The 129,662-nt window shown below is 42.3% G+C and overlaps 6 protein-coding genes across 11 annotated transcripts; 3 read left to right on the top strand and 3 right to left on the bottom strand.

Moving 5' to 3' along the window:
* Window positions 1-6,105: 6,105 nt before the first annotated feature.
* Window positions 6,106-17,636, bottom strand: paip2b (poly(A) binding protein interacting protein 2B). 2 transcript variants are annotated; one of them, XM_070854736.1, is made up of 4 exons: window positions 17,526-17,636; window positions 9,979-10,145; window positions 7,807-7,989; window positions 6,106-7,708 (listed from the first exon to the last, which is right to left on the bottom strand). In XM_070854736.1, exons 2-4 carry the CDS (start codon window positions 10,132-10,134, stop codon window positions 7,652-7,654), a joined length of 396 nt encoding a protein of 131 aa, XP_070710837.1. In that variant the 5' UTR covers window positions 10,135-10,145; window positions 17,526-17,636; the 3' UTR covers window positions 6,106-7,651. The 2 variants fall into 2 exon arrangements, with proteins under 2 accessions (XP_070710837.1, XP_070710836.1); XM_070854735.1 differs by lacking the exon at window positions 17,526-17,636 and adding an exon at window positions 14,617-14,757.
* A 6,156-nt stretch (window positions 17,637-23,792) lies between these two features.
* On the top strand, window positions 23,793-40,081 carry hspa12b (heat shock protein 12B). Its single transcript, XM_070854555.1, has 15 exons — window positions 23,793-23,931; window positions 24,050-24,186; window positions 26,188-26,251; window positions 26,712-26,794; window positions 27,123-27,247; window positions 27,342-27,528; window positions 27,951-28,055; window positions 28,305-28,421; window positions 29,816-29,993; window positions 34,619-34,705; window positions 36,443-36,547; window positions 36,627-36,885; window positions 36,968-37,071; window positions 38,630-38,820; window positions 38,898-40,081. Exons 3-15 carry the CDS (start codon window positions 26,206-26,208, stop codon window positions 39,366-39,368), a joined length of 2,058 nt encoding a protein of 685 aa, XP_070710656.1. The 5' UTR covers window positions 23,793-23,931; window positions 24,050-24,186; window positions 26,188-26,205; the 3' UTR covers window positions 39,369-40,081.
* A 903-nt stretch (window positions 40,082-40,984) lies between these two features.
* On the bottom strand, window positions 40,985-46,045 carry cct7 (chaperonin containing TCP1, subunit 7 (eta)). Its single transcript, XM_070854627.1, has 12 exons — window positions 46,009-46,045; window positions 44,721-44,804; window positions 44,562-44,631; window positions 44,361-44,467; window positions 44,042-44,220; window positions 43,692-43,863; window positions 43,290-43,454; window positions 42,988-43,176; window positions 42,695-42,792; window positions 42,457-42,589; window positions 42,024-42,230; window positions 40,985-41,894 (listed from the first exon to the last, which is right to left on the bottom strand). The coding sequence occupies exons 1-12, from the start codon at window positions 46,012-46,014 to the stop codon at window positions 41,664-41,666; spliced, it is 1,641 nt and encodes a 546-aa protein (XP_070710728.1). The 5' UTR covers window positions 46,015-46,045; the 3' UTR covers window positions 40,985-41,663.
* Window positions 46,046-50,303: 4,258 nt separating this feature from the next.
* Window positions 50,304-55,019, top strand: krcp (kelch repeat-containing protein). The gene is made up of 13 exons (XM_070855231.1): window positions 50,304-50,472; window positions 50,820-50,981; window positions 51,111-51,192; window positions 51,408-51,467; window positions 51,786-52,017; window positions 52,167-52,265; window positions 52,513-52,644; window positions 52,745-52,932; window positions 53,021-53,217; window positions 53,302-53,396; window positions 53,552-53,606; window positions 53,993-54,090; window positions 54,229-55,019. Exons 1-13 carry the CDS (start codon window positions 50,411-50,413, stop codon window positions 54,459-54,461), a joined length of 1,695 nt encoding a protein of 564 aa, XP_070711332.1. The 5' UTR covers window positions 50,304-50,410; the 3' UTR covers window positions 54,462-55,019.
* Window positions 55,020-59,664: 4,645 nt separating this feature from the next.
* Window positions 59,665-109,935, top strand: mark2b (MAP/microtubule affinity-regulating kinase 2b). 5 transcript variants are annotated; one of them, XM_070854776.1, is made up of 21 exons: window positions 59,665-60,862; window positions 79,467-79,631; window positions 81,261-81,314; window positions 82,701-82,749; window positions 83,008-83,073; window positions 83,450-83,520; window positions 83,946-84,002; window positions 85,708-85,944; window positions 87,641-87,760; window positions 88,690-88,792; window positions 88,967-89,079; window positions 89,358-89,432; window positions 89,773-89,830; window positions 90,229-90,380; window positions 91,100-91,194; window positions 94,307-94,447; window positions 99,120-99,389; window positions 101,455-101,481; window positions 105,225-105,260; window positions 105,997-106,106; window positions 106,943-109,935. In XM_070854776.1, the coding sequence occupies exons 1-21, from the start codon at window positions 60,812-60,814 to the stop codon at window positions 107,290-107,292; spliced, it is 2,400 nt and encodes a 799-aa protein (XP_070710877.1). In that variant the 5' UTR covers window positions 59,665-60,811; the 3' UTR covers window positions 107,293-109,935. The 5 variants fall into 5 exon arrangements, with proteins under 5 accessions (XP_070710877.1, XP_070710879.1, XP_070710878.1 ...); XM_070854778.1 differs by lacking the exon at window positions 101,455-101,481; XM_070854777.1 differs by lacking the exon at window positions 101,455-101,481 and having other exon boundaries at window positions 105,222-105,260.
* Window positions 109,936-113,492: 3,557 nt separating this feature from the next.
* On the bottom strand, window positions 113,493-126,245 carry rcor2 (REST corepressor 2). The gene is made up of 14 exons (XM_070854822.1): window positions 126,098-126,245; window positions 122,552-122,677; window positions 119,748-119,804; window positions 118,599-118,679; window positions 118,372-118,424; window positions 118,095-118,256; window positions 117,884-118,008; window positions 117,469-117,535; window positions 116,998-117,237; window positions 116,807-116,884; window positions 116,418-116,475; window positions 115,180-115,247; window positions 114,723-114,884; window positions 113,493-113,840 (listed from the first exon to the last, which is right to left on the bottom strand). Exons 2-14 carry the CDS (start codon window positions 122,673-122,675, stop codon window positions 113,493-113,495), a joined length of 1,623 nt encoding a protein of 540 aa, XP_070710923.1. The 5' UTR covers window positions 122,676-122,677; window positions 126,098-126,245.
* Window positions 126,246-129,662: the final 3,417 nt, after the last annotated feature.

Genomic DNA, 129,662 nt, shown 5'->3' with positions numbered 1-129,662 from the left:
TGAGTAGCATTCATGTTTTGGACAGGTGGAAGGTACAATGATGGATGGATGGATGGATGGTCAACTGTTTCTGCGAAGATCACCATAAATTTCCACCCAGATGATCCTCATCATATCATAGCCATACATCTACCTGTGTTGTAATTAACGATGTGGAGCTCCAGGCGGCTCATCACAAAGGAGATGAAGGGTGCAGCTGTTGCCCTGGTTACCCAGTGTTTGGATGGTAATGGACAGTGGGCTCCAGTCAGCAGACATGCCCCATGAAAATAGGCCTTGATACTACTTTGCTAGCAGTAGCAGGAGTAGTGGGACCGGCATGCAGTCGCTGTGTGTGCAGCAGCCTCAGTCCATAGAAGAAATATCAACAGGATAAACAGAGTTTAATTAAAAACAGCAGCAGGAACATTCCACTGAGAGACAGTTCAGCCCAGCTTCACTGCTGTGATGGTGCACTGATGTTACTCTGCCAGAGGAATCAAACAAACCATCAGATGATTCCCTCCAAACACCTCAGGGTAAAACACTCCTCTGTTCATAAGTTGAATTATGTAACAATGCGACTTGTTTTTTTCTTTTTCCTTGCATGTTTAGAATTGAAAATGAGGAGGTTAAATAATTTCACTGTACTACTACTCTACAGCGCCTATTATCTCTGCTCACAGTTCCTGACCTTTTTATCTCTCCTGTGCGTGGAGTCTGCGGCCTCCTGGCAAACGTGTCAGCCTCCACAAACTGCAGCATCGCTGTTAACTGAGGCTCTTTACAAGTCAAACTCTCAGCTCATGCATAGAGACTGTTCTCTCATGAATTACTTTTGTTTTAGAATAAAACTTATGGGGATCTAAATTCAGATTTTATCACTCTGGTGATTATCTTGCAATCTTATCACTGCAATTCTGTTATTTCAATAAAAGTAATACCTATTAACTAGAGAAATATCACTAAATGTTTTGGTTATAATGGTGCAATGTCCTGCAGTGATTCACTTGTACAGTAATTTGCAAAACAAAATGTTTCCTAACATAAAAATGGAAGCAAGACAGCAAGATTTTAGATTTCCACTGTGATAAAGCGCCGGGCATCATGTTTAAACCTGCAGTAGCTGCTGTTTGGCCACTTGGGTGCAGCAGAAACAAGCTAGTGCTTCACTGTGCTCACACATGCTAGCTCTGTTGCTAACGCTTGGAGCTAAAGTGAAGCGCACATTAAGCTAACACGCTAACTGCTAAATGCTACTAGCTAGCGACCCATTAGCCGCTGTGCCGTCCTGTAGTGTTAAAGTTGTCGCATTTTGCTGCCAAAAGTGGACTTTAACTAACTTTGAGTGAGTTTACGCAAGATATGTTCTCAGATTTAAAGTATCCGACAGCTGCAGCTACTGTACGAGTGCACAGTATCACAGTTAGACGTTAACACAAGGTCAACCTTTATTAATCTGCAGAGGTGCACAAGGACAGAGATAAATACAGATAGATGGAGAAGGCAGATAATAAATACCAAGTGTATAAAAACAGACATGAGAACGTATGAAAAACAGTCATACAGGGACGATTAAAAGGCAAAGGAGACCGCGGTGAAATGTGATTAGTAGCAGCAAAGTCAGACAGTTCTGCATGTGAACACAGCAGGCTGATGTTTGCCTGTATTAATATAGAATATTATGTAAATATGATACAGAGTATAATGTAAAACAGTGTAGCATATTTGCATAATATAGGTTGTAGTACAGTGTAGTATATAAGATACTGTAAAAGGTGAACTGTACTAATAAAGTACAGCTTAATATATAATAGCCTATAGCACAGCAATTAAATATAGTATGAGTCTAGTACAAGATAGAATAAATGTAGTACAATGTGTAATAAAATATATGAATCAGTCCAACAGAGAGACAGTTGGGGAGATTATTATCAGTGTCCCACACTAGAAATTGAGTGTGTGCCGTAGTAATAATAATTATCAGTAAAAGATTTTTGCTTTTAGCCGTAATGGATCATTTTTACATTGTTGTAAAAGCTCTTTAAAGTGAAGTGAAGGATCTGAATACTTCCTCCAGTCACTGTTTGCCAAAAAGCTGTGCGGTGTTAAACCACTGTTGCTGACACTGTGGGGTGAGACTTCTGTCTTTGGGCTAACCTACAGTAGGCCGTATGACCATCCACACACACACTGTGAACCCCTGTGACACTGTCACACTGCATGTTTCTCATTTCAGACTGTGGGGCTCATGCCTCAGGGGAGATTTGTCACCACTTACAGTAGTGACTATCAGCCCCTTAGTGAGCACCACGCACTGGTCAACCAGAGGAAGCCCAGAAGTGAAGCTAAAGCTGCTCCTGCATTCATCAACCCTCTGACTGATCGTGAAACCTGGCCTATATTCCTCCAGTACTTTTACAAGACGACTAACAGCATCTATGGCTCAAGTAGCTGTTCCCAGGTGAACCACAACAACACACACACAAGTCACAGCGATGTCCTTTATTTTCTAACTTTCTGTCTCCAGTACCACCACCATTGTCGCTCTTCCTGTGCTCTGTCTCTCAGCCTCCCTCTTCCTCCCTCTCCCCTGCGTCCTCGCCTCCATTTGGCGTCCTCACTCCTTCCGTGTCCACGGCGTCCGGGGGTGCTGGCTCCTCCCTGACAGAGAGCTGGACACAGGAAGAGGGTGTCGCTAGGGAGACTGGGCCTTTACTTGATGAGGAGGAGAAAGGTCAGCTGCACTACGCTTTCAGTGGAAAGGGTAAGGAGATTTCTCTGAAACACACTCTCTCATCTAAGCTAAGGCAGCTGCATTAATACTAAGTCCATTTTCTTCTTTTGACAGATAATGTGTTGGAGCAGCAGGAGGCTAAAGATGAGCCGCAGCAGAAGATTGATGTTCTGTATGAGGAAGGTTAGGCGGCCTCAGGATACTTGATTTGATTCATTTAGTCACTTTACACTTAGGCTCTCTGAAATTCATCAGGTGTTCACCAATCTGCGATTGTTTTCAGTGGCCTTCAAACTGTAGTTTACTTTCCAAAGTGGCCCTCGGAGCAGAGAACCACACATAATTTTAACAAGCCCATTCTGTATTTGTGCACTTTTAGGTGTGATTGTCTTGTCATCCCATGTCGGTCCGTCCTGCTGCGAAGATTTCCTCAGATCTGTCTGCAGAGAAGCCGGGCTGCAACACCTGCTCCACCCCCCACTGGCCTCCAGTCCAGTCGTCACGATCAGAGGTAGAACGACTCTCTCTGTTACACACACATCCACAGAAACACACACTGATGCATGTCTTTTAACTGAAAATGGTCCTTTTGGTGTAACAACAAAGAAATTGCCACTTTTCTGGGGTTATATAGAGTCCAGAACATTTTACATTAAGACCAAATACAAACGAGCATAAATGTGTACAAAATACAAGTTTTCTCCTGCATTCATTTCAAAGCCTGTGTCAGTACTGCGAGGGCTCTACAGACATGATAGCAGCTTTCAAAAATTAGCACTCAAACGTACAGCTGACGAATCTCATTTATTTTACAGGTATTTGGTCATAAACCAAATTATTGGAAAATGTAAAGTTATTATTAATTATTGTTATAGTTCATGCTGGACATGAAGATCACCAAAGTGAGTAGGGTTAATCCTCTGGGGACCATGAATCTCTGTACAAAATTTCATGACTGTTGAGTTTTCAAACAGTTGTAAACCTGTAAAAACATGGAGTTAACATGTTTAGTGAGCTTTAGAGCTCTGGTTGGTAGATTGTGTTAGCTTTGGACTGAGCCAGGCTAACTGTTTCCAGTCTTTATGCCAAGCTAACAGCTGCTGACTGTAGCTTCTGATTTACCTGAATGACACAAGAATTATGTTGATCTTCTCATCTGACTCTCAGCAATAGTAACCCTTTTAATCTCCACTGTTGATTAGATGCTGAAAATTGGGATAACAGCAGCTACTTGAGGGGCTTGAGACCTATTGGCCTGAAAAACACCAGCTTCCCTCAGCCTACTTCCAGGCAGTGCAGTTGGTAAGCCACAGACAAAGGCCTCGGCCTTTTACCACGGGGTCCTTTAAGGCTCTTCTCACATATCCCCCTTGCACCCTATGTGTTGTTTTCTGACACTCTCACCTTTGCCTTTGCTCTCAGCTGTGCATGGGACACTGAGTGCCCCAGCAGCTGTTGCTTTAAGATGCAAACCCTCTCTCCCGGCATCCCTCGTGGCAGCACACTACCTCTGGCCCACGTACAGCCGACTGTGTACCGCACAGAGTACCAAGCCAGATACACTGCTGAGGTGAGGTGAGGAGGAGAGGTGGACTGAGCATCTGTGTTATAATTACTAAGCTCTAGCCCTGGCTTCTTAATGTTTCTATATATTTGTTCATTATTACTCTGCATGTGTCCTCCTAGTGGGTTCAGCCTAAGATCCAGCAGAGTGACTTTCACCGTCATCTTCCTGCTCATCAACAAATACTTTATCCTTCAGTCTGAGTCTCCACATTTGTCTCAATACACAGCAGATTAAAGTAAATCATTGTGCTGCTTCTGCATCCAATCACTCAAGTGTTTCAGACTGAAAGGGTTGTTCCTAGCTGAGGTAGTGGCCAAGGCTTGTCTGTGATTCTCAGTTGTCTTGCCTCAGGATACAGAAGCTGAGGATGAGTCATAACACAGCAGTACACCATCTGCTGGCCAGCACCCAAAGGAGACAAGTGTGCTTTTTGTCACCCTCCTGTTGGGAGGAAGTTTAAAGGGAAACTGTGGTGTTTTTAATCATGGCCTCTAATTGTACATATTTCAATGTCTAAAGGATTAAAAGGCAAGAGAAAAGCTTTTAAATTGGTCCAGTAGATCACCTCAGTCAGCAGCCAAGAAACGGGCTGCTACAGCTGCAGTGTAATCCTTTGGGGCAACTGCGCCCGATCAAAGCACGTCCACTTTAAGTGCTTGTTTTTGCCACTGACAGGCTCAGATTGTTGTTAGAAGGGTCTGTCAACATTGACAGGATCCCTGCAGAGATATACCTGTAAGATCCTTCATGTTTAACCACAAACAGCCGTTGAATCGCTCTCTTCAAAGCCACCAGACTTCATTGACAAAAACAGTCATTTTACCTCGCAGAACACAGGAGCTGTTGGACTACAGCAATCAGTTTGTTTGCAATTTTGTGCAAATTTGGCGTTTCAAAACGTTACTCACACAAAGTCCTGGTTTTGCAGATAAGGCCTGTAAGTTATTTTGGTACATGACAATATAACAACTGTCTATCTACTCATTTACATACTCAAATCTTAAGAACCTTAATTATGTCCATCAGTCTACACTTGGAACATTTTGGTGCTGAATCCTGCTTAACAATTTAAATTCCAGCATTCCCACAATACATTTACACTGTATGACAGTGTTAGAAATCAGTGGTCATTTTATGAAGGTTGTGTGTAAATGACAGAACACTGTTTTCATTCAGAATGAATTTACAAATGCAAGCAAACTGTATGAGTTCAACCAGGATTGGTTTGTCCAGTACGTATTGAAAATGACAAGACTGACAAGAGGGCATTTGTCTTTAAGATCTTTATTCATCTTTTTTCATTATTTTTATTTGTATTGAAATTCATACTCTGTGTCTTCTGGACCTCTTTTTTTTTCTTTTTTTTTTTTAAACGGCTTCTGTCATCTAACTCATCTAAACAAAATCACCAAAAATGATTTCATGTTGTACAATCCACCTGGCGGACATTCCTATTGGCTTCACCAGGGTGCCATTCGACAGCTGTGGTCCAACACTGTGTGAGGAAGTTCCATTTTTAACCAACATTTCATCGTCTCTGCTGCACGCTTTAAGGACTTGAGTACTTGATAGGCTGAAGATCAGAAAAGCTACGTGGATGTAAGTGCTTTCACCTGTCAGATACTTCTGAACTCAATGACCTACTAGCGCACAAGTGTCTACTCAACACTTATACAGTGAAATACACAAGACATTATTGTCACGGCTTATACCACAAATGAACAGTGGTATAGAGACTAATGTACAGGTCGCAAGATTTTCCCTTATGACAATACTGCCTCTGCATTTTCAAGCCAAGAACTAGAAAAAAGGGGCTCCATAATTCATGATTACCGTTTATTAGAATCTGGGTTTCCTAAAAAGCATCTTCACATATACAACTTTACCCTATTGGCTCACTATCCAACAGAGATTATACTTGCACTAAGGAGCGATGCTTTAGGGAAAGCCAGACCACCACAAAAGATTTACAGTTAAAAACAAGAACTTCCTCAAAAAAGTCAATCTACAAAAGAGAAGAACAGCAAGGAGGCCTTACAGTCAGCCATGTTGCTTTTTTTTCCTGACCAGCCACGACAATACTGTCCCCTCACGCATTTCCTCCTGCAAACAGGACTGAATGGACACCACAGGTTACTGTACCCAGTAGAGACACAAAAGGCCTCATCCTCAAAACATGAAGGAAAAAAAAACAAAGAGGAGGAGAGGCTATTTGAAAACCTGATTTGGATATGGACACTTGATCTGTTGCTGGATAAACCAAGTTATTCCAGCAGAAAGACGCAGTGGCATTGTTCCAGACCAAATACTCCCCTGTAACAAAGTTGTTCACTTCAAATGGAACCAAAATTGAAAAGCCGTGAACAAAATATAACGATAACGGAGTTTAAAGGTTCAAAAAGCTCTGACCTTCCCTCTATAATGTTTTTCTTGCTAAACTTGACTTGATGTGTGAAACTCACACCCCTCATTCTAATAAAGTTGGACAAAAGATAAGCATGGACTTCCACATAAATTGGGAAAATAATTTCTGATCCATGATTACACCTGTCCATGTCTGTTAGGATCACTTCAGAAACAAGCATGCTGGGGGGGGGGGGGGGGGGGGGGGGGGGGGGGTCTGTATTTGGTTTGGAACGGAGCCGCTGCAGATACAAATAAGAACCTGCACTTCTAGATACACAAGAGCTGTGACGTCACAGGGAGCTTATGACATCATAGGAGCAAACGTTAACGGGTTTGACTGACCGGGATGACTCTACAGAGCAGCGACAGGAGCCCATCTAGTCCCCTGAAACGTTAGTAGTTCTCCAGCCTCACCATCATGGAAACCCTCAACCTTACTAGCAGTGTTTTTCAAATTTGACAGCAAACAAATTAACAAGTACATGAAGTATTTTTTTCAAGTTTATTTGATGTTTTGGATTTTTTTTTTTTTTGAAGTTTTGTCCTGGCATCACTCCTTGGTAGCTGCCACAGTTCCAAGGGGACATCAATGAGATCTGCATACTCTGTAAACATCAGCCGTGTCATCTGAAATGCAATGATGAGCTAGCGCCCGCAGTAGGGCGGTGCTGGTATTACACCCATCCCCCACCCCTGTTCCCAATGTCCCTCAGTTTACAAGAAACAAACAGGAAATAAAAAGATTAAAGAAATGAAAAGAAAGAGAAAAAGAAATCCCCCCACCCCCCAACTGGGCCTGCCAGCGTGCCATTGACTTTAAGTGTGTGGGTGTGTGCATGAGTATGTGTGTGAGAATCAGTGTGTGTGCGGTCATGGCCGCCAGAGTCTCTGAGAACATGTGAGGACTGGTGTTTGTGTGTGTGTGTGTGCACGTTGAGGCTCCATGGGGGTGAGGGGGACTCCTAGTATTTCTTCCCCGGGACAAACTCCTTCGCTTCGGGATTCAAGATGCTCTTCCTCTGCAGAAGAAGACATGAGAAAAAACAGTGTAAGAACATCTTACTTCGAACTTAAACATCCGTTTCAAAGTGTGAAATTAGACGCGTCTCTGACTCACCGCCACTTCCTCCAGGTTGCTGTGGTGATCGCTGACGGACAGGCCGTTGAGCTGCTGCTGCAGCTGCCCCACTCCCTGGTTGTTGAGGTCACGTGAAGGGATGAACCAATCCTGGTCCTCCTCCTCCAGCATTTCCTGGAAGCAACGCTCCAAGAATTCCTGCTCCAACAGCTCCTCTTCCACCTGGGTGAGGACGAGGTAGAGGATAAAGAGAGAGAGATGAGTGATATGAGAGCAAGGGCAGAGAAATTGGGGGCAAAAAGATCAATAGATGGGCAAGAGGAGGAATAAGTGAGAGATTATTTGCATGAGAAGTGGGTGGAGGGTTCCCAAAGAGAAATCTTCTCAGTAATGCGGTGCCATTAAAGCACATGACTCATGCAGCTAAGCAAGAGAGAAAGACTTCAGGGGTCAAGATACAAATAGCTGTAAAAGGGTCCTAAAGATTAAGGAAAAATGCTAGTCAGAGGCACATTTCTACATACTCATGTAGCTGAGGTGGATAGGACTGAATCCAAACAACCTCAGATCCACAAGGAAGGAAAACATTCTCATTACAGAAGAGAAGAGAGGGCAGGAGGGGTGAGGAATGAAGGACGAAACAGGGAGGGTGTGTATGTGGGGAGCGGGAGGTAAGGTAACTGTGTCTGTTAACTGTGGGTGGTTATCAGTCATCAGCTGCCCGGAGGACCTCCGTCACGATGGTGAGGAAAAGATGAAAGAGGTTAGGGGACAGCTGAGAGCTCAATAAATGGGCAGAGCTGAATGTATGAGAGTAGACAGACAGGAGGAAGGAAGGGGGGCTATGTTTGGAGCCCAGCACCAGGACAGATATAATTATGGGGAAATTTAATAAAAATTATGATTTATCCAAACAACCTCGCAAAGAGCAAAGTCTGATCTACGAGCACAATCTAGGGAAGTAGAAGCAGGAGGGAGAGGGGTTGACATTTACAGCCTCAGCATTATCAAAAACACAAGACGGTGTGCTGGTGTGGCAATGCTGCTGCCGGTGCTGGTGAGAAAACTAAATACAGTTAAGTTCAACTCTTGCCAGGGATGTTTGTTGAATGTCGTTCCCCATCTTTCCCTCACCTTATTTTCGTGTCATCTCTCTATTGTCCACTCTCCAGTAAAAAAAAGGTATAAAGTTCCCAAAAAGCCCTTTAACATAATTTTACCAATAATCCAATGGACATTTCAGATATCAGCAGCTATAATTTTGCCATGAGATTTTACAGTGTAAAAATAAACCCAAATACTTTCTGGTGGACAAACCAGGTAATGGCGATTCTGTTTCTAAGTGACCTCAAACATATCCTTGGCATTTCAACATTGGCCATCAGTCTGTGGGAAGCAGACGACTGGGGCCTGATAGAAGGCATGTGTGTGGGGCACAGACTGTATATAAAGATGGACGACATGTCTCAACTTCTTCCCAATGTACAAGTCAAAATATGGCAGATATTGGCGCTGCCATTTGTAGCCATGATCTGTGCAGTAGTGATCGGGGCTGGAGCCGCGTTATCACGGTGCCCCCCTTACACCCACGAACCCGTTAGGGTTAGCTGTCAATCATGACGCCACACTGCCTTTTTTATAGACTCTATAACCAATAATTAGTTAGAACCAAACTGATCAGAAAAACGAACACTCAACATGATAAGAGCAACCTAAAAAGACAGAAACCATCTTTGGGGTAGTTTGGCCCATGTTCCCTTCCACCAACATGGTGGAGGCGGGGTTTATGACCTATACTGCATCAGGCCACCAGGGGGTGGTCGAGATGCCTCTAGCCTCCCATGTCATCTATATTCATGTACAGTCTGTGGTGTGGGGCAGTGTTTCCCAGTACTGCTCCTGGGACCCACTGCTCTGCATGTTTTGGCCCAACACACCTGATTCCAATGATCAGCTCATCTTCAAGCTCTGCAGAAGCCTGTTAACAAGCCAGTTATTTGAATCAGGTGTGTTAGAGCAGGAAAACTAAGACGGGCACTGGTGTGAGGGGGTGTATGGAAAGACAAGATGGGACTGAGATCAAATTGTAAAAGGGGATGAGAAAAAGAGACTAAGGGCTGAACTCCTCCTGTCTCAAGTTCTCTTAAATCAGGTGAACCATGAGAATCAAGTGTCCATGTTGTGCTTTATTTCTCTAAAACACACACACACCTGTCTGTTATACTCCTCTTCATTCTCCATCCACATGTATTCAGCGAATGGGTTGGCGTCATTGCCTTCTCCTGCGTGCCCATTGGCCACTGGCTCCTTTCCCTCCTTGCCTGGAGCTCCACCTCCCGGTGTCTTGGCCACCTCTGGACCGCTCATCTCAGCTGGTTCTGCTCAAGGAGACAGTTGCATAAGAATGACACAATTGGTCGAGGAACTAAAATCACAAAAACTCTTCAGTTCAAAACTTCACTTTTTTGTAAAATCACACACGACTGGCTCTGAAAGAGAAATGAAACACCATGCATACTTCATTCTCTTCCAATCTTGAAGCCACATAACTTTGCTCTCTTGCTCATTAGCCCACAGCTGGGTCTCATTGGCTGATTATTTGATTTGAATCTAGGCTCCAACATTTCAGTCCTAAATGCAAACTAAATGAATTAGCAGCATCTCAATTAAATTTTAAGTATAGCTGAAAAACTGCTGCCACAGGTAGAGAAGTCTTTGAGTCTCAGCGCTCATAAACAATAAAACCACCCAAAAACTATTTTCCAAATCTCATGATGGAAACAAGAAACAGACCAAAAACAGCACCTCCAGTTGGGACTGGCCTCCAAAACTACTTGTGATAACTAAAAATGTGCCCACTGCAAACACCGAAATGAGTCTGAAGGCTTAATAGAGTCATTGACATTTTATGACCACAATCAGGAGGCTTTCAGGTTGGTGGATTGCAGCGCTGCAGCAAAAGGCCACAGTGTGTTATAATGAACCGGGAAAACGCGCATACACACACACAAAGACATACATCAACACTCACAGGCACAGGCAACATGCGCCCAGGGTGTTAAATTAGTTGGCTTATGCTAATAAAAAGGATAAAATAAGCACAATGTCAACTTCCTCATTTCCATAAATAAAGTTTAGCTTCAGTGTGGAGCAAACAATCATATCAAGTAAGATTTTAAACTAAAATCAAAGACATAAAACTAAGAAACGTAACAGAACAGTAAATAAAAGAAGCATTTGTAGAAAAAAAAAGTTTGGTGAATTATCTGGCTTCCAAGTCTGAGGACCAAGCTTCACCTTCATGTGAGGAATTTCCCTCTTTTAGCGCTTCTTCTCCCACCTTTACACCGGACATGTTGGACTGATTGTTAAAATATCTTTTACTCTCTGCCACACATAAAAATCCTGTATATACAGTACTTATACTTTATATTTTTGGAAGCATTCTTACTTTACAGCATTTCTTCACACCTGCCAAAAACTTTTGCACAGTACTGCATCTCTTGTACATATTCTAAACATTCCAACAGGAATTAATAATGTCAAAAATCAGGATCAAACATGATTATTAGTGCATCCCCACTTCTGCGACACAGATACAGAACTCCAGCTCCGGTGTTAAATGCCCACTATAATGACATAATCCTCAGACTGCCAGCCAGCTCCAACAGACTTGTCATGACTCAACTGTGGCCTCACAGTGGGGAGAGAGGGGGAGGAAAAAAAAGAAAAGAAAAAAGAAAAAAACCTGATGATCTCAACCGAGCCATGCACACAGCCCCAGGGTCAGCCTGATGCAGACACACCATTGCAATGTTTGACTTATGAGGGCTCATTTCCCTAAACTCCTGGCAGCTTCACCTATAAAATAACCAGATTTTCACAGTAAGGACATGTTTCATTAACAGCTATTCCTGCCGTTTCTGTCTCGTTCAGTCTGACAAAAATCAACACTGGAGCCGACTGCGATCCGGAGCAGATAGCTGTTCAGTGTACAAAATGACAGTAGGAACATGATGTCCTTCAGAGGAGTTCAAATAAACATGTATAATCTAAGTAGGTTAGTAGACTGAAAAGAGGTGTGTCTGCCTGCCCCAAAGCTGTCCGTGTTTCTGTCCGTCTGTGGGCAGTGATAAATGTTCAGCTTTGAAGGCAAACAATAATCAGGGCAGGAGAGAGTGAGAGGGGAAGAAATACCGTTTTGCAAGCAAATACAAGCCTAAATCTAATTCTGCACTTGTCGAACAAGGTGCCAGAGTGTTTGAAGCATGCGGGTGTGTGCATGCCAGTGTTTCAAATTCATTTTACTCAAGCCCATAAAAACAACAGCCCTGTAGCATCAATCACCAGTTTTACCGGTTGCCTTTAAACAAATGCACAACACTTGAGGTGCATTTATGAGGCATAGGAGGGGGGAGGGGGGCACACACAAAACGGACAACAATGCTTACCCAAGATGTCTATCAGCTACATGTTGATTAGAAATGCATGGAGGTTTGAACTAAAATTATTGGCTTTGCTTCATATTTGACCTCAACACATTTCTGGTTCCAGCCTCTCACATGTGAGGGTTTGCTGCCTCTCTGTTTTATACCATTTAGAATTGACTATCCTTGGGCTTTGGAGTGACGGTGAACTAAACAAGCAACTTGAAGAAATCACCTTGGCCTTGTGACAGACAGTTATCACTATCTTCTGACACTGACAGAATTAAACCATATCATGTGATTGAAAAATTAATCCTTTAAGCTAAAAATTATCAAGTGAATCCCAACCCTAACAACTCCAACAGTTGCTGAGAGTCACTGTTCCTCTGCTCAGACGGGTCCAACCAGCATGAATAAGGAAAAGTAGAGGCAGCGAGCACTGTGGCAATGTGTCCTGCATGTGGCACTTAACATGTTCATGTTGCATAACCATGTGCTGGTCACCATGTAATATTTAGTTAGTGGAGTCTAGCATCCTGTGTGCCTGGGAGTGGTGTGAATTCATCCCATTGGATGAGGCTGGATTAGCAGCGGGAAGGTAAAATGCAGTTCTCCTGGAGGACTACAAAGATAATAAGAAGAAAATTAACAAGAATAGCAACATGAATGTGCTCAAGTCAAATTACTTTCTGTTGTGATAAACATTTTCTGACTGGATGTTCCTGATGATCAATCACCTCGCTGTATGGAGGATTTCTGCACTCCCCTTTAAAAAGCTGATAATGATTGTTAATTTTGCTGCTTGATTATGTATTTCTTCATTGCAATTCCTTCAAATTGATTGTATATTTTCTGATTTTTGCTTTGCATTCACATCTCTCATCAAGTTTTACATGTTTCTTGTACATGAGTAGAATATATTTTACATGATACGTTAAGATGAACAATGCACAGAAATTAGATCAAGCAGTGATGAAAATGGGACTTTCTATTTGAAAATAAATTCGGGTCTGTGCTTCTGTTAAAAATCACAACTTTCATTATTATAACCAGTTACTTGGCAACAATTTTGATAGTCAGGCAATCCTTAGTCATTAACAAGTAAAAATAAATAATTGTGGACTGGTTGCAGGAACTTTAATGTAATTGGGGGGATTTTTGGCTGCTGGTTGAACAATAACATTTGAAGTAACACCTTTGGGCTCTGGGAAAACTATGATGGACATTTATTTAACGATTTTCTGCCACTTCACAGACTAGATTCTCAAATCATCTACAATTATTTCAATATTTGATGTAAAAGGAAGTATTTACCATTTGTCTCTTTCAACTCATTTTAAATTGAATATTTTAAGATTTTAGACTGTTGGACGAGGAAAACAAATAAAGTGACAATGTCTCTGCGGGTAACTAATTTTTACAAAGTTGGACGCTTTTCAAACTCAACAAAAGAAATTACTCAACAAATTGACCGTTACATTAAGTAATTGATTAAATTACTTCTGAGTCGCTGCCTTAGGCACAGAAAAATTAGAAATTATAACTGACATTCCTCCAACTTGTGAACACATTTGTAACCTGCTGAAATTAACGGGACAACTACGGAATAATCTTAGGTAGAAATATCATAAAATAGTTTGATGTGAAAATATCAAACTCAACACGTGAATGTCCGGTCAGCCTGCCGAGGAGCCAATTGTTTTAATCAATTGTTAATTTATTAAAGAAAAAAGCGAGAATACAAGATATATTTGTGCAACTCCATCAATTGTGAATGATATGCGCTTTGAAAAACAGAGAATAAACCGCTACATAACAGATTATGTAATGTAGGAGTCAGTGTGCGGTCTGTGTGTAACAGGAGCTGTGTCGTAGGGGCTTACAGCCTGCTAACGTGTCCACAGAGCTAACCTGCTAACCAGGTGTCCGGGCCTACCTGGAAAGTTGGTCAAAGGATTGGACGGTTTTAGCCGAGGCAATGCTAAGCGGCTAGTTAACGGTGCTAGCTAGACACACACACTCACATAACTGTGCTGTCAATGAACGGGCCTAAGGTGAAAGCTATCCCAGCAACAACAAAAGGGTAGCGGGCTAGGTGGCTGAAAAGCACTTATCTTCATCAAAGCCGTAAAGTGCGTTTGCGTGAAAACGGCTAAAACGCACGCAACGCATCAACTGAAAAACAAACCGTGCGCTATTGTCACCCGTAAACCACGAGTGGAGGTCAAACTCCTCTCCCGTTTGGATGCTGGAGGCCAAACAAAGTCGAGGCTGCTCCGCTATCAGCTAGCACGCTGCTAAAGCATGGCAGCATCAGTGAAGCAGGTCAACAAAACAAGCCTCCGCTCCGGGGATTACAGCAGCTCCACACACAGAGAGAGGACGGGCCGTCTGAATTCTCGGTTTTAAAAGTTAAACTTACCTGGCATGGTGATCTCGGTGTTCGCTTTAAAGTGGAACGTTACACAAAGTTATTGCAACTACACGGCCAAGACTGCGCGCTCGTCGTTTCTCCAGTGGGGATTACTCTGTGCTGCGATGCAACGTAGCTCAAGTTTGCTAAATCCTGTTAGCCACCTTGCTAACGTTAGAAAGCTGGGTCGGTCACGTGGTCTGGGGCTGCATTCACATGATCCGAGGAATGTGGGAATTGCAAATTTTACATGAACTTATGCGATAAAATGTGAAAAACCCCAAGGTAACATGTTCAAATGTCTTGTTTTATCAGACCAACCCTTAGGATATTAAGATTACACTGATACAAAACAGACAAAAAGCTGGCTGGAACAACAGATTGTTGCTTTTTTTTTGCTTGATAGATTACTCAAAGTCATTTCATTGATTAATTGTTTCAGCTCTCACTTTGAGCAAACAGTCAATGAATACCAACAAAATTTGTTACTGGGGCTTTTTTTTTTCTCAGATACAATGTAAAGAGTGGAACAGCCATGGTTTTCAACAATTGTATTGAAAACATTAGCCATATCATCATTTCTGATGATATTGGCAAAAGTGAGGCTGATATTGTGTTAATGATTTCAGCCACATTGACCAGCTCTCCAGAAGTCTGAAGCTGGCAAGTAAAGGGCAATGTTCACAACATGTTGATTTCCATTTGAAGGATAAGCAGCATTAAACTCTGACAAATATTAGTACGTAGGTGTGCAGGTAGGCAGTGCATGTGGAGAGCAAATGAAAAACAAAGCAACCAAAGTGCTGTCAGAAAGAAGTAACGTGGCATGGATATGTGAGCAGCTACACCGAAACATCTGGTTATATCCCACCACACGATTTCAATTCCTACTCCCCCCAGAGGGTAATACTGTGTGATTAGATGATGGATCCCAACATTGAACAAGATCCAGCCCTGAGCAGAGAACTTTAAATCATTCACCCTCCTTCCTCTGCTGTCTATTCTGATGAAAAAGAGCCAAGGGTTTTTTTGTCTGTTGAGAAAAATGGTTCAAATGTGGATGGCATTTGTTTTTTTTTCTCTCCCTGTCCTGTCAACAATAAACATCACAGCACAGATTAACACCATCAGACCTCTGTGTCACTGTCACAAATAGACATTATGCTTCATTCTTCTGTGGTCAAAGGTTACAGTTGTTAATGCCATTAGTCACTAACTGAGTGTCAGACAGCAGCTGACATTCTGGTTTCTCAGCAACAAATGTGGAGTGATCCTCGTGTTTCGGCCTGTAACAGCAACTTACAATCAGCTAAGCCAACAAGGCGCAGATTGCAACCCTCACACTCAATTTTACATTGAAGAAATAACTTCTGTGACCACCATAAAGCCATGAGCTCACTACCAGCTGTGACAGTGAGACTGGTATTGTTTTCACCTTGTGAGTTTGTGTGTGTGTTTTATATGTCATGCAAGATGCTGTCATGAAACTTTACAGGTGTGTAGTAGATGTGTGCTGGGAAGTAGGGAACTCTACTCTCATGATGGTTGTAATGTTCTGTTTTAAAGAAGCTTTGATTAAACTTTACAATCATTTAGGAGGCTATAGTTTATGATTGAGTTGAATTGTGTTGCTATTTTCAATATCAATCAGACAGTTGTTTTTAACTTAACTGATTCATCACATTTAATCTATACAATATCAGAAAGTAGGAAGAAAAAAAAAGCCAGACAATTTCCTGAAGCCGAAGGTAATGTCTTCAAGTTGCTTGTTTTGTCCAACCAACATCCCAAAAACATAAAATATCACATTTTGATTGATACATAAGAGAGAAAGGCAGTAAATCATCACATTCCACAGATTCAGACAGTTATCGTTTGACATTTTTGGTTGAAAAATGACCTAAACAAGAAATCAACTATAAATATTATTGTCAATTAACTGAACTCTATTAACTGCTCCAGTGGTTCCCAACTATGCCACAGTATAAATGTGAAGTGAGTAATACCTCTGATTTAAGTTATCACAAGTTATGCTTTAATTTAACACACTTTTCACTCATCTTCCCTTCTTCATTACAAATAAGTGGTTACCTTTACGCCTCTAAATACTACCAAGTGCAACAATCTCGAACAGGAACATCACTTTTAGGTTGAGCTATTTGCAACTCATAAACACCCCCGAGAGGTGGCAAGTGGTCAGGTTCACAATCGGGGGTCTCAAGTCAAAAAAGTTGGGAACTGATAAACTACCCGATTCACTGAACTGTTCCAGGACAACACGTTGTAGTACCGCTGAGGAACGAAACTCACAATGGGTCCTTGAATGCAGCATGTGAACAAACATCCCACCACAACTCTCTCTACTCTCCTCCAAAAACACCAATGCCTGCGTGGCTTCGGAGAAAAAAACATTTCTCACGATTTATAACAAATAATCCAACAAGTCACACTTCTAATGACTTTTAAAAGGAGGATTAAATGATTGTAATGATGAACAACGACTGGCTATTATACCATAACGTCTGTAGCAGTTATACTAACCTACACGTTACTGATAAGAACATATTTTCATCAACTTGACAGTGCTCCAGTATTATAGTTTATCACTATAATACTATTTCTGATGTAGGAGGAGACTCTTAAGTTGTTTTCAGCATTTTCTTAATAGTTTTTTGTCACATTTTCAGACTGACATTTGAGGGCTTGAGTGGCGAAGCAAAGCGAGTAATGCTAACTGTTAAACTGATGCAAGTTATCAACAAACAGGCTTTTCAACAGAAAATGACACGTTAATTACTTTTTACTTGACAATGCTGACCGTTAGCCTTTCTGACACCTTTCTTTCTTTCTTTCTTTCTTAGTTTTCCACAGCAAACAGCTAGCTTCCCTCTGTACTCCGCCAATAACAACACACTCACCACACAACTTCAAATGCAGATAGGGGGAATCCGCAAACCAGCTGTCGAGGGGGGAAAACGACTCTTTTCCGGTCCGGGGCGCCTCTGGAAAAGCACACAATAAAGAAATTCTGATAACAATCTCCAACACGCAACACAAACTCGCGTCTCCTTTGACAGTTTGTTCGCGTTGTTGCCTAAAATGCGGATAAATCCACTGTTTCTCTGTCCAAACGTCGAGGGGGGAAAATGTTGTGTCGTGGTCGCGTTCGTCCAGCTGCACATAGCGGTCATTGGTTGGAATCTACGTCAGTCAATGATTCCTAGCGATGCTATTGGTTCAGACGACAGCACGCCCCGCCCCGCCTCTCCATTCACGTAAGTAAACAAAATATAACCCATTTTTCTCGTTGTCCTTTTTTGTAATCAATATGACCAGTTAATATTTGACAACGTGGCTGCGTTAACTGGGTTTGACCTGTCTTCAACAGACGAGGCTCTAGTTTTCTGATTGTTCAGGCTTTTATGGAGGAGAAAGAGGAGAAGAAAAGTGCAGCAGATAAAAGAATTTGATAGGTGAGCGTGATAAGTGGCGTGCACATGCTTTTCAGGGGCGAGGAAATCCCCAGTTTGTGCCTCATCTTTAACCATTACACCCCAATCACATCTGTTTTTCAGAAAGATGAATATTTATTAGTTTTTACATATTCTTTAAACACACTGCACAGCTATGAAATAAACGAGAGCAGTAAGTCATTTGACACTGTCTATGTGGAAGCCAAGTATGCTATTGTCTTCTTAAAATCCAAACCTAAGGAAGCTACGATGCAAAATACACATATAATTAATTAAGTGTGGCTGAACTGATGAATTAAGAATATCTAGACATTCCTGGTGGGTGCTGGAATGTCTGCTTCTTACATTCCTCTATGAATGATGGAAAGAGGCATCAGTATAGACAATTAAAAACCTTTCATACAAACTGGGCCATACATGTCAATTTGTGGGACCATCTTTGGATTAAACAACAGGAGTGCTATTGGTGCAGCGGACAGAATACTTTTTATCCAGATGTTTAGAAGAGCCTTTGAGGAAAACCTTGGAAAGTATTGTTAAACAGCCCGTTGGTCAACAGGTATTTATGTTTCACAAAAGCAGAAGTTTAATTTTGTGATGTCAGTGTATTTGTAATATATGAGAAGCACAAAGTTTGCTTTAGGCAAGGCTAAAAGACTATATTATTGTTTTTTTTATTCAGAAAACAAAATGAAAGTCCAAATTAATTAAATCAAATTAGATTAAATTGAATTAAATTTCAATATTTGAAAGGTTAAATGTCCCTTATGTTGTATCATCACAGCCAAGTGTCTTGTGGAATAATATTATGTACTATATGTTTGCTCTGTGTGCTCACAGTCTAATTGAGATATAGAGAATGACGGCATAGCCAACATAAAAGGGTAAACGTTTTCTCCATTCTGTCCATTCAGAGACGCCACTTCGCTTGCATCAGAGCCTTTTAATAGCTTCTGTGACTGTTTTGTCTATTTTTGGTCAAAGCCAAAAACTCAGCATCACCTGTTTCCATCCTGCACATTTAGAGAGCTGAGAAAGTTTTCAGCAATGACGGCTGTTCTGAATCAGAAACACTGTTTTGGTATAAATGACAGATGATTCTATTTAACAAAACCTTGGTAGTAAAGTGCCATTTTAAAACCTGCGCTGGAAAATGTTGTCCAGTGAAAACAGTAGTAAATCATGTTACATTTTCAAAATCCTCATTCAGCCACAGTTCTGTGCACCTCATGGCAACTGAGGTGAAATTAAGAATACATGATTACAGCTTTGGCTTGGATCAAAAAGCTGTCTTCCTGACCGGTCCACATGCTCAGGTTGAAATAAGCTGTAAGACAGGAGACACCCTGGGTCAGCAGCACATAACAGGGTGCATTACCCTAAAATCACAGCGGAGGGCGACTGTAACACACAGTGTGGCTGTTGGGCAGTACAGCCTGTCCACTGGCAGAAACATTGCCATTGTTGTAAATTTTGATCAAGGTTGTGTAACTGGAACTAAGAACATGAATACTGCATCCTGATCCCTCTCCCACCTCCAGAACTACGACTAATGTCTGTTGAAGTCCAGACCAGTTAAAATACAGAAAGTTTTTTTTTTACTGTATTTCATACACAATTTCTTAATGCAGAGGCCTGTAAATACCACATCTTGAGAGTGACTATACTGCGTATTTGTCCATTTACCTGGCACTGCCACCACTGCACAACCACCACTGTTTGATCTTTATGCAGTCAGAGAAGCTCCAGGCCACCGTAAATCGTCACTGTAACAGATTTCCAGCTTGCTACATTATTTCTGCATTGTCTCAGCTGGATGCAAGATGCATGGTCGTGCATATGTGCTCAGAAGGAGATGGGGACATTAAATCAGTGCTCAAGAACACCAGATGTTCTTTAGAGTGTCAGCTCAAATCTGTGTGTGTGTGAGCAGTTGATTTATCCACGCTGACCCGATATACCTCTCCTTGGGAAGCTCATAAAGGGCTGTCAGGCTTCTTTCCTTATGATTGCATGCACGAGCAAGCTGCAGGCAAGCGGAGACCAAAACTAGCTGAGTGTATCTTGGCTTTAACTGTGTGTTCTGTTCTGTTAGCACGTTACTAAATAGTTTGATCTGTGGGGCCTCATACTGCAGATTTGATACCCAGATCACACCTAGCTATGGACAAAAGGAACTACTCCACTTTAACTGTTTCCCCCCCTTTCCTTCTCCTCACTCTTATTACATGACCCCCCCCCCCCCCCCCCCCCCCCCCCCCCGCCCCTCTTGTCAGTCCCTTTCTGCTATAAATTTCCCCCTCTGTCTTTGCTATTGAATCATAAATCATAAATTCCCTTCCTGTACCTCTCTCCAGCCCTCACCCTCCCTCTCTTTTTTATTACACAATAGCCCAGACAGGGCAGCCATGTTTAACATGTGTGTGTGTGTGTGTGTGTGTGTGAGAGAGAGAGAGAGAGAGAGAGAGAGAGAGAGAGAGTGTGTATCTTCTACCCCAGCCTTTCCTGTGGCCCTGGGTCCCCACCCCAGGCTTCACTGATGCATTTATCCAATGCCACTTACACAGATGCACGCACACACACACACACACACACACACACACACTGGAACATATGACACACCCTCACATGCACATGAGCAGGAAGTGGCATGTTAGCACACACTCAATGGTACAATATTGCCTTTATTATTTTCTGTCCAAACTCAATATTCCAGCAAGCACCAGTGCTTATAGTCCGAGGCCGTGTTAACACTCACCACTGAGGTGCTGTTAACGCTCCAGTAAGCTGGCTGCCGGCCTACACTGTGTTCGATTTTAAAAGGGCTTCGGTGAACATTAAAATTAGTCCTGTAAGACATTTGTTCCAGAAACTTTAAAGAAAACAAGGGGTCACCCAGTACATGCAGACATTTCTACTCCACTCCTGCTCGAATGGTTCCCCTGTGTGTTTTACATGTCCAGACTCCAGGCCCCTCGTGTGTTTAACGTGTTTGCTTGAAAAATGGTGCATAAAGTCATGCAGCATTTGTACAAGAAGATTCAGGGTTGAGAGGTTGAGTAAGTACTCCTACTTTATAACCTGCAAAACCAATGCAGGGTAAGTGGATCCGCATATTATTCTGCTTGATGAAAGAAAATGGAAGGAAACATTTTTCCAAATAGCACGTGGTTGTGCAGGACGTCTATCACTACTTTTTGAAACTCAAACCTGACAGTTAATTTTTGACAAAGTCAGCTCAACATTCAATTACTTGTTTGCTCTGGAGCTTTTAACCATTTCTCTTCTTTATCAGCAAACTAATTGTAATACAATTATAGATGTTCAAATGATCCATTATTCCATGCACCTTTACGACTTCTAATCTATCAATTTATACTGGACTTATACTTCCATGTGTTAACAAAAACCCTGTCATATGGGCAAAAGCTTCAAAGATAAAATAATGAAATAAAATGAAATATTTATTTATTTTAAGGAGCGCTTGGACATTTTGGGAAATATGCTTATTCGCTTTTTTGTCAAAAGTTAGATGACCCCTCTTTCATGTCATGAGACTAAACCTGAAGCTTCCATCACCAGCTGGTTAGCTTAGCACAAACATTTGCTGTGTAAGTAGGTGAGCTTTAAAGGTGCTGGTGGGTGGATTTTTCCCTCCACGTTTCCACTGTTTGTGCTAAGTTAAGTTAGCTGGCTGCTGACTGTAGCTTCATATTTACTGTACAGAGATAAGAGTGGTATCTATGTTAGCGAACTATTGCTTTAGCAGACACTACCATGAATGTGTGTTATAGCTGACACTATTTAGAGTGATCAACAAGAAATAATAAACTAAACCACCTTTACAAAAAAGAATTCCTCAAATGTGACACTTTAGGACCAACTGTGCCATTTGATGCTATTTGGATGGGAAGTAACAGGTTCTCACTGAGATTGTGCTCTATTTAGATGAGCTGGAGGAAGAATATTGTCTCAGATAGTGTCTAGGGTGTGTGTGTGTGTGTGTGTTTGCATGTACACTTGCATGTGTATGTTATGGGCGTGTTTCCGTCACTCGAGGACTTCCAGGGTCCCAGAGATAATGTGGAATTCATGAGAGGAATGCCGCACAGGGGTTCCTTCCTGTCACCTGACTCCATCACTTCCTGTATTGGGCTTCCTGCGTCTCGCCCTCCAAGGAGAAGGATGAGGCTGTACCTAAAGACTAAGGACCTGTTTCACAGCTTTGTGTCTCCAAGGTGATGGAGGAGCTCGACCAAGGCCCCCCTGGTGGGTCTGAGCAGGTCTAATGTAGATTGGGATGAAGATGATTTCCAAAAAGAGGTGCCAGGCAGATGCCCAACATTATGAAAAACCCAGCAAAGCTGTTGAAATGCCACCACCTCATGTTAGTCATTAGAAAATAAACTGAAGCAAATGAATGTGGGCAAGGGATCAAACAAAGGCCATTAAACAAAGAAAGATGCAAGAGAACAGAAAGAAGAATGGCCCATAAAGCAGAGAAGGGACAGATGTCAAATAACAATAATGTGAGGCAATAAAGTGAAAGAAAGAAAGAGAGAAAGAAAGAAAGAAAAAGGTGATGGCAGGATCCGTATGGGGCCTCTTGGTTTTTGGGCAGCAAGGGGAGACATGCCAGGTAATGGCTTCCAGACACACACACACACACACACACACACAACCTAATTCGATTTGGAAATCTGACAAGGAGACTGAGTGTATGTGGATGTGTGTGTGTATATACCAGAGGCCTTTTCTTTCACGTACTCAAGAGGTTTGACTTCCTCTGCCCATTGGGACCGGGGCCGGCTAGTCTCACTCTGTATGTGTGTGTGTGTGTGCGTGTGTGTGCAAGCACTGGGGGTTAATGTATGCTTTCAATCACAGCTCCAGTGGGGTGAAATCAAATCCCTGCAGCATTGATGTGGACCTCAAGATCCACACACACAGATCTACACACAGCATAAGGAAAACACAGATATTGGGTAAGAGTGCAGCTGAAGCGTATAGCTACAGTTTAACTATCAAACTTAAAGAAATAGTTTAACATTTTGGGAGCTTATTTTCTCTCTTGACAAGATTTAGATGAGAGGACTGATTACACTCTCATGTCTGAAACATTTGGTGTGAGTCACCAGTTTTCCTCCCCTCTGTGTATCATATCAAAGAAAACACTTAACAGGGCAAAACGCCAAAGTGGGATGAAGTTTATCATTGGCGTTAAGTTGACCGAACACACCTGGCTGCTTCCTGCTTTTGTCTGCAAAGTTAGAAAGTTGGACATAAAGGTTACAAAAAGGTTAAGGGGGCAGCCACAGTACAATCAACGCAAAGGAGTAGAGACAAAGAAGTGGAGATAGACGAAGAAAGAAAAGAGAATTAAAAGAAAACAACAGCATTTGAAGAGAGATGAAGAGGGGACAAGATGAAAAGAGGAAGACAGGAAGAGATAATTAAACAGAGGAAGGATACATATGGAGGAGTAGGAGGGGAGGGAGAGGGCAAGATGACTTAACTGGGATACACAGCTCAGGAATACTCCACCCTCACTCTCCAACACACACACACACACTGCAATTTCCCAGTGAGGTAGATCCCCCAGCATTCCCCCCCTATGCGCTGTCACAGCCCTCCCACTATTGCAACTCATGTGTGTGTGTGTGTGTGTCACGACTTTTCTCTGACATTCCTGTGCCGAGCGGAGAGGCGGTGAGCTCGGCTGCAGAGAGGCAGAACTAAAAATCCAGCTCAGAGCTTCATTAGGAAAAGCTGGAACTTTCTCAGAAGAAGAAGAGAAAAATAGTCCTTTCCTTCAGGCTGCAGAACATTTCTCCATCCATCACATCTTATTGTGAGCTTTTCTCATTTGGGAATTCCAATTTTGGGAAATCCGTCTGCAGGTCAGCTGGGAAGTCCCACATTTTTAACAAGGGATTTCTAGAAAAGCATCCTCTTGTATCTCCTCACAGTTTCCTCCTGCTCTCCTCTCCATCTCCCTCCCTGGAGGCGGATTCCAAACTTCGGACTGCAGAAATCCAGAGTTTGGGAATACTTTTGGAGAGGCAAAAAAGGACAAGGGTATAGTGTTGCAACAGCATAGAAAGAGGTGAGTTAACATTCAGAGAAAGAACTTACGCTCTGTTTAGACAAAAGCATTTGTCAAATGTAATCTAAAACTTGCATTGTCAACAGTCTTCTGACTTCAACTAAATCCTGTTTTCCCAGTAAATCTACCCTTAATGTTTACAAAATATTTCCACATACTCCAGAGATAGAGCTTGATTGTTAATGGTGCATAAAAGTGGAGTGTGTTGCACAATCTGCCCCTAATGTAACGTCTCAGGGGAGTTAGAGTTGCTTGTTCTGCTGATTCTCCTGCTAGATCTCAGTTGTTCGTCTAAGAAAGAGAGAAGGAGAAAAAAAAGATTGGAGGGGTGTAATTCTCCCACAGCACACTGAGTTTAAAGAGATGACGAGATGCGAGCAGAGAGAAGGGAAGAAAAAAGCGCTTGCAAGAGAATTGAAGCAGGGGAGAGATGAGGAGTTTCATCCTCTGGTTTTATCATCAAATAGCGGGGACAGACGCTGGGAACGAACCCCAATGATGCACACGCACGCACACAATGTGCTCAGATGTTTCAGGCGCATGCTTGGATAAATGCATACAGATGTTGCATGCATGTACACATAGAAAGGGATGTCAAACTAACTTATAGTCGCTTTATCTCTATATATAACTTTCTCAATGTCACACAGTCACTAGCACTCACAGAAAGACATTTAAACAAACACGTCTTTGTTTCACTGCACTCATCTGTTTAGTTTGCTCTTGGCCCACATCACACACTCATCCAATGAGTCCCAGTGCTGCAATACAATACACTCACACTCACACACTCACACTCACACTCACACACACACACACACACACACACAGAGTATGCAGTAGGACATACAGTCAACATACAGACAACTTTAATTAGGACTGTTTGAATAAAACAAATTAAATACACTCAGGCACTCTTGTATTGAAGCAGTAGATTTCTTTCTCTCACGTTTCATGCATGCACATCTTCCCATTCTTTTGTCTTCTATAATTCACTTTCCTGTCACACCCGTGCTTGTGATGATAGAATTAGATGTTAATGAGCCTTTGCACAATAGTCGTCATGTTATTTTTAACAGTTTCTCTCACTTGCCCACGTGTTTTCTTGCTTTTTTAACAGAGACAGAGATCGAAAGCTGGCTCACATTGTAGTTGTGCAGCATTCACGTATAAGGTGTTTGGCAGATGTTCTGATCCATAAACTTAGACGCGAAGGCTTCCCCATGCAACCAGACCAATGCAACCAGACCAATGCAACCACTCGCTGACCTGCAAGCCGTTACAGCAGCTGGGAGCTAAAAGTTCAAGTGCACTGTGACAGACTGTGAAAGATGGCTGGGGTGTGTCTTCATCACTTCCCCTATTTGGCTGATGAATATCTGAATATCTGAAGTGTGTCCAAAATTACTCCCTATTCACTACCCAGTGTACTGGATTTATCTTATGCCATTTCAACAGTTTAAAATATGTATAACACCCGTTAATGATGAAACAAAATGACAATGATTAATTAGGGTCTTATTTTTCATTAGGGTAGTATTTTTGTATTTACTTTTTTAGTACCTCTTTGTCTTCATATTAATTTGAAAAGTCCACCCATTAGAATAAATTATTTAAAGCTACGCTAAATCACATTTTTATGAACAGAAAACTATAACCATCAAGACGAAGCATTTTATTGTCTTTTAATTTAGCGGTTTAAGAGCCAGATATTTCCCTCAGGAGTTGGCGGAGACTAAAACAGAGCTAAAAGAGAGTGAATATGTACAGTGAATAATACAGCTGCTGCACCAGCCAAAAATGAATCAGTGCAGGTTTAAGTTCATTTATTTAGTTTATTTTATTTACCACTATAATTTTACACATTTCACAATTGTGTATTTTTTCATCTGAATTACGTCTCAGGAACATCACACTGATGAGCAAGTCAAAGCCAAAGCAGTGTTTTCCTTACTAATCATTCTTTATGCATCATGTTGGTGTTGGTGTGTTGCTCCGCAGACCCTGGCTCCTGTGAAGATGGCTGACGTGATGCAGCCAGACCCCAACAGCCTGCAGCTACCCGGTGAGACACACATACAGCTTCTGCACACACTTCATTACTATGGCAACCTGGTGAAAATGACTCACCTCTCTCTGGTTATCTTTTGGAGCGTGAACACGCTGACCTTTCCATGTCCCTCTCCCACTTGGAAATATTACTTAAATCAGATTCCAGTGGCATTCCAGTCATTCCTGCACATTACAAATGTGCAACCTCACATCCAGAGAGCTTCAGGTCAACTGTGATTACACCCCAACTCGCTGCGTATATGGATGTTAGTATCAGCAGTGGATGACAGTCCAATGACATCTTTTTCCTATCGATAAGACAGTATTCCCAAGGCTGCATATCACTTGAAACACACAGATTTTTCCAGTGGAGTACGTGTGGCCCTTTTCCAATGCTGAAACATGGTAATAATGGGATTTTATCCACCCCTGCATATCGTTAAATTTCTCCTCTTTTATCCATTAATTCCCAGGTGATAATTTATCAGCGCCTGCTTCGCCTGCCACAGCTAGAAATGACTGCAGCATCACACCTCTCACACCCACACCCTCACCGGTAACTATGCACACAAACACCACTCACCACCATTCACCACAGACACTCGTACACACCCTTTTCACTTACTACTTAGTTTCTTTATATAGAGCTCTTGAACACAACCTGTAAACCCACATCCACTTCTCACTATCATTAGTGGTTTATAATAACACTTATACTCACAGTTTAAAGTGGAGTGGAGACTAAGAACAAGTACCCAACAAAGACTCCAATCTGCGGTGGAGAAATATACACACCCTGGCACTGCTACTAAAACAGGAAGGTGATGAAAAGGAGATTAATGAGCACATGTCCTTCTCCATCGGGCCTTCTTTCTCTCTCTCAGAGGGTGGAGGTCAGACCCAGGATGTCCTGTCCGTTCTCTGTTGTGGTGGCGATAGACTTTGGAACGACCTCCAGCGGCTACGCGTTCAGCTTCACACAGGACTCAGAAGCCATACACATGATGAAGTAAGAGCCTGTGTTTGTCGTTTTCAATTCTATTCTATTCTATTCTATTCTATTATTTTCTACCCTTGACATCACTTTCGTCCAATCTATGCAGGCGCTGGGAGGGCGGCGACCCCGGGGTGGCCAATCAGAAGAGCCCGACATGTCTGCTGCTGACTCCCGAATTGCGATTCCACAGTTTTGGGTTTGCGGCCCGAGACTTCTACCACGACCTGGACCCAGAGGAGGCCCGGCACTGGCTCTACTTTGATAAGTTCAAAATGAAGATCCACAGCACAAGTGTAAGAGAGATCAGAGAAATCAGATGAGAGAAGCAGAATAGTGAGAGACAGCCAACTTTATTTAAGACATTCAGACCAAAAGGGCCAATTTTACATCTATTTACATCAATGAATTAACCATGAGATGTATAACTCAGCCAGTAAAATGGTTGTATAACATAATTTGTGAGCCTGGAGGATTTTTGTCGAGTATAATTACCCTAACAAGGTCATAGTGATGTCATCAGGGTTGCACTTGAGACTTGAGATTCATAACAGAAAACCTGCTTGACAAATGGGTGATGTTGAAATTGAGAGACATGGTTGATTCCAGGTTGCACTGTGGGAAGTGTAGGCTCCAGTGTCCCTTAAAGCTTTAAACATCAGAAAGATGGCTTGCTCTTGCCGCAGAGTTTCTGCAGTGTAGGCTGTGTTTGCTGCAGGACCTCACCATGGAGACAGAGCTGGAGGCGGTCAACGGTCGGAGGGTGAGGGCCATCGAGGTGTTTGCTCACGCCCTGCGCTTCTTCAGGGAGCATGCTCTAAAGGTACGCTTTAAAGCCCCAGTTTATGATTGCTGTACGGTGCCCCATAGTGGACAAGTTTATACACTGATTATACGTGTGTGATTTCTTAAGATATGGCTTATGTATTCCTCTTTCTTTGCAATCCAAGGTGTAAAGATGACTTCAAATGATTTGCTGCAGCTCATAGTCCTGTGCTTTGATGGAAGCTCATATCTTTAGCTTGACTTTGAGTGTTTTAGCAAAGAAAGTGTTTCCCTTATTCTGTTTTAGGAGGTGAAGGACCAGTCATCATCTGTGCTGGAGGGGGAGGAGATCAGATGGGTAATCACCGTCCCAGCCGTGTGGAGGCAACCCGCCAAACAGTTCATGAGAGAGGCTGCATACCTGGTAGGAACACACTCTCACACACACACACACACAAATTCGAATACGCATAAATCCATGCACAAAACAATAGGTATGACTGGCTTGAAGAGGCTTCAAACTTGCTCTGATTAGAAAATAAAACATTTGACATATTGTATTAAATACAGAGCATAAGCTTTTAAAGCAGCCAAAACTATTGTGTGATTAAAAAGACGTTTACCTCCCCTTTAAAAACCCTCCAAATGACCAACAACACATTTTCATTAAGCTTAAAACAAGGTTGTTTTTTCTTGTTGTATGAGATTAAAGCTTGAGCTTGAGTGGATGACGACGATTGTCCAGAGTGTGGTCATCTTTGGCTGTGAGTATCTTGCTGTAACGCATACAACAGTTCCATGCTGTGTTATTACAACACACACATGCGACACACTGGGTGAGTGTGTGATGGAGAGAGGAAGAACAACAAGGAGATGGAAAGAAAGGCAGCATTTAAAGCAAGAGATAAAGGCTGTCTGATTAATGTTCCCATGGAAGATCACTTACTACACACACACGCACACAGACACACATACACACACACACTGTTAGAGATCATAACCCTGCACTTTTGCCTCTATCCTCCGTGCATATATTCCCACCATCACACTCTCCTCCTCAGTGTACTGTATGTGTTACAATGAGTTTTAGGAAGTGTGCGTACACGGACAGGAATCCAGGGGGTCCTATCACAATACACATCAATGAGAATGGACCGACCTGTGTGTGTGTGTGTGTGTGTGTGTGTGTGTTCGTGTGTGTATATAGCTCATGGGAAAGACCGTACAACCTTTTACTTCCAAAGCCACACACGCAGATCAATTTGTTAACCATTATCGCTCATCTGCCCTTCACTCATTCGGGTACAAACATAAATAGTCTAATGTGCACACACTTTCACATGCACACTGACATATATGCATACACACACACACACACACACACACACACACTCACACCCACACACCATGTGCTGGCTCCCAGTTTGAGGCCGTCGGGGTGTGTGTGCTTCCTGCTGGTGATGATGTCATCACAAGTGAACAATGAGGGAGACCGGCATACAAACACAGGAAGTGGTGTCCAGACCCCCGCCCTACACACACACACATACACACACACACACACCATACCAGCCATTCAACTTTACTCCTAATCAGTAGAGTACTAGTAAAGACTAATGCATACAACCAACTCTCCAACAGCACTTAGTACAGGCTTATATGAGCAGTATTTACATGTTTGTCTTAAAGCATGATGGATACTAGTTTGTCTAACTTTCTGTCTCTTTGCGTTTTCCTATATGATTAAGAGCTTTTCAGGATAATAAAACTCTGCTCATACATTATTCTCTCCCTCTCTGTCTCTCTTTCCTCCTCCAGGCTGGTCTGGTGGCTCCTGACTGTCCCGAGCAGCTCCTTATCGCTCTGGAACCTGAAGCTGCATCCATTTACTGTCGTAAGCTCCGCCTCCACCAGGTGATTGACCTGAGCTTACAGCCAATCACAAACGGCCTCGATCTGGAAGCCTCCCGGCCTTTCGACTCCAGCTTCAGACAAGGTAGTGAAGGAGGAGTATGTGAGTGTGTCTGTGTGTGTATGTACTCTTTTCTCTGTGTGTCTTCTTGTGGGTTTTGTCATTAGCATAAGCATGAAACCACACTGTTCCTGGAAATGTTGTTGTTTGATTTCACTTGGGGATTTGGGTTTTTGCAAAGGATGAACTGCGTTTGCGTGTGTGTGTGTGTGTGTGTGTGTGAGAGAGAGAGAGAGAGAGAGTGCATAAAAGAAGGGGAAAGCACTGAGGGTAAAGATTTGACTTCAGATACTGCTTGTGGTTTTGCCTCAGATTACTTTGCAATTATGTATGTGTGTGTGAGGTTGTATGACTTTGCAGTTGTGTATGTCCGGGAGGGGGATTGTATGTATACACAGGCTATATGTGTCATGTAGAGCAGGCAAACTACTTTTTGTATGAAAACACTATTCTACATTCTCTAGATAAGTATTCTGTGTCTCATATGGATATTGTGGCAATATGGCTACGCTTTTTAATTCATTACTGCAAAGTGGGAGCATCTAGGGTTTATTTTCTGCATAGACAATACAGGGAGAAAGTTGAATCTTTCATTAAAATGTAAAGGGAGAAGGTAACTAAGACCCCAACTGTGTAGTGGGCTTAATATTTTGTAAGGTAAGGTGAAACCAAAGTTTACATAGTTTAAATATTGCATAGTGCCGCTTTAAACAAAAACTTTAACATGGGAATTCACTTCTTGCTACTCCCTTCACTTTATTCTATTGTACAGTATGTGGATCATAAAGCTCATATGGGTGTATAGACTTTCAAAATAAAAGTACAAAAAAAGTTCTAACTAATCTGCATTAAAGTTGCATTGCAATCATTTCATATCAAGTAAATGCTACCAAAATGCTGTAAAGGAACAAAGAGGGATTTCAGTCTGGGAAAAGTAAGACTGTTGCATAATTCAGCGAACGAACGAATGCCCACTTATACATATGCAGCTAGTCACACACACACACACACACTAAACACAGGATATTGTAATTGGAACAAGGTGCAGTGAGACTATGATCTCACCCCCTCCTGGCCTGTCATTCTCCTTCACGCATATTCATTTTTCTTTCTTTTCCCTCTGTTTTTCTAGCATTTGCTCCCTCTCTAACTTTGTTGTGCCAGGTTGTACACACAAACAGAGACACACACACACTTGGGTCACAGTCATGGTTTTTACTATCTTTAGCTTTTCTTCCACCTCATTTCGTCTCCAAAGATAGCACTGGGGAGTCATTAACACACACACACACACACACACACTCACACGCACACTCACACATACATAAACACACACATACATTTCTTTTCTGCTTCAAATAGTTGCAAATGATTTCCAGACTTGCACTGCATTCATCACCCCCATACAAAGGCGCACACTCACACATACACATGCACAGACATACATTACCTCCTGCGTCATCCAGAGCCTTGAAACAACTGTACTTGCTTTCAAGACAATGCAGTCGTTGTTGCTCAATGAATCTATAATCTTTCTTGTCAATCTTTGTTTTTCTTTACTTTTTCTCCTTTCTTATCCTGACACTCATCTCCTCTACCCTTCTCTTATTGTAAGTTGTGTGGTGTGCAATACTTGTGGGGTTTGAAGTAACCTAACAAAGAACACTTTTACCTAAATTATACAAACACTTCACTTCAGGCTGTCAAACCTATAACTAGCACACGCACACACACACACATACATACTCTTGCAACAGGACCACAGCTTCGGCACAAACCTGCCAAAGAGGCTGTATTATTAAAAGCAACAGACAAAAATATTAAAAAAATTTTAACATCCTGCTTTTGCTTCTTTGATCTGCACTTTTCTCTCATCTTAAAGCCATTATGTCTCATTTCGTGGGTTCGCTTGCACGTATGAAGCCATATAAGTGTATCAGCTCTGTCAAACAGGCTGTCAGGTATTTTGTATTTCTGTCAGCTCTGTTTGAGTGTGTTCTGTTTTTGCTGGCCTCCATTCATACTCTTAACCTGCCAGTCACGCGTTTTACATTTCGAGGATGAAGTTTCGAGAGAAAGTGGAAATGTGAGCGCGCTCTTCATTTCCAACAAATTGTTCCTGTCATGCAAAAACATTATTATTCTGGTTTTGTTATGTTTTTCTTGTGTGATTTAGATTGAAAGACTTTATACTATTCATTGGGTAAATGCCATGACCTTGTGGGTTACATGGAAAACTTGTTTGAATCATACTATACGTAGTATAAATTAAAAGCATTCCTCTACATTAGGTTGAAAGTGAGGATAGCTGTCTTTTTGCATTAAGCTTTAGTAAAACACAAGCTAAAGGGTCAGTTTGTTTATAAAAAATCTTTCAATGCAGGCAAACCAGTGCAAGGTGGTGAAAGGTGGTCATGACTCTTGAGTCCCACAGCCGCAGAGCTGATAAATAAAAAAGAAAAATTATTTAGAAAAGAGGGGCCCAGAGCAATATTTCAAGGACAAGAACTCCTACTTTTGCCCCTGGGACTCAGACATACAGTTTGGGTAGAACTTATCGTAGTTTAGAATTAATAGTTCAACATTTTTTCAAAGAGATGTAAATCTCATGTGTTTCTAACCTGTAATGATATGTGTACAGAATTAAGGCCTGTAATGGTCAGCACTTCAACCTGCATTCATCGATATCTGTGGCCACGTGGGGGCAGCAGGAAACAAGTTTTAAACACATCATTAAGACATTAAAACTACTTCTTAGGTTGATATGGCTCTTCTTCCAGTCTTTATGCCAGGCTAAGCTAACTGACTAGTATTCTAAACAGGCCTCTGGAGCTTCAGCATCTTCTCATCACACTCTCAGAAAGACGGCGAATAAGCGAATCTCCTAATGTTGCACTTTACGCTAAGGTAAAAATGTTTGAGCAAATATGACATTCAACTAACTATGACTTTCAAAAAAATATTCGAACACTGCAAGTTAGCGTGCAGATGCACTCAAAATGATTCAACCCCCACTGCAAATTAGGTGTATTGGCAAAATGTACAACCTGTGTTCAGCTGTGTTCAATGAACAACTCAAGCAAGAACATAATAATAGATGGGTTCTTCAAATTCAACACTGAATGTCACTTTCAATGAATACTGCAGTCTCAAAATTATTCAACCCCCTGAATGGAATCCCTCATGAAAGCACTCATTTGCCAATCAGGTGTTGTGTCAAGCACACCTGACACACAACTAATTGAGGGCTTCATTAGTTGAATTGGGCGTGCTTGAGATAGAACTCATCAAATACCCGGACTGACGAGAGGTGTGTTCACTGTGACGTTTGATTGCATGTTATGAGAGAGGAGATCATTGTTTAACACAAACAAGGAAAATGATACAAAAAGACAGCAAAGGCACTGAATGCTCTTGGAGATACTGCTGGAAGCATAGTTCACAAGTTCAAAGCTAAAGGAACACTGGCTACAGAGGAAGAGGAAGCTATCAACGGCTGCCACCAGATTTCTGAGGAGGCAGGTGGCCAAAAGCCCTCAAGTGTCTGCAAAAGACATGCAGCAAGACTTGGTGGCAGCAGGCAGGTTTCAGTTTCTACAGTAAGACACATACTAAACGCTGAAGGCCTCCAAGACATACACAACTACTGACCCAAGAGCACAAGACAAGTCTGCTCCAATATGCCCAAAACCACATAAATAAGCCACAGAAGTTTTGGGATTCTGTTCTGTGGAGCGATGAGACAAAAATACAACTTTTCAGGTCTATGGATCAGTGGTGTGGTGGTGGCTCGGTGATGCTCTGGGGCTGCTCTGCTTCTTCTAGCACTGGGAAGGGCAAGATGGATTCAATCAAATATCAGGAAATCCTGGGAGAACACGTCATGGCATCTGTGAGGAAGCTGAGGCTTGGGCATCGTTGCAACTTCCAACAGGACAATGATCTCAAGCATACTTCAAAGTCCACCAAGGCTTGGCTTCAGAAAACGTCTTCAAAGATACTAGAGTGGCCGTCACAGTTGCCTGACTTGAATCCCATTGAAAATCTCTGGTGGGATTTGAAGAAGGCATTTGCAGCACAAAAACCCAACAATATTAGAGAGCTAGAGGCTGTTGTTCATGAGGAATGGGCTAAGATTCCTCAGGAACGCTGTCAGAACCTGATGTCTGGCTATGGCTCACGTTTCCAGCAGGTTATCACAGCAAAAGGGTGCTCTACTGAGTACTAAAAATGCTTGTTAAGAAGGGAATGACTAATTTTGAGACTGCAGTAGTCATTAAAAGTGGCATATTATGTTGAATTTTGAGAAACTGCCTGTAGCATTAGTTGTGTTGAGCTATTCCAATTGTTCTAGTTTGAATTCTTTGAGCTGAAAGTTTGTAAATTTTGCCAGTACACCTAATTTTCAGTGGAGGTTGACTTATTTTGAGTGCAAATGTACATGAATGAAGCAAGTCTGAACGCAGTGAGAGGATGTGCAGAATACAGCCTTTATCTTTAACCTTGCTGTGACTTTTTGAACTGATTTAATGATGCGTGTGTGCATCAGAGATCAAATCCACATATCAAAGGTATAAAAACTGAAGCATGTTGTGTACCGGTGTGTAGTTAGCTTTGTGTGTGTGTGTGTGTGTGTGTGTTGGTTGCAGCGAGGGAGCAGTTGAGGCGATCCAGACACAGCAGGACCTTCCTGGTGGAGAGTGGAACTGGAGAGCTGTGGTCAGAGCTACAGACTGGTAAGAGTGTGTGTGTGTGTGTGTGTGTGTGTGTGTGTGTGTGTGTGTGTGTGTGTGTGTGTGTGTGTGTGTGCGTGTGTGTGCGTGTGTGTGCGTGTGTGTGCGTGTGTGTGCGTGTGTGTGCGTGTGTGTGCGTGTGTGTGTGTGTTTGAGAGCGATAGACAGACCTCACAGGGAGGGGATATTGATGATTTTGACTTTTAACCCCTGCAGGCCAAATGAGAAGCAGACATATCTACTTTCTACTTTTTTCCACTGTGTTCTTTTTCTGTACATTCATTGTCACTATCAGAAGCTAAAATACCAAAAATACATATTTTAATATATCTAAAATATTAAAGGTCTGTGATTAGGTTAGCAGCATGACACCTGCCACACTTCTTAATGATGATACTGGGTAACATCAACATATTAATATGGAGCCTAGAGTATGACACTAAATTAAAACCCACTGATAAATTGGTACATTTTAAGAAAAAAGTTATTGTAAATTATTAGAAATGAAGTACATTTGCAATTACACTTTAAATTATTGATCAATAACTTAAAATTCATTTTTAAAAGATATTTCAAACTGCCATTTATGAATATGTCACCTTTATTTGCTTCCTATTGTAACATATACAGTTTCTATTTTATAATAACTATTCTATGAACTCAGAGCTCAGAGCTCCAGAGCTTTCAATCTCATTTAATGGTCTTTTGCAGTAGATGTTTTCTCCGTCGCCATGGACATTGAAAGTTCCAGAAAAAGTGGAGCTGGATTGAAGATTTGTTTGTTGAACTACTGATTCTGAGGTTAAGGTTGAACTTTCACAGGTGACTGAAATTTTGAGAAGAAAAGTCCAAATGTTACAAGAATAATTAATGTCAATTTCAAGAAAGTTATGATTTAACAAGAGCAGAATTGTAATACTAAAAGAATGAAGTTATAATATTTTTTCAAAGGATCAACTAGTTTGTACAAAATGCCCATGGAGTCAAGATGATAAAATCCAACCCTGGGACAATCAAACTCACCCCGTTCTTTGGTTTTAGACACAGTCTTTTCTTTCTGTTGAGCCATGACAACAATCTGAGGAGCCACACACCCCTGCTGACCCTCTCTGCTCCCTTTCCTGTCCACACACAGGAAGGACCCAGCCCATGGGACTCCCTGCCCCGGCACTGTAAATAAACCAAAGGAGTAGAAACCCTGCTTCATCCTCCTCCTCTTGCATTTTCTTCTCTCATCCCTCCTTCCATTTTTTCATTTTTGTTAAACTTTGAAGCTCACTTTTTTTTTTTATTACCTTTCTCACTCACTCATCCTACATCACTTGTATTAAGGGTGTGGTCAGCTCAATCAGAGTGGCTGAGCCAAATCTGGCTCTTATCGGCGGACGTATCATAAACACACATGCATACACACACTTGCAGAGGCAGCGCAGCAATCACAGATGCCAGGAGGTTGTTTATGTTTGAGGGTCTGCTGTTCGAAGCGCCCCCGGGGAAACAGACACACACACACACACACACACACTGAAGACGTTTAGACATTCCACTAAAATGAAGACGCATCCACAATTTCCTCCTAGAAATGTAGGAGAATCATCATGTCCTTCCGGAACTACATAAAATATTTCCTGGCCCTAAAATCAAACTGATAAGCAGGTTTTTTTCTGGTTCACAGTTCTCGGATTTTCAGAAAAGCCAAACTGCCTCCAGTCATTACAACTGTGTGTGCTCTCTGTGTAGGTGACAGGTATATTGTAGCAGACTGCGGAGGGGGAACAGTTGACCTGACAGTCCATCAGATCGAGCAGCCACAGGGAACACTCAAAGAGCTCTACAAGGCTTCAGGTACAGACTTTCACAGTCTGCTGAAACACAAACATGAGCTCATTTGCTCCAGTTGCCAAAGCAGTCGTTTGTCTTCCAGGCGGACCGTACGGTGCTGTCGGAGTAGACCTGGCCTTCGAAGCCATGCTGTGCCAGATCTTCGGTGAGGATTTCATCCAGAGCTTCAAAGCCAAGCGGCCGGCAGCCTGGGTGGACCTCACCATCGCATTCGAGGCGAGGAAACGTACAGCAACGCCAGGCAGGGCCAACGCCCTTAACATCTCCCTGCCCTTCTCTTTCATCGATTACTACAAGAGGCACAGGGGCCAGAGTGTGGAGGCCGCCCTGAGGAGGAGCAAGTCAGTGTGGATTGATTGGATTGAAACATTGAATTGATTAAGTAATAGTTAAGGTGCAAACTCTCTCATTTGTGTGTATTAGTATGAACATAGTGAAGTGGTCGTCCCAGGGGATGCTGCGGCTCACACAGGAAGCCATGAACGAGCTTTTCCAGCCAACCATCACCAACATTGTCAAGCACATTGGTGAGAAACACACACTAACATGTATAGACTGCAGGGCTGCCCACATAATGAAATGGATTTTAAAATTAAATACAGATGGATGCATAGTAGCAATTATTAAAATATGTGTATGGTAGTGTATGGGTATAAGGATGCCTGTTACATCAAGCCCTCATTAAACGAGTTCACACTGTGCTGATTAATTCGACCACCAGCTGCTGTGGCCTAGTGATGGACTAGGTTACAGTAATTACGAGCATGCCGGCAAAAACCAAGGGTGTACAAATGTTCAAGAAAAGTTTCTGATGCTCCAGATAAAAAAAGAAACTCATAATAGATAAATAAAACTCATGAAATTGGCATACGTCATGAGCATGTGTCAACAGTTTTTGTCTAATTACTTCCCCACCGCCAGAATGGGGAGGCAAAAGTTGTGCACCTCAGGTTTAAAGCGCAACTTCGCTACAAGCTCATCATGAATTTGGGCATATTATCACCTTTTAAGATTTGCTAACTTGTTAGCCAACAGTTTCTGTAAACTGATCCAGCAGACACAGAGCAACATTAGCTTCCATTTGGAGTTGTGTTTCTGACAAAATCTGAAAAAATGTAAGTATTCTCTTCTTTTAGCTCTAATCTGGTCTCCACCAACTCAATTCTAGATAATATCTGACTCTTTAGCTGCAAAACGCTCCACTGTGGTCACCAGCTGGTCGCTAACTTTGTCTGACAGCTATTTGGTGTCTTTGCAGCTGCCTGCTGCCGGACACAAGGGTGATATGAGTAGTGAGACTGAACCAAAACAGTAAAGTCATCGGCCCTGAAACCAAAACAATGAGCTAAACTAATCTAAAAAGCTTGGAACAGCTGAAAGGAACTGCAGAGTTGGATGGTGATTGTCTATAGATTCATAACTACAAGGGATTTCATGTTACACAGTCATCTGACCCATTGTTAATGTACCAGTTTTGATTAGTGCAGCTCACTGAGATGGAAACTGGGTTTGTTTTGACTCTTCCTCACTGCAACAAACATCTGACCTCAATGGATGAGAAGTTGCCAAAAGTGCTACACTTCTGTCATCTTCAGTCTTAGTCACTTAGATTACACATCCTTGTTTGCGTGTAAAAGGGAAGTGTGAATCTAAATGGTACAAAAGGACAAAAAAAAACCCAATGTGCATTTTTCTACTACAGCTCCGACCAAACAAAACAGGCTTTAGGCATAGCGGCTTCGTTAGTGTCCTCATTCTAGATGATGGTGATCTCATTGTTTTCTCAGCCTTGACAGGACAGAACTGAGGCAGAAACATGCAGAGTTTGTTTTAAATCAGTCACATTCCAGTGCAACAAAACCAGGGAGTTGGTCTTGTTGCATATATTAGCTCTGCTGCTGGCCTCTGTTGGATCACCATAAGACAAAGAGTGGGAGTCATGTGTTTTACATGTTTCAAAATGAAGAACTACTAAGTAGGGATGATGGAAAGGCAGTGACTTCACTTTTCACATGAACACAAAAACTCATACTCCAAAGAAGTGAAATTATTTTACAGATCTTCCCTCTTTTCCTCCCCTGGCAGAGGAGCTGATGGCAAAGCCGGAGGTGCGAGGTGTGCGTTTCCTCTTCCTGGTTGGTGGTTTTGCAGAGTCTCCCATGCTGCAGAGAGCAGTCCAGAAAGCACTGGGGAGAACGTGTCGCATCATCATCCCCCATGATGTGGGACTGACCATACTGAAGGGTGCCGTGCTCTTCGGGCTGGATCCCACTGTGGTGAGTTGTCGGGAGGACATCTTAGTCCTCGAGTCACTCTTTGACTCATGTTCTAACGAGCTCTCTCTCCCTCACAGGTCAGAGTGCGTCGATGTCCCCTGACCTACGGCGTTGGCGTCTTGAACCGCTTTGTGGAGGGACGCCACCCTCGAGACAAACTACTCATCAAAGATGGTCGCGAGTGGTGCACCGACATCCTGGACCGCTTCGTCTCTGTCGACCAGTCGGTGGCTCTGGGCGAGGTCGTGAGGCGGAGCTACACGCCTGCTCGTCTGGGCCAGAGAAAGATCATCATCAACATCTACTGCAGCGCCACAGATGACATCACATACATCTCCGACCCTGGAGTCAGGAAGTGCGGGACTATAACTTTAGACCTACCGGAGCCGTTACCGCTGCCGGGAGCAGTGGGAGGAGCGGGAGGAGGCCCAGAGAGGAGAGAGATCAGAGCGACCATGCAGTTTGGAGACACGGAGATCAAAGTCACAGCCGTTGACGTCATGTCTAACCGCTCCGTCCGGGCTTCCATAGACTTCCTGTCTAACTAAGGAGGAGCAGGAAGTGGAAACGAGGACTGGAAAACATAGAAATACCTGATTCTAGGGATGATAATTCTAGAAAAAGCGGTACTTTGGGAGTGGGCAACTTGTTTTTTTTTAAATAAGAAACTCTCACATCACATTCAGGCTTAACATTTACTCTTTAGAGTAAAACACACCTAAAAACAAAGTGTCAGTATCACCTCTACTCCTCCAGGGTGCCCTCTGTGTACAGGAGAGGAGACTTTAATTTGTCTGCCTCAGGGCTTCAGTGGACAGATTGTCATTTCATGCCATATATCGCTGTCACAGGTCCAGAAAATGTTCAAAGGAACACGTGTGAACCATTTTATGCACGATGGAGGCTGACTGCTGCAACGAACACATACCTTCTAATAATCTAACCTGTCCAAGGAATATTTCACCTTTTACCTATGAAGACGCTACATAATGCATTTTACTACCTAGAGTAAAACTCACTCATTCAAAATTCCTCATAATGAATTACAGGGATATCTCACGTTCTGATCTGATACCTCATTTAAATCCTTTTCCACTGTCCATATACAAGATATTGATGTAACCACCTGGACTAATGTGACTCTTTGTAATGAAAAGCTAAAAATCATCTTGGAAGATGAAAGTTCTCGGGATGCATCAAAACAAATCCAAGAGTCCTTCACAATGACAAACTGTGGCAATATTGCATAATTTGCTTGTGTCTTATAAAGTACGTTACCATTCACATTCAGGTGTAGTCTACTTATCGGTAGTTTTTAACATTTCAGGATTGTTTTTTCTTTGCAAAATCAGGATAAGAGCTTTATCTGCACAAGTTATTTCTACCAGATTTTTCTTCCGGCACTTAAAAAAATGGGAAAAATCAAACCAACCTGTTGATTTGGGCTGAAACTAAGCTTTCATGTTAACTCAAGGTCCACTTACTAGCCTTTCAACCGGTATTCTCAGTCGCTCTTCTCAGTAGATGGAGCTTGTGGCGTCGTTACCATCTTACGTTGTCATGTTAAAACGTGACTACGCTCCGTATAACCGAGCTATCACCATGGCAACTGAGTTAACTCCATCAAACGAGGAAGACCTGCAAACTGCAGCCGAGAGCCACGGAAAAAGCTGCCTAGTGTACCTTGAGTTAGGATTTTTTTTCAGTCTACTGTCTTTTTCTACTTTCACTCTAAAGCTTCAATGCGTCAAGCTGTAGTAACTGCACTAATTTATATAAGTGAGCTGTGTTACATCAAAGCCAGCCTTCTGTAAGTTGTGTATGCTGTAATTAACTGTATTCATGTTTATGTTCACGTAAAGATTAAGAATTACTGTACCATGTTCATGTTGACCCAAACTGGTTACTCCTGTTATCTTTTCCCTTCCATTTCATCCTAATTTTAGGATCCTTGGCCATATTGTGTTTTACAATAAAAAATAAAGACACCTTACTTGAACTCTCATTTCCATAATAGTTTATCCTTCAACTCTGTAAATTTTTCTCTTAAACATGATAGAGCACTTCAACAGTCTGCCTGCTGATATATTGATTCACTATTAGGACACTATTTCATCTGCACTCGTGACCAGATGTTTAAAATAAACATGAGCAGTCAACAGTATGATTTCAGCTGTGAATTTATTGAGAAGAATGGTCCAATAAATAGTTTCACACAGCGTAACCAGTGAACGCTTCAGAACTGCTCGACATCCTATCAGTGCTTTACTTTCCATGTTACACTCAGCTTGTCACGTAACAAAACCAGATTAGAAATAATGGAGCAGCTCCTTCAGGGTTTGAGGGAGAACTGAGGGGGAGTGTCTGATGTTTCAAATCAAGGGATAACTGCTTTCATTCTGCTTGTAATTCAACATCTTTTCTCAGTAAAATGGCTGTACGTGGAAAGGATGCAGTGCTACAAATATTTAAGAAACAGACGTTAACAATTGAAAGCTTCAGTAAGAAAAAAACTACAGGTGAAAAAGGAAACATGAGACATGTCAGCCATTTTTGACAAAGTCTAAAGAATTTGTCCTGAAATTGGAAGTTGAATTTCTCCATTTCCCCCTTTTGTTTGTTTCACTGCATCTGCCATTCACAATGTGTCTGTGACTGGTTACAACTCCTCATTTTATCTAGAATTCAAATCCAAATGCAGGTCAAACATGTTGAGCTACATTCAACACAAATGTTTTGCAGCATCTGTGCTTTAAATGCAACCTGAGCAGTACCGAAGACTCTAATCTTCTACCTGCATTTGGATTTTAATGCCAGTTTAAAATGGGGTTTTGTTCTTCCTCTTAGTGAGCATGTGGTCTCCCGCGGCCCCTGCCCCTGCCGGCGCCACCTGGAGGTCCATCCATAGAGCTGCGTGGGTTCTTTATCGTCTCATCGACTGACAAGATGAGACAGGCTGCCTCTGACGCCGCCGTCAGAGCGTTGATCCGCACGATGGATGGCTCCCAGACGCAGTTGGCGAAGTTGTCGGCAATGTCCTCGTTGTTGATGTCCACGCCGTACCACATACCGCCCTGCAGCGAGAGGAACAGTCATTTCCTGTTTTACTTCTAAAACTACAGGCCATCAAAGAGCCCTTATGCCAAGTGCTATATTCAGTCTGTTGTGTTGGATTAGGTGCGCATGTGTATTTAATTTCCTACCTGGGCGTGTTTGGCACGAAGTTTGTTCAAGATGTTGGTGGCATCAAAGCCGGCGTTGTCACACAACTGTCTGGGGATGATCTCCAGGGCCTTGGCGTACGCTCCGATGAGCAGCTGCTGTTTTCCGGGGATGGTCCTGGAATAATCCCGCAGGTATTTTGACAGCTCCATCTCTATGGCTCCTCCTCCTGCTACAATGGAGTCGTTCTGGGAAAGGGTTCAGTACAGTCAATTTATTGTCAGTGTGCTGACCTGATCAAAATAGAAAAGAAAAAAAACATTTCTGTGTTTACAGGCTAGTCTTGCCGGGTCCAATATGGTGGCAAGCGGCCTCTATCTGTATGTGTGTCTAATACTCCTGATATTTCCATGCATTGGGCCGTCTTGTATTCACTGGAGAACATCCACACATGTGCTCCCTGTGCCGACTGACCTTGATGGCTCTGCGCACGATCATGATGGCGTCATGCAGCGATCGCTCCGTCTCCTCTGTGAACTGTTCTGCTCCGCCCCTCAGGATGATGGTGCAAGTCTTGGCCTTGGGACAGCCCTTAAAGAAGTTATACCTACAGACACAGAGGTGGCAGGTGGTGTGAGCAGTTGCAGGCAGACACAGTTCCCACTCACTCTAAAAGGGACAGATCAAAGAATTGAAATCAGCCCTTCTTTACCTCTCTCCCCCAACCTGGACCTCTTCGAAGAGTTCACACTGTCCCAGGATGTCGTCTGTCAGGGCACCTACAGAGGTCTGGATGGAGCCACCGCAGGCCTGGAGGTCACATGACACAATTAGTCTTGTATGCTCATTCTGACAACACTGCGGACTCATTTCTGAGTGCACAGTTTTAGTACACCATTGAAATGAGATAGTAATGTGACTATGACAACTGCATATCTTAAAAATATTTGTCTGCCAGAATATTTAAATATGTTGCATGTGTTAGGTATTCAGCATCTGTCCTACCATCATGGTCCTCTTCAGATCCTCCTCCTGCACCCTGCCGGCGCAGAACAGGTCTCGGTCAGCAAAGTACTGGGTGGCCACATCACCGATGGGCAGCTTGGACAAGACCACCTTGGCTCCTGACTGATAAATCTTCTCCAGTTTGTCGTACAGGATGTTCCACTCTGCATCCACAATGGCCTGATAGTCCTATAGGAAAAGCAACAGAGAGTTAACACTGGAGCGGGGAGGAGAGGCCAATTTCAGGACAACGCCTCGAGGCACTCGTTTCACATCGTGATGCCATGCTGGTGTCTTCATACCTCCACAGACTTCACGCGGACCTCAGCGTTGTCCTTCTCAGCCTTCAGCTCCAACTCCACATTGAGCAAAGCAATCTTTGGATTATCGTAGCGTTTGGGCTGCATCTCAAAGCCGGCGTAGGAGAAGGTCTTCTTGAACGCAACCCCGGAGATCAACTGGGAATCCTGCAAAATTGAAATGTAGAAAGTATGATACACATGGATTTAATTTCTTCACCTTTTTCTGTGGCTGTAACCAACATATCGATTTAAAAGTCCCATATTATGCACTGCCATAAATCCACTGAAAACCTCCTGAATCCATCTCGCTATCCGCTATAGTTTTATCCTCCACGACACGACCTTTAAGCAATTTCAGAGGCAGGTTTTGTTGAAGTGGGAGCAGAAGAAAAAGATACAAACCTCAAGGGCTCCTCCTTGGACCTTTTTGATGCCAATCATCTTCAGAGACAGCAGCTCGTCCAGAGACATGACGGCATCCACCACCATTTTGGAGAAGAATTCCTTCTGACCAGCAATTAGCTTGGAGTTGAGGGCTGTGGCTGCACACTTCTCCAAGAGCTGCCTCTGTTCTCTGAGAGGATAAAGAGAGGGTACATTTCAGAATGTACAGCTAGACCACTTTTCAAAAGCACAATTTAACTAAAACCCAAGGATAAAATATTAACTTACTGTTCACAGGACAAATCAAACCTTAAGTGCTAAACAGCTGCCATGTAAATCTAATTGTTGTGGTGAAAGTGAGCACTTACTGCTGGTCGTCTTTCTTCACAGAGACGGCGATCTCCTTGATCTTGCTGACAGCGAGGTTGGTGGCGCAGCGGAACGCTCTGATGATGGTCTGAGGGTGGAGACCCTCCTCCACATACGACTTCAGCTGCTTCAGGAACTCAGCAGCCAGGAGAGTGACGGAGGTGGTGCCATCGCCGACCTGAGGATGGTATGAAGGAAAGAGAGTATGGAAACCTATCAAGATGCTCTGGTTTATGTTGGTGTGTGTTTAAAATCCAAATTTAGTGACAGATTTCAAACAGAAAGGGCCTCCAACCATAAAACACTCATGCTTCTCACCTCAGCATCCTGGGAGCGAGCGATGTCCACCAGGGTCTTGGCTGCGGGGTGGACCACATCAAGCAGTTTCAGGATGGTGGCTCCATCATTGGAGATTGTGGCCTTGCCTGGAAAACACAACATCAATCACAAAATCTTTGGTGAGGATGAATTCATCCTGTAATCTATTCTTTTGATCCTTGTCCACCCATTTCTCCTCACCTCTGCCATCCACCATGAGTTTGTCCATCCCTCTGGGCCCCAGGGTGGTCCTGACAGCCTCAGCAATCACCTGGAAAAAGAAACACCACCTTATTTAATTAGACATATAATACGTACAAAAAAACACTCAAACACGGAGAGAGAGGCTGTTTTTCTAACCTGGCAGGCATTGATGTTGCTGATGAGCTGGGGAATGCCCTGAGACGTGTCTGTCCCCTCCTTCAGCAGGATAACCGGTGTGGGCTGGAGGGAGGAAGGGATAAAGGAAGTGAGTGGAGGGTAAGGAAACAGTCCAAAATCAGTCAGGTATTCTTAAGTAATGTATCCTTTGCTTCTGTTCTGCTATGATCAAGTTCAGGTGTAGCACAAGTAGAAAAAAATATTACTGTGTGAACAGTGGGTAATGTAGTTTTCTGTTAGAAACTCTGGGATTATCATGCATCATATTATAATGATAATCTCTTATAATCAAGATGTATTTTATACAAACTGTGGCACCTACTTCACTGTGTAGAGCATATTGTAATAAAACAATCAGAAATATATTCTCATATTATTGTGATGCTGATTTCAGCCATATCACTCAGCTTAGGTACAAACTGAGTGCTGTAGTTATATTACTTTGGCATTTCAGGTCATGAGCTAAAATGGAGATGAGAGACATCCCGGCATGACCGGTAGTAGCTGTGCGATGTGATGCTTTTGTTCCACATGAGACATGCTGTCAAAATGTCTGGATGTCTGTTTACAGTCTGCTAATACAATGACACTGCTCACTGTGGCAGGCTGTATGCCCTAAGACCTCATCATAGCCTTACAACAACACATCTGATCATTAGCTGACAGCTTTTCAGAAAACGACTCTATAACTTTGTCTGGTCTTTGTTAACTTGGTCTGCAACACTCTGCTTCAGTCAAACATGACTATCCCACCTATGGACAAATACAAATGCTGAGTCACAAATTAACAGAGGAGTTAATTGGTGTTAATAGGCAGGGTCTCTTTAATGATACAGAAATGTCTCCTTAGCATCCACTGTCACAAAGAGGCTAAACCTACAGCAGCTAACTTGCTAATAGCCGCCCTCGCAAAGCTGCAATAACGCACGCTAACAAAGTTAATGCTACACAATCGGTTTAGACTCCAAATAAGAAATTCAGACTGCAACCGGCTCCATGTAGTTTTTCCATCTATTGACAATGACAATGTTGCTAGCATCACCGTTAGCATCGTATACGCCCATTGATGCTGGGTAATCCAGCGAAGCTAACACGCTAACAATAAAAACCTTTTAAAAATCATTTTCACAAAACGATCGCTTCCCAACATCGCCGAAAGGGAACCTTATAAACTGAGAGCTGTCCGGGTGTAAAAGCTCGCAAACAAAGTGAAGGATGGACGCGGATTCAACCTTTAAGTTTAGGACATGGATGCTAACTCACTCACCATCATCTTTGCGGTTCCTTCGAGAAGCTTTCCACCGGCATCCAATCCCACAATGCCTTTCGAGAACAGGACGCGTTCAAGAACACACGTTTTTTCAACGACTCAGACTTTTTTTAGACAGAAATACAAAATACAAACCTGCAGCTAATGACCAATACATTTCGAATGTATAGAAAAAAGTAATATAGTAATGTGAACTGAAATACAACAATGAAAGTAAATTAAGCAAAATATAAAAATGTAGGAATCTAATATGAATAACAAACAAAATAATGACACCAGTAAAGTTAACACATCTTAGAAAGGGGCTACATTTGACAGATCCTCACAACATAAATTTTAATTCATAAAGCTTTACTTCTACGAATCTGTAAAAGGTAGAAATGACCAATGGTAATAACATTTTACTGTATGTAAATATCTTTTGAATAAAGTGTTGCCACAGTAATAACTTTGAGGTATTTTGTTTGTTTTTGCTGAGCAGATTCGTGATCTTAATGTATTATCTCATAGTAGGTTATGTCATATTATGCAAAGCGCTGCTCTATGGAAAGTCACGGGGTTCACAAAGTTTGTGTGATATCATTTTCAAGTCACGGTCCTTCTGTGACTTTGCATCCAGTGACGGAAACAAAACAGAGCATGCAGCAGTACGTGCAGACATTTTAATTTTTTAAGTCAATAGACCAGCTGTAACTGTGTATTTGTAGAAGATGAGATAGTAGGTTTCATTCAGCCATATAATTGTTTTGATTTGGTGGTTTTACTTCCAAATGAATAATGAACACTTACTTTCCCTGCATCAAGAGCAGGAGAAAGCTTTCAGGTATGTTTTTCCCTCTCAACACTGCTTATACCTTATAAATGACTCTCAATTGAGTTTAAAAGGACTATTGAAATGTTATAGAATACAAGCAGGGCAAGCCAGGCCAGTTTTTACTTTTTTATTTGTATTTGAAACTCCGATTTATACCACAATAAAAACATCCTTAGTTTATAAGTTCATAATTTGTGTCCATTTATACAGCAGAGATTGCAATTAAATGGCTAAAACACGATAAGTAACCCCATAATGAAAGAACATATCTTATATAAACCATCATACCTAAACAGATGGGTGACAAATTAAAGCAAAAACCAAAAAAGAAGTGCTTTAGTGTGGAGTCACACGTCCTCGAGGTGCGCTCCTTACCAAGTCTGTGGAGCTCTATCAGAGGGGTGAACACCTCTCCTCATTTATATCTACATACCCTTCATTTAATCAAGTAATGTCATTGAGATCAAGCTTTCTTTTCCAAGACAGACCTACAGCAGATAGACAGGGTATTTAGGTTTTAACTGGGTCTGGATCTAGTGACTGTGAAAGGTATTTTATTCATGACATTTTGAATTCTACTGAAGTAGATTTGTACATATATATTACATATACTGTGTATATTGTTACATTCCTTTTTATCTTATTTATTTTATTCTTATTCTACTCTATTTATTCCTTGGCACTATTTTGCAGCAATTGGAGTAGCGCTCCTAATTTCATTGTACACACACAATGACAATAAAGGCTATTCTATTCTATTCTATACCATCAAGTGAGCCTTGGTGCTCAGAAGCATTTGCATTTGACATTCAGAATTTTCCTCTAATTTGTATATATATATATATATATATATATACACATATATATGTGTGTGTGTGTGTGTGTGTCATGAATCAGTCCAGCGCTCATCCTACTTATCTGGTCTCACTAATAGTCACTAAACCTTACACGCCACTCTCTGACCGAACAATGCATCCCTTAAATCACAATGGGTTTTCTAAGTTTCGGTATGTGCATGCCAAAATATGCAAAGACGGGAAAATGTGAGCGTAAACACTTCAGGAAACATGTGACACTGCATGCTGGGATGCACTCATCTCTTTAAAATGTCTCAGATGATGGGGTATCTGCGGCAGCCTGCCCAGTCTGTGCAGGTAGAGCAGAGGCTGCAGGTAGCTGCAGCAGGCTGCAGCCGCTAAGGACATGGCTAAAAACTGGCACTTCAGAGTTCGAGCTGGAACCCATCCTTCTATGGACCAGGTGATGATGAAGGGGAGGTAGTTTAGTGTGAGGACAGCCTGGATGATGCTGATGGTGATGAAGGCTTTCTTCTTCATGGAATTCATCTCGCTTCTCCTACCTTTCCTCGCCTTTTCCTCCTTCCCTCCTCCTTTCCCTCCACCCTGATCTTGGCTCCCCTCCTCTACACTCAAGGCTTGAATTGTCCTTTGCTTCTCCTGCCCTTTCTCCTCCTTCTTCTCCATCATCTTTCTGTCCCCCGGTGGAGGCCTCTGTAGTGTCTTGAGAACAGACAGGCTGCAGATGGTGTCTATGGCCAGGACAGGGAGGAACAATATGGACACAGTGGCACAAGAGCGCCTGACAAGAGTAGCTGAGACTATGAGGATGCAAATGCACCATGAGACACCCAAACATCCCCATCTGTAGTGCTGCGTCCTGATCCTGGAGGAAAAGGAAGAAGAGCAGAGGCTATTGTACCACATACTAAACCACGTGAACCGCCTCAACTCTTTAATCATGTCTGTTTTCACAAGTCAGAAGCTGTCAGTCATCGTGAATGTGGTCCCATGAGGTTGTGGCTGTTACATGAAGGTGTAATAAAAGTCCTCTACGTGTCTGAGCACATCAGCCTTGTGAGTGGTTTTACCGTAGATAGTCGTGGGGCCACACCACAGCCAGGTACCTCTCCACACACACCAGGCAGAGGAGCACAGGCTTCATGACGATCACCATCGAGTTCAGAAATGTTATCACAGCCAACAGGTAGTTACTCTGCCACATGTAGTGATTGGTAAAGATCACAGGTAAGACCAGATAGAAGATCAGCTGGGTGATGGCCAGGTGGAAGGGGAAGAAGTCTGCAGGCAGGACGCCAGCAGACTTTGACCTTTAAATTGAGTAAATAATACATAAAGTTATAACTGAACTGGCATGAACAGGGACTGGTGTACTTGTGTGTTACTACATCACAGAAAATGTAGGATAACATTTACTTTTTCCTGAGGATGTGACAGATGAGCCAGAGGTTTGACGGGCCGCCAACAAGGAACTCAAAGCAGTAGGTGATAAAGAGGATGAGGATGCCAGCACTAGGTCCTCCAAATTCACCAGCACCATCATCATTATAAGCTGTACACTGTGCCCAGTAATACAGTGAAGCTGAGGAAGAAGAGTTCACAACGGATCCTTTCATACTGCAGGGGAAGACTGAGAGAGGTGAAGGTTAATGGTTTTTTGTTTTGTTTTTCTCCCCAGTTACAGTTTAGGGATGAGGTAGACCATTTGTGAATGACAGTGACAAGTTATCTATAAATTGTGAACAAACCTGTTGGTGTGCAGCGTGAGTGGAGCTCCGAAGGTGGCTGGGTCTGTTCCAACAAAGCTGACTTCATTCAAAAAGCTGCTGTCTTCAGCATAAGCATTGGCAGCATTAGCATAAAACGCGTAATGGAGATTTGCATGAAAATTACATGGACCAGACGCATAATTTACCCTGTGCTGTGAGCCTAATGCATTCACTTTATGCGTGTTTTTAACCTCCAAGCTCTGCTATAGGGACACTTTTGCTTTTTTGTCACCTCAAACTGTGGGTACTGGTCTGATTTAGTCATAAACTCCTCTGTAGAGTGATCTGCTATTTGGGGTGTGGTTATAGTTGTTGTGTGCTATTATTTAAGACATGCACATAATATTTTCATAAAACTGGATGCCTTGTCCTTATTCTCTCAGGTAAGGGAGATTTCTTTATAGAGCACCCTTCAACAACAAGGTAAAGTGTTACATAAGACATAAAGAGGCATTTAAGCAACATATAAATGTAAGAATAAAATAATTAAGAGAAAAACTTTTAAAAAGAAAAAAAAACAACCTTGAATAAGCTAAAATCGATAAAACAAAAAAAGCAATCATAAACACAGCCCGGTGTCATAAGTGCATAGCTCTAAATTTAAAAGTGTTGATAAGTGTCCTTGAATGCAGCGTCTGTGACGTCACGCAGCAGAATGCAGGCCTCTGATTGGCCCGCGGTTGGTGAGCTGCAGCACGGAGTGTGTTCAATACATAGTCAGCACATACTGCACGGGCGGAGCTCAAATCTGCTGTGTTAGTCTTTGGCGTAGACTCCACCCGCACAGATACTCCGAACACCAAAACACGCGCTCGCAATCTTTCACCAAGAACTCGCGCGGAGTTTAGATAATGTACACACAGCAGTGGCGGGAGATGGTGAACAGAGAGAGGTCGAAACTGTAGCGTCGTTTTCACATTTAAAACAGAGTCTAAATAACATAGTTGGAGCAGAAGGAGGTGTGAAAATAAACGCGTTTGCTGGAGGAAAACGCCAAGATGGAGGATTTCGGAGTTTATGCTGTTTTCGGAGTGAACGGACCGCCTCAACGGCTGCTGAGGTAACGTTACGATGAACCGTATCGCTAAAGTTAGCTAGTTTCTCACCTTTAAAGCATTTGACTGTGGGCCTTAATTTATAATGAACGGCAGCACAAGTGTTGCTGGTTAAATAAGGTTATTTGAGTAAGCAGAGCTCACCAGCTCGTGTCATTAACCTTTATCTTTATCTGTTGCTGCTCATTGGCGCCTCTTCAAATTAGCTGTGTTTATTGGGAAAGACGTCAATTAGCTCCTCTGTTGTGGTGAAACACGTCACAGTACGGTGCTTTACCGTCTCTAGATTAATTTGTAATAGCAAGAAAGACTAATATTCCCTTATTTGCTTGTTTTCTGTACACTTTGTCAGTGCTGAAGGTTCGTGCAGGGTGTGTGTCGCAGTTCCCCCGAGTGTCCGGCAGGTGGTGCTGTTCAGCAGCGGGCCGTGGGGGGAGAGGATCTGCGTCAACGCGGAGCTGAACGATGCTGAGCGGATACCCATCACCATCGGGAAACTGACCCCGTATAACAAGTAGGCTGGACCTCAGGGGCTTGTTCCCATGATGCTTTTTACTCTCTTCATATGTCTTTATATGTAACATAAGCTCTGACTGTGTCTCCCACTATCATCACATCTGATTTCCCATCCTCTGGCCTCCAGGTGCCTGTCATGGGAGCAGTGGGAAGAGGAGACATGGACTGACAGCGTCACTCTCAATGTCACTCTGGAGGGAGGAAACCTGGTAAATATGGAACAAACCCCACACAGATTCATGACTGCATCTCATGCCGGGAATAACCAAGCAAACAGCCGTTAAGTTTATTGTGTTTTTCCAGCTGATAGCTCTGCTACAAGACAATAATTATAATAACATTATAGTGCAGTATAGTAGTAAGTCAGTACATCCTTTAGAGGCGTTTGTCAAAGCAAATTTGTGGTATACATTGTTTTTCGCAGGTAAAAGCAGATTGGTCCGAACCAGAGCTCATCCTGGCTGTGACAGAATACACACCAAAGGTATTTTTATCATTTAATATATTTATAGTTTCCTACATTTATCACAATGCAATGAGCCTAATAAAGAGTGTCATAACCATTTTAGGGCCTTACATGTTTAAGTTGCAGCTTTGCATTCTGGTCCATTGAGGCTGATATCAGAAGAGACGTTATTCATCTTGTTTGCCTACAACAATTATTTTCTTCCTGTTATGATGACGATGAATATTGATACAAAATTCCCAGATTAATGACACATTATCAACATTACTTTACTCTTTTCCACACAATAAATATTTCCTAAATGATAAATGACCCAGACTGTTCTGACCGTCCCAGGACACTGTAGCCCCCCCCGCAGCCCGGGAGGTCAACGGCAAGAGGAAGAGAGAGCGACCGTCGGAGGAAGACTGCGACGAGAATAAGGTGACGAAGAGAGGGGATGAAGAGAACTTGTGTCCTAACGGTCCAGCGGAGAAGACCACACCTGTGCGAAAGGCCAGAGGTCAAACCAGAGGGGGGCAGAAGCTGTTCAGTAGTGGAGGAGATGCAGCAAAGATGAAGGGACCAGGTGAGGGAGATGATGGTGCAGAATTTATCCCTGTGAGAAAGGTGGTGCTGATGATGAGAGTTAGTACTCAAGTCACTCCCGTGGCTCGGTGTGGAGGAGTAAAGCTTTTCTTTGTGCACTCTTTCTTCTACCAAACCTTCTCTCGCCAGCTAATGGGGCAGGAGAGGCGCAGGGGATGGTGGGAAGAACGCCTCCTCAGAGCGCGGCCAGGACGAAGAGTAGGCAGACCAAGACTCCCACACAGACCGGCGAGTTTGTGCATATGCGTTACATACCATTTTAGAAGTTTTTTATCTCTACTCTTTGTCATATTTAGTCACTTTTTAGACTCATAGCTGCTACAATGATGCTCAGTCGCCCACCTGAGTTCACAGACTCAGATTTCAGATTTTCTGTGGTAGTGAGAAGTGTTAAGGAGCAGGGATGTAAGAAAAGCTTGGACAGGCTCCATCCTGAGTTTAGCTTGAAATAATGAAATCTCTGTTCTTCCTGCAGCCCCGCTGGTCAGCCCGTCAGGCCGCTGGGGTCAGACTCTGTGTCCCATCGATGCTCAGACGGCTATTCTGATCGGAGGGCAGGGAGCCAGGATGCAGTTCTGCAAAGACCCCATGTGGAAGCTCTGCACAGGTCAGTCAGGCATGAATGATGGTTTCAGGAAAGGAGATTTTAGCCTCCAGATGGTTCACGTGTGTTCTTGTTCTTGAGTGTTCTTGCCTCTGTCCCACAGAGGACATGTCATGGGTTGCAGCAGAGACTCTGGCAGAAGGTCCAACACCGGAGGCTAGGATCGGCCACACAGCCGTATACGACCCAGACTCGAGGCGGATCTTTGTGTTCGGTGGCTCTAAGAACAAGAAGTGGTTTAATGATGTTCACATCCTCGACACGCAGAGCTGGAAGTGGACTATGGTGGAGGTGTGTGCACCTTTCTTTCGCTTATTTTCATTCTCGCTGCTCAGCCTCTGCCTTCACGTCCTTGTCCCCCCTCTCTCGTGTCCTCCAGGCTCAAGGTAAAGTCCCTCCTCTGGCCTACCACAGCTGCAGTATGTTTCGAGGTGAGCTGTTTGTGCTCGGAGGGGTATTTCCTTGTCCGAACCCAGAGCCTGACGGCTGCAGCGACTCGCTGTATATCTTCGATCCCCACCTCTCCATCTGGTACCAGCCCATTGTAACCGGCGACACGCCCTCCCCCCGCTCAGGGTGAGATGGTTTGGTCCAAATCTTTCCCAAAATAATCACTTGGTTCTCTCCTGGTCTCATCCTCCCTCTTTGTTCCTCCTTCAGCCACTCTGCATGTGTGATGCAGGAGAGGAAGATCTATGTATTTGGTGGATGGGACACTCCTGTCTGCTACAATGACATGTACATGTTGGACCTTGGTAAGCCACACAGCAGCTGGTTTTCATGGGAAATTCCAGGTTTCATACACGCATATCTAACTGGACACACACACGGGGCACATATATCTGTGTGGAGGTATAAACATGTAACGCTGTGTATGTTATTGGAATGAAAATGTTTTTGTGTTTTGAAGGTCTGATGGAGTTTTCTGCTGTGAAAACATCTGGGAAAGCTCCCTCTCCCCGAAGGTACACGGCTAAATGCATCGAGCTGCAGCTACAGCTGGATATTGGACCTCAGTTCTTTTCTTGATTTTATTTAATTTAGGTGCTAAACAGAGCATATCAGAAGCACAGATTATTAAAAACTGCCAATAACCATAGTTCTTGATTTACATAAACATTTTGCCACTTTTAATAAGGCAAAGTTCTCGATGTGTTAACATAGCATTTGCTGGTTTTGGAAAGTTAAAAATGTTTTTGTAGACTTGTGTATATATATCTCTAAAATAAGGTTTTGAAAGTCTTGTTTGTATACGAACCAAAACTAGGATAAATATATCTGCGCTGGTATCAAGGAAATTCAAATAATATCAAGTCCGTCAATACCGCGTGTGTGTGTGTGTGTGTTCCAGCTGGCATGGCAGTGCTGTGCTCTCAGACACGAAGTTCCTGATCCACGGAGGTTACAACGGAAACAACGCTCTCAGTGACACCTTCATCTTTGATATAGGTGAGAGGCCTCATCGACCGTTAACATTAACTGATGAAAGGACATCTGTGTAGTTGTCTTTGTTTCTAAGGATACCTGTGACGTGATTCATCGTCCGTAATTAAAGGAGTGGTTTTTGTCCTTGTTCCCCCGGCCCAGACACCAACAGCTGGACGGAGGTGACGCTGCCTCAGCTCTGTGTCCCCAGGGCGGGCCACTCCATCATCACCATGGAGAACGCCCCTCGCCACCGTTTCTCAGAGGAGGACAAAGACGGGGACGCGGACCCTGCCAGCAGAACTCTGCTGGTGTTCGGAGGCGGAGACAATGAGGGCAACTTCTACTCCGACCTGACGACTGTCGCCGTGGAGGAACTGCTCGGTGCTCTTTAAAGAGAGGTGAACCCTCAGTCCCAGACCGCATGTGAACACCCCCACAGACTCTATTATTTATATTCCTATAGTTTGTTTGAGCCTTTTCTTCTTTCTGTTGTGTTTTTTAAAGAGTTTTAAAATTGTAGTTTGGGAAAATGTCCAGGTTGGATTTACAATGTGGGAATATCTTGAATCCAGATCTCAAAAGTTCATGAAGTGCATAAGAGGAACATGAGGTACTTTTTCAATACTTTCCTCTGTCTCCCCTTGAGGATCCACTACAGTTTAAAACATCAAACATTCGTCACATTTTTATGCACAAAAACTAAAGCTTTTTAAGTTCTTCCTCAGGTAAAATGTATAAATTTTTATTTTTTACTCATTTAATGCATCTTTTTATTTTACTAATGAATATTTGGGGCTTTCACCACTTTTGCCTTGATATTTGCAGCATGTTGCCTTTGGATTGCTGTGAGTGCATCCATCATGGTGTTTAGACATCATCTTCAAACAGTTCGTGTTCCTGTGCTGGTCCTTTTTGCACTTCTGTCTTTACATAATAAACATTTGATTTTCCACACTGCCTCTTAATCACAGTGATCCTTCAAATTGACATCTTGCTTTTCTTCTTGGTTTATGTCTCTGTGAGGAAAGTTAGCTGCGTATGCAGAGGTGCAAAGACCGTTAAGCCCCTTAGACTCAACCTAGACAACCTTTTCCATTTGCAGAATAATCAACTTACTTTTTTAGTCTGACATAAAACGGTGAGTTACACCAAGCGGCGTCACACTCCTGTAATATAAATGAGACTCGACACATAAAACGGAAAGGCCTGTTAATGACATCCCTGTTTGCGCAGTAACTCAGCACTAGCACGAGCTAATGTCAGACTAGCAGAGTAACACCGATGTTATCTTCAAAGAGCCGCAGCTAAATGGAAACATTTTAATAAAAGATTAGTGGAGCTCAACAGGGATTATCTTTGTTTCTGCCGAATTGCTGATGACAGTGTCATGAATGTGACTGTTTTTTTTAACTTAAATATCTTCATTGGATTATACAGCCGGCCTCTTGGGCAACAGAAGGTTCATACAAGTCAGTCAATCCCCCCCCCCCCCCCCCCCTATTCAATGAACCAAACTAGCAGCACATTAAATGTTTCCATGTCTGCTCCACAATAAGTATGAGACATTAATAGTCACAAGGAGTCAAAGTGAGGAGGCAAACGAGTTGTAATAGAAAACTAATAAAACAATTGCACTCGAGGGAATTGGTTTCTGTGTAGAATAGTCTTACATATGAGGTATTTTCATGATTAACTTTGACCGCTCTCAGAAAACAAAATAAACAGTGTTTTTTCCTGCAGAATTTTGCTCTTGCATGTCTTTGAGCTCCCAATAATGTCAGGGAAAGTTTCCTGGAGAGAAGTGTGTATGTAATCTGGTGCTGATTACAGATGCCCAGCTAGTGTTTAAAAAGACTGAATGGTACTGAAGCGGTACCGTAGATGCAGAGGGACTCCATGAAGTGACTGTGACCTCCTTTAGAGCAGAAGCATGAGCGCCCAAATGAAGGTGGATCAGTCCTGCGGGATATTAAAAACAAAAGCTTTGTGCTGTTGTTTTGGTGTCTTACCAGAAAACAGAGCAGAAAAATCAGTTGGTGCTGGTTTCACCGGCTCTGTGGCATTTCCTCTGGCAATGCCAAGGAGAGTCTGGCTTCCTTAACCCGTTCAATCCAAATGAAAGACCTGTGGAAACATGCCTTTTTTCCCCACTCATCAATCATAAAAGATGCACAGCAGTTAATGGCCCACAAAACAAGTCCTCATCACTTTGGCTATGGTTACAGGTTATGTGGTTGAATTCTTTTTTTTTTTTTATACTTTAGAGATTTCCGTCCTCACATTGTGTTGAACTTACTGGGATTGCAGAACAGCCTGTACAACTCCAGGATATTTTTGGCCTTGCTCCTTACTTCTTCACTAATTTTGCCCACGCTGTGAGTCAGCCCCTTCTAAATTGCCAGGTTAAGGAAGGAGTGCCGCCCTTTAAGTCTGTTAGGCCAAAGCAAGATGATCTTTATACTTTGTATACTCCCTAATTTTCTGTTTGTGAGTGTGCTCTACTCTCCTCTTGTGGAATCATGTCCGCTACATCTTGTCTCACTTGGTTAATATCACACATCAGTACATCTCTAAGAATGATCAGGAGCAGCTGTATCAAAGAAGAGCTCCCTCTTATTGATGACACATATTATGGGTGGGCAGTATTAAGCAGTGGGGGTCACTTCAGCTGTCTGTCAGATGAGCTCAAGCACCTCCTCATCAACCCCCACCCATCGTGGTCCAAATGTACTTATTTGAAGGGCTATTAAACTGGAAGTGATTTGATACTATGGATTGTGTGAAGGTGGCTGAAGCTAGACAGTCTATTACCATCTTAGGTCTCTATTTTGACCAGATTTAACTCGTTTCCACATTCTGATGTCGTAAAGCCCCATGTGGACTCCACAGAGTATCTTAATATACAAAAATGGCTGATGAGGCCACGAGTGATATGTTTTTATTGCCAGATTCTTAAAAATTACATTTCTGTGCTAATTTCTGCATCAAGAAATATTGATAATTTCTCAAGAATTGGTTTATTTATTTCCAGACTTTGCTCAGTGACAGGCTTATGAAGGTGAAACCATTGGTGACAGCTGGGTGGTTTATGCTCGGATGCATTTAGATCATCCAGCCTGATTTGGATGCTGTTCTAATCGTATGTCAGTGACCAAGATCCACATATTGCCAGGGAGGTACTGACAGTAGGACCGAGCTGGATTCTTGTGGAGATGAACCGAAATGCAGAGCGGCTAGAGAGACAGCCTGACATCAATGTACCAACAGTCTGGTGATGTGCACAGGATGCCAGCCTCTACAGAGAAAATTATTGGCTACATATTAAAAATAACTGTTATTACAGCCTCAATCTGGCCAGATACATTTGGCACCCTGAAATAGGAGACTGTAGATAAAAAGACTGGTATGTTTTTTAATGTTCATCCAATGAGACTTAAAATACCCTCAAATCAGCTGCAATTAACAGTCTGCAGTTCAGCCTCCTACTCAGGATGTCGTCTCTTCTCCAGATCAAAACAAAAAAATGCATTTTAATCCAAATATTTATGGGACATAAAGCAGAAAATAGTCCCATGAAATGAAACTTTTTTTAAAATTTAGATAGATACATACATACATTTTATTATGTAATATGTTCAGGTGGCCTGCAGATGGCGACACTTCAGCATATTTTTCCCCAGCAACAACCCACCCTCTTATTCAAACAGCTCATGCACAATCTTTAAAAAAAACTGTAGAGTCAGTGAGTTCATGTGGCCATTATCATGACAGGTTGTGATATTTTCTGACATTTTTCACAAAGTGCTGGTCACAAGATACTGTACAATTCGTGTGACATCCGCTCTCCTGTCACCCCCCATCAAATTGGACATGCTCCAATACGCTGAAAAAGAGAAAAAAAAGGACATATTCTGCCAAGTCACTTGGATTTCTTTGAGTGTAACCTGATAGATGAGTTACAAGAAAAGCCCAGTGATATGGGAATGAGGCTATTAATGATATGAATGCACCATTATGCCCTGAAACCAGAGGTGTTTGTCTCTAACAGCGTGCATTCCCATGAGTACACTTTGTCCATCATCAGGGATGTGATTTTTCCCTTGATTCATCGGGAAATCCTGCCAGTTGGATGCTCTCCCAGCCATTACTAACGAGACTCTCGTACCCTTTCATTTCCTGATTTCTTTTTTATTTTCTCCATAACATCCTTGCATTGTGCAAGCGGTGAATATTTGGTATTGGGACTGGTCTCTGCGGACCTCCTGACTGACAGTTCTGACATCATCACCTCCAATGGTGGCCATATTATCTTCGTCAGTCCCACGGCTGTTGCTAAGTAACTTGAAAATGTCTACGTCAGTTGTCAGCATCTCACAGTCACACTTATGGATACATATTTACAATGGACACTTTTACAGCTGTGGTTGCAACAAGGACTCAGAATGTTTGATAAGTGGCTCAATGGCATCAGATAAATTCAGTTCAAAACATGGATGGAAATTATGTATGAATAAGCCTCCTACCAGTGGTGAATATCTGAAGAAAACACTGAAAGAAGTGTGCACAGAACCAAAACTTTAAACAGAGGAGAGCCCTCCTGCATGTGGGCGATTATGTGTTATTTCAATTCAACTTTATTTTATTGTTGTTGGGGTGAAATTTTCTATGTAGTCACCATGAATTTCATACTGTGGTTGTAACACTGTGGTATGAGCGCAAAAAAAACATAATGTTAGTGTCTCTTTGCTCTTTGCTCTGACATGACCTAGGTTGCTTATGATTGTGTATAATAAACTTGATTCTCTGAGGTACAAAGGGGAAAAACGGTATCTGGAAGCTGCTGCAGGTACATGTGAACATCACCTGCAGACCTGGAGTTCCCAGAGAGTTATGGAAAGAGGAAAAAGAGGATATGTGCACTTGCAAATGTCCGTTAGGGAGCTCCCTGGAAGAATACAGTTCTTCTGTCCCTCCATTCATCCAACTGGGACTTAAACTTTCTGTGGGCCCCTAGAATCATCACAGTCTCTCACACCATTAGCAACAGCATCAATTAAGAATGACATAATCATATGTTAAGATTAGTGGAGTTACTCACATGTAACATCAGACTGATGCATTTTGAGTTTTTTGTTGCCCAGGGGCCACAGGACCTGCAAGATAGACTCACAGGATTAAGTAATACTGCAGGAATATTAAGTAATAATTGCAGGAACCAGATCAAATCGTAGGTTTCTTCAATGGGACAAATTTGCAAGTAATCAAATGGCCATAAAGCGACACACAAGTGCATTTAAGGCTCTTTTGGGGTCACTGGAGGTTCATCTTCAGTAAAAACAGAGTATCTCTATTGCAGTTGTGAACAATGTACACAATCCTCCCCACCTGCCATGTACCAACCTGGAGGAATCGCGGTCACCAGTAGCGGTTCGGAAAAAGCCGAGTGGAGCCGAACACGGGACGAACCCCCTCCCTCTCCAATCCTCCTCTTCCAGTCGTGGTGCAAGCAGCCATGTTGCCGCGAGCTTGTTCCGGTATCAGGGCAGGATCGTGCGCATAGACTGCAATCGGGCGCAGCTCCTCGCCTCTCTCCCCCTAACCAGAAAACCCCAGTTTACCGATAATGGATTTTACAACTTGATGATTCCTCTTTCAGTCGGCTGCTCACGGGGATAATAGCAGTCGGTGTACCGACAGGACGGACTGGTATATCGCCACACTGCAGTGCAGCACTGGTGAACGACCTTATTCCAATCACGCAACACAAGGAAGAGCGCCGGTGATTTCCGTGGATTTTGAGTTTTGAGGGTTGCTCTGTGGCAGTCACCGCCGCCGCGGCCGCAGGAGGATAAGCTAACTAGCTAGCTTTGCTTCGAAAGAAACCCTGAATTGGCTAGCTACATGGGCTAAAATTGGACAGCCAGTTAGCCAGCGCAAATTAGTTCTGTTTCTCACCTGCCATGTGACCATTTTATATGCTGCTGCTTTTATCTGTCGGATACCCTAACCCTGGATATCTCGCTGGAAACATTTCGAATTGTTTCGTGTGAGTTGGGAAGGTCGAGACCTCGCCGGGAATAACTTTGGCCTGAAAGTTTGCACACCCCGGACCTGGTTTCAGCCTCAAAGGAAACACCTCTGCCAGAAAAAGAGAAAAACAGGCGCCCACGCCGCGTTATGAGGACGACGCTGGATAAACATTTGTTGTAGATTTCGGCGACAGTTGGAGGCTTCTTCAGATGTTAGTTAGCAACCCTACAGGTTAGCGTGTTAGCCACCTAATTGAACCTTGGCTTGTTCAACACAACCATTGCCTAACTTTTCATCAAGCTAGCCCAAGTAGCTAGCTGGTCAAAACGTCACAGCACCAGTCTGGTAGGTAGCTCGCCGGTCACCATCTTGCCGATAAATGCTCATTGGAAACTGAATGTTTTCACACCCAGACCGAAGCTGAAGAAGACGTTTGTCTTTTCTTGTTTTGTGCTTGTTGACAAACATGGGACGTGCGATTGCTGCTAGCTAGTTTCTAGCTAGCTGGCTAACTCGGCTAGCCGCTGATGTGGGATTCAACTTGTTGATTCACGGGCTATCTGTCGTGCTGCTAGCTGGCTAGCACTGGACATCTGTCGGAAATTTTCCTCGACCCTCAACGAGACAGGTTTTAAATGCACAATAGACACTGAAGAATCCTTATTGGTTCATCGTTCCTTTCCCATTTTTGGCAACTTCAAGTCTTTCAAAAATGTCAACAAGGATCCCATTGGTGCAAGTCATTGAAAATTCGACGGGGCAGGTAAGATGCACCTCTAAGAAAAGTCTACAAAATACAGTTATATTTGATATGTAGCTGTAAATGTGCTTTAACAGGCAGTTCTTATCTGCAGTGGAGTGAGGCCCTGTTTGGCCTTCCACAGTCTCTGGCTGTCTCTTTGCTTTTTCTGTCTCTGTTGTCTTTGCCACACAGCAGTGATTCACCAGCTTGCCTACGCACTCACACTGGATTTCCCACTCCTTGCAAAATAGAAGAACAAATTTAGTTTTTTGTTTAGTCTGTGTGTTAGGGCATGTCACCCTACTTGACTTCTCATCACTCTGACCTGTTGCAATGCAGACAACCCCATCAGCCAGTTCCACATGATTTCTTGACAATATAGACACCCAGCATCCTTATATTAGCTCTATGCATTATCATTTCTACAGAGTAAATGTGTGCCAAGTGTTCTTCTTGGCCTTGGAAACATTGTCAATCCATTGTGAAATGTCTAAATAATCAAGTGGTGTTTGAATTCTCCTTTTCCAAGAGACAAGTAGGTTGATGTTTTGTATATGTCCTATGGAATATTTTTCAATCTATAATATTGATTTGCGACTTCTATAGTGCAATTGTGGCCTTAAAATCCCCTATAGCGAGCTTCTTGTTAGAAAAAGTTGAAGTACTGCGTTTGTGTTGGCACTTTTGACATGGGGACTTTGAATATATCAAAGCAAGAAGTACTTGCTGTTTGTTGTTTCGTTGAAAAAGCATTGCTGGTTACATGATAATGGTTTTCAGACTTTTTGTGCGAATGCAAAGTTGACAGAAACGAGATGTTTTGTTAATTGATTAATAAATGAATTGTACACAAAGGGCACTTGTAGATTTAAATTTAGAAGCACTGTTAGAATTGGCTCCCAGGTGTTAAGTTGGAGATGTTATTCAGGGTTCAGTACAGGTAGAAGGGATGATTGAAGACCCTCACAAACAATGCACTTCCCCTTTTGACCTAAAACTACTGACCCTTAGCCAGAGGCATCTAAACACACTATAAATACCATCTCATCAATGCAAGTGTCAAACTTGCAAAGCAAATCCGAGAGCTGGACACTCCAAAAAATAGCGCGTTTCATGTTTCCATTCAGTTGAGTAGAGAAACACTTTGGTAGTGCACTTTGAAGTTTAAATGACAAAGAAAGCCCTTGGCTGTGCTCTGCAAATCATTATTAGTAGGCCTGCTTCCAAGACTACTGTATCTGTCTTAATCTTGTAGACAGTTTTATCTTTAAAGTCATTGTACTTGCGAAAAGGCCACACACGCTCACATGAAAACCATTATAGTTTCCAATACAGACCATTACTGGCATTACTTGGACAGCTGTTTACAAGCAGCATGTGATAAATAAATATCTTATATCTTATCTTATATCTTATTAAAAATCTGTAATGAGGGTTTGAATGAAAAACTTGTTGCTCTGCATGTTGACCCCCTAGCTAGTGGATGATGTCAGCACGTTTGTGAAGCTGAACCCATTTCTATATTTGTGTCGCTTGAGTATCTATGGGTACACAAATGTAGCTGCGGTGATGATTTGGCGTGATAGATTGTCTGAGCAGTTGGTCAGAAGCTTTGAGTGTAGCAACACAAATAGAGCAAATGTACACATTAAAATCATTTAGTGAAAACCTTAATAATCAATAAGACTGACCGTGCCTATTAAAGAAATTTAACATGTAAATAAGGGGAGGCTGTTATTAAATGGGCTGCACCCTCCCTTTCTCAAACTGTCCTCTACCTGAAACATTGAAAGCCCAACCCAGGTGTGTAAACCGTAGCTGCACAGCCAACCAGCCTGCAGAGCTGCTCCTACCAGCCAATAGGGAAACCTCTTGGTGCTGGAGACTCAAAGGTTAAAAGATTTAGTCTGTCTTTGCTTCTTGTACAAATAAAATGCTGACGGAAGTTGTCTGTTGATACCATGATCTCACTGCGTGTGTCAGTGTGTGCGCTCGCCTGGCTCACACAATGGATCACTGCTTCCATTAGAGTGTACAGGAAAGCAGATCGAAAGCTAGGCTGTTATGTAGTCAGTATAAGTACACCCACACACACAGAATGGCACATACGTATTCTTACATGGCTACACCCTTACCTGGAACAGGGGTCATAAACAATACAGTTGATTATGTAAGCCTTAGACTGTAGCAGCCTCACACACTCACAGGGCCTCTCCTTATCCAACTTCATAGCTAAAGTTTAGTGTCTTTTTTTTAACGAATTGATATAGCACATCGTTGTACAAATATGTGAGTGTTAACCTTAATTATTAACAAACTTCCTCATTGAATTCAATGAAACCACTTGTTTGGCCTCTGCAGAGTTAAACCTGGCTCTATGCAACATTATTCAACAACACACTGATGGCCAATCAAATACTTGCAAGCACACACATTGGGTACAGTGCCTTGCAGTGTATAGCATTGCTCCTCAAGGAAATTTGAGGGACATATACAGCTGCTTTGATAACTTTTCACAGTTGCACACTCAGGCTTTGAAGAGTGTAAAACCAAAGTGTAGTATCTTGGTGATAAATAACCCTAAATCTGAACATCCTTGTATGCCCTGTTTGTGTACCCTTTAGCGACACTCCTGTACCAACACAGCCCAATGTGTTGTTTTGCTTTAGTGCTGCTGTTGTTCTGAAAGCACCCTTATTTGCCCTATAGCACAGGATTTAGGGGTGGAAGAAAAAAGTTTGGGGTCATGGCGTGTCTTCAACTGGGTTTGTAGGCAAAAGGTCACGGATGGATACTCCCACACAAACACAGTCTGTTTTAAAAGCCATGTATAGAAAGCCTTCGGTGTCGGGTCTCAAGATACAGGACAAAATGGCACCGGACACGAAGACGGCCTGATAGTTGACACGACTGTCTCTGTTCCTGTCGGAGACGTAAGTGTATATTTTGTCCCGGTTAGTCAGTGTGCCACTCGGATATTCTTCTAATACCCTCTCCTTGCATCTGCTAAAAGACCGCGTAACTTTAATGGGCTACCATCCCGTCATCATAAGAGCTGTCAGATGTGGAGCCCTGACTTGGGACATCTTTGTGACGGTGTGAAATGGCAGATGTGTTGAGTGGCTTTGATCTGACTTGTTGCCATGTTGCACAACATGGTACTGGCTGTCAGTTTGAGGAACTTCTTTAAATACGACAGTCATCATCAGTGTAACACCAGTTTAACACTGAATACCTGGAATGTGCATAATAATACAGTGATAAAGCAGGTTAATTAAAAATATAAAGCAAAATGTATCTTGATTTCAAACTATTGCAGTAAATCGGTCCAAAATGGGGTTCTGCATAACTTCTGTTGTGAACATGTTTGCTGTAGGTTTGCACTTCCCCAGACATGATCTGTTGATTGTCTGATTTCCTGTTTTACAATGTTCCCTCTCTAGTCATTGAGCCACGTCTTCTGAAAAGACAGACTAATGCAGCCAGAAATACTGGTCTGCCTCTTCAATTGTTACTTCATCCTCCATTTCATTGTTTGGGTTGTTGCACACTAGTCGGGTGAGCTGGATCCTCCCTATATGGAGGTATGATGGATTTGAACCATTAATTTGTCCAAGTGAGGCATTTCCTCATTGTGGAAGTTGTGTAGAGAAAACAAGACACTAAGCACACTTGATTTTAATGTGTACATTGGGCTTACCTAGGTTTATTTATGATAGACCCTCCGTTGAAGTCAAGCATAAATCACAAGATGACACAAGCAGCCTTAGTTCTTAAGTAAAACTGAGAAAACCGTAAGAAAGCCAGCTAAGGCTCTTTTGTTGAAGTTACCCGCCAGGGTAGTGTGTGCAGTTTTTTTTTTTAAACCAAATTAATAATTGTTGTCATTTAATTCTCCCTATAAGTATGAAGTTACTGTCACTGAATATTGTCCTGCTTGTACACTACTTTATTAAACAGGAAAAGTGGGAATGTGGGATCAGTGGGATTTCTGTGGGACAGGAGGACTGTTAAGTTTGATTGTAGGGCTCGACAGCAGAGGAGGAGAATCACCTGACAGTCAGTTCATTCACCACAGCTGGCAGAAGCTCAATGCAGAAACCTCAACATTCTCATTTTAACACTTCAAAGTGTTGCCAGTCTTGTTAAGACTTACCTGGGAATTTAAAGGTGTCCCGTATAATAGCAATCATGTGAATTGAAAATGTAAAATTTCTCACCACAACATTTGCAAGGCAGATTTTTAAAGTTTTAAACTCATTTCTACTTAGTTTTAGCTGATTTTTTCCCCCCAGCATTTCCTCCACATTCTCACACTTTTGGACAGCCAGATTTGATTGTTGTCCTGGTGCATCCATATATTTATTTTTTTATATAAAATCATAAAGCAAAAATGTGGTGATTCCTCAGCCCTAGTTTCCAGTTTGACCTTTGTAACCTGTGCCAGGACTGAAACGGTGACGGTTGCAGGTTTAAAGTGCTGTCAAGCACCACAGCAACAAAAGACAAAGGAAATATAATGTTAGCTGAGCACAGTTTGATGTAGTTCACCTGAAACTTTGAGAGGGTGAAAGCCTCACAGAGAATCCCCCAGCAAGCTGTTAAGATAGAAATTCAATCAAGACGATAGAGAAGCTCTGAATGTGTTAGAGTGTTTACACAGGTATGCTGGAGAGGACGTTTTTTAATATTCTAGTGTTCACCTTTTTAGCCCGTCTACATTCATGCTCGCCTTGAATGAGTCATCTTGTAAGAAATCTATAGTGCACACACATGCACACGTTGCTGTTACGCCCAGGAAACCATAAATTATGCGTCTCTCCTTACCAGACCAGTCGCTAGGCAGATGAACAGAAAGACAAAGCTATCCAGGGCCCTAGCAACAGAGAACGTGCCTCAAACACACACACATACACACATACTAGATCATTCACTCCATCACAGTCACATTTGTTCTTGTTCACATACACACACATGAGCAGTCCCTCACACACAAACTCATGCAGTTAGTTGTTAATTGGATTGGAATTACATTTGGATATAATGAGTTCTGTTAGCCATTAATACCTGGAGTTCCAGTGGACACATAAATATAGCACAAGCAGGTGCTACTTCTGTGTGTAACCAACAAGTAGTACTGGGTGCTATGGATTATAAATAATATCTCAATATTATTAGGCTATGCCACGATATGTGATAGTGGTGTAACAGACAGTGGTCGAACCACAGAGTAATCATCACTGTTACTTTTTAAAGTAATTCCTTACATCTTGATACAGAGTTGCAGTGACAACATACAGACATATTCTGTGTTTTACTCTAAAGTGTGATTGGTTGATTTATTCAAAGACAGCAGTTGTGTGTTCACTTGAATGGGGCATGTTTAATCCGAACGAATCAATCAGGGATGCTTGCATGGCAAAAAGCAAAGAAGAAGAAGAAGCACACTGAAAGAGTCATGGCACGCAGAGGAGGAGAAGAATTTATTATTTTTTTTCAGATCCAAAAAATTATCCGTGCCTCAAAGCCATGATGCGATCCAAACCATGAGTTTTGTGATATGTTGCACACATTATAAATGATCCACAGTCAATAGAGGCATACACACTTTCTCTAAAAAACCACACTGTAATTCTGGCTGAGGCCAGAGGATAGTGAGGGCTAGCCCTTTATTTTGAAGCTAGCTTGTCTTAGCGACAGGTCCTTATTCCCAATTCCCTCTATTAGTTATCCCTGGTTATGTCTTTAGTGTGGATCCAGGTTGTTTGCTGATGTTTTCTGTCCGATTCAGCAGTGTTGACAGTTGCCCTCCCCTTTTAAGGAAGGTGGCCTCGTGGGTAACCTGCGTGTGTAACCGATTCTAGTCAATTTGTTGTGAAAGTGAGTAACTCCCAGCATGCTAGAGAAGTGTCGGCTAGAGAAGGTAGTAACGTTACTTTAATCAGTGACAGTGTGTGTAGATTAGCTTGGGTCACAGTACAATAGTTACGGAAAGACCAGCAAACCTCTTACCATGGCAAACATTTGATATATCGCTTAGCCCTACCAGCTGTGTGTGTGTGTGTGTGTGTGTGTGTGTGTGTGTGTGTGTGTGTGTGTGTGTGTGTGTGTGTGTGTGTGTGTGTGTGTGTGTGTGTGTGTGTGTGTGTGTGTGTGTGTGTGTGTGTGTGTGTGTGTGTGTGTGTGTGTGTGGTCTAAAGGAGCAGGGTAAAACAGGCTTTTCCAGTTGAGCCAAACGGTAGGTGTGGCGGCTAACTGTAGACCTGCGATTTGAAGGGCTTGACGTCATTCAGGTTAAGGTGTGTGAAATTCTCTCCTTCAGTGTAATTCAGGCTTCTTGTTTAGTTATCTGATGCCAGTCTGTCGTCAGTGCTTGGAGTTCTTCCTGTAATCGAATGTCTATGTTTGGCTGTCAAGGAATGTTTTTTTTTATCATATAGAGAAAAAAATGTGCGCAAGAATAAAGAGAAAACTGGCCTGTTAGCAAATATATCAGTCATTGTCTAAAATCAAAATAAAGTTTCAAGTGCTTTTAAGTACACAGTTGGTGGGGAAAAAAAGTTGAAGACTAAATAGTGTGCACACTCTATGCTGCACGCCAGTAGTAGTAATGCTGATTATCATCCAAAATGTACTTCCCAAGGCTAAGACGGTCTGTGTCAGAGGTGTTTGCCATGGTGTTACTTACCCTACAACTTCATTCACGTACAGTACAGTAACAGTCTTTGAAACAAAGCTTGTTTAAATGCTTTTAGTAGCCTCAACTGTTGCCCAACTTGATTTAGGTTTTAATCTGAGTGCTTTTACCACTCTGGCCTGCAGGATTAGCTGTGTCCATTGGGGGAAACTTTCTGATCTCTGCTGAGTCACACTGGTTCAGAAATCCAGGCGGCACGGTGAAATTGGGTTAGTTGGGGTTCAAATCACGTAGCAGGAACCCAGAAGCAGCCATGATCAGGCTAATAATTTCTTATCTTTGATAAATGGAGTGCACACCCAAAAGATATTATAGCCTTGATACTTGAACCCATTTGTTTAATTAAATGTTTCCTCAAAGATTAATTAAGCTTTGTAATCAGAGAAAACATCAAACCTTATCTACTGGTGGTACTAGTCCTCTAACAGAGAGTAGTATTTTCCATATTAGAAATACTACATTTGTATTTCTCAAGTGGAATACAGCTTGTGTCACTTTGTAAGATTTTCTTTTGGTGTGCTTACACTGTGATTTCACGGTCTAAAAAATGTTCCATTTAGTCTCAAAAGCACCATTCCAGGGTTCCCTGGAAAGCCACATAGTTGGTAGATGACTGCCTCAACAACAGGCACACTTGCATAGCCGATTTATATTTCATTAATGTTTTATTTAAAAAAAAATAAAATAAATTTACGGCAGTGGTCTTTGTTTCTAGTAAGGTGGCCTAAATCTGCAACAGAACACTGCAGGAACCCCATGTACTCAATTTCTCTCTGTATGCATTCATCAGCTTTTCAAATCAGCCACCCTGTGAAAGCTACACAGACCTGTTTACTCTGGTGGCTCACACGCACTGCTTCACACTCACTCACACACAGTTGCATAGCAGCAGAACAAGGGCACGCAGGGAAGTGCTGTGCAGTGTGTCCCAACTGTGACAGCAGCAGAGCAAACAGGAGCTCTGAATTGATTTGACACAAACGTATGCACACGCACACAAATATACACATACCTTGGGAGCTAGGGTAATCCAGTTCAAGAGAACACACACACAACACTACATTCACAGCAAACTGAGACCCAGTGTGACACCACCTTGCTAAAGTAAGGGGCCTCTCACAAATTGACTTGGTCTTATGTGTGAGTGCAGAGAGTTTGTATAGCTACTATGCACTTGTACTATCTATACTATGGATGACATGACCACAATCTCACATCCAGATAGAGGTCATTTCATAGCCAGACAACCAAACTTAACACGATATTGCGCCTTTTATTTCAATGAATGAAAAATTTAGAAAATATGACTGCATGGAAAGGCCTATGTTTTATTACATTCTGAATTATATAGTTGCTGAATATGCCGTATTTGATTATTTTTCTTCAGTTAAGCATGTAACAAAATTTGAAAAATGTTAACGCAGAAAATATAAAAAGTTAAATAGACTCTCCGTTCAGTTTGACATTATTCTTGCATATGTGTTAGAAGAGATTAATAGTGTTTGTGTCTGTTGTAGGGGCCTGGTTTACAGTTTTCTGGCCTGTGCCAGACTTTCTATTCCCAATACCATGTCCATGCGGAGTTCTTCTCCTGTTGGGAATTACCTGGTCCTATACGACGCTCTCTCTCCTTCATTTTTGTTTGTGTTGACTTCATGGAAATTTCTCACCAGCCTGCAGCAACAAACCAATTTATCATTTATAGTTTTACCCTCCGAGGACTTTATCCTCTACTCCATAAAACCATCCACAGGAGCCAACAGCAGCACAGTGGCCAGATTATGATTTTGTATCAAGTCTCAAACTGAGGATTTTTGGCACTATGATTTTTGGCCTGATAAAATAATGTTCTGCATCGTCACCAAAAGACATTTATTTAGTGTGAGTCACAGATGTATATTTTTGCTGTGCTTAAGAGCTATAAATGAAATGGTCCAATGACCGCTTCTGCTTTTTGGAAATCAATGTCTAGAGTGCAAGTAAAATGACAAAATTTTGGAAAAAAAAAAAAAAGGTAATAGTTAACAAGAAAAGGTTTGACAGATAAAACTATACATTATCATTTTCAGTCTTATTTAAAAACACGTCCACTTTGTCTGGCTAGAGCTTTGTAGAAATTAGTACCCTGCTTACCTCAGGCAGCACATGGATTTCCTTTTTATATACTGAATATGTGTGACTGTTGTGGTGTGTGACCGTCCTCTTCCAAAAATATATTTATGCTAACTTCCATACGCACAGTCCTGTTTGACTGGCTTTCCATTATGAATTGAATGAGAAGAACTGTCAAACAGGTGCTGGAACATTTCTCTCCGGCTTTGGCAGCTTTTTAACTGGTATCCTTTTAATTTTTCTCTCATTAGAGTGGTTCTTTCACATGCACACTCCCTCAGTTATTCCCTGTAGGGATTTCCTTGTAATTAGCTAGTAGTTCCAGTTAGTAGCTGTGGTTTCAGCCATAATTGGTGTTTATATGTAAAAGTTACCAGCAAAATGTGATGATTAAGAGAACAACTTCAGAGTTAAGTTGGATTTTCTAACCACTGTACGGTAATATTAGGATACTGCATCCTACATGCTCTTATTTCAGGACAACACACTCTCTTCGTTAAATATTTTTTTCCGGAAACCCATCCAGGCAATAAAATATGAACATAAACATATGAATAGCAGTAAGGGGGAAAAAAGGGTGGAGAGGAGGGAACAAGAGAAAATGAAGGAAGGATGAAAGAGATAGAAACCAACATCAAGATAGAGGGCAGGATTCAGCAAGCGACAAATCTCCATGGCAACACAGCCATCACGACCTAGAGTCGGGAGGTGTGTGTGTGTGTGTGTGTGTGTGTGTGTGTGTGTGTGTCTTCCCACCCACAAATTTCAGTATAATGCAGCAGCTTTTGTATGTGATGGTGTTTTGTATCCAATAAAGACCTTGTTTGTTCCACATATGGCTTTGGTTGGTAAGCAGAAATTGAGGAAAATCCAAGTTTAATTAAGTTTGAGGATTTAATAATAAGCATTATTAAAAGTATTTACCTTTTTGAAACGTTTGTTTTAAGGCAAATTAAAAAATGTAAAGCTTCAGTTTACCATTTCCAACACAGAAATATAAATAATGAAAATCCCATAATAAAATCTTGAATTGATCCATAACGGAAGGCTAAATAGAACAGAGGTACTGCTATCAGGGTTGTAGGTAAAGAGTAGTTTTATGAGGCAAAAAAGTCGATCTTAAGTGTTTTTTAACCACCCGCTGAGTCACGATAAACCCAACTAATTAATAAACAAAATTAATTGAGACAAGTGTAGTTAACGAGAATTGTGCTCATTAACTACACTCATCTTTCCAGCAAATTGCAGCAGGTGGTTCGTTACAGACAACACAGTCCCCTGCTGGTTGCATGCCAAATTAGTTATATGAAGGCAGCCTACAGGCCTGATAGTAAGCTTAGACGTAGCTGACATTACAACAGCTCTTTTAATGAACTCATGGTGTGGCTGTCCTAACCGCTTCTGTTTTTACTCCTTTTGGATGTGCAGGCCTCCAATTAGGACTGTGGGTCAGTGTAAGTGTAAATGATTAAGCTAAACCCTTTTCACTTCTGCCATTATATCCACAGAATGTGCTGCAATCTCATTTAATTCAATAACACCACGGTGTCAAAAAGCCCCTTAAAACACAATGCGTTTATCTGGAAGGGATGTTAATTATTGGATTTTGATATTTGGAACAGCAATTAATACTATTTGTACCATATTGAAATTACCTAGACTCATAGAGAAATAAACCTAATCAGTGCTTTTATGTATGTTGTTATTAATCACCATCTTCATTTGGAACCGTGTTTTGAATAACTCCTGATGTATTGTTAACATTATATAGATTAACAAAAATTATGAATTAATTTGTAATGAATTGTCCCCAGCCTGGCTCATTCCTCCATCCCACCAGGTGACCCTCACAGCTCAAGGAGAATACTGCATATAACAATGGAATATCAAATTAGGGGAAATGGTGTCTTGAAGTGTGCAAGTGTTAAGACCTCTAGCTTAACCTCATAAATTGGTTTGCAGCTCCTTACTCTTTAATTAAATTTGGTATGGCCTTCCCCCACAGTTATAATAGTCTGTCATCAGCCATTACTTCACTTTTCAACCTGAAAGCACAGAGCAGTGCACAGGTATACATACCTGCTGCCTGTTCTGCTGAGCCCTTCCTCTGAGTCTACTGTAGCAAAGGGAAGCTGAGTAGTGAATTTGTAGTTAATTATTTTAAATGAGAGATAACAGCGTGATTACATTTAATTGTTAACAGCAGGTTGTGATGAGGCATTTAAAAACCAGTCGGCATAAACAACTTGTAATGATATCTGCCAGTGAGCCTTCAGTGTGTTGGTTGCCAATTTGTCGCCATATTTTAAAATTGTATAATTGGAGTGATAATGGATGGATGTAATTATACCCTATATTTCAGAAATTGAAAACCCACAAAAATGGTTTGTCATATTCTACACACATTTATTTTATTTTTATGACTTTCTTCCCCCTCTTGCCTCAGCTACTTGAATAAGGCCCAACAATTAAACAGTGATTGGCATGTGATTTTTCAACTGTAATATAAGGTGAGGTCAGTGAGGTTAAAAAGCAGGCAGAACTATAATCTGGAAGTCTTATCAGGATATAGTTGATAATCAGTCAGCAGGGCTAAAGGGAGCATTTAGTTCTTTATGATTCTGAAAATGGTGTTTAATTTCTTTTTCAGTTTAGCCTGTTTTGTCATGTTCATTTTCAAAAGTGTGTGTTTCAGCTCATCTCTCCTTTTATTACCCCTGCTTTGCCTTTCTACTGTTGATGACATGTTTGCCTATCTTGTGTTTGGGTTGAGCTGTCTCTTGATAGTAGTGTGCTGCACCCACTTCACGACTGTCCTGTAGGGTTACATTCTGAACCACTCTGTGTAAAATTCCATCTGGTTGTATGTGAGTGGCTTCCTCCCAGAACTCAGATTAGTAAAGGTCAGTGATAATGAGGCTTGAGTCAAAACACAACCAGTACTGCCTTGGATTAACATTACTGTTGTGTGTGTGTGTGTGTGTGTGTGTGTTGGTCATGTGCAGATGTAAATGGTTCTCAGCTGCAAACATCTTGTAAGTGAAGTGACATTGTGTGTGTTGGGTGTTGGGAGGGGGTCTGAATTGTTGCTCCGGATATAAACACTATACTGATGGTCTCTCCGCACAGTAGGCACGACTCCACAGTCTGACAGGTTTCACACACAGTAGTATATTAACTTGAGTTCACAGCAAATTGCGCTTTTCTTGTATTGATGCCTTGAGGATGGTTGTTGTAGAAACTGGCAACAAATCAGGCCTGGAAGTAACTTGGTTGCAAAAACTTAATGTAGACATCAAGTTAAAAATACATTTTAGCAGACATTTCCCTAAACTGCAAAATTTAAGTCAAATCAGATAGAAGAATTGTTTGTTGTTAAAGTTTGTGTAATCAGCTCTAAAGGCAGTAAAGTAGCAGTGGAAGGGCCAAAGCCTTATTGTGGCTTAAAACACATGAAAACATTTGTATGATTTTGAAGTAAGTGTATTTACAGAGAAATGAGTGCACTGGCAGAGTGGGACTGGACACATCAGTCTGGATGTGAAATTGCTATATGGAGAAGCTAGTTAACACAGCAGGGTTTACTTGCAAATTCATCTAAGAATTATTAAATCCTTAGATTGAATTTAAGCCTTCCTTTCTGCTCCCATTTTATTGTCAACAATAGCTTGGAACCGGTTGAATTTATGTCTTTGGGCTTTGTTTCCAATTTATGACCTTCTCCTTCCACAAGAGTTCCCTTCATCTGGTGTGAATGTCATTTAAGAACCGTGGCTTTCATTGAGCATATGCTCAACTCAGTATTCAACTGCACTTTGTCAGCCATTGTGAATATGTCAAATTAGATTTCCTTTGGGGTACATTGGGGTCTTAAGTGAGCAAAATCTTTGCTAAAATGTAAATGTTACCAGTTTGAGGTCATGAGTCAGACACAGCATCAGAGAGTAATGTGAGAACAAAACAATGATGTCACTTATTGTCCTCCAACAAATCTATAATTATAACTGAGGGGAAAGAAGAGAGGTGGACGGGTGTGTGTGTGTGTGTGTGTGTGTGTGTGTGTGTGTGTGTGTGTGTGTGTGTGTGTGTGTGTGTGTGTGTGTGTGTGTGTGTGTGTGTGTGTGTGTGTGTGTGTGTGTGTGTGTGTGTGTGTGTGTGTGTGTGTGTGTGTGTGTGTGTGTGTGTGTGTGTGTGTGTGTGTGTGTGTGTGTGTTGGGGGAGGGTGGGTTTTGCTTAGCCTGCAGCTGCCCAAAAATGAAGGAAGAATCAGAAGACAAAAATAGTCGGACATGAAAGAGGATAGGAGAGAAGGAAGACTCAAGAGTTGGTCTGTGGAAATGTGCTTTTTAACTTACTGTACAATGCTTCCAAAATAATGTCAGGAGACTCTTTATTTAAAAGTTAAGCCTGCTCCTACTGGAGGGATGATCCATTTAAAGACTTATTAACCAAAGACTGAAAGTTTCTGTGTCCTCTGACCCTCACTTCAGTATAGTTGTACAAAGCCTCGGTTGGCTGGTTATGTTTCATTGCGGCCCTCTGAAACGAGAAGAATGTCGGAGGACCATTTTTTTCTTTAAAAACAGAAGATAATGATGAAATTGAAAGATCTACAGCAAAAGTTCAATTGGCCCATATAAACATCATTATCATTATCACCTCATTTTCCCCACTCAAAAAGCTGGAGTCAGCCTCAAAGTACTTGCTGCCTCCTTTTATTGAGAAATAGTACTAATACTTGGTCTGTCTTTTGATCACATTTACACTTATTTTTTAGTGTATATGTGGACTGCACTTTGATATAATATTACTTTGTTTGGTAGTGTTAATTAAAGAGAAATAAAATACATTTTGTGCAGCTGTGACACATAGCGTTTGTAGTTTGAGGTTGTGCGACAGCTGTTCTTGTTGATGGTACAGTGATTGTTTTGTGTCGGTGGAGCGTTTTAATTAATGATCATTACTATTATGTGTTTATTTTTTGGTTATGTTTCTGTTAATCTCCGTGTTTTTGTGCCTTAGGACCCCCTTTGAAAACATCTCAAGGGGTTTATCCTCTAATTAAAATCTGAAATAGCATTTTTTTTAAGTTGCCTCTCAGCAATTACACAGTGCGAATGTTTCATGCAACCATCTTGCTTAGCACATAAAAGTTGACATTCCCTTTTAATATTGATAACTTTATTAGAGCATTGAAGCACTGGTGATGCCAAACTTTGCAGGAAGCCAGTATCTTCTGTGTTCCTGTATTGACGTTTTTTGATGTCAATCAAAGATGGGTTACCACTGTAAACATCATAAAGCTGTGTCTCTCTGGTCTGGTGTTATGCCTTTGTGCCAGCTACAGCCATGGGCAGAGGCAGTATGTTTTGGGGTTGTCCGTCCATCCCATTCATGTGGACATACATACATCATGCAATACTTTTTATACTTCCTCTTGGTTAAATTACACATTTTTTATATGTCCTCCTCTTTTGATCACTGTCCACTAGTTTATTATTTATTGTTTTATTAAGTTCTACTTTTGCTATTCACTTGCTGCTGTAACACTGATTTTCACTGATTAGATTTGGCCATAACTGAAGAATTCCTACCCTAATTATGGCACAATTTTGCATGAATGTCTAATAGGATAAATTGATGAACTGGTGCCATTTTGTGTCGAGTTCATGTCCGAAAGGTCAAAGGTCAACTTCACTGTGACATAATGTTCTGCAACATTTTTGATTGGATACTGAATCGTGACTGGTTGGTGGAGTCATCCAACCGTAAGGTGGTAATTCTAGTTTGACTTTGTGTTGCAGTTTCAGGTATGTAATATTTATGTAAATGCCCCTATTTATTTTTTATGAAATTATTCACTGTTGTAGAAAGTCTCAGATGGCACTTACTCCAACACTTTCCACTTCATTGTTCATGCTTTTGTTGAGGAGCCTTGATTTGTTACTTCATTAGACCTGTGTGGTTTGAAGGTTTTGATGTCAGAGTGATGGGCAGATAAATCCTTTGGGTGGCTGTTGAGTCTTTGAACACTGAGGTTGTCTCTCTGACGCAAAGGCAGTGTACACATTTTTAGTTGTGACTGCATATAATGCATTAGGCTGCTCTCTGCTCGCCAATATCAGCATGTACTCAAAACAAAACGCCTTAGATTTTAAAGACATCGCATTAATGCTGTGTTTAGTCAGCACTGCCATCGGCACTTCACCTTTCAGCACTTTAGAAAACTAGTTTATTCTGAGAAAACAGGATATGCATGAAATCAGATGACCTTTCCCCATAAATGTGTCTGAATGGTGCAAAAAGTCAATTGTCCAGTGGGGAAAACAGACTTACTTAGACCTCAGGAGGCTACTTTGTGTCATCTTCAGTTTTGGTTGGACTGTTATTTAAATGAGGATGCATCATACATACAGCAGGGTGAAATCTCATGATTTCATTTAAACCTGTAAATAATACGAAAGTTTGAGGGGTCAGAAACATTTGAATACCTAAGATACTATGACAGGTGTAGTGAAAAAGAAATGTGTAACATTCTGCAAGTGTATAAGCAATCGTATCAAGGCAAATTTGTGTCATTGACAAACTGAATCTCCTTGACTTGTATCCCTTCCATTAAAGAGCAACTTGCAGATTAATTTGTTTTGACATTTATACATAATCTTGTCTGAAAATGACAATTTTAAAGGGCAATGCAGGATTTGATATGTTTTATAAGACATAAGGGCAGAAATTCAAAGGAGAACGTGGCCATTTTCTGCAAAGCTCCTAAAAACATGTCAAATGACATAACGTAAGGGAGTTGCTGTCCTTGGCTCTGCTGTAGCTCACTGTGCAGTAGTAGGTGGTAGTCAGTCAGAGCTGTCGTGTGACTTGGTGTTTTTTCAGTAGGTTTTGATTCCCTTTTTTACCATATATCAACATGGAAAATAATTTGTTTGTGCAATTTTCTAAATTAGAAAATACAAAAACCTATATATGTATCTGGGTGTGTCTGTGTGTATAAAGGAAACATTAACTGATATTTGGGCTCCTTTCACGTGTAAACTTTGTTACTTGCATATATTCTCCCACACTTTTTTTTTATTTTTAGAATTGCATCAAAACAGACAAAATAGGATACCTTATCACTTTGCAGAAGCCCTTGGGAGACACAAATGTTTTGTTGAGTGCAAAACTCGACCTCCAGGTGCTGTTTTGGATCGCAGTACTCAAGCGAGATCAATGAAAAGCTGTTAGATCACACAGACCTCTGTTAGGACAGCCCATCTCATCTCGAAATCAGCTTTGTATGGTCAGATTGTGTCTCATTGTCTCGAATCTCATCCACATATGACATATTGTCTGTCCCCCTCTCCCCCTCTCCCATATGATCCAAAAATAAAAATCATCTGCTTCCTCCTCACACAAGGACACACAAGGCCCCCTCCTCTGTCCTCCGGGTTTAATGTAACTGTCATTTGTTTTTAATCCCTGTTCCCCCGCTTGTGTTAAAGCTTAATCTGGCCTATTACACTTTATGCAGGTCTGCACTGTCAGCATGAGGATGTGGTTGGGGGGGGCACAGACATTAGATCATGCCATCTGGAGCAAGAAACACAGTGAAGTAATCTTGGTTATCCTTGTTTCCCATGGCCCAAGATATGTGAACGGAGGGTGGAAGATGTTGATAAAAATGTGGTCTGCGTAATTTGCGACACAGAAGAAGTCTCTCTCTAATTTGTTCAAGCTAGTAAGAGATAATTAGGTGAATAAAATGACTAGTCGTGTTGGAGGGAGAGAACAAGAGAAGGAGATGATTCGTGCAAACAGCCTCACTCCACACCAACAGTGTGAATTTCACTGGATCGTCTCTCTCATTGGTGTCAAATCTCCGAGAGGTGTGTGTGTTTTAAGCTGCTGCGTTACCCGCGTGCATGTCCATGTCAGTGTGTATTCTTGTATCTGTGCGTGAGTGTTTGTGTCACAGCTTGTGTGTGTGTGTGTGTTTGCGTCTCGTCACCCTGGAGCCAGTCGTCCTCTTCTATGACCCTGATCCCTGTCACCTGTCCGTTCAGATCACACACACACGACCACACAATTGCTGTGACCCTTTCCTGGAGTTGAAACCCTATCGCAGTTGCCAACCATGCAAAACCTGCCAGCACAGCAAGGTTTTGTTTTCTTTTTGTGGGTGTGTGTATGACTCGAAAGACCTACTGTCTGCTGTAAGATGAACTGAAGCAATTTCACTCCTACTGCCATATAAAAGGACTATTAAAATAACTTGATTCACTATTGGCCTTGTGGGTTCGAATTAAAGCCACTCGGCTACAAGAAAGCAGGGTTAAAATTTGCTAAAATGCTCTCATGAAGCCCAATATGAATATTTTGTCACAAAATGAATATTGCGTGTGGGCCATAAATGGCTTCACATGAACCATAGTAAAACAGGGACAATATTTAAATGATCTAAGCTTACTGTCCCAGCTCCTTTACAGAAGCACTAGTGTTATCAGACTGTTTGCATAGTTTCAGTGTTTGGCAGCAGTTCTTTGTGACGTGCTCACACCCAAACAATGTTATGTCAAATACCACAGGGAAAACTGGACATTTAAGTGTCAGTAGGAAATATGAGTGCTTGTCAGAATTTTAAATACAAGTCTAATAAGACAGACAGTTGAAGAAATTTGTAGTTTTGCTAAAATTGCATATCACTTATTTATAATCAGTGTTTTTGCTCCCCAGTAATTCAGAGCTTTCAGTGTATGAATCAGTGGATGTGTTTGTTTCCTCCAAAATGGTGTGTCAAATTAATTTAGAGTGCAGCTTCCAATAACAGCTTTGGATTAGTCTAAAAAGCCTTATTTTTTATCATAGTTTGTTGAGTGGTGAAATCCTCACCTTTTTAAAAAAAAAAAAAAAAAAAGTTAGTTGTGTTTCATTTAGCTGTCAAAATATCTCCAGAATCCTTGGAGGTTCTGTTCGATATTGACTGTCCATCCCAATTCTCTGTTGTGATCTTGCCAGATTATAACGCCGATTTTGTAACACCCTACTAGCTGGGTGGAAGGGCAGCTTTAGCTCTGTAGACAAATTCTCTGCTGACTGTCTCTAATCATAATAAAAACTAAAGGCATTTGCGTACAATCTGGAACAGCCTGCCTGAATACAGCAGACTTGGACACTTATTCATTAGAAATCATGTTTTTATCAACTTAAATTTAATAGTTTTTAATTGACACTGGCAATATGTACATAAAGTTGTTACGTAAAGTTTATTTGTAGCATAGTGCCTTTTCCACCATATGTAATGTAGATATATTTGTTTTATTTTACTTTTCTAATAGTCAGGACTGACCGGAATAAGCAGCAGCATTTGATGTCAAAACCAGGATGAGATTGTGTCTGTTGATTTAAAAAGTATTGTTGTCTTTCTAAGAGGCAGCCATGTTGACAAGATTTGTATAGAGTTACTCGCTCTCATTTTCTTTTGGTGCTTGTATTACTTATATGGATGAATGAAGTCCACTATTTTAAGAGATAAAAATCTCTTAATGCCTGAAATGAAGAAATGTGCCACTTAGAGACACTAAACATAAAATAGATATGAAATTAAAGGCTTTGTCGATCCTTTATCTGTCCCTATAAGCTTTATATCCATGGAACATATAATCACTAGGTATTCAAAGTGTTCGGGACAGCTGATAACCCTTTGGAATGTAAAACTTTTCCTTCGTTTTTGCTCTCCCACGTCTTTACTGTCACTGCCTATTACTCTCTACCTACGAATTATCATGTCCTCTTATACTTGCATATTGAATTCTCTCTTCCCAGGAGTCCAAGTCTGGCCGCTCCAGCATGCCGCAATGTCGGAACTCCGTTGCCACAACCACATCAGATGACCAGCCGCACATTGGTAACTATCGGTTGCTAAAAACCATCGGCAAAGGCAACTTCGCCAAGGTCAAACTGGCACGACACGTCCTCACCGGAAAAGAGGTAGGCATACACACACACACACACACACACACACACACACACTAGATTGGACTGAAAGCTTTCATCTATCTGTTGGCTCTGTTACACAGTCACCCTGACTTTCTGAACTTTAGACTTTTATTTTTAGCCTGTTTAGTCACAGTATGGAGAAATGCTTTACTATCGGCTCTGTTTTAAACAGAAACTGGCTTGTCAGTTTCAATAACAAACACCAGCAATGCTAAGAAAATCTATTTAAGAAGGAGAAATATAGAAACCTTAAGTTTTTGCCAAGAAAAGTAAGGAAATCTTTGACTTAAACAATGTGAAACTACCTTGACAAATTGTTTGCAGGTGAAGAAACCTGAACACTTTGTTCACTGGTATAAGTGACAGATTAACTTTTTAACCCGTGACTATTTTATCAACAAACCCTATTTAGAGTAGAAAAGAATCCTCTGCTGTCTTTAATTTGCCAACATAGTCAAAAGTAGCACACTTTAGATGTTTGGCTCATCCCTCAACGTTAATCTTCCTTCCTGGTCGCTGAGGATAGGGGAGCGTTCATGCTGTGATACACAGTCAGTCTGGTTTGGTCTGATCCTGGACTCGCATGGCTTTGGAGACGGTACATCTGCTGCAGGAGATTAGATCGCCATTGTCAGCTTGAATAGAGAAGCCTAAATGTCTCCGGCTTACTGTGAATTCCAGATGTGATGTAATGTGGTGGTCTGTCCCTTTAAGGGAATAGCCGTGTCTGCAGCAAGCCCATGCTGGGCTCTGTCTGAGGCCCAGTCAAGTCAGCTCTTAGTCCGTGTTTGACAGAGAGATAGGGAGAGCCAGAGAGGGGTGGGCGGGCTCTGTCAATGTGTGACAGCTCTGTGCCTGACACCCTGATAACACTCCATGTGACTCGCTGGCACACACACACACACACACACACACACACACACACACACACACACACACACACACACACAAAGAAAACAAGGGAGAGTCAGAGGGCATGAAAGAGTCAGACAGACAAGCACAACCAGAAAGAGGAGTGGAAGAAAGGAGTTAGTTGACAGTGAATGACAGAAATGGGAGAGAGACGTAGACCTCCCTTTTCTGTGTCCTTGTTAAGAGATGGTCTTTGTCTCCCTCGCTTTTCTCTTTATGTGTTCCTTTCTCTTGTTCGGCTTCATCTCTTGTTTTCTACATTTCTCACTTTGAATCTCTCCCATCTGTCTGTTCCTCTATTTTTATTTTCTCCTCTTCTCATTTCTCTCTCTCTCTCTCTCTCTCTCTCTATCTCTATGTCTCTGTTGTTGGTGTCCTCTGTTGACTTAAGAACCATAGACCTCATTATGACATTGGGATAAACTATGCTTCAGCTCTGTGCATGTGTCCCCCCTCTGTATACTGCCCTATTATGCAACTGTCGCCTGCTGTGATTGTGTGTTTATCACTTGATACTGTGAGATTGCATCGTTCGCTCTGTGTGCGTGATGTCTCCAAAAAGATTGCAGTGTGAATGTGTGTTTGTGCCGTGGTCACAGGCTGTAGCTTTGCAGGTTTGTGTGAGCGAGATGCGTCAAACCCACTGCAGCATGTGTAATTAATGAATAAGTGCAATAATAAATGAACACATACTTGTTTTGCTTCTAGGTGGCTGTTAAGATCATTGATAAGACACAGCTCAACTCCTCCAGTTTGCAGAAGGTGGGTCTTTCTCTCTTTGACTCTCTCACACACACACACACACACTTGGGCACAAAATTCAACCCTCAGTCCTTCCAATCCCTTTTCTCAGAAGTCATTTTCAAGTTACTCTTCCTGCCCCATGTGTCTTTCTCTTTTGCTCTCTCTCTCTCTCTCTCTCTCTCTCTCTCTCTCTCTGTCTTACTGAAGTGGTCTAGTTTTCAGAGAGAGTTTTAATTACAGGAAACAAGCTGCAATTACTTCTTTTGATCGTGGCAGGGTGGGGTCTGTCCACTTACACGCACACTCCCTAACATGTATGCTTGCTCACTCACTGCACATGCACACACACCAAACACTACATCCACTGATTGAAGGCACAGAATACACACTTGTGTACAAATGCAGACACACGGAGCGCATCACAAGAAACACATTGTATGGTGTATGTGGGATTAAGCCAAGACAAAGTAAAGTTCTTGGTAATAAAGGGACATGTCAACCAGTGCAACACTTTGGCCGATTGATGTGTTAATAGTTTTGGGACAATTATAGTTCTCTGTTACACAGAGGAATATTCTATATCAAGATTTGGCTACACTCAAAATCAATACACGTCAAAAGGATAAATTTATTTTTTTTATTTGGACTTGTTATTGGCTTTTTTTTGGAGTAGGAAAAATCTTTTAGGGCAGATTTGTAATTGTGTAGCTTTGGCACGTCCTAGGTAAAGTAAATCCAGCTTTAAGGATCTGATTTAATAAACTGTCTTAGTCCCAAATATAAGATTGGTTGCATTACTTTCAAGTAAGGCCTTAGCTGTAACTTTGAAAGGGTGTTGCAATTTGGGTTGTTTGTAGCTTTGATGGTTTAAGGCTAGCTTCTGACTGTCTACAGTGTGTCTTTCCGGATAGCTGGCCCCAAAAACATCTGCTGGCTCAGAGGAAATGCATTCCTAATAATTGAAAAGTGGCTCTGAACGCCTTTACCACAGAAAGAATCCAAATGGTGCTAAACTTGGTTGACTTAGTATGCTGTACTCAAGGTGTTGACTTGTCCTATAATAATAGTTTACAAGCCGAGTTTACAAGCAGGCATTGATTGTTTAACTCTAAAATCCTACACTGTGACAGTCCTTGGATTTTAACTGGCATTGCCGGAATCTCTGCTAATATGACATCACTGAACATGTATTAGGATTTTTCATATGTTAATAAACAGGAAGTGAAAGTTTGTGTTTTCAGTGAAATTTTACCCACCACAAATATACATGTAAAATTGATTATTAATTTGGTCAAGCGCATGTAGAAAAAGTAAAAATAACTCACAACTACACACACATTCACACTGACTGCAATACCAAATCCAATAGTGTATTTGACACAGCATGTGGCTTGTTTCTTGCAGCTCTTCCGTGAGGTGAGGATCATGAAGATGTTGAATCACCCCAACATAGGTGAGTCACACTGAAACATGAGTTTCCACTCTGTCATCGCTCCCTGAGAGCCAGAATTTATTAGATTTTCAAGGTCATGTATTCAAGCCAAATCATAATAATCCTCTGTTTTATCTCTGCCTTGGCCTTTTTTCTCTAAACTCTCTTATTTCCGCTGCTCCTCCCTTTCCTCTCCGCTTTTTGCCCCATCTCCCTTCCCTTTACTTTTTTCCCTCCCCCTCTCATCCACTGTCTTTGCCATACTTTCTCCACCTCCAGTCAAGCTCTTTGAGGTGATAGAGACAGAGAAGACTTTGTACCTGGTAATGGAGTACGCTAGTGGAGGTAAGTGCGTGTCACTGAAATCGTTCCCCCTGAGGCCCGACAGTCTCTATGTTAGAAATGGGTCCCAAATAAAAATGCTGCCTCATCTCATAATGTACAGACTTGGTTATTTTGTAAGTAATCTGTCCGAAGGGTTGTTTTTTTTTTTTTTTTAATATATATATATATATTTTATTATTATTATTTTACTTGTTTAGGTTTTTTGCTTATTGACCATCTCTGTCCCATTGCTCACACTTTGCACACTGTGCTATGTTTACTTTTTAAAGGACAATACTTAGTTCAATGTCCCATTGACCCAGTACTAGGCTTTAGGGAGACAGGTGTCGGGTTCCAACACTAAATCTGTTCTCCTCGTCTTTTCCTCATCTCCCAGGAGAGGTCTTTGATTACTTGGTCGCTCATGGTAGGATGAAGGAGAAAGAAGCCCGTGCCAAATTCAGACAGGTGTGTAGGTGTGTGTGTGTGTGTGTGTGTAAGTAATTTTTTGGATATTTGCTTTAAGATATGTCAGGCCAAAATTGAAAGTATATTGCTTTTTACAGTTCTATAACCGGTGAAAATGGGCTCTTTATTCAGATTTTGTTTTTAAAAAGTTGCATTCACTTAATTTATCAATAAATACTTAATTTATTTTGTGAAATGAAAATAGCCCTTGACAATTATTTAAATAAAGATTATAAAGCAAAAAAAAACATGCATTTTGTGTTTGAATGTTTTTAATGATTGATGCCAAGTACTTCATTATGATTGCTTCCTGATAAAATCCTAATGAAGAGCTCTGTGTCTTTTACTTCATTGTCTAACTATTTCAACCTGTCCATCTTGTCATCCTTTCTCTCATTCCGTCTGTCTCATTTCTCACCCTCCAGATTGTGTCAGCGGTGCAGTATTGCCATCAGAAGTGTATAGTACACAGAGACCTCAAGGTGAGAACGCACACACATTATTGAATTACACTGAGTGTCAAAGCACAAACAAGCATGTCCTCTCTCTCTCTCCTCTCTCTCCTCTCTCTCTCTCCATCCACATTAATCTTCATAGGATTTGACTTTCTGAGATGAAATCCCGCCCACATGAACAGGCAACCCAGAGGTTAATCACAAAGATGATATAATATCCCTCTTCGAGTGCTAGGGCTTAAACACACATACATGTGTACACACACACATTTATATTTCTACACAATTCCCCAATTATGTTCCCTCTTGGAACCCTTTCTCCTCCTGACCCTTCATTTCTTCTTCCTCTTGTCTTTGATTCACATTAGTTAGTGCCAATGATGAAACACAACCTGCGCACACAGGTCTAATGCTTCCGGGTCATTTTGGTTCATAGTATTAGTTGTAAATCCTCTTATTGTGCCAGCAGGCAGACCTGTAGACAAGACATTATCATGATTACTGTTACAGTAACTATACAGGAACCTCTCAACCCAAAGTTGTTTTTCCCACTCATGGTTATTTTTGGATTTTATATAAACATTTTCAGTGCTTTGACCAAGGTCATAAAACATTATCCACTTTTAACAGGTATTGATGGTGGCATTTACTAAAAGGCAGCACGGAAAATGAGATTTCTTGAGGACAGACAGTTCTCATTATTGTGATGGGTACCGTCCTGCACATTATCCAAATCACTCTTCATCTGCGGATTGCAATGTGAAATCCGGCAAAAGCTCAGCTCTAGTAGGTCCTATAATGCAAGAACAAATTTTGACAAATAGGCATTTCAGATAATTTCACACCTGTTTGGGTCCCCATAAAAACATAGTATGGCTGCATTCATGGTCTATATATGGTTTATACTGTTGTATCTTCTATGCCGGTGGCTCTCTATAAAAAAGCAATACCAAAGAGTTTAATATCCTTAGTTGGCTGATTTAAAGTGTTAATATTAACTACCTGTATTTGCAAAAGAATGAGAAATCAATGTTCATTTGTTTCTTAGGTCAGAGTCTGGAGATGATGTCAGTGTTGTATTTAATGTGCACACACACACACTCTCTCACACAGAAGCAGCAGAGTATTCAGAGCAAGTGAAAAGGAGAGCGCACCTGTTGCTAGGCAACCCCAGCCTCCTTGCTCACTGGCTCACTTCAAGCTTAGGGATACAAAAACACACACACAGGAATAAACTGTGGCAGCTCACTTTGCCCATTGTGCTCTACTTGTAGGCCCCAGACTGTTGCTCTGAAAACCCCCTCTCTCACCCAGAAGAGTTTTCTGTCCCAGAGAAAGGTGTTTCAGGCAGCTATCTGAGACACGCATTGTCTTTAAACTCATTTGCATGTCAGAAAGTCTTTTTCTTTATGCTGACTATGGATGATGACGTGGCTTGTTAGTTAAACTCTGTTTTTTAAACTTTTTGTAGCCTTAACCTATATGTGGATGGAGAAAAGTGGAAAGAGGTTCCATATGTTGAAAAATAAAATATCACATTACAGTAACACAAGAAAGTAAATCTTAAGTATTTGCTGAATTTTTTGGCACATGTAATATCCAGGAAACCCCATCCCAGCATATAAATAATCGTTCTTCTCTCCATCTTCCTCTTTCCCTCCACGTCCTCCAGCACTCTGCAGCACAATAATGTTTTTATTTCCTCTCTCCCCCACACTTTGTCTGTCTGCAGGCGGAGAACCTGCTGCTGGACGCAGACATGAACATCAAGATAGCAGACTTTGGCTTCAGTAATGAGTTCACTCTGGGGAACAAGCTGGACACGTTCTGCGGCTCCCCGCCCTATGCTGCCCCAGAGCTCTTCCAGGGCAAGAAGTACGACGGGCCCGAGGTGGACGTCTGGAGCCTGGGGGTGATCCTTTATACACTGGTCAGCGGCTCGCTGCCCTTCGATGGACAGAACCTCAAGGTCAGAAAGAGGAGAGAGTGTTTGTGTGTGTTCATGTGCATTACATAAGCAGATTTCTGTGTTCTGTGGGTGGTTGTAGTATTTGTCATGCTGGTTTCGCTTCCTTCTGCTCTACAGAATGCAGAAACTAAACTTGAGACAGAGTGAATGTGTAAAAGTGATGAAATGCCAATACTTTGTTTTCAAATGGGGTTTGGTGGTGTGATGCACCTAACAGGCACTCATACCTGGTACTTTGTTTTCAAACAGAGGGTTTTAATGCTGTCTGTAAACTATAGTTATTCACAATTATTCATACCACCTATCACAGTGCGCATTCAGTTAGTGCCCACATGACTCACTCTGGAAGTGCAGACACATTTTGGGTGGGCGATATGACATTGAATGTGATGATATTGATATTAACATGCCTGCAAACTGCCAGGCTTATCTAGTATGCCTTTGCACTACCTCCTGCTGTTTCAAGTTTTGTTTAACACCTACATTACTGATCTTACTATTTATTTAACAGATAGGAGGCTCACTGCTATCTGATCTCACCAGCTGGTATAAAATGTATATCTCCTTTAAATGTATCAAACTCATTCCTGCCAACATCCATCAAACTGCTTAACAACCAACATTAACTTTCAGTGCAATAAGCTACATGGTGCAATGTTCATGTGTGTGGAATATATGCAGCAGTACTGTACATACTTATGTATGTATATATATATATATGTGTGTATGTATGTATATACAGTATATGTGTGCATTTCTTATGTATGTATTTCTCTACACATGTATACTTACTTCTGTGAAGTATGCTGCTGCTGCACTTTTATTTAATTTTAATTTTAGTTCTTTCTATTCTGTTGTTTTTCTATATTGTAAACTGCAGCTGGACGGAGTCCAGGAAAAAGTTCCCCACGGGGAAAATAAAGTATATCTTATCTTATCTTATCTTATGCACTGACAAAAAAAACATGCAAAATCTGAAAGTAAGACAGTTTTATGTGAGTGTTTCAACACTTAAAAAGATTAATCTGCCATTTATAAGCCCTAACACTCAGTTTGGCAATTTGATTTGTATGCTAAGTCAGTGCCCCAAAATATAAACTCCCTGAAAGCTCATTATACCCATCACAGTGGTGTTAAAACCTGTCACTACATTCACTTATCCTTCAGTGTCTCAATGAATGATATTTATTAAGACCTCTAATGAGGCGAGTGACGTTGAGGAGGTTAATCAATTCAGTAGCGCACCACTGAAATGTAATGTGTGACTAAAGGCCACTGCAGTAAATTACAAATCTTGTAATGTGATGTTGATTATTTGTGCCTGACTAATGGTGCCTCTGTTAAGTGAACTGCAACAGCTTGAGTTTCTGTATGTTTATAGATTGTATTACAGTAAATAACAGGAAATCATCATCAAACTAACAGGAAGTATATCACCCACAAGCTATACTACCACTGTGTTGAACCGTAGCTTTTTGAAATGCTTACCGACATACTAAATCAATTCCTTTATTATTCACCGTTTTATAGACCTTCCTTTTCAGTAAATAGTTGGATAGTCTGCAGTCTACACATTCATGGGAGGTTGCTGCACGTGCTGCACCCCAAGGGTGTGAGAGAAAAGGATTGTGATTGTGTGTATAAAGGTGGATTTTTGGGTCTGCTGTTGACTCTCGATGCCCTTGTCCTTCTCCAGGAACTGAGAGAGCGCGTGCTGCGCGGTAAATACAGGATTCCTTTCTACATGTCCACGGACTGTGAGAACTTGCTCAAAAAGTTCCTCATCCTGAACCCCTCCAAAAGAGGCAGCCTTGAGGTACACTGCACTGTATTGATGCACGCACACAGACAAAAATGTCATTTTGAAACTCAACCAGATTTAGAATCCCTCATATTTAGCTTGATAAAACTTGCAGACTGAAAACACTTGTCCATCTCCTAAAAGCTAGACCAGTGATTCTGAAAGTCATTTCACCAGCTATATGCAAGTTTGTTGCTAAAGTGTAAAGTGCTTTTTAAAGGCATAGTATACACTTGTTAGTTTGGGATTATGAGTTACTACATTTGGTTGCACTAAAGGTAAATGGTGACTAGTAGTAAGGAGGTTATTGCTCAGAGGGATGGCAGAAAAAAAATGGGTCAAACAGGTTTCACTTGCCATTTGAGTTGATCAGATTCTCATTTAATTCAAGATTTTGGATTAAAAACATTCACATTTCCACTGCTTGGCCTGCCAAGCGTTATGGCATCCCTGTAAAAATACAGAAAGAAGACTGAAGCTTTAGTGTTAGAATTTATTCCTGTGGCAGTCTCATTTACACCTACCTTAAAGGTTGCAAATGATGCGCCTACATTTGTAGGCAGCCAACAGATTAATATGCCTCACTTTTGCTCTGTTGTGATTCCAAACTTTTACCCTCCTCAGGCTGTTTGAATCACTATAGCCTGTTTGTTAAGTCACACCCCTTGTTTGCGTCTTAAGGACGATTCATTTATGTATCGAAGATTAGATAAAGAAATATCAAATTAATTCCGTGTTTTAGCTGACTTCTGCATTCTCTCGCATCCGTGGCCAATTTCTCCTGAGGGAGACTCTTTTGTACTCATCTCTTTATCTCTTTACCCTCTCTTCTTTCTTGTCTCCTCTCTCAACCCTTAACTTTCCATCCCCTCTCTGCTTTTTGCCCCTTGATTGTCTTTGACATCTCATGTCTCCGTGTATCTGTCTGTTTGGCTTGCTCCCAGCAGCAGATAATGAGGGACCGGTGGATGAATGTGGGCTACGAGGAGGAAGAACTCAAACCCTACATCGAACCCCAGCCAGATTATAAGGACCCCAGGAGGACAGGTAGGAACGCACACTCAAAAATGATAAATGTATTCCTTTCTTTAGCCACACACAGACACTTGAGTTCAGATTTTCTTTTCCTCCACTCACACACAAGGACCATTTATCTTAAGGAGAATTATGGACCTGCAGGAAGCTCACTGTTCTAATTATAAACTGGTTTTGTTTGTGCAGACATCATGCTGCAGATGGGATTCTCTCAGGAGGAGATCCAGGACTCGCTGGTGAACCAGAAGTACAATGATGTGATGGCTGCATACCTGCTACTGGACTATAGGAACTCTGAGGTACACTGTTTCTTTCTCACACCTGCACGCCTTCATTTTACACGGCATCATGCCATGTTATTATTGGTTCGTCAGAGCTCTCTTAGCTGCTGATGTTATCCAGTAAACTGTCAAACTAACCAACTCTTGTGAGTTCATCATATACAAGAAAATGCAAAACAAAGATTTTTGTATTATCATGACAGCTCTATTTTTAGTTTGTTGTAGCCACCCCACTGTCTCTCTCCATCTCCTCCTGAAGCACACATATTAAGACGTGTTGTTTTCCTTTTCCTCAGCTGGATGAAGGTTGCATCAAGCCCCGGCCAGGAAGTGATGTAAGCAACATAAACGCCCCTTCCCCGCCTCACAAGGTACAATGAGAACACATAATGTCCTCTGCTAACACATAATGAAGTCTCCCACCTCCCGCCAGTGATACAAGTACACTGACTTGACCACATACACGCTCTGGGAATCTTCATGGTTTTAAGGTTTTAGATCGTAGAGCTACATGCATGTAAACTACAGCAGCCAATGCCTTCCTCGGATGCCTGACTGAGGCAGTGTTGCAGGTTTCATGTGTGCAAAGCTCTATAGATCGACGGTGGCTGTAAATGCAGCTCTTCTGTTTGCATACTGGCATCCCCATATGTGTGTAAACAGACATAAAGAATGCCAAAGTGACCCATGTGTCCATCTTGCCTCTTTAAGGTACAGCGCAGTGTGTCGTCCAACCAGAAGCCTCAGAACCGCAGATCCAACGACCAGGGTGAGATTGGTGTGTGTGATTGGAGTATGGAGAAGGGGGGCAGAAAAAGGTGGACGGAGATGGGGATCAGTTTCAGATGGTCATTTTTCAGGAGCTCAGTGGTGGAAAGAGCCAGCAGTATCATGGATGAAAAAGAAAATTTGTCTGAATAACAATGGAAGGGGTTTATATGTTGGAGTATGGGTGAAGGAAGAGAGATGACCTGGGTGATGTAGATGTGGAGTAGAAAGAAGACACGGATGGAGCGGGGGAGATGAGTGATGCCAGAACAAGCGACAAATGAGTGTTAGAGAAGATGATGTTGCTGCTGCTGATGGGAGGAATGGGGGAAATGTTGCAGGTTGGAGCACAGCAAGTGATGACCGCTTTGAAGCATTCTCTCTATATTCTTGCTCTAGGCTCCACCTACTCTAAGAGGGGGGGTCAAGCAGACAACCGGACTGCAGTGGAGGATTCTGGGAGGAAAGGTTCATCAGGCAGCTCCACTACCAAGGTGCCGGCCAGCCCTCTGGTCTCCTCTGACCGCAAGAAGAGTGCCACGCCCTCCACCGTGAGACCAAACACCCGCATGGCTAACATAACATTTTCAACACTCAAAAGTTTCTATCAAAAACAGTACATCAGTGTATTGTGGTCTCTGCATCATACATATTACCAAATACAGACTCACAGATCCACAGACAAACAAATTACACACAGTTGTAGTGAATAAACAGCTTTCACAAATGCTGACATGCTTTGATTTGAATTTTAGTGAAATTCAAAAGCTTGCACTTACCTGGAAGGCTCTTTAGTGTCCGCTATTGTCAGACACATTTTATCTTATGCAGGGCTCAAAAGATCAAAACTAATGGTAGTTATTTATTTAACTAATTAAAATAAATGGCCTCACCTGCACTGCAGTTTCAGTTTTGTCACACCCTGTTAGGGCAGGACAACTTGAACTTTAATCATTTTTATTAGTTTGTGGGCTTCGGTGAGATCATGTAATTCCCAGGATAGGTTCGCCCAACGTGAGCCTGAGCAGATAATGAATCTGACAGGGTGATGGAAAACACCCATGTGGGAGTGCAGGGCCTTTAAATGACAATTCAAGATAACTGAGGTGGTTTTGTCTTGCTCAAGGTCTTTCCAGTAATAATTGGTAAACTTTAATGTTATTTTTCCATCCTCTGTCCACTGCATTGATCTCCCACCGTATTTAACTCTGCCCTCAATCTTAAACATTTCTTTATCTCTGACATTCTTTTTCTTCCTCTCTCCCTTCAGAATAGCATCCTGTCCACCGGTACAGGTCGCAGTCGGAACTCTCCTCTGACTGAGAGAGCCACGCTGGGCCAGGGCATCCAGAACGGCAAGGACAGGTACACGCACACACACGCACACACACGCACACACACAAAGTAAAAAGAGATATTTTTAAAAAGACAAGGTCAAGTATGGTCACATACAATTGTTCCCGCACACACTTTTTCTCTCTCATCACTGGAAACTCAAGCAGTTGCTGTGAGGCTGCACTGCTTCCTCGCTAACACACATAATACAAACACACTCACCGTGGTTTGTGAATGAAGCAGTCCCACAGCTGTCTCAGTGACTGGATCACAGACCTTGGCTGGTACTCTCCAGAGCTCTGCCAGCTGGCTCAGGGAGGCCCACAGTGTTGCCCCCAGGGCGGGGTGAGCCCTCCTGGGCAAGGAAATCAGGCACCCTTGGGAATTTAGGCCAAACCTCCAGTAGATTACAGATTACCCATGATGCTCTGATGGAGGCCTGCCAGTCAGAGCAGAAGTAGGGTTCAATGGACAAACACACCCCCACAACGCTTATGCAGGTTGATTTAAGTGGACACAGTCGTTCTCTTATCCTTCTTTCTGTTCATTACATAAAAGTTAATAAAAAGTTTTTTGTCATTAACTTTGACTTCCTCAAACTTGTGGTTGAATCAACATAACGTTTTTGCCCAAAGTCAAACAAGGGATAGAAGTTTTAGCAAAAGACAATAATCTTTTAGTAATAAAAAGGATTTCTTGAGAAAATATAATAAATACTTATAATACATAAAATCGCAAGTCAAGCCCCCTTCTTTCCCCATTCCTTCATTGGGTTGAGATATTGCGGAGTGTGGTATTCCCTCCCTTTTCCCCTTTCTCACCTCATCCTTCCTAAATGTAACTCATCCCTCCCGCTCCCATCTCTTCCTCAACCACTTTGTACAATTCCAATATGGATAAAACAATTTTTTGTCCATATAGGAGTTGGCTTGCTTGGGGCGAGCGTAAGCCTCTGCTGCTGAATACACCTCATAGGCGTCCACACACACAACAACGCTCACATCACCCATGCTTAACCAGCCATATGCTTTGTGTGCTTTGTCATAAGCGTTAAGACAAACCATAATCCCTACTGTGATGCATTGTTCACTGTCATTACTGCTTTATTGCTTGTTCATGTATCGGTCTCAAATGACGACTTTGTTCCCAACATTGGGCCCTACATACAACATATTCAAATGACTAAATTGACTCCATGTTAAAGCTGTGAAGTCTGATTAGTTTTGAGACTTTTTTTTCTTCTCTTTTTCATCTCTGATGCAAAGCGTGACATGGTGACGATGTGGTCATTTGAGACAGAATTATTTTTTGTAGTACTTTGGGTCTATTAGCAATGGTAGGCTCTGCTAACTTAGTGGTTGTCATCTGCTTTGATTTTTTTTAAGTTACTTTATTTGATCATCATTAATGCTTTGAAGTTTGGGCTTTTATACTTGTTACACCCTCGTCCCGTCCCCAATTCTCCTTTTCCCCCTCTCTGTCCTTTTCTAATTTCCTTGATTTGGTGTTCTTTTATCTTCGTCTGCGCTCTTGTCCCTCTGGATCTTAAGTCACTCACATTTTTCTTGGCACCTCCTTTCTTTTCTTTTTTTCCCTCTTGTCTTTATAATAATCTTTCTTCTCTTTCTTTTTCTCCCCTCTCTCTCTAAGGAGCTTAGGAAGACTTGTGATGGAATATTAAACTTAGTGGCACTATATGGTCCCTGTACTTGCCTCTTAATAGGCTTACACGGACACACAAATGCACACACTGAGGCCATACACATACAAACCCATTGACACACACACACGGCTTAAACATACATGTCACACATGCTCAAACTCTTGCCACACACTGGGTTGTCCAGTGAATGCAGTTATTTTTCCATCACTAGCCAAACTAATCCCCATCAGAAAGAGTGTGTGTGTTTCACTCTGCTCTGTGTTTGTTTTCAGTGTAATTAGCAGCTGTTTGGTTGACCTCTATAAATGTACCCCTCTCTCTCGTTGGCTCTCTCATTCCTCATTCCTCTGCTCTCTCTCCAGCTATCTCTCTCCCTCTCTCTGGTACCACTCTCCCCTGTCTCTCACTGTGTTGGTTTCTGTGTATGGATAAAGTCGAGTTAGAGCTGTCAGTAATGTGCAGAGCTTTGTAGCCCGTAGCAACCTTGCTGATTAACCGAAGGTTCAGGAAGTAGCCATTTTTGTTTTGCATAACTAATTCAATAAAATATTCTTTCTTGCAGATACAGTTTAGATTGGGGGGAGGGAAAGTAGACAGACAGGTCAAGTCTATAAAACCATGAAACCAATAATAATTACTATATTAGAAAGTTTTATTATGTGTATTGTATAATAAAACTTTATTCCTTTAACATAGTACTTGCAGAACAATGCAGTTTGCTTCACAAAAGATTAAAAAAACAAAGATGGATACAAAAATGTGGTTTGAGTCAACTTTTCCAAGCACCTCAAACTGTATTTATTTGACATGTATTTCCAATTTGTAGACCTGCTGATTAACTGACTAGTGAAATACTGTCCTGAGTTTTGTTGCTTTGCACATTTCTGTAATATTGGTAACCTGACTTAGTCCACATGTGTCTTGAGTGTGTTTTCAGTCTTGCCAGCCAATAGAAAAGTATGTGTTGAAGTTGGTCTTTTGTGCTCTGCCTTTTTGTTTGGGGTAGATCTTACATGAACAGATGAAAGCACAAGAACACAGTAGGGCTTTCATTGTGGTTTGTGATTGATTTTTGCTAAACCAAGATGAAGCAGCACTAGCAGTCGAAAAAGACCAACTTTTCTTCTTCGTTCAAGTCCTTTTGCTGTGTTTTCTGTCTCTTTTTGTCTCTACTTCCTCTGTTGTTCCACTTGTGTTTCTGTTCTCTTTGCTCTCCTCTCCCTCCCCCCTACTCCTCCCCCTCCCTCCCCCTTACTGTGTTTGATAAGTGCTGCTTCTAACCATGCTCCACCTCACCTCCCTGCCCACCCACACACAAACCCCGCCCGGTGTGTGTGACTGTGTGTATGCGTCACACTTATGTGCATCTGATTGTGTGACTGGTGCGTTTGTCCTGTGTCGTCCACGTTTGTGTGTGTGTGTGTGTGTGCGTGTGTGCATTGGGCGGGGCACTCCTCCTATTCCTCCCCCTCCTCCTAGCCTAAACACTCCGGGCTCCCGTGCCTCCACTGCCTCGGCCGCTGCCGTCCTCTCCTCCTCCTCCTCGCGTCCCCGTCACCACAAGTCCCTGTCCTCCTCCAATCATCCATGCCCCTCTGACCTGCACGCACCACGGCCCAGGCAAGTCTCCCATTCACACTCTGTCTCATACATTCACTCACTCACCACTCATACACACACACACACACACACACACGCTCTCAGCTCTCTCAGCCCCTTTCAGCACGTACCACTTTACTCAGCACAGATCATCATCCTTCCCGCAAGAACTCAATGGACAAAAAAGAAAAAGGAGAGGTGAAGATGGTGTTTTTTTTTTTGCTCTGAAACTTTCCATCACTGCTAGACTTTTGGAAAAACAACTCTTTGATCACCTTTTATTCACACATTGACAAATCCTGGCATACAGCAGTGACCTGGTTGCCACCTGGTAACACAAACACCCCTGCTTGCCAACAGTCACCTCTTGTACATAAATGAGAAAAAGATGAGTTTCACTATCTCATTTATTCAGAAATATTTTACACCTTTAGTATACTCTTTTAATCAACTAAAATCACCTCCTGCAATACTTAAAATACATTTTAAGAAAAATGTAGCAACAGACTGTCAACATATTCAAGAGGTCAAAATGTTATCAAAATGGAACTTTGTGAAACCGATGGTAACTAGTCTGATCTGTAAAAATTATACCCATGTATTGTTTTTATGATGGATAGCACATGGGGATTTTTAGAAACATGCAGTTTAAATCTACTGAAATTCCCCGCCGTCAATCAATCCATTTCTTCCCTTGTGGCAAGCCAGAACAAGGAAGTAAAAGTAGAATTAGTTTTGCCGCAAAGAGATTACATGACACTACCTTATCTGAAGGCAAAAAAGTAGTTTGATTTACAATTGAAGAGGCACTGTTCTGAATATCTACATATATACTGTGTATATACAGTATATTTATCACGGTAACATCACCATGGTGAGATGTCCAACATTTTGAAGACGAGCTATCATAGAATTACCAGTTACTTAGCAACAGCCAGGAAGTAGATTGTTGTGCTCAGAAAGCTGTACAAGCTAAAGTCAGTGTGGAGTCGTTGACATCTTGTCTATGGCCAATCAGTCACTCTCAATCCTCACATTACCCAGTGGGCATGACTGAACAGTCAGAGCTTGAACAAGATGAGCAGGTTTTTCACTTTAGAGATTTTTTTTTTTTTTTAACTTGTTCTGTTTCCTGTCGGGAGAAACAGACTAATTCAGAAGGAGACTTTTATGGAGCAGCAGGGATAATAATCGAACCAATAACCCAGCCATATGAGCTGGGTTACTGGCTGGCTTGATCATGAGGTGTGCTGTACATCTGCCTTCTAGGTCAAAAGACGCTGAGATGTCATTTCCGAGAAACTTTCTGTCAACAGTACAGGATAGAAGTATTGTATGCTGTCATCTCAGGCATTTTCGTTCATTTAAGGCATGACCTCAAGCTTATTTTATTATTAAAGGAAGTCTTGGGAGATATAGCCAGAAATTCCCCTATAACTTCTAAGCCACTAGGCCGTCAGGGGCGCTTTGTAAACAACCGTCATCTGTTAACTGTAGCTTACAAGCTAAGGGATAGGCTTTGTAATGTTAACACTGTAGGGAAGGAAAAGGAACACATTATTTCACATTATGTTCACATTTTCAGGTAATCCCTAAGCTAAATGGCCAACTACAGTGGCCAGCTGGCCTGAAAAATGCAGATTGCGAAAGTCTCTGTCAAAGGTCAGAGGGCCACAGTTTGGACAGCATCATTATCATGGTGATTTAAAAAAAAAAAAGTGTCCCATTGCTACTTCATGTAAACAGCAGCTTAAGATGACACGTTTTATATGCATGCAAGCATAGATGTCCCTTATCTATGTAGATGGATAGACAACAGTAGATTAACACAATCATAGTATGATAATATCTTAATATAACCAAAAAAGTGTTATTGAAGGAAAAAATGAACAATTAAGACATTTACCAAAATATTGAATTGATTTTGTTTGAGCACAAAATACTAGATTTTATTCTAAATATAATAAGTCTGATACACTAAACACAGTTTCCTAAAGAACCTCAAACTAACAAAACAACACTTTTCATCAAATGTTGGGTCTGATTGTCCCTTTAACAACTAGTGATGCATTAGCTTGCCTCTCTGAGCCTCACTCACCTGCGCAGTCTACCGGTACTGGTAGGCTGTGTAGGTAAGTGGTAAAAAAAAAAAAACATTTAAATATTCTGTTATTCTGCCATTAAAGATATATTTACTTTCAAAACATACTCTGGGGAGAACCAGACAAAATGCAGATGTGATAGTTGTGTCAGTGCATGTTTCTGTGTAAGTAATCTAATGCATGTGTGGATGTGCTGATATTGTCCTCCATGTTGTTTTTTGACATGTTGTGTTTATGGACAAAAGGATTTCCCGTGGCTGGTAAAAGTGAATTTTAGCCCAATGTAAAGACGTCCCTTTTTAAACAGCCTCTGATTTCTGTTCTCAAGGGTTGTTAAATGCTCTCTCATACAATCTCTGTCTGCTATGTCAACCCAACTCAGTTATGAAGTTGCCTGGGAAATCTCAGTCTATTAAGAATTAACTATACTGTCACATTGAATGAATGACATGAAGTGATGATGTGACTCTGTCTTGTTGGTCATCTGTATAAACCCTGTGTGTGTGTGTGCTTTGTTGGTGTTTGGCTTTGTTGTCTAGCTTGCCTGCTTGACAGTGTCTGTTTCATGGGCTACTTTGATATTTTGAGTTTTAGTCCCCTGAGTCACTATACAGGGTGGAAGGTCTTGGAATATGATCCTCAGCTACCTTAAATGCTGTCTGAGGCTGAGCTGATATGCCATTTGCACACACAGACCCCCACCCTTTTTGTGACAGTTGTCTAGTGGAGAAAAAAAAAAGCCCCGACAAAATGTCAGGCTAAAATTCCTGCAGAGCAAATGTCAAGGTGGCCCTCTGGCTGTACGTGGTTATGTCTGCTCTATGTTGAAGTCTTGTTCTGTTGCATGCGCCGTTCAGCAGTGAGCTTGGGCTGTTCAGAACCTGGTTGGGAACGCTGGAGAGAAGGTACCACTCCAACACATAGACTGTACCCTGAGTGAAGAATAGGCACCTTTTCTCAAAACATAGTCTGTGCCCTGAAGTCCCATCCATTCCTGTTTTATCCAGCTGTCCCCATCAACACCCTTCTCATGGATTTACATTACTTTTAACAACCCATTTTTTTAGCATACTTGTGCTGTAATGAAGCAAGTGATGCTGCACACAGGCAGCTCCACATTTGTATAAAGTAGAGGTGCAGTCTACTATATGCAAATCAAGTATGCATGACAAAAATCATCCAGCTGCACCGGGAAGACACATCAACCTGCATCCACCTCATGCTTTTTAAGGCGTCTTCTTTAGATACTTTCATTCCGTCACTAATCTATCTAAGTGACAATGGAAATGCATTTATATATGGAATCAAATTGGAAAGTATTACAGCTATTTTAGCGATATGTAGTCCTTCCCAACCAACCGTCATCTTCATAGCTAATGTGTCCCCACTAATCTGCCTGATCCAGCCTTTCTTTCCTTGATATCTGTATCCATAGAAGAGCTGTGTGTTTGTGTGTGTAGGTATAACTTGTCCTCAGAGCACAACCTCAACATATCCACATCAAATGAAAGGGTGTGTTTAAGCTGTTGTTGTTTAGCTGTTTAGTCAAAACTTGACTAAAAAGCTCCTTTTTGTGTCCTTGTGGAGTGTTGAGTGTTTTAGAGGGTCTGCATGGGACTTTTTTTTTTCAATCCCTCTATGACACGTGCAGTTGTTAATAACCAATACACTTAATCAGCTTCCCATCTTTAAAAGATGGAAATAAAATGGTGTGACCAAGTCCCGCACATGCAACATTTGTGCTCCTTGGTATCCCAGTCCCAGTGCAGCCCCTACACTGGATTGTCCATTTGTATTAAGTTCTCCATGTATTGCACTTGTTTGTCTGTCTTGTCTTTCAGCGTGTGTGCTTTGAGTTTGTGCTCTTGCCATTTCTGTTTGTTGTGTTTGCCACAGGTGTACTATTGCCACATACTGGCATAGAGGATGCACACACACATGCTTACAAAGCAAATGTGTGTGTTTGTGTTTGTGTGTGAGAGAGAGCTGGAGGTTTGTGATGCTTTGCCCTACGGTCGAGGCAAAGAGGATTAACTGTGTCTATCGGTGTGTGTGTGTGTGTGTGACTGACCTGATGTGGCCCTAAATATTGACTTGGCTGACTTTAGGGATTATGTGAAACATCAGGGTGAGCAGACGTTGATCAGACATAGATACTTGTATGACCTTACACTGAGGTAAGTAGAACATCAGAAGGAAGTGATTTTGTTCTACTAGTGTTTGTCTAATTGTGTGTTCCTCTCCCACACTCCTCCTCTTCACTCCCATCCCCTCTTTTAATACCTTTCGTCCTTCCTTCTTTCCACTTCTCTCCTCCTGCACCACCTCATACACCTCACTTTTTTTATCCACCTCTTGTCTCCTTTCCCTTTTCGTTCATTCTTTCTCTTCTCTTGTCTCCTGTCCAATCTCCATCACCCTGAATTCTTCTTCATTTGCACCTCCTCTTCTCTGCCTCCTCTCTCATCACACCTCCCAACATCTTATTCCTTTTAAATCTCTTTCGCACCTCATTCTTTCCTTCCTCATTCCTCCTCTGTCGCTTTTTCTTTATCACCCCCTCACCGTTTCTTCCCACCCTTCCTCAATAGCGCCCCACCTCAGCGGGCGCCCGGTGCCTCCCCATCTGCCCACAACATCAGCAGCGCTGCCTCGTCAGACCGTCACACACCCTTCTCCCGGGGGGTGGGCATCCGCAGCACATTCCACGCAGGCCAGCAGCGGGGTGCCCGGGACCAGCAGGGCTCCGCCTACCCCGGCGGGCCTGCATCCCCGTCACTGTCACATGGCAACAGCCAGGCCCGGAGGACACACGGCGCCACAGGGATTTTCAGCAAGTTCACATCCAAGTTTGTACGCAGGTGAGTGGCGGAAAAGAGAGGCTGGAGGATGGGAAAATGGAAAAACTGAACAGCCAAGAATGTACAGGAAGACAGATGGGACAGGAGAGGATGTGTGGCAGAAGAAGAAAGTTTGTCGCTCAGTAAATGCAAGGCAGTCGTGGTAGCAGCTGTTGTACTTATTACCCAGCTACTTTGCAGCACAAATACAGTTTAAAGCTTTTTCTGAGTGTTGAGGTTTCAGCTTGATGCAGAAAATGACTAGGTTTACATTACAAGTCATTTCATGTGCTCATTTGCTCACAGGGACGACATACTGTACGACCATGTCACCACTGGTTTACAGAGTATTTCTTTAAAGGGGCTGGTCTCTTCTCATCCCTATCACTAAACTTGTGCTGATCAGTGACTCTGCTGAGAGTAGAAAGGGAGAGGAAGGGAACAGCTGTGTCTTCTCTATAATTTTGCTTGGAGCGGTGGTGACTGGTGGTGAGGAGTAATTTTGGTTTTGGTTCCACGTCTGGCCTAGTTTTCATCTGAGTCCTCTAGTGCAGGTTGCAGCACTAAAACTGCTCTCATGAGTACCTGGTCGTAATGAAAGCTAAGCTTGTTGTATTTATATTTGGAGTGGACTCTGTTCAAAGCTAGAAAACTAAGGAAGAGTCATTTGTCATTAAATTTGTAAAGACAAAATTGATCTAAATCATGCGTGAGGGTCAATGAAGTTTATACCCTACTGAGTCACAGTGAGAGAAAATTTAAAGAGCGAGAAGAAGAGCTGTGAGGATGATATTGTAAACAGGCTGCCCTCAGAATCAAAGATTGTGGGGGATGTGGAGGAAGTGACATGAAGTGAGGGGTAAAGGTTCCAGAGTGAATGGTGAAGGTCCAAGTGAGCAATGAAAGACTGAAAAACTGAGAGAGGGTAAGGCTCAGATTTTTGCCTAGGAGGTTCATCACGAACACTGTCAGTGAAATGTGGAGAGAATTAGCGTATGTTTCAATTTTTGTCGATTATGTTAGCTTCTTTTTTGAGAATGATCAAGCGTCTTGCCTGCATGCGTGGGTGTTAGTTGTTGGGAGTTGGTGTGTGTGTGTAAAAGGCGGAGGTACAGGCACAGCCACTCTCTAGGCCTCCCACTCAGAGATACTGTAGCTCCGTGGCGACAGTATCCATGGTTACACCGGAGATATCGCTTTTCCCTCAACTATAAATACCGCTAGTGGGGACACCTTGACACACAAACACACACACACACACACACACACACACACAACTTGGCGTGCTGGTAGGAAGTAGAGGTGGTGGAGACAGAGAGATTGTGTTGCATTTGTACAGTTTGACCAAACATACACACACACGCATGCTGAAGCTGTGTGTTTTTATTAACATATCATATAACCTCTCCACTGCACTTTCCTGCTCGGTCTGAAGAGTGACGTTTCTCCGTCCTTCAAACACATCAGTGTGTTTGTGTGTGTGTGTGAAGGAGATTAAGTTTCTCAATGTGTGTCAAAGATTAAGTTGTTGCTTAACCAGTGCTCATTTGAAGTGTGTGTGTGTGTGTGTGTGTGTGTGTGTAGGAGGTGTTTTTCTCTGTTTTAATTTATTTTATTATTTTTTTAATCACATTTGAACTTTTCACCTCACTGACACTTTTTTTCAGGATCACCCAGGACTGCTCTGTGTGTGGATGAGCGCTTCATTTCATGTTGGGTCTCTTAATGAAATTTTCCCACTGAGCTCATGAAATCCCTTTTAAGGTGTTCTGGTGTGCATTTAATAATGTCTGTACACACGTTCACACACCAATAAATCCCACATTTAAGCGCATTCAGACTGAAAGTTGACGGCAGTCACACTGATTTTCTGTTTTTGTTGTTTATTTTTGGTTATTTAATGTTGTGCTTGCTGCTTCAATCCCTAGTGAGGCGGGTTCATGTTGGACTTTTTTTTTCTGACAGTTTGCCTTAAAGGTTGCTACTCAGAGGGCAGCTTGTCTTTTACAGGAAAGTTATAAATCTATACATTTTTATACATACATTTGTTTCTCTTTCTTTCTTTATCCCTCTTTTGTTTTTGTAGAAATCTCTCGTTCAGGTTTCCGAGAAGGTAGGCAACATCCCCAACGTTAAATATATAACCCCTTGATATATATACGTATATTCTCCTCTTCATATATATTTTACATATATATATATATATTTCCTCCCCTTTTGGTGTTTCGTGCAGCTTTTTGTTGAAATCTTCCTTTTGTGCCTTGAGCCTCATCTTTTCTCCTCCTTATTTTTCTGTGGTTGGCCCCTTTTTTGAGCCTTCTGGTTTTGAGTGCCGTGTTTTGGCCCATTTTTATTTATTTATTTTACTAACTCCCCCCTCACCCAGCCGCCCACTCACATAACTCACTCACTCCATCATCATGCAGCACAATAACACCTCACCCCACTTCCTCTTCGTCCCTCCATCGTTCCTCTAAGCCACCTCTTCCTCATCCTCACCGCCCCCCCGCCACCCCCCTTCACATTTCTCCATTTATTTACCAGGTAGAGTGTGCGTGAGCTCGTATATCCCCCTATAACATCCCATATTTAGGTCGAGTCCTAATGGTGCAATAGATCAAACTACTCCCTCGTCTTAACTTTTTTCCCTTTCTTAGCTTCAGATGCAGGTAATGTTGTCCCTCTTTTGAGCTTAGTAGAGTTTCTCCTCTCCAAATCAAAAAAACTGGTGAGGTAAAGGTATAACGTCATCCCATGTACACAGCACCACACTAATGTACTAATTTCTATAAGCATATGAGAGAGTAAAGAAGCACGGGAATAGGATATATTTGCTTTTTAAGAGTTGTAGTCTTGCTGTGTCACTGTGCCAAGCATTGTTTAACCATTATCCAAGCTAACACCACCAGTCAAAACCCCTTAAAACCATCACCCATCTCCGCTTCCATTGGTTTGGTTACCAAAATCAAGTTTTCATCAGTCACTGAGACTGGAGTTGTCTTTTTAGTTTGTGGTGTAAGTTTCCCAAACCCCACAGTGGAAGTAACTTGTAGCGATAAGCCCCTGGCTGTAGTTGGCAGTTGAGGACAGAGGTAGAGAGGAGGAGAGGACCCAGGAGGGACGGGGCTGCAGTGTTTCTCAGGCTGCGCTCTTTTTCTGGAGGCTACACTCATCCTTCCTTTCATCGCCCTGTTCACTCTGGCACTGGCTCTCTAACAGCAGCAGAAACAGAACTGGATGGCTTTGACCCACTCTGGCTGGAAAAGACCTTTTCATGCTGTGGACACACACATACACACAGTTGCACATACTGTATAAGCATATATTGCACTGACACACTCAAACATTTACAGTAAAACACATCTTCTATCCATGCTCATGTAGATATTTGTATTATATTTAGATGCTTAACACTTGTTGACATTTTACATTTCTATATGTACATGCTGAACACACATTTCACAACCTCATGTGTCTCACACACACTTGCATTTGAGTGTGTTGGCTGCTTTTTACCAGCAGGTAGAGCAGTTTTCCTTTAATGTGGACCATTGCTCCACCTGGTGGTTAGAAGCTGCAATACTATTTTATGATCAGTGTGAATGATGAACTACCTTTCAGGTTTTCTATATAACTACCAATGGCTTTAGGCTATTTAAGGATTCTCATAAATCATTCAATTTGAAATAGGAGAGGGAGAAATAATTTAATTTGCCCTAAAAATACATGTACATATATGGGGCAGATGGGATATTATGTTGAGTATGAGTATAGGAATAAGTTCCTGTAAGATGTATTTGCATTGCCTTGCCTATGGAGTGGACAATGAAAGTCTCAAATAACCAGTGAGAGAGATCTGGGTTCAAGTAATCATTTTATCAGTCTTTTGTTTTCCCTTAATGTCCTTCTCTGGGAGCCGTTTTTGCATCCCCTCATATTAAGCTAAATCATACATTGCATGCAAAATGGCACAAATAACTTAATTTTACATTTTTCATCAAGTTACCTCTATTATTTAAGAAAACCTCATGTAACTTGTTTTCCATTTGTCATTTCCCATGTGCTATGTTGTTGATCACGTTTCTGTTGCAGGAGTCATTTTACATGTTGTTTTTGGTTATTATTTTGAATGGGGCAAAACAGGAATGATGCTTTTTCCCCCAGCAGAATGAATTTAAGGCCACAAACTGTTGAATCTGTCATGTGTGTCACTTTCCTTCCATTGTGTGCATGTGTTTTACTGTCGTTCCGTCTTTGTGTCTTCATTGTTGTCTGCTTTTCTGTGTTTTCAGTCTTGTCTGCTAGTATGAGAGGGAATATGTGAGTGTGTGTCTGTTACACGTGTTAGCTAGGCTGTAGTTACAGCTTAGTATCCTGTGTGTGTGTGTGTGTGTGTGTGTGTGTGTGTGTGTGTGTGTGTGTGTGTGTGTGTGTGTGTGTGTGTGTGTGTGTGTGTGTGTGTGTGTGTGTGTGTGTGTGTGTGTGTGTGTGTGTGTGTGTGTGTGTGTGTGTGTGTGTCCAGATCCAATGTTACTAATAAAGGTTTTAACACAGTGCTGGGATCAATAACGCTCCTAACCTCCTTTAGCTGCGTGACTGGCCCTCACCATGCCGACCATTCTGTTCCAAACCATTCCACCCTGGTCAAAATCGTTATTTTGTTTGCAACGTTACATTTGTTGAAACCCATTCCATTCCAAGCCACTCTGTTCTGTTCTAAACCATTCCATCTTGTACCAAATCGTTCCATTTCATGTTTTGTTGCCAACATTCTATTTTGTTGTCTCCCATTCCATTCCAGGCCATTCTATTCTGTTCCAACTAGCTGGAAACACTGTAATTCTCACATTAAACACTGAACTATGTAATTTTCATCCAAACGTTCCATGTAATGTGGATCAGCTCATTTTGTAAATTGTTCAAGACCAGTTCCATTTTTATTGAGCCCGTTCTGTTCCATCTTTCACCCTTTTCCTGATCTATCCTGCTGCTGCATTGCACCAGCTTTTTGTAAATTCCAACTTAATCTAGTATGTGTTTACTAAGTGGAGTTTTAGGAAGCATTAAATCAAAATGGGTCACGCCACATAAACTACTTCTTATGTAGAGATTAGCTGTCGGGAAATATGTATACCTGCTAATTAGCAGGTTTAACTGGTGTAGCTAACTGAAGGAAAGTAAACAATAGCTCGCTAATAAATGATCAAATGATGTTAGTTAAGTTAGGGTAGTCAGGTCCTCCCCTCTCACTTTAAACTGCATGAAGACAACTAACCCTGAAACACACATTTTTCCATGTGCACATATATTGGCCTACATGTTAAAAATTAATTTTCAAACATTGTTTGATGCTACAGTGACCTGTTCACACAGGAAGTGATTGCTTTTGACTGGACAGATGTTTCCTAGCAACCACTTACTCATTACTAAAGATTACTGAAATTGCAACTCAATTAAGTAGATTTGGGAAAAGAAAAAAACTAATGAAACTATAAGTTACTCAGATCACATAAAATGAGTGGTGGATTTATGAATGGCTGGTGCACCTCAGTCCTCTTCTTCACTCACCTTTTTGTGCCCTCAGCGAGGACCTTTGACCCAGTGGGTACTCAGACTGGCTTTGAGACCTGCGCTGTGGGCTGCTAAGTCCTCAGGTGGCTCTGGATTTAAATGTGAACAGCTGGAGTGGAAAGTAGACATTTGGCTTTGACGTTCAATGTGGTTGGATTGGAACATTCAGGCTGGCATGGCAAGCAGCGCGACTGTCTAGCCGGCTGATTTACTTTCTGTTTAAGAGTCCAACTGTTGCCCTTAGCCCTCAAAAAGACTAAACTTGTGTTGATTTTTTTCGAGGAGTCCGTATGAGGGAGAGGGTCGGGATGAGGGGAGCAGGTGAGATACAGAAACCAGCCCGAAAAACCAAAAAACCCCAGACTCAACCAAAACCGCCTGCCAATCAGTAGACTGGAGCCAATCAATAGATGATCTCTGAGCTTGTTGTGAATGGCTGGGAGAGGGGGGCTGAGCTGGGATGTAATTGGTTGGTGATGGTGATAGCAGCTTAACCAATTAGGGGACGGGAGATTAGCAGTGAATGGTAGCATCCCAGGGAGTGAGAGTGCTGTGCTGGTGTGGAGGTTGACCTGCATGGTGGTTTGTGTGTGTGTGCGGGCGTGTGTGTGCTGGGAAACCAGAATCAAAGTACCCAAATGTGTGTTTGTGTGCAAGCAGACTTGAAATTCACAGTATGACACAAATATAAATCCACACACATTTGAGCAACCTGACAGATGCACGCACACACAAACACGCACCCGGGGTACTTAAAGAAATTTTGCTTTTTGTCTTCATTAATTTCCACGACCTCATCATCTCCCTCTTCCTCTCAATCATCCCTCCACTTCTCCCTCCTCCTTCTCTCCCTTTTTGTCTCTACTTTTTAAATAATTCTCTCAATCCTCACGCTTTTCTTCTTTTTCTCTCTTTTCTTATCTCATCCTCCTCTCTCCTGACCTGCCCCACCCTCACCCTTCCTCCTCCCTTGCCTCTCCTGACCTCCCTTTTCTCTTCTTCTACCCTTTCTTCCTTGTCCTTTTTGTCTTCCTCCACCCTCCCATCCCTCACCCAGATCCATGCTGAGCAGCACAGTGGACAAGTCAGAGAAGACGTCTGGTGGTGTTCTCTCCTCCTCGTCCAACAACGATGAGAACAACTCCTCACCAGGATCTGGAAACACTGGTACGTTGGCTTTCATTACAGTTTTCTAATATTGATGACAGTCGAGTGTTTGCATAGAAGTGGAGGAATATGACAAAAGGCCCAACAGCCATAACATTCGTCTAGCTTCTCAAATGTGGATTAACTTTTTTCATCTGTTATATATTGTAGTATGTTAAATAGTTTTAGGTTTTGAACTGTGAGTTGTTCAGAACAAGCATTTTGAAGCTCCCACCTCGGTCTCTGGGCCATTTTTAACTATTTGTGCCACTTATTTATCTGATTTTAGCTGTTCTTTTTAAAATTAGTCTCACAGGTGTCCCCCAGCTTTATGGAGGTGCAGTTCTAAATGACTTGAGTACTCTAATCAAGTTAAGGACTGAGGGAACACCTCTGTCATTTCCACTTCTTTCATTCCACTGAAGAGTTTTTAAAGCTTCACATCCTGATTCTGCAAGACTTCATCAAGCTGTGATGTCGTTCACGTTATGGTGATCAGTTCTTACTCGGACTGTTGTCTTCATTGGGTTTTATATTGGAGAAAATTGCAGTCATTCTGCGTACAATGTCAAGCCTCTGCTTGTTTCTCTGCTCGTCTCGCTTGTCTTGTCCCACACTTGCTAATGTTTTTCTGCCCTCGCTCCCTTTTCTGCCTTGTTTTCCTCTGCCATCGCTGTCCTCCTATCTTTATTTTCTCTTCCTGTCTTTTGCCACGTTCTTGCATGACTCTTGGCATCTCACAACTGTTAACTTCCCCCCCTCTTCTATCTGTCCATTCCGTGCTCTTCCTTTCTTTTATCACTCTTGTGTCATGCATCCATCTCTTATCACTTCTATCTCCTTTTTTCCCCCCTCAGGTGGCACCGGCACCCCTCCAGCCATCGCCAGCCAGAAGGACTCAGCCAAGCCACGCTCGCTCCGCTTCACCTGGTCCATGAAGACCACGTCGTCCATGGAGCCCATGGAGATGATGCGCGAGATCCGCAAAGTGCTCGACTCCAACAGCTGCGAGTACGAGCTGCGAGAGCGCTACATGCTGCTGTGCGTGTCGGGCAACCCGGCGCGCGACGACTTCGTCCAGTGGGAGATGGAGGTGTGCAAGCTGCCGCGGCTCTCCCTTAACGGCGTGCGCTTCAAACGTATCTCGGGCACGTCCATCGCCTTCAAGAACATTGCCTCAAAGATTGCCAACGAGCTCAAACTGTGAGTGCGGAGGAGCGGCGGAAAGAGTTGAGATTAAAGGGTGGAGTTGGGAGGGCGAAGGGGGTGATGGCGAGGATAAAGATGATGCTGTAAGCAGGGTGGGGGCACCGTGGAGGACAGGAGGTAAGCTAAAGGGTGGGATCACTTAAAATAACACGATTGTTATCTGGACAAAGGTCTGAAGTAGGGCTATCAGTTCTCTGAGACTAGAAAACGTTTCTTTTCTAAAAGTTTTGTTCCTCAAGTTCCCAAGGCCCTGCCATTAGAAACTCTGAGCTGATTTTCTCTGAGTTGTGAAGTACTTAAAGACCGAGATCGTCTTCTTCCCTGCTGGGTTTTTTTCTTTTTTCTTTTTTTTTCTTTTTTGTCACGTTCTACTTAGACGTTCCACTCTTCTGCATGTCTGATCTGCTCTCTCTGTTTTTAGAAGTCACACTATGATCACTTTGACCACTCCTGTCACTTCCTCCTGCTATTTATTCAGTTTTTCTGCACGGTTCTGCTGCCAGGTCTTTTTGGGTAGTGGGGGAGACCGGGTAAAAAACGGGGGTTGGATTGAGGACAAAGAGCGTGAAGGAATCGCTGAAAAAAAAAATATAAATAAATAACTTCTACTTTTCTCTCTGAATCTCTAACAAGCGGTGAAGATTGACAGAAAGTTCAGAGCCTTATTTTGCTGGAAAACTCAAAGGAGTTTTGATTGAATTTGTTCTGATTTTCCAAAACTGAATGGACTCCAACTGAGCCAGGACTCTGGTCGCTGAAGCCCACTGTCTCACACACACACACACACACACACACACACACACCCAGAGATGGACTTTGGATGGACAAACTCTGCTGTTGTTGGATTAAGGACCCTCTCCGGCCTCCACCTGCCCGCACAAACCTCCCCTCCCGCCCCAAAATGAACTTTTAAAAACCCATCTGATCCATCCTTCCACCACCTCCCTCCTCCCCTCACACACACACACACACACACACACACACACACACACCGCGCCACCCTCTCTCTCTAATTCCTTAAGTGAACTCAGCACAAACACATCCATCTTCCTCACCTCTTCACTCCTTTCTTCTTCCTCATTTTTAATTTCTCTCAGGCCATCAAGTTCGAGGAGGCCAGTTAGACTTGATGTCGTCATCGATTGTTCGGGCTTTGACCTGGCTTCAAGTCCGTTCTTGTTTTTGTTTTGTTTTTTAGGTTCCTTCTCTTACGGCTTTTAAAAAGAGTTGTGCACTGGAAACGAGGGGCATACAGGAAACTGGGGAGGGAAGGACAGTTGACCAACGGGGTCACTGATGGATTTTTATGTTGCCTTTCTCTATAGAGTTAAGTTTGGGGTTTGTTTTCGTTGCGTACGTCAGCACATAAAGGCGAAATGATTATTTGTACTGTTTATTTTGTTAATGTTGGTATAGCTTTGGTTGGCATCACGCCTTCATATCCAGAATGTCAACCCCGAACCGATGCATTTCTTGAACCCCCCCCCCCATCTCTGCTACACATGTTCCCAAAGAGCAAACACACAAAACAGGAGATGTCTTTGGAGTATGTAAACAAACAGTATGTGTGTGTGTGAGTGTATTATAAAAGATCACTGGAAAAAAAAAAAAAAAAAAAGACAAAAAGAATCGACAAGGATGACGACGAATGGTGAATTATTTTGTTCTTCTACTTTTGATTTGATAATATATTTTTGTGTCGTTGGAAATTTTGGGTTTGTACAGATTTGGATTTTTGCGGAAGGGGAGGAGGGGGGCGGGTGTGAGGGGTCATGTCAGATCATATCATTGCTGCCTTTTCAGTGTAGTGCACCTTCAACACACACACACACACTTAACACACATCTCGTCGTGTATTGGATTAAACGCAACCCCCACAAGTGCAGACAGGAGTTACGCCATATTTGGTGGCAACAACTACTGCTCATTCATCTTTGGCCATATTTTTTTTTTCCTTTTTTTTTGTCTTGTTTGTTTTAATCTTCTGAAAGGCCTTATCGGTCCAGAATGGCTTGAAGTGGAGAGAGACAAAGAGAAAGAGAAGGCAGGAGAGACTTCTCGGGGGAAATGTTACTCGCATCCGAGCACCTGATCACATTCAGACCCACAAAGAAGAAGCCACTTCCTGTCTCTCTTTGCGTCGATGCTCTAGTTTGTCGAAGCAGAAGAAAAACACACACACACACACACACGTGCGCGGGGGTCAGAGAAAGGGGTCGACGGGGACGACGCCGGGTCCCGTCAGCTGGTTGTACCTAACTTAACACTTATTTCTTTCTTTCTATCACAATGACACACTGTCGTTTTATTATTTCTTTCAGTTTTTAATACGTCAGATTTTTCTTTAAAAGTTGATCATTGTATTAAGGTGCTGGGTATTGGATTCTAATTATTATTCTGGCTGTTGCTGTTATATTATCTCTTTCAGGGTTGATTTTATTTTACATTATTTTGTTTTACATTGCTGTAATTTACATTGATTTTAAATGTGTTTTGAGCAAACTGTAACTGTAGTGGTGGGTTTGGGGTTGGGAGGGGTGATCAACTCCTGAAAAAATGTATTATTTGTTTGTTTTTTTTGTGCAAAGACAAAATGATGAAAAATTACAATGATAGTAATAAAAACAATGATATAATGATAGTCTGCCTCCAAAATCCATGATGTGAGAGTATGTGCTTCGCTTATGGGCTCTTCAGCAGGATCAGTGACAGAAGTGCAGCTTCCCTGTTTACCTCCATTCTGCCTAAAAGTCTGAATATAGAAAAGAGGAATTGTTTAATTCTTGAAAAACACTTTTTAAGTTTGCAAGTTTGTTTCTCCGCTCGCAAATCTACTTATTTTTTCTCATTTTCCAATAATAGTCTGATCAGTGAATCAGAGGATATTTGCATATGTATCTGTACCTGTGTGTATGTCTGCAGGCTAGAAATGTTTTTTTGAGGTCATTAACAAGTCTCATCGTTTGTCCACCAGAGAGCACCAGCAGTAGATTTTTCAGCTGCAGAATGCCCTGCTCAGTGCTGACTTACCAGCATTATTTAAAAAAGAGTTTAAGGGATCTTAACCTCAAAGGTTTCCCTAAATATTTGTGTAAGGAAAAATGGCTCAACCAGTTGGTCATGATTCAATTTTTGAACTTTCAAATATGGACACTGGCCTTAGAAACCACAGATGAAAGCACGCTGACTGGTCTTATGTGAGACACAAATGTTGGTGCTCCACGTTAACAGAAGGGGGCGCTGTGAGAGAAAATCATTCAACTGGCAGCTTCCTGTGCAACTGTGTAAGAGTGAAATTGTATGAAAGTTACAACTTTCACATGTGCCAGACATGGGATCTAAGAACTGTATGTTAGTACAAATGTTTTTTATGCTCAGAGTCCTGACAGCAGCCCCTGTGTAGGAGAGCCTCGGCACGTACACTGACTGACCACTAATCATGATTTGATTCAACCTGTGAGGCCCTGTTGACCCTGCAGGTAAGTCTCACTTCACTTTGTGAATGGAGTGGCTGATAGTGCAGGACCCACTCTGATTTCTCAGTAACGGAGGCAGATCCCCCAGTTAATCTTTTAACTGGGATGTTTTGGGCATGTCGGGGTCTGGGCTGCTCTGATTTTGATTGAGTTGGATCTTTGCACACCTGAAACTTAAAATCTGTCATGTTCATGTTTTCTGTACGTCTTCAGTCTGTAGACAGGCTCCTTCTAACTCACTCACTGGTGCAAAGGTGAAACCCAACTGAGTCCACGGCCCTGCTCAGGAATGTGGGAGCTGCAGGTGACTGAACCAGTTGGGAGCGAACAGATGGCGTTTTCAGAAGACCTGGCATTTGGGAACAGATGATGTGCACATGGAGCCCACAAGTAACAGTTGTAGGTGTAAATTAGGTTAATATTACTAATTCTTTGGAGACACTAAGTTCATAGATGACATTAATATGGTGTGTGTGGATAAACTGCTTTAGGATGTGACAGATGCTGTACGATTTGGTCATTTCTTTATTCTAAAAAAACATTTCTCAAACACAAACAGTTCAGTTTCCACAATGTAAACAGCTTCTCACATACAGTAAACACAAGCAGTTTTTGGAGGAAGTGTAAGAAAACAAGTCAAAAGGCAAGCCACTTTAAAGCCAAACACGTAGTGATGGGATTCCTGCTCTGCCACGTTGAACTGAAGGCCTCTGCTGACAGACGAGGGGGTGTGAGACTGTATTAGTGGAGAAGCACTGAACACAGTTAAAAGAAAAGTTTGTACATGATGTGTGATCCCAGCTCTGCTGCAAAAAGGCAGCGATGCACAATTAGACTGTGAAAAAGGGAAAGATGGGACTGGAAGATGATGTTCAAAAGAAATCCCAAGCAAGTAAACACGGGAACATCAGTCGTCTGGTGTCATTACGGGCTAGAGGAACATTTCAGAGGCAAATCACAGCTCCGACTTCTTTCAGATGCCCTTTGACCTCCAACACCTTTTGGTAAATGCACACTTTCTTGCTGAGAGATAACTACCACTCTAGTCTGTGTGGTCAATATGAAACTAATGCTAGCAGCCAGCTAACTTAGCCTAGCACAAGTACTGGAAACTGAAGGAAACTGCAAGCCTGGCTCCACCACCAGCACCACAAGCTCAAGCTGCATCTCTGAAGTGGACAAACAAGTTCATCTGGGAGCCTTAAAGGTGCTGGTAGGCAGGTTTGGTTACCTTTGGACAGAGAAAGACGTCAGCTGTTTCCTGTCTTCATGCTAAGCTACGTTAGCCGACTGTAGCTTCACATTTACCACCAAGACATGAGCGGTATCAATATTTTCATTCAACTCTCAGTAAGAAAGTCAAAGCGTCCATTGATGGCCAACAGCTGACTGGAGATGTGGGGATTCTATGGGACAGCGAGCTTTTAAAGCGAGAGCAGACTTTGGCAGAACGTTTTATTTTTCTGTGGGAGGTCTGGAAAGGTCAGCTGTCCTCTACACGCTTCACTCACAGGCCAACGTTTGGTTCAGCTGCTCTCCAGAGTCTAATGGAAATATTCCTGAAAAGTCATGGCTGAGGAGCAGTGGGACTTCAACAGTGAAGAACAAACTGTGGCTAATGACTTCGACGTGTGAAATAAAGTCCAGTCAAGTGTGTCAGAAGGCTCCTTTTCTCCTTAGTGCTCAGCCAATAATCATCATAATAAAGTATGCACTATCTAAACTAGTTACAATAACTACCTGCCTACCTAGGGCCCACTTTAAAAGTCTAGTCAAAAAAAGAGGAAAACATCACTCCAGTTAACACTAGTAATACATGGCTATGAGAGAAGAGCCACAGGTCGGATCTCCGGATCTTCTCTTTTCCCATTTTTGAACCAACAGCTTTAAGTGGATAAAAGCTGCAACAACAAACTCACAGCACAGCTTCCATTACAAAGCTGCTTTCTTTGCACCCTTTTCACTCCATCATGACGGCCCGAGTTTTAAAGCAAAGATCAATAGCAAAGGGCTCGTTTCTTCACGTCATCACTTTCTCTGTGACCTCTCGGGTTTGGCTCAGAAGTGGACGACTCGTCCTGTCGTCCTCTTCCTTTTCCTCGATCACTTCATTTTCCTGGAGGTTGTTTGGGTGACTTGATGCGTGCCCAGTGGAACCTACAGTGTGTGTGTATTACATATATATGTGTGTGTGTGTGTTCATTCAGCCACACTCCTTTGCAATCCAGATGTTCAGCAGTTTCCATGGAAACAGGCAGGTTGGTTTTGCTCTCTGTGGTCATGGCTTTCTTCAACAGCTTGATGATCCAGTGTCTCTTTTTGTTTTCTTCAGGGAGGTGTGTGTGTGCAGGTAGTGTTTGTTTTGAGTTCATAGGTTGTGTGTGTGTGTTTACTTACTAGAGAACATTGGTCTAGAGGTAGGTGTTTGTTAGTACAGCAAAGGGGCTTCAGGCCACTGCCTTACAAGGTGGACCTGTGGGGGGTCCTCACACTCCACATTTTAAGAGCTGTGATGTCACCTTAGGGACCTGAGCGTGTCCAATCAATCACGTGGTCATGTGATGTGTGATGGTCCCAGGAACAAAGCGATGGACTTACAGGGTGAAGTTTTTTTCCTCTTGAAAGAAGCATCATGTGTGTCTGCATGCTAACTGTGTGTGTGTGTGTGTGTGTGTGTGTGTGTTTCTATTCCTATTGTCATATCTGTGTGTGCGTGTGTGCATCAGTGCGAGTTAGGCTGCTCCACTTTGAGCCCCACCAGTGACGGGGGCATCTGCCCTGCAGTGTTGGAGGAGCTGGGAGGAGAAGCCCTGACACTGGAGCTCCCGCTGGAGGAGGACGAGCTGGTGACTGCCGGCCGGATGAGCGGAGGGGGAGGGTGGTTGTGGGGCGCTCGGTTCTGGAGGGGGCGCGTCTGCAGAGGAGGAGGCTGACGGAGGAGGCTGGGGGGAGCCGAGGGAGGAGCAGGGCGCAGCAGCGGAGGAGGCTGGGAGAGGGAGGAGGGGGTCTGGGTGGAGGAGGGGGGAGAGGAGCCGCCGCCAGCGTCCGAGGGAGAGTCCTCCATTTTGACCTGAGGGGGGAGAGGAGATGAAGTGAGGTAAGAAGAAATTCAGTTGTGAGAAAACAAAGAGGAGGGAGAAGACTTAAATTAAAGGAATAGTTCAGCATTTAAAAATGATGTAGTCCAGGAGTTAGAGGAGAGGATCAGTATCAGTTTCTCTCTATGGGTCAGGACATAGTTAGCTTAGCATAAAGACTGGAAACAGGGAGAAATGGGCTTTCAAAATACACATGCCAACACATCTAAAGCTCACTGATTAAGCCAGAGTACCTTTCTATTTAACTGGTGCACAGTCAAATGTAAAAATGAAACTTTGTGGTTTCAAGGGAGTTGGTGTTGTGATCATTTTAATGATAAACAAGTTCACCTGTCAGTGCAGCAAGGCTTGCCGGTTGAAGCACCAAACCTGACAAACTCTGAAGCTGAACAGTCACTGTGCCGGGTTGTCGTTTGCTAAGACGTTCCAGCATCTAGTTCCTTCTAAACCAATAATTTTTTTGAGCTTTGGGCACAGGCTAGCAGGATCCCCATCCTCCGGTCTTCATGCTAAACTAGGCTAACCATGTTCCAGCTCTGACCTTACCGTAATGTCACAAGACTGATATTGTCTTATTTCACACTTGGAAAGTAGATAATAAATGTATTTTCCAAATGCTGAACTATTCCTTTAATACAGAACTCAGCGATGTCCATACAGGTTTCTGAGATGGAGGAGACTTAAGTTCAATTAGGCATAAAGATGATAGAATTGACTGTTCTGCACTGAACTGTGGAGATTCAACGTCTTTACCCATTGATCAGTAAGATAAAAAGACCTATGCTGTTAAAAATTAGAAACTATGAATAACTAAAGGTGTTCTTGTATCACGTGTATCCTTCATCACGGCTCACCTCGTCCTCTTCGGCAGCTCCGTCTGCCGCTGTTGCCACCTCCTCGCTGCTCCTCCTGGGGTCTCTCTGGTCTCGGCTGGTGGCCACCTGCTCTGCCGCCCACTCTCTCAGCACCTCGTCCAGGTTGAACCTGCGCCGGTAGCTTACGAAGAAGGAGCTCACCTGAACGGGCGGTCAGAGACGGAGAGTTACAGAGGAAATGGAGGAGAACAGAAAGTTGTGCTGCAATCAAGGACACGGAGGTGGAGGTCGGAAGACAAATGAAAGGAGGGATCATGAAGATTAGAGTTATCCTATAAAGAAAAATGCTTATCTAGACTATCTAGATGGAGGGATGAGGAAGGAGATGGAGAAGAGATGAAAAGCTGATAGGCAGCTCACAGAGAGTAAACTGCTGGATGGATGGAGGGTCAGACTGAGGTCACGATCAGAGATGACAGAGCTCAACGATGCTCACCTGAGCGGGTGTCTTGGTCCCTATCACCTCGGCGATGGCCACAAAGTCTTTACCATAGCGACGAATAGCTGGAAAGAAGACAGAAGAGCATCAGGATAATGTGTCCACACATCACTCAAAACTTTTCTTTGCCATCAACACAGCCTGCTTCCTGTCTATGACAAACGTGGCTCTGTGTGTGTGAGGAGACACAGCAAGAGCGAGTGTTGTGACCAGGCTTGTTGGTGTGCGTTTTCTGGTAACCTTCATCCGAGGTCAGCTGGCTGAGTGCGCCTGCTCCTTCCCAGGCCTGTGCTGCTTCACAGACACATTACTACACACCATCAGGTCTCCAACTTCTGCTTTCTTTTCCTCCGTTTGCACTACGCAGCAGCAGAAGAAAGGAGCTAAACGCTTTGCTCAGAGGCACACTGACTGGCACACATGTGTGCAGGAGTGTAACACCATGATTGCCTCTGATGAGTCTTTCCTTGGACAGAGATCAGGGAATGAGGAAGTGGGATGAAGCCATGAGGCTGTGACGCTGTCCACTGTGGGCTCCCAGATCAGATATGGACACTTGTGTCTTAACACACAATATGTAATAACGACCTTAATGACCAATTAGCTGAATTAATGTGTTTTGCCATTTTAACCTGTTTGTTCACCTGAGTAAGTTGACCTATAACATGATTATAACTCTGTTGCATCATTCATTCAGACTTTAACACTATCTATGCAGTTGGGTGCCATGGTTTGCAGGCTCTGTGCTCACAACAGCAAATGATGAATCAGCCATAAATCCTCTGGTAGTTAATAACCAACCAATCACAGCTGGAATCTAAATCCCGGTAGTTCATTTTTTCAGTTGCATTAAATTGGAAAAGGTAGTACAATAGGATGACACACATTTTTCTTGGGGCCAAACAATTTTGAAAACACATCGATTGATTGATTTCAGAAACAGCCCGTGTGTTCTGTAAGGCTAAGCTCAACCATAGCTCGACCTAAGCAGAGGGTCAGCTTACAAATGTAACTGATCTGAGTCAAGATTTACGAATGGCGTGTGTGGTGATATGTCAGAGATATCTCCTGCACTGTGTGCGTCAGTGCTGTGCCTCCACAGTACTGAAAACATGAATATGAATGTGTCTAACGCTCTGACTCCTGCCTGTGAATGTGAGGTAGGAAGAGAAGGGCTGGCAGCACGAGGCGACTCTGTAGGAGGGGAGGAAGGTGATGCTGTAGCCTTTACTCACCCTGCACAGCCAGAAGCTGCTCCTCTGTGGTCCAACGAGAGTTCATCTTAGGGGCAGGCTGGGGGAGAGAGAGAGAGAGAGAGAGAGAGAGAGAGAGAGAGAGAGAGTGGTGGGTGGTAAGAAAGAAGAGGAGATGGGGGTGAAAATGACAGCATGAGAGCAAAGAGCAGATTAAGACTAATCTCAGTCCCACAAGGGCTGAAATAATATCGGGAGGGAGTTGGGGAAGGGCAGAGTGAATAAATGAAAGACGAGGGAAGGGGGACAAACTGAGGAGAGATCAGTGGTGAGGAAAGGGGAATGCATTCAGGAAGCAAAACTCAGAGGACAGATAAAAGTGGTAAGGGATGGAAAATGTAAGAAGAAAGCTGTACATGAGAAGAACATACCTCAGCAGGTTTGAAACTGTCGACACCTTCAGTTAGGCTCTGTTTCGCACTACTGTTGTTCTGTTTAAGAGACTGAACCTGAGAGAAACAGTTTAGGGAGAGTAGTAAGTAGTGCATTCATGCCTTCAGTTTATATTCAAATGACAGAAGATGCTGCGTAATGCTGATGACTCATACATAGAGGTACACACCTGTCTCTTGAGGGACACTAGCTGTGTGTCCAGCTGTCGTACGGTTAGCACCCCGGCGTCGTGGGAGGCTGACAGGGACGTGATGTCTGCCTGCTCCAGGTACATGCCTTTGGGTGGCCTGCGGCGGGCTCTGAGCGGGTGGTGGCGGTACTGAGCCCCGATACTTTCCTTCTTCACCGGCCCAGAGCGGCTGGGAATCACCTTGTCAGAGCCGGTGGTGCTCGGGTTCTGTTTTACTGCCTGTGTGGCGAGAATTACACCAAAATATTAGAAGTCTGGTTCTAGCAGAATGACACCAATTCAAGGAGGCAGCGTTCCAATTATGTAAAATAATGAAGTTGAAATCAGAGGATACAGAAAGCATTGATTTGGCTGGACTGATCATGACTAATAAAACAACTATTTGTTTATATAAGCACACACACACGTTCCCTCAGTCAGACAACCACTACTAAGCTTTATGTTACTCACCTCTTTCTTGGTGTCAATCTCAAAGTCACTATCACTGCCGGGGTCTCCCTCCTCTATGTCTTCATTACTGCAAAAAGAAAAAGACACTTTAACTAAAACTGCCCACGGTTCAGTGTTTTCCCCAGCCAATTGTCCATTTCTAAAATGCTTGGGAATATCAACTGAAAAATGACAAGAAATATTATCAGAGGGTCTCATTCATATTCATGAGACTCTTGTTTCCCAGGTTGACTTGATTACCAAGTGTCATTTAACAAAGGAGTTTTGTAAATGTCACATTGCGGATGAGTGGTTTCTGAGAACTTGCTGTTTCCTTTCTGCTCAGTCCTTCCTCCAATATTCATTCTTGCCTCGGTTCATCCCTACGCCTGTCAGTTTTCCCAGGGCGTCATTAAAGTTTCATGGCATCTCATACCTGTCATCTTTCTCTCTCTTGCTGACCAGCCTCCTGGCCTGCCGGTCCATGACAGAAGTCCTGGTCCTGGTCTTCTTCCAGCTGTAGTAGTACTTCACCAGGCTGGAGATCAGCTTATCTGGAAGCTACGCACAAACACAGAAATCAATGAATATAAATATTGACACTGAGTTCTGTACCACGTATTCTGTGTGTTTTCTTGTTCTCTCACCATCTGCTGGATGCGGTGAAAGCTCTTGCCGTGGAAGCTGAAGGCCTGCTCGAACAGCACTTTATCCTCCACTGTCCACTCATCTGGGAAGGGGGTGAAGTTGGCCAGGTCGGCAAGAGAACGCTCCACGTCGTGTTTATGCCATAGCAACATGCCCAGAGCCTGAAGGAGCGGAGGGGACGAGGACACGGTGATGCGACCGGGGACAGTAACGAGTGACAAAGAGACACAAGCCAGCTGTAAAAAGAGAAAGGTATTTTGTCTTGGTCTGACTCACCTGCTCCATGTTGTATCCATGTTTCTCTTTAGCCATCAGGATATACTCGTCCACTGAGATAAGGAGGGGGAGCGCAAGAGAAAACATCAATTAATAAAGGGGATGAGGAGATACAGTGCAAACAGAAGAAGAGAAAAACAAAGTGTGTGTGTGTGTGTGTGTGTGTGTGTGTGTGTGTGTGTGTGTGTGTGTGTGTGTGTGTGTGTGTGTGCGTGTGCAGAGCTTACACATTGCATCAGAGAGCTGTATGTTGGGACACCAGACCAACATGCTCCTCTGGTCCTTCTCATTGTAGCGGGTTGGACTGTCTGGTAATGAACACAAACAATTTTCGACTGTTTTAACACAAAATAAACACATTCAGCATTTAAATCCATACATTATTTGAGGGTACATATATACATTTCTGAATCTCTCCTGCGTATCTCCTGTCTAGACTCTGTTGTGGGCTGCATTAGAAAAAAAAAATGAGGAGGAGATGCCGGCGTGTCAGCAGGTGGACTTCAACGGAATTCAACGCCAGTGCACGGACTACAACCATTCACACAAGGTATGAGGGCGTCTCACTAAGCTACATTTCTGCTACTAAACTAAACTACTTTTACTGATTCATCATAGCTATAGATGCCAGAAAAAAAGATTTCAGGCCCATTTGTGTTTTCAGAAGAAGATATGATAAATAAAATAAAAGGTTTTGAATATTGCACAGCGAACCCTTTTATTTATTAAACAAAGACTTGACACCAACCTCAAAAGAAGCCTTTCACTGCATGGTGTCACTAGTAATATTAATTGTTTAACACTAACACAACTTTTAAGACTTCAACTTAACCTGTGTAGGATTAATCTAAGGCATCTCTATATGCTGCGGATACCTTGGGCATCATGTAAAGCTGTCAATCCAAGTTATGTGGAGGGGGCATCATTCTTGGGTTAAATGACTGTATTTTGAATTAACCTTTACTGAAAAGTGGTGACTTCTACAACACAAGTGTCATTTTTGCAACATTTCTCCACCTGATTGTTTGCTGCCTGAATGACTTTAACCTTATTACCATGAGATGAATGAGTCGGTTTTTGTGTCTTTTATTCCTAAAATAAACTGGTAAACTTTTTGACTTTGGATATAAACAAGTAGAGTAAAACATCTGGAAGAAAAATGTAAATTAAAGAGGAGGACAAACATAATCTTTTTCCCTTCACTCCATTTTCCTCTGGTCATTTGACCTTCATTTCTCTCATCATCTGCATTCTCCTCCTTCCTCCATTTCAGTGTCCTTCACATTTTTCCTCACATCTCCTTCTCAGGCCTGATGTCCTCCCTCCCTCCCTCTATTCATCTCCCTTCTCTCGTGCCTTCCACTCTCCTGGCTTACCTGGTTTGAACTCTGGGATCTGAGCCTGGTAGTCTCCCCCCACTCTGATCATACTGTCTGTAGAGAGACACAAGACAAATATGAGTTTGTATTTCCAGGAGGAAGTGTAGAGCTGTAGAGTTAAAGGAGATTCCCCTTCAGGAGTCCCCTGAAGTTGCAGGGCTGGACAGACTGGATCATAAAAAGTCAGATAAAAGGAGAAGAGAAGAAGAGTCATATGTAGTGTCACAGAGTAAATAAAGGAGAGTGATAATCATCTTCCATTTTATTCAAGCTTTGCCCTCTAACAGGCTTCCCTATTGGCTTGTCCAAGCAAGGCTCTCTAATAGTGAAGGAGCCTCTTTGAGGCCAGAGCACATACTCCTAGAACTGGAGACCAGATCCAAGTCTTTTGTATCCGCAGATAGTGAGTCTGATCTGATACTTGTATTCGCCAAAATGTTAATTAACTATCTGACATATTGAGTAAACAGCTGCAGCTTATTGAGTCTGACACAACTCATTTTTCCCCAAGCTATTTGATTCAATTGTTGGAGATCCTGGTTCAAAAATACTATGTTTATAAGCTTAAAGCAACTATCTTGAAGATCTGTTTCATTCTCTTTGGCATCACCCACTGCAATAAGCAGTACTTACAGGTGTGCTTCAGGAACTAACCTCCCAGAGATCCAAACAGCATCCTCGCTGACCGTCCTTGCTTTTTTGACTGTTAGCCTTCATCGGAGCCTTGATTTTGTTTCTTTTCCTTTGGATTTGCAGTTGTTTTTGAAGTTTCATCACCTGTAGTAATCGATCTTCTCTTTGCTTGTTCAGACATAGTAACCATTCACTCACAACACTAGCAGAGGCCGGAAAAAATTGTACAGCGCTTCCGCCTACATTTTCGCAGGAATGCCTAATTCGTAATACCAAAGAATACTGCAAATGGAGGGGCTTTCATCAGTGGACCATGGGTTCAGTCACCATGGTGTTACCTCATTCAACGTTAGTGACTTAATAGACATTTATTTTAATGGAAATCTTTTTTGTGAAACTAAAGTCAAAAAGTTTTCAGAAACAGAGCTCTGGATTTGAAAAATGCAGTAAAAACACTGCATGACACACCAGATGGTTTGTTACATAGAACCATCTGGAAAGCAGGCCATAGAAACTGTTTGTAAAGCAGCGGGCACATTCAAAAAATTACTTGGCATGTGACTGTATGAACCAATTGTCTATCACCATCTACCAAAGGCTATTTTCAACCTATCAGATCAACAAACCAAATAACGTGGTTAAAACTCTTGCCAAAGCCGTTCAAAGCTATTCAAAGCTATTCTTTGCTGCTCTTTCAGTGCAGATATTCTCTCCAGGTCAGATATCACTGATGCTTCAGCAGCTTCTACGCTAACCTCTTTAGGAGCCGCCATTGTTGTTTTCAAACAGTTGCCTCTTGCTCAAAACCCCACCAGTAGCTTATGCTGATTGGTCCCAGCCGCTGTAGTTCAACCATAAGCACATAACGTAGAGTTTGGAGTCACGGATATTGGGGATGGGGATCAGTCCAGCTGCCTCGCAAGGTAAAAATACTGTTTTGTCACTGTGTTTATCGACTCAAGTCGATAAACACTTAGACGTAACAAATATGAAGGTTGAACGTCTAGACAATCGCCTCAATTATTAAATCCTTTTCTTTTGTGTAAAGTTGTGCCAAAGCTTGTTTTTACTAAAGCTAAACAAGTGTTGTATCACATTTTACAAAAGTGTGATGATTTCTTTAGTGAACACAGGGTGACTTATTGAAACACTATACAGTTCTTATGGTTTTAAAAGACTAGGAACTACTGACTGTTTTGGTATTTACTTATTTGGGTTCAACCAGGTAGTTTTAATTCACAGTTTGTCTGTTCTTGTAAAAAAAAACAACAACAATTCAACAGAAGTAGTATATATCATGATCAATATCTGTATGTATGTGTTAAACATTTTCAGCATGTCACTAAATGACGGATATACAGACAGACACAGATGGGGGAGGACAGAGGGAGGGGCGACAGCGGATGGCAGACATTAAGTAATTAGTGCCGTGGTAAAGAGGATGGAAGACGAGGAATGAAGAGACTATGAGAGAGGCAGGGAAGCATACCAGGAGGAGGAAGAGACAGATTACGGTTTCCTCGGGGACAGAGGACAGGAAGGGAGGAGACGGGGGATGATAGAAACTGGAGTAGATGGTAAGAAACGGGTGGAAAGAGGCAGGAAGGGGATGGATAAAGAAGACAGAAAATTGGATGGATGGATAGAAGGAGCATGAAAGGAGACAAGAATAAAAGATGGAGAGATGACAGGAGGACTGAAAAGGGAAAGTCTCAGCCTAAATCAGCTGGGGAAATCAGTGTAGAGAAGTGCCTTTTGAACGTTAACTTAAACTCTTGTGTTTGATCTAATAATAGATCTTTAGCCCATGTGCATAGTGAGATAAGAGGTAAAAAATGAAAGATCAACAGCAAGTTGGTGGGTGAAGGACAGAGTGGAGGAAGGAAAGATATATGTGGGCAGAGGATAATCAGGATGGAAGAGTGGTGGAAGGGGGAGGAGGAGAGAAGGAGGGGAAGATGAGGAGAGGAGAGCAGTGAGCGGGGACTGAAGATGCACTGCAGCAATGCAATGAGCAGCTGGGATGATGAATCTGCAATGGAAATGTGTGTCTCCTGTAAGTAAACATACATTTGTAGAGTAGAGAGATACCAAGTAGCTGAATCAACCCCTAACTTAACCGGGGAATTGAATTCAAGTGGACTACAGTTTAATGTGTGTGTGTTTACCATGAGCATGCTCTTCATCGCTGCTCTCCTCTTCAGAGTGAGGCTGGCTGTTGCCGTTGGTTACGGTCTTGGCTCTGCTCCGGGACAGGACCCCGGCCCCCGAGCGCTCCATCACTGAGGGCATGGCTGCAACAAACACACAGACCATAATAATAAAATGTCACCACTTCGACACAGTCAATCATCAGTAAACTACCGTCTCTGTCTTCAAGTATGATTCAATCTCCCGTAAAACTATCAATTTCGGCTTTTTTTCATGACAGAGTTGGCAGCTGTTTGTGTTCACTAAAAACCCTATAAAACCTGATCCACTCTTGTAAAGCACATAAAGCACCTTATGCTGCTACTTTGAAGGAACTGCTGTCGTTCTCCCTTGAGTTTAGTTTATTTTCCAAACACTGGTTCACTGCATTCACTCATTCACACTCAGTTATCTCTCCCTGTCGCTCACCATCACTCAGTAGCTCTCAGCGTTGCCTTATTAACTTGGTATCTGTGTGATCTAAATGACCTTGACATAAGGTGATGAAGACACAGTCACGTGGCCTCTTATTTGATGGCTAAAACACATTGTTGACTAATTGCTGGATTTAAGCTCAGCTTTAAGTTCTGATCTTCGTCAAGTATTGACCCTATGAGCACCTTCATCTTGTTCAACACAGGACCCAAACTGATTAACTTAAGTCTTCCAGCTAATTAAAAAACACCACCTACAGACAGACCAGAGGGCTACTTAGTGTCCTGGACCAGTGTTTAAGTGACGTTAGAGCTCAAACGACAAGTCACATCCGCAGATATAAATAATCTGTAAAGATTTTGATTAATGAGTTTTGATGTTTTCTCTGCCAATATGGATTCTGATGTCTCAATTCACGGTACCTGCTGATACAGTGTGCTCAAATCCCATACTAGTGCTCTACCATATTAAAGTCTGTGTACCTCACTACATGGTTTATTATGTAAGGTAACAGGTTGTCAGAAAATTAATGCTGCTGGTAAAACGGCTGCAAGTCAGTGTCAGATATATTGATCTGCCAGATCCGGAAGGTGCGTCACTGTAATGCAAACCAAATAATCAGTGGATTAGTAATGAAAATTATTTTTTGTTTCAGCCCTAAGAAACACAGACATATCAATTTAGACTACTTTTAGCAACAGCACAAAACAATTCTGAGAAGCAGAGTAACTGCCAATTGTTTATCTTGTCAAAGCTTTTTAAACTATTAGTTAAGTTACACATTCTGCCACAAATGTCATAATAGATTTATGATTAATCAATGATTCATGATACAAAAATGCCAAAAATCTCTCAAATATGACCATCTACTTTGTGTACTATGATAGTAGACTGAATATGTTTGGTTTTTCAATATGGTAAGTTGGGCTGTAGGAAAACAATGATGGGCATTTTGAACTATTTTCTGACATTTTATAGACCAGTCAGTTAACTGATACAATAAAATTAGATTAATCAATAATAAATTATAACTATTTGTGGTTAGAATATGTGACAAAGACATAAAAGTAATGTTGTTTTGCCCTGGTGACTTATGCACCTATGCATGTTCAGTTCCACTCTAAAATGCCCAAAATATGCTGTCTTATTGTTAGTTTGAGATTAATTCCAGTCAGCAATATAAAAATGTATGCATTGTGCAATCTCACACACCAAACACAAACCATTTCACACACACACACAGCTCTTCATGCATGACAACTGACAAGTGGCAGCACTGAAAAACAATGTGGAATGGGTAACATGAGGGCCCGCCTTCATAAGGGGTCTCTCATTTTAAGTGTCATCCACTGTTAATGCTATATCATTATGTGGCCGAGCCTCATTTCTCTCTCTCTCTCTCTCTCTCTCTCTCTCTCTCTCTCTCTGTATCTCCAGGCCAGTGAGTCTCACAGCAGCACAAAAGACTAGACGGTCAGCTCAGGACACAGCTCCACACAGCAGAAAGTAACCCATCAAAACTCTGTCCTCATAAACAAACACAGATGACCACAATCAAAGACCTCTATCAACCACAGATCACAGTATAAACACCAGCTATATGCCAAAAAACTTTCACTCTTTCACCTTTACATCAGAAACTTCATCTCCAGTTTATCCAACTTAAACTACAGCCAGAACAAAGCAACATTAGCTTTCCCCTCCTCACTCTCCAGATTAAACATGACCAGTTATGCTTCTGATGGGGGTGAGGGGAAATCTTTACAACCCGACAGATTAAATCACATCTACCAAACTCCTGCAGACAATACCAGTGTCCGAGGCTCTCTGGGGGTCTTTGTCTGACGCGGTGGCCCCTCAAAACTACAACAGCTGCCCCCCTCTAACTTCACTGCAAACTAACATCATCCAAGCACACGCATATAAATCTGCCTATTTAAGTATATCTCGGTGTATTTAAATATGGGAAATCGCTGCAGCTACATCTATAAAGGAGACAGAGATGTATGATCCCGCCTCGGTTCACTTTCAGAGAGTTTCGGGGGGTTGTGTGGTAGCCTCGGACACTGCCACGGTAGCCTCGATCTCTGGCATCAACTGTTAGGTAAAACTACAAAACGTAACTACTAAGCCGGCTTGGTAGCGTCTATTTGTAGTAATAAAGTATTGCTCAACTACTTAGCTAATGCTAAGTAATTCATTTTCACAACCTCTCACCACCACGACGAACTTTTTGCTCCTACATTTTTAATATCGGTTAATATGATTACGTTTGATGCCACCCAGAACCAATCTATACTACACAATGATAAACATAGTTAAAGTTAAAAAAGATAAAGTCAATAATATATTTAGTTTGTTCTATATGTTAAACGTCTAATTTTATACTTAATAGTCCGGTTCAACTCTCCACTGATTAATCATTTTTGACTCATACTGACAAATAACGCTGGCAATCGTGCCCCTGAAGAGACTAAAAATGTGCTCATGGAGTAACTTTACAATGATCTTATAGTGGCATTTTGTATTCGACACTTTTAACATCACAATATTAGTATGATGACCCATTTCACGAATCCTTTCATAATCTTACAAACCTTTGTTTTCGATAAATTAGCTCATTATCAAACCTCACCAAAACATAAGGATGTGGAGAACCCTGTGATCTGTATGAACCACGTTTGCTAGCTAAAAATCAATATTTTCACATCTTTCCGAGGCAGTCATGTGTGCTGTGTGTCAGACTTAGAAGTCCTTTTGTTTTCCCCACGCTCACCACTACTAACGCTACTGTCTGCTGCTGGCATGGAGTAAAAAAAAAACTCGCTCTCTGGATGATTAAAACTCAAGTTGGCGGTCTCTTTCAGGACGTTTAGCCGCAAACGGCAGCAGTTTGAAGGGTCGAAGTAATTTCTGGAGGCTGAACAATGAAGCCCAGGCGACATTTCCCCCCTCATTAAAGTGCAGGCTGAAGTCAAACCTAGTTGGTCGTTGGGATGCTAACGTTAGCCAGTTAGCTTGCGGCTAGTACCCTGGCGTTACATTAGTAACGTTAATAGTTGGAAGTGGAGATAACAGTCGCACCGTACCTGTGTTTCGTCTCTCTCCGCTTCCCCGGCACTCAAAACTTATCTGCGCCTCCGTCCGCGGTTTATAATCCTCTTCGGAGTGCTAAAAGACAGTTATTTCATCTAAAACGGCTTAATTCTTGCCTAATTGATGAGCACGGTCAGTACAATGAAGTGAACTGCATGGAGAGATGGAAGCAGCCGTGAGTGTGTGCCGGGGAGACGGACAACACCGAGGAAAAGTGAGGTGGACATCCGCCACGGAGCGTTCGCCTCTCCCAACCAGCCGTTTGGATTGACAAAAAGTAGTCCTATAAAACTATTACATGTGCTTTCTCCTAATTGTGTATTTCTGCTCCGAAACATGTAATTTGATACACTGGAGTGATTTTTTTAAAACCACAATGTCGTACTAAAAGGCTTTAGCAAATCTTTTAAAACTGCCTGCCTGCTAATTCATAAAAACAATCATTATCCGCAATTAATCTCATTTAAATTGAAGAAGAAGTACGGTGCGGTTATATCTAGTGAAAGACTAGCTGTTGTAGTCTGTTAATCTGCCATCTATCAAAATCCCATAAATTAGGGACTACTTGCCAGTGTGTCGGCGGAGGGATTCGTCAACTGTGCATCTCTGTGCTGAGGCAGGCTGTCCAGACTTGCACTGATGTATGCATGGTGGAGAAAAGGGCAGGAGAGCGGGGCACAATTGAGCCTAGTGTGTGTGTGTGTGTGTGTGTGTGTGTGTGTGTGTGTGTGTGTGTGTGTGTGTGTGTGTGTGCGCGCGCGTGTGCGTGTGTGCGTGACCGTGTGAGAGTATGTGTCCAAGAGCGTGCGTGACTTTGTGCATGAACTGACAGTGACTCAGATGAATAACATCCAATGCACTTGGTATATTTTTTTATTTAAAATGTCGAACAATTCAAAGAGTTCTGCCTTGTGCTTCCCTGCATGTGTGTGTGTGTGTGTGTGTGTGTGTGTGTCAATGTGTGCGTGCACAGGTGTGTGTGTGTGTGTGTGCGCGCGTGTGTGTGTAGAATAAGGGATCTTTCAATGATAGCTGTTGCAGGATTTCTCACACCTGATGCTGGTAATAAACACAATAACCCCCACAATAACACACACACACACACACACACACACACACAACCCGCTGCCATCTTCACAAGTGCCTGCTGCTGACATGTAACAGCCTGTTACACACTCCTCCAGCTTTTCTTCTTTCTACTCTCTCTTTGGCATCACCTCCTCCTCTCTCTCCCCACCTCCTCTTCATCATCCCAGTTCACGAATTTTCCCACCTTGGCTCCATCTCCCTCCTCTTGTTTCTCACCCCCCCCTCGTTTTTCTCTCCACAGTCCTGCTCCTCTACATGCTTTCTCTCCCTACATTATTCTTTTAATCAGCCTCTTTCTACTCCTTCTCCAATACTTTCTCCCCCCTCCTCCTCCTCTTCCTCCTCCCTTCTCCCTCTTCTTCCACCTCTTGACTATCTGCCCTAATTCACTTCCTCCTCCTCCTCCCTCTCTTTCTTCTCTCTTCTCCTCGTCTGTGCCTAATTTTTTTCTCTCTCCCCCCTCTTCCTCCTCTCCCCTTTCCTCCCCCTTTCTCTCCATCCATTTCCTTTGCCTACTTCGCCCCCCCTCCTTAATATCTCTCCCCCTCCTTCCTCTGCTCTTCGTCTCTCCAGCGATGACTCCTCTCCTCTCTTTCCTGCCTCCCTCCCCTCTTTCCTCCTCTTCATCTCCTTCCTCTCCCCTCCTCCCTCTTCTCTTCCTCCTTCCTGTCTCTCTCTCTCTGGCCACTTATCTGTCTCCCTCTCGTGTCGCTTTCGATTTGTGTGTGTGTGTGTGTGTGTGTGTGTACGTGCAAATTCTTCCCTTCCCCTCCCCCCACCCTCCCCCTACAGTGACACAGTAAAGCAGTTTTGCCTCGCTCACCTCCAGCCTCCTCTCCCCTCCCCTCGTCCTCCCCCCCTCCTCCCCCTCCAATCTCATTTCAAACCCTCGCCACCTCCTCCTGTCCTCCTCCCCTCGCCTCCCTCCCCCCTCTCCTCTCATTAGTCAGTGTCCACGAAACTCACCATTCCACTGTCTCTCCTCTTGCTCAGTCCTCCAGTCCCTCACACATCCTCACTAATGAACAACTGCTACTTCCCTCCCTCCCCTCCCTCCCTTCACCTCTCTGCTCTCCCCCCAGCCCCCCTCCTCTTCTTCTCTCTGTCCTCCCCTCTCCTCCTCTTCCTCTGTTCTCCTCTCCATCCGACACTGTCTCTCTCTCCCTCCCTCCCTCCTCTCCTCGCATGGTTTCTCTTCGATCTTTCAGAGCCGAGTATCCCTCCCACTCTCCCTTTAGCTCACTCTTGTTTCCACTTCTTTCCTCCCCCTCCTCCTCCTCACCCCCGTCTCTCTCCACCTGTCTCATTCCCTCCTCTTGCCTCTTGTCTGTCTGTCTGCTCTACTCACTTCTGTCGAGGTAAATGTCTGTCTCCTCTGCTGTCTCCCTCCTTCCCTTACACCTCTCCCTGACTCCCATCCCTCCCTCGTATGAATCCTCTGACTTTCTCTGTTATCTCAGGAGATGGCCTAGAATCAGATGTGATAGAGTGAACTCTTCCTACTGTACCATGCATGTCCAAATGTTCTGTACTGTAATATTCCCCCTGATAGAGTAAAACGCTGCCCTTCGCCAAAGCCAACTCATTCTTATGTTTGCGCCCCGATTGTCAAGATATCGTCATTGAATTTGCACAACATATGACTCATAATAGTCTGCCACAAGCTTTTATGACATGAATAGATCATAATGTGTAAATTCAAACTGAAATCATATAAGGATGTAAAAGATATTGATTTAATTGTTAATCAATGCTCACCACACTGCATGTGTACCAGAGCTCAGAAACCAGGCCTAGAAATACTCTTTAAAAGAACAATGCACCTAAAATCATCTGATGCTGTATTAAACTACATGTAGTTGTGGTATGCTCAACTTTGGGGATATTGGTAGCTGCTCTCACCAATTCAGTACAATAGTGCTGTGTCCAGATTCCATGTTACACTGTTTCTAAGCGGGTTTTGTATACGCTTTTTCACACTGGAAAAATAACAGTAGTTTCTGTGTGTGCTGCTCATGCACAGCATTCTCCCACAATGCATTGCACAGCTTTGCAAAATTAGACAAAATATGGGTGGTGGTAGAACAGCTCTGTATCATTTGCTGTTAGTACACAAAGGTTAGAAAGAAAGAAGTGAGACGATTGGAGAACTGCACATAAGTGTTGGAAAGATCAACAAATATATTGACAATGTTTTTAGGGTCTTACCAGTATTGCAATTAAATGTAAAATGATACTAAAGGAAAGGCCGTGGTGTCACAGCGATCAAAGGATTTCATCCTTTAAGGAGCATCAATGTATTTAGCAAATTCCATGATGTTCAGTCAGTTTATGAGATGCTGAGTATAAAAAATGGAAAGGGATCAGGAATCAGCAATCCTGCCTTCAGTTTCCAACATACAGCACCTTGTTTGACCTGAATGATGTATCTGGTGGAAGATCAGAGGATGATTCAAATCATAAGGAATC

The sequence above is a fragment of the Pempheris klunzingeri genome, chromosome 23 (genome assembly GCF_042242105.1).
Source record: "Pempheris klunzingeri isolate RE-2024b chromosome 23, fPemKlu1.hap1, whole genome shotgun sequence".
Taxonomy (NCBI): Eukaryota; Metazoa; Chordata; class Actinopteri; order Acropomatiformes; family Pempheridae; genus Pempheris; species Pempheris klunzingeri.
Note: the sequence above shows the minus strand (reverse complement) of the source record. Positions and strands in the feature narration are given on the sequence as shown.

What these genes read in the sequence shown, in the direction of transcription:
- paip2b (XM_070854735.1), bottom strand. An exon ending in AAGAGGAGTATAACAGACAG is followed by an intron (nt 7,990 to 9,978) that starts GTGTGTGTGTGT and finishes GTCCTCACCCAG; the next exon opens with GTGGAAGAGGAGCTGTTGGA. An exon ending in GCAACCTGGAGGAAGTGGCG is followed by an intron (nt 7,709 to 7,806) that starts GTGAGTCAGAGA and finishes CTTCTTCTGCAG; the next exon opens with AGGAAGAGCATCTTGAATCC.
- hspa12b (XM_070854555.1), top strand. Translation starts at nt 26,206, where the DNA reads ATGGCTGACGTGATGCAGCCAGACCCCAACAGCCTGCAGCTACCCG. An exon ending in CAACAGCCTGCAGCTACCCG is followed by an intron (nt 26,252 to 26,711) that starts GTGAGACACACA and finishes ATTAATTCCCAG; the next exon opens with GTGATAATTTATCAGCGCCT. An exon ending in TGAGAGAGGCTGCATACCTG is followed by an intron (nt 28,422 to 29,815) that starts GTAGGAACACAC and finishes TTCCTCCTCCAG; the next exon opens with GCTGGTCTGGTGGCTCCTGA.
- cct7 (XM_070854627.1), bottom strand. An exon ending in GTGAAGAAAGACGACCAGCA is followed by an intron (nt 43,864 to 44,041) that starts GTAAGTGCTCAC and finishes TTATCCTCTCAG; the next exon opens with AGAACAGAGGCAGCTCTTGG. An exon ending in GTCCAGGTTGGGGGAGAGAG is followed by an intron (nt 42,590 to 42,694) that starts GTAAAGAAGGGC and finishes CTGTGTCTGTAG; the next exon opens with GTATAACTTCTTTAAGGGCT.
- krcp (XM_070855231.1), top strand. Translation starts at nt 50,411, where the DNA reads ATGGAGGATTTCGGAGTTTATGCTGTTTTCGGAGTGAACGGACCGCCT. An exon ending in AAACTGACCCCGTATAACAA is followed by an intron (nt 50,982 to 51,110) that starts GTAGGCTGGACC and finishes TCTGGCCTCCAG; the next exon opens with GTGCCTGTCATGGGAGCAGT. An exon ending in CTCTGGAGGGAGGAAACCTG is followed by an intron (nt 51,193 to 51,407) that starts GTAAATATGGAA and finishes TGTTTTTCGCAG; the next exon opens with GTAAAAGCAGATTGGTCCGA.
- mark2b (XM_070854776.1), top strand. Translation starts at nt 60,812, where the DNA reads ATGTCAACAAGGATCCCATTGGTGCAAGTCATTGAAAATTCGACGGGG. An exon ending in TCGATGGACAGAACCTCAAG is followed by an intron (nt 85,945 to 87,640) that starts GTCAGAAAGAGG and finishes GTCCTTCTCCAG; the next exon opens with GAACTGAGAGAGCGCGTGCT. An exon ending in ACATCCAAGTTTGTACGCAG is followed by an intron (nt 99,390 to 101,454) that starts GTGAGTGGCGGA and finishes TTGTTTTTGTAG; the next exon opens with AAATCTCTCGTTCAGGTTTC.
- rcor2 (XM_070854822.1), bottom strand. Translation starts at nt 122,675, where the DNA reads ATGCCCTCAGTGATGGAGCGCTCGGGGGCCGGGGTCCTGTCCCGGAGC. An exon ending in AGATTGACACCAAGAAAGAG is followed by an intron (nt 117,238 to 117,468) that starts GTGAGTAACATA and finishes CTCGCCACACAG; the next exon opens with GCAGTAAAACAGAACCCGAG. An exon ending in GGACCAAGACACCCGCTCAG is followed by an intron (nt 114,885 to 115,179) that starts GTGAGCATCGTT and finishes CCGCCCGTTCAG; the next exon opens with GTGAGCTCCTTCTTCGTAAG.